Here is a 144,179-nt window from a genome sequence, read left to right on the forward strand (position 1 = left end):
CCCTCACTAGAATGTAATATCATGAAAGCATGGGATTTGTTTGTTTTGCTCATTTCTAGAACAGTACTTGACAATAAGGGTTGGATAATTTGGGTTGGATTATTAACTAAATAATAATTAGGTTACATAACAGCATTGAAAGTATTTATTTCTTATAAAGGTCTTTAGTGTTTATTTCTAATTCAGTGGGAATAATCTTCATGATTAACCTGCTTTACTTACTTTCTCCATTTCTGCAAAGTAGACTACAATATACTTGGGTTAATAGGTTTAAATATAAGAGATAACCAATATGTCTTATGCAACCTCTGGTGAGATATTTAGATTAAAGTGTTTAGCCAATTTCTAGAATAGTTGCTGTATTTGTGTGTGTGTCTTACCATTAATTTTGCTACTGTTTAAAAATGTTTCCTTAATAGCAAAGTTTAATAAGATAAAAATAGCATGAATATCCATTACAGAGAACTCTCTCTGACCTCCTCTCTCCTGAAAGCTGAGCAATGGACTAACTAGGCCTAGATATGATGAGGCTCTGGGACTGAGAGAGGAAATCTCACCACACAGATTATAGGAGATCTGAAAACATTGGGAAGGGTTAACAGATTTAGAGCAAAGTACACAATTGAAGACCAATAAACTAAATAGACATGGCACCACAGCATGTTGACTGATAATAGGGATTAGTCTTGATCTTAAGTAGCAAGGATCATTAGTACCAAGTAAACAAAAATGAAACAACATCAATGCATCAAGGAGAGGTGACAATTCAGTGCAATCACCTGGAATAGACCTTGTTTCATTGACTGACTTTTTGTGTGTGCTATATTATGTCAAGAATAGGCATTCTGTGGAAAGGACAAGTGAGTTTATATGGCTTTGAATCTTCAAAAAAGAGTTGGGAGGTCATCATGTTTATGCATGCCTCAGCAGGGTACCAGAGACAGCCAAGGTAGATGGAAACCCAGGTGCTGGTTCTCCTGAGGGCTGCAGAGACCCACAGGTTCTATGGTCATAGCAGATGGCTCTGGAGTTCAGGGCCATGTTAGTTGGTCCTACTTTAGAGTTTGTGTTCCTGAGTGTGATGGAGTTGGACTCAGATATGATCTTTCTACACATGCCTCTTCTGTTACGTTTACAGGACCTGTGGTTGGCATTTGGGTTGGTGTATACTCAGGAGACCTGAATTTCTGGACTGTCCATGTGACGGCCAGGCCTTGGGCCTCAGCAGACTTGTGGCTCCTACTTTCTGGTTTGTTGGACTTACCCTGGCCAGCTGACAGGGAGGTGAAGAGGGTCAAACACCACACCAGGGAGCCAAGAGTGCCTACAACTGTAAGCAGAGGAATTGCATCCATCATCCATATGGAATCTAAGGCCCTTCTTGATGTAGAGGGTGACTGGACATAACCATCCCAGGGTCCACAGGATGGAGGAATAGAGTATGGATTAGAGTGGACTTACTGGTGTTCTGCAGGGGTACTATTGTGATTACTAAGGTAAGAAATTGTAATAGTGATGTGGAGAAAGAAGCCTCTGTGGCTGCTGATGGTAGGGAGATGGAAGAAGAGATATGGTGTGGGGGCATTTTCAGGATTTGGAGTTGTCCTGGGTGGTGCAGCAGGGACAGATGCTGGATGTTGTGTGTCCTGCCATGGCCCACTGGATGAACTGGGGGAGAGTGTGGACTACAATGTGGACCACTGTCCACGTGATGCAGCGGAGCTCCAAAATGTGTTTGCCAGGTGCAGTGGATGTGCTGTGATGATGGAAGAGGTTATTGCTGTGGGAGGGGTGGGGTGGGGTGGGGTGGGGAGTATATGGGGACTTCATATTTTTTTAATGTAACATTTAAAAGAAAATAAAGAAAAGAAAAAAAAATAGGCATTCTGGCCTCAAGGAGATTATAATTTAATAAAGAAGGAAAGAGAAAGGAAGACATAAATTATTAACAATATGCAAAAACACTTAAAAAATAAAATTACAGACTTTTAAGAGCTGCCAGTTTCTAGAAAATCAAAGCATATATAGAATATTTTAACAAATCAAAATGAATATAAGAAACAACTATATTTCTTTAAAACACTTTGAGGATGCATTATATTTGAGTCATTTAGACTATGTTCAATATTCTCTCTCTGTTTTTAAACAAAATTAAAGAGATATCTTTGGTCTGTCTCTATACTATAAACCTTTCTGTTAGAAGTATGAAAGTATCTAATTATTAATAAAGATTCTTTCTATCAAGGTTGTTATTACATGAATATTGCTTAAGCTTGGATGCTGTATCCTGATTTTAGGGTATTCATATTTTCATATTGAAATCATGCCATTTTAAAAAAATGACTTCTTTTGATTTAGAAAAGTCATGTTTGATTTGAATGCATCATGCAGTTAAAAAAGAGAACTCTTGGAAACAGACATTTAATTTATATTTAATACACCAGGCTGTTTCTAAACAAGATGACCAAACCTTCATTTTGGAAAACCAGGTTAAATTTATTAACAGTTGGGCTATTAAGCACATCTCTTAATATTATCCACTAACATTTATTGATTCTTGAAGGAGACTTGCTACTAAAGCCCATTCCTGTACTGCCAAGTTTAGGTTTATCCAGTATTAACACTTTAGTTCGATCATTTAAATGTCTCCTAAGTTCAAGTTTTACATTTTTATTTATTCTTAGGCCTATGATAATGCAACTAAATCTTTAAGACTTTGCTTACTGGAATGATTTAGCCTTGATTTTAATAAGCTTGAGCAATTGGCAGCTTTAAATAACACAAGCAAAGCAGTATTTTTCAAGATTTTAGTACATAACCATCCATGATTATAAATGTTTTAAACAATGGGATGTGATTGTTCATGCAGGAAGAAAGTTTCCTTTTATAAACTACAATACATCTATTCTTTCCAAGTGAGAAACCTCACAATAGTTTTGAAATGGTTTATTAAAATAGCCAGTTGAGAAAAGTGTATAATGAATCATTGAAATTAAAAGATGATAAATTTTCTTATTTTCTTATTGTCTCTGAGTTTATCTATGAGTATGAATGGTATCCAAAGTTGTAAACCAAAGTATCAACATTTAAAGATGTCTATAATTACTTAAAACTAAATTTCTTCTTCCACAGAACTTCTTTATATTTCTATAGCATCATTTTTTAAGGATGGTTGTGTTACTTGAAGTTAGGTAGCCATGTCAATTGTCCCTAAAAGTATTTTCTATTATAGAATATAAGGAGTCAAAATAATAAATAACCTCTTTTTTTAGGCAATCAGTGGGTGGTTTGATCATAGATATTTCACCCTTGTAATATTTTAAATCCTCTGGATACTTTCTGCCTCCTTTTTAGCCTATAGATTTTCCACATTGAGGCCTGTCCTCAGAATTTGGACTTGTGAGCACCCATGGTAGCAAGAGCCCATTTCATATAGTAAATCTCAGGTTATTTATATATACATATACACTGTCCTGTTTCTCTGGGGAACTCTGATTAACACACAGTGTTAGGAAAATGTTGCATTTTTAGGGATCAAATTACTTAAATTTAACACGTTGAGTATCCTCCATGCATAGGACATTTGCAATTAGCTAGTTACATTTACAGATAAATCAAAATGAAATAACATATTAATGCACAGACTGAGCTACCCGGTGTAACTGCATACTTATAATAGCTTGCTGAAGACAGGAAGCATATCTGCAATAACTATATAATAGGGCTGGGGCTTGTGCTCCTCTTTACTGAGCTTATTAACAATGCAAAAATTTCACATTACTCCGTCAGTTGGCATAAATGTGATAAACCTAACCCAAAGTAATAATTTGGCCAAGCTCTTACTGTGTCCAAAGGGGGAAAAGGTCCTTCTTCTAAGAATGAAACTCTAATGGAAATTAGAACATTTAAAAAACAATAAATATCACCACCTAATTAAACACGTTTATTTTGCACGTATATTAGGTACCTAAGATGCAGTTTTTATATTTTATGGACATTATGATAAAATAAAGACAACATGATAATATTTGACCATAGTTCTAGGGTTACTGAGAGAAAGCTTTGAAGTGGTAGCCAATGGCTTTTTCCAAAAAAACACCATGTCTGAGAAAGGTACTAGTAAACAATCTCCTGAGCTGTATACATGACCGGGACTTGTTTATAACTCTCTCTCCATCCCATGCTGCTATTCTCCTCCATGGACATGGTTCTCTGCAGGTTCCTCCTGTCTCTCTGGCTTTCGCATTGAATACAGCAGTCCTGTACCTAAAATCCCTAAGCCTCCAGGTGACAAAGCTGCACAAGGACCAGGAAGGATTAGCAGAACTGCAGTCTGTCTCTTCAATTCCAAGTTGTAATTTCCTGCTGGACGTATGGATAGTTTAGGCTGTTTAGGCTGAATTTAGAAAGTCTCAAGTCAAATCAAGTTTAAAATACTACCTGTAGCCATCTTTCTCTTGGGAGCAAGTCTGGTGTCTTTCCTAGGAGAAGGGAATGGATATTCTTTCATTCTCCAATTCTTTGGACTACTTTGCCCCTTAGGCTCTGTTAATGGTCTTATACAGCAAAAGGAAGCAAACAAACAATGGAACATCACAACTATATCCCATTTATTTGTTCACTAATGAGGTTCCAGCGGACCAATAACTACTGGAGTCCAGAGTGACAATCTCTTACAGAGCATTTATAGAAAATTAACACCCATTAGACCAAGAGTAATAATCTCATTTCTAGTCATTAAAGGGCCTAAAAAATCTTTATATGTATCAAAGTAATTTGATTTTATCTATATAACTCTAAAACTTATTTTTTAATTAAAACACTTTTCTGATTAAATAAGGAAGATGTATTTATTTTGAAAATTTGAAATATGCAGAAGTCTAAAAGAGAAAATATTAAATGCTAATAATCATACCACCCAAAGAGAAAGACAGCTAACATTTTGTAAGTATTGTGTGTGTGGATGTGTGTGTGTACATGTATTTGGAGAGTATGTATTTGTACCATTTTAGAAGTTGCTTTTTCACTTAATTTATTTTGGACATTTTTAACATCTTAAATATCTTTCAAGAATTTGATTTTATATACTGTATTACATTTTAAGTGTTATCGTTTTGGCTTCTTCATATTTTGTATTTAATATTAGTAAAATTGGTTTTTTGTTCTTATATTCCCTTTTGAGTTTTGGCTAATATAAACAGATTGTAGCTTGATATTATCTTAGACATAATTATTTTAAATGAAGAAATTTCTATGCTAATTATTTTGGATATTTGAATAAAATATTATTTTTATATTGAAGTGAATACATATATATTTTTTTCATTTGATACACTGAATAATACTGATTTCTTTGTTATGCAAAGTCCTATTCAAGAATTTTAGGTTTTAATTAATCTCAATTATTTGGAATGTGTTATTCAACACTTATTTTTTCTAAGAAATTGTGTGTTTTTTCTAAGAAAAATCTATATTTTATGTGACATTGCTTATCTGAGAAAAATTTTTTTTTGCCTATGCATTAAAAACAACAATAGCAACGATGCTGGTTATATCTAGAAATCTTTTGTCACATTCTTCATTGTCTATTGGCACTCTATTGCCAGAGTCTTCAAGTCAGTTAGATGTTTTTCCCCTTTGTAGGTACTAATTTTTCTTACTAGAAACCTATACTGATTTCATTTTAAATCTTTTAAAAATGCAACACTTTTATAAAAATATGCCCACATTCTGGTCTCTTTAAATTAATTAAAATTTCCAGGTCCCTTCCTATTCTCAAAACTTGTGAACCCTTCCTTCCTCAAATTCAAATATTGAAGACAGAAAGATTTTTAGATTTATTATCTTTTATAAAATTATTATTATTTACCTCCTATTGATTAACTTCTGCCAGCTTTGCTAATTCTGGGTTGGGTTATCTTGTATTCCATTTTTCCCCCCTAACTTCTAAGATAATGTTTGAAGATTATTTATTTTTCATTTATTTTTTATTTTGGTTTTATTTAATGCCTGTTCTAATTATCTCATTTGCTTTGTGGTTTTCATTTAAGAATTTATTCTGTTTCTTTTCTATTTCCTAGTCAGAAAGCCATTAGTCTTACATTTATTTCACTTGAACTGTGTTGAGAACTTAAGACATTTTCTAAAAATTTGTTTCTTATTTTAATATTTCTTAAAATTCTGCTTCAAAGTGGCTTTTTTCTTTTAAAATATAGTATTTTTCATATGACTTATGGCTTTCTTTTACTTTATTTTTTTAAAATTTATTGGTATTAGTATTTGAGATAAGTTCTGTTTGTACCTTTCAGACTCAGACAATGAAGAAGCAAAATAAATAGATTTTTCTATAGTTTACTTTTTTGGTTCATACATCTGGCAGATTGAGGAGTGAGGTGGCTAAAGTCCAAAGTTATACAAAAGAAAGTTTCTTCTCTCTTAGATTTTCCCCCTACTGTATTTGACATGCCATTCTTCCCTTGGTATGTGAGTACTGCTACTGGTCATGAGGCAGGGTCGACCACAGAAACCAGTGCCTGTTTTGCACGTTATAGTTGTCTCTGCAAATTATAAAACAGGAACAATTGCAAGTTAGTTTAGATTCTCTGAACAGTGTAACTCTTGCCTCTGGTTCTTTTGCTGGAGTTATTGGTGAATCTGTAAATTCTTTCAGATTTAGTACCTATTGTCCTCAAATGAAGAGGTATTTATGGCACTCCACTAAGTGTACTTTCATTTTTCTCTCAAGGCTTTGTCATTTCTTCCCATAGAAGATGCATTACCATTTGTTCAAAATTTTCCAAATCTGACACTATCTACATTATAGCTAGCTGAAAGAAATTATTCTAAGTTGCTAAATTTTCCATACTCTCCCAGTTCTCAGAGCACACACACACACACACCAGTACAATCAATATTGGAATATGAATCCGGGAGTTTGTATACTGTTATTTTTGCTGAAAGATATATTTTTTTAAATTTAAAAACAAAAGATACCCTTCAAACAACTTCATCCCCTTTTGTTCCTCAACCCAGTGATCATGTATGTCATCAAATATAAAGTTTAAAGTTTATCTTTAAAAATATGATTATATCATATTCTTTCAAGAAAGATTAAGTGATTATTATTTATATGTCTTGCTGATTGATAATGAAAGTTTATGTGTGTAGGGTGTGAGAGTGGGCATTGCGAGATGGTCAGTTAGTCTCTGCCTTCCAGGAGTATAAACCCTAATTGGCGATGTACGGCTTAGGCAAATGTAAGTATATAAGGCAGAAAATATAAAATATCCCAAGTAATAAAGAAAAAGTTTTCAACGGTGCTTGAAGGAGGGAACAGCATTTATTATACTGCCTTGTTCTGAGAAGGCTGCCATGAGGCAATGGAATTTTAACATTAACTTGAAAGAAGGCTATGGTTTCACTAGATTTGAGAAGCAGTTAATCCAGGTATGGAGAAAGGAATGGAATTCAGAATGTGAGAGATGTGCTAGAGAGATTTAATATATTGCCATATGGTCTGCTAGATAAGATTGCTCATCATGATTTCCACTCGAACTTTTGCATATTTGCAGCTGAAACTTTTAGTCTGTTATTATTTTTAAGGCCAATTTGTATCTTTGGATGAATAACGATTTCTTGAGTCTTTTTCTTAGGGGTATTTCTGATGAAATCATACAATTTTAGTAGCTTGAATTGAAGGTTTTGAAGATATGGGCTTGTTTTTTTTTTTTTAATTAAAAATGTTTCTCTTCTCCGAATGTCTTAGGAAAGAGCTTGATCAAACAGGAAAGAGTATGTTGATCTTAGTGAACTTTTGTTAGCAAAGTTTCACCTAAATTTTCACTCTATACAAAATTGGATGGCAATATAATTTAAGTATCTGAATAACTTTAATTTAACAAAAATATTTTTCTTGTTGGTACTGATAGCTTGTTTCCACAGCATTGCACTAGTGTATTGAAAAAGAAAATATCTTATTACATGAAAGCCCAATGATGTGTAAATGCATTGAATAGCATCGGTTACTGACCCTACTTTCTTAATATTTAATTTTCTCCACTGGCAGCAAAGTTGAATTTTTCCAGTTTAGAATGACAAAAGGTAAAAAAAAAAAAAAAAGCATTCTAAAAGCTTATGTTAACCCTTCCATTGTTGTCTATTATTGGATAATCAGGAAATTGTGACATTTTGAAAGAATTCGGGGAGAAATTTGGAATCACTGAGTATTAATGAGTAACAAAATGCTGTCACTAATGGACTGGGAAATATATACCTTTAAACAGACAGGAACTGTCTAAAACAGTTTTTTTTTTTTTGTAATTCTAGAGGCCAAAAGAACACTGCACAGCATCCAGGAAAGAGTGGAAGGAAGAGGCTGATAAAGTACAGTAAAGAACTGCAAATTGCTCTCACTGGCAGCTACCAGCACCCATTCATCACTCTTGAGGCAGGCCACAGTGGGGTCCGGTCTCTGGTTAGTAGCTGCTGATAGAAAAGGACATAAAAATCTTCTACCACAAGAACAAGGGTGTGCACAAGCAAATCACTGATCTTGTTTTTTGATTAGCAAATTCAGATCCCCGAGTCTCAGCTCTTAGGGCAGCTATTATTTTAACCTACTCCAGACAAAAGCAGTGGCAGCCATTGTTTCAACTCCACCCTAGCCAAATTTAGCTGCAGCTATTGTTTCAACCCTCCCAAGAAGAGGGTGAGGGTAGTGGAGATTTAAATTCATAAGCCTCTGTCAGGGTTGCAGGCGAAGTTAACCAGATGGCTACATTTTTTTTTTTTTTTTTTTGGTCAGACCAGGAAAGCACAGCATTGGGGAGCCACTGGAGAGGTTTTTGGCACCCTTCCTGTCCCTAGTCCCCTTGATACTTTGGAAACAATCTGCAACCCTTTTGTGGTTCCCTAGCCCTGATTTGGTGGAGAAAGTCCTCCCCTGAGTGACCCTTCTCCCAGAATTTGCTCTCCAGGCAAAAGCAGCCTAAAACAATGAAAGGAGTATATAAATCTACAGAGTTGAAAAGTCTGGGACAAAGGCCTTTCAGCTTCAAATACCTAAGAGAGGGAGATATTTACCCTAGGAAGCAGAGGGGACAACCAAAATTCTGAAAAGAATGGAAATCCAAAACAATGAAGAAAAGCCCAGCACAAGACAGAGGGCAAGAAAGACAGGACAGGAGGGCTGAAGCTTAAGAAAATTTTTGTCTTATCACCAGGTGGTTACAAAACCAAGAAACAGACAACTCAGAGAATAAATTCCAGAATTAATATTTTAAAATATTAAATGTAGAGTGTGCAAGAAAACACACTACTCAACAACAATAACCACCACCAAACAAACCAGGAAATGATGGCATATCCAGAAGAAGGGGATTAAAATACAGAAAACACCAAAGAAAAAGATGAGAATATGGACATAGCAAACAAAGCATTTTTTTAAAAAAGAAGAGATCTTAAAAATGTATAAGGAGATGAAGTACAGAATCAGAACTAAAATATCTTAGGAAGACAAAGAATAAATAACATGTGAGTCTAAGTAAAGAGGTAGAAGTGTTATAAAGGAGCCAAACAGAACTACTGGATTTGAATACCACAATAACTGAAATGAAGAATACCCAGGAGTTCTACAAGAGTAGATTGGATCTGGCAGAAGAAAGAATCAGTGAACTTTAAGACAAGGTACTTGAAATGAGTCAGTCAGGAGGAGAAAGAAAAAAGAAATATTAAAAGTGAAAATAGCCAATGACAGCTATGGGACACTGTTAAGCACACAAATATTTGTGTTATGGGAGTCCCAGTTGGAGAAGAAAGAAAGGTACAGAAGGACTAGTTAAAGAAATAATGACAGTGTACATCCCAAACAAGCAAAATATGTGAATATGCATATTCAAGAATCTCAGAGAACACCGAACAGGATAAACAAGAAGAAAAATGCATCTCATCATACTGATAGCATTATGAAATTCAAAGAACAAGGAGGAGTCCTTAAAGTTGCAAGGACCATCATGAGAGGGACGGGTAAGATCATGGCAGAACAAGGAGCTCTAAGAGTCAGCTTGTCTTACAGTGCAGTTAGTAACTACCTGGAGCTATCAAAATACCTGTTTCAGAGTCCAGGCCACCAGAAGACCATCCTGCAACATACTTGGAAGAACAGAAGGAAGAGACTGCCCATATGCAGTGAAGATTCTTGAGTGAGCATGCCACACCTATGGAGGCCAATGCCCATCCCCTGTTGGCAACACAAGTTGCTTTGGGTGCTATTACCTGACTGGAATTGGAAGCCACATTTCATAATAATGGGAAGGAAGAGACAGTCAAGCACCAACTTCAACTACTGATTAGTAAATTTGACTGGCTAAAGTCTAATCCTAAGAAGAGCTAAAATTGAAGCTGTTCAAGTTAGAAAGAGGTTAGTACCTCCATTTTAACTCTGCTCCTAGCATGATGAGAAGCAGGGGTGATTGAAAAATCATAGTACAGTAGACTTCTTTCCACCCAGGTCAGATTGCTATAACCTAAGTTCCAGTTCTGTCTCTGGCAGGGAGGAAGCTGGGTGGACCTGCACCAGCCTCTCCAGGTAACTGTAGTTGCTTTGGGGCCATATAGACTTGATTGTTGGGCACCTTGTGTTTCCAGCCCTGGCAAAACAGGGAGGAGGAAGGATAGTGCTCCCTCATCCTCTATGGGCAACTGCAGGTGCTTTTAACTCTCAGATACTAGATTATTGGAAACATCTGTAGCTCCAGCCCTGCCCCAGTAGGGAGAAGGAGGGATAGTGTTTCTGCAGCCTCTCTCATCAACAGCAGTTTCTTTTAGCCCACAAAGGCTAGATAAGTGGACACACCTCTGATTCCACCCGTGCTCCTGATAAGGCAAAAGGAGGGATCATGTTCCCTCAACCTCTCCAGGCAATTGTAACCACTGTTTGCCTGCACAAAGTAGATTGTTTTGGACACAACGGAGGCTCCATCCCTGCCTTTAGTGGGGAAGAAGGGGGACTGGTGCATGTTCAGTCAATTACAATAAGTCTTGGCCTGCATGACTTGGATAACTGCATATGGCTGTGCCCCCATGCCTCCTCCTGGCAGGGCAGAAAGGGAGAGAAGATTCATCAGTTTCTGGAGCAACATAGGCAACTTCAGCTTCCATAGCTTACAGTACCAACTGCACCCTTAGCTCCTAATCTGCAACCATAAAGGAAGAAAAGGACAAGAAACAGCTGAAAAAGAGCTGAAAAATGTCTTATTGTCTAAACACAAGCCACTATAACATTCTAAATTAAGTTGAACCAAGTGTCAAAGAAGGGCTATGGCACAAAGCCAATCTAACAGCCCTAGACTAAAGAGATAAGCAGTGCCAAGAATACACACATCGAGTAAATAAGATGCCAAGACACCAGCAAAAATTTACAATCTATACCAATAAATAGGAAGATATGGCCCAGTCAAAAGAATAAGTTAAATGTCCAAATGGCATAAAGGAGTTGAGAGAAGTAATCACTGATTTTGAACAAATCTCCTTAATAAATTCAATTAAATGGCTAGAGTTTACGGATATTAAGAAGACACTGGGTGAGCCTGAAGAAGAATTTGAAAGCATATAAAGATAAAGAACGATCTTATGGAAATGAAAGTCACAATAAATGAAATAAAAAATACACCAAATGTAAGATAAGGAATATAGTTGGTAGTAATATTTTGATGATACTCTTGCATAGTTTGTAACAAATGTTTCACACCAATGTAAAGAGTTGGTGGAGAGGTGATGTATGAGATCCATGTGTGATGTTATGCATGTTTATTTTGTAAGTTCACAGCATTAATATACATTTATTGTTCATATGTGCTCATGTATGAATGATATACTTCAATAGAAATAAAAATAAAACAAAAATACACTGGAGGCATATAGAAGCAGATTTGAAGAAGCAGAAGAAAGAAGCAAGGAGCTTGAACACATGAACTCCAACAACAAAATATAAAATAACAGATAATGAAAAGAATGGAAAAAATTGAAAGGGTCTCGGGGAAATAAATGATGACAGGAAATATACAAATATAATAACAACAAAATATAAAATAACAGATAATGAAAAGAATGGAAAAAATTGAAAGGGTCTCGGGGAAATAAATGATGACAGGAGATATACAAATTTGTCATGGGTGTCCCAGAAGGAGAAGAGTAGGGAAAAGGGGCAGAAGGAAGATTTGAGGAAATAATGGTAGAAAATTTCCTAATCCTATTTAAGGAGCACAACATAATGTCACCCAAATAAATTTTTAGTAGACCAACTCTGAAACACATACTAATCATATGCCAAATGCCAAAAAGAAAGAAAGAACCCTGAAAGCAGCAAGAGAAAAATGGTTCATTACATACAAAGGTGCCCAATAAGATTAAGTTCAGATTTTCCATCAGAAATCATGGAAGCAAGAAAGCAGTGGTATGGTATATTTAAAACACCAAAAGAGTATTCTATGCCAGCAAAAATCTTATATCCAGCAAAACTGTCTTTCAAAAGTGAGGATGAGTTTAGAATATTCACAGATAAACAGAAACAGACAGAGTCTGTAACCAAGAGTCTGACTTTGAAGGAAATACCAAAGAAATGCTATAGCCTGAAAAGAAAGGACAGGAGAGAGAGAAGCTTGGAAGAAAGTCTAGAAATGAATATTATATTAGTAAAAGTAATTAAAAGTATAAAAAGAGGGGTGAAAATTAAAAGAAAGTATGAAAAGAGAAAAAAGATTTCACTACAATACAGTTGGAGAATTTAATATATCACCTTTAGCATTGGATAGAATATCTGGGCAGAGGATTAATAAGTAAACAGAGCTTGAACAATATGATAGATAGACTAAACCTAATAGACATATACAGAACATTGCTCCCCCAAACAGCAAAATACACATTCTTCTCAAGTGCCCATGGATCTTTCTCCAGGACAGACCATATATTGGATCACAAAGCAGATCTTAATACATTTTAAAAAATCAAAATTAAACAAAGCACTTTCCCCAATCATAATGGAATAAAGCAGAAAATCAACAATAGGCAGGAAAAGGGAAAATTCGCGAATATGTGGAGATTAAACAACTCACACTTAAATAATCAGTGGATCAAAGAAGATATTGCAAAGAGAAATCAATAAATATCTCAAGATGAATGAAAATGAGAAACACAATATATCAAAACCTATTGGATGCAGTGAAAGTAGTGTTCATAGGGAAATTTATAACCCTCAGTCCTTACATTTAAAAAAGAAGAAAGAGCTAAAATCAATGACCTAACTACATTGAACTGGGAAATGAACAGCACACTATTCCCAAAGCAAGTAGAAGGAATGAAGTAACAATGATCAGAGCAGAAATAAATGAAAGTTAGAACAAAAACAATAGTGACAATGAACAAAACAGAAGTTGTTGAGAAGATTAATAAAATTGACATACCCTTAGCTAGACTGACCAAGAAAAAATTTAGAAGTTGAAAATAAATAAAATCAGAATGGAAATGGGTACATTCCTACTGACCCTACAGAAATAAAAGAGATCATAAAAGAATATGATGGACAACTTTATGCCCAAAACTAGGCAATGTAGATGAAATGGAAAAATTCTTAGGAATATATGAATAACCTACACTGACCTGAGAAGAAATAGAAGACTTCATCAAACCAATCACAAGCAAAGGGATTGAAGCAGTCATCACACAACTTCCAGGGCCAGATTCACAGGTAAATTTTACCAATCATTCAAAGAAGTTTAATGCCAAACTTACTCAAACTCTTTAAAAAATATGAACAGGAAGGAATGTTCAAAAACTATTTCTATGAAGCCAATATCACCCTAATACCCAAAGCCACATAAAGATATTATGAAAAAATAAAATTACAGAATCATTTCACTAATGAATACATATGCAAAAATCCTTAAAAAATACTCACTAATCAATTCCAAGACACATTGAAAGAATTATTCATTGTGAGAGAGAGGTTTTTTTTTTTTTAAACCAGGCATGTAAGGGTGGTTCAACATGAGAAAATTAATCAGTGTATAAATCTAAGAAGAAAAATAATTTGATCATCTTGATTGACACAGAAAAGGCATTTGACAAAATACAGAATACATTTTATTTAGAATCCTTTTTGATAAAAATACTACAAAAAATAGGAATTAAAGGAAACTTTCTCAACATGATAAAGGGCATATATGAAAAACCCCAGCTGACATTGTACTCACTGGTGGAAGAAAGAAAGCTTTCTTTTTGAGAATGGGAACAAGAGAAGGATGCCCACTGTCACCACTGTTGTTCAATATATTGTTAAAGGTTCTAGCTAGAGCAATCAGGCAAGAAAAAGAAATAGAAGTTATCCAAATTGGAAAGATAGAAGTAAAACTTTTCCTATTCAAGACAATATGATCTTTTACCTAGAACATCCTAAAAAAACCTACAACAAAGGTATTAGAGCTAATATATGCTTTCAGCAGAGTGGCAGAATAGAAGGTTAATATACAAAAATCAGTAGTGTTTCTATATGTTAGATGAGTAAGCTGAGGAGGAAATCAGGTAAAAAACTTCCATTTACAATAGCAACTAAAAGAATCAAATATTTAGGAATAAACTTAATCAGGGATGTAACACACTTGTATTCAGAAACCTGCAATGCATTTTTAAAAGAAATAAAAGAAAATCTAAATAAATGGAAGAACATTTGTGTTCATGAGTTGGAAGACTAAATATTGCTAAGATGTCACTTCTACCATATTGGTATACAGATTTAATGCAATCATGATAAAAATTCTGAAGCCTTTTAATAAAAAATGGAAAACACAGTTATCAAATTTATTTGGAAATGAAAAGGGCCCTGGATAGCCAGAAATACCTTTAGAAGGAGAAGGAAGTTGGGGGACTCTCACTTTTTAACTTTAAATCATATTACATAGATACATTGTTTAATACAGCATGATACTGGCAAAAAGATAGACACATAGACCAATGGACCTGAAGTGATGGTTCAGAAACAGACTTGCCCATTTATGGTCAAGTGATTTTTTAAAATTATTATTTTCTTTGTCCAACTCCCTTCTCCAAGATGGTTCCCTTGTCTGTTTGCTTGCTTTCTGTTCATCTTCTTACGAGGCACTGGGAACTGAACATAGGACCTCCCATGTGGGAGGGTAGTGCCCAAATGCTTGAGCCTCTTCTGCTCCCTGCTGGTTGCATCATCTGCTGGTTGCATCATTTACTGATTGCTTTGTCTGCTGGTAGCATTATCTGCTTGTTGCATCATCTGCTCATTGCGGCATCTGCTCATTGTAGAATCTGCTCTTTGCAGCACCTGCATCATCTGCTGGTTGCAGCATTAGCTGGTTCTGGTGTCTTGCTGCTTATGGCCTCTGATGGTTGTGGTGTCTGCTTGTTGCAGCATCTGCTGGATGCAGCATCTGTTAATCTACTTTAGGAGGCACTGGGAATTGAACTCAGGACCTCCTATATGGGAGGCAGGTACCCAATTGCTTGAGCCATATCTGCTCCCCCTCAAGTAATATCTGACAAGCCTGTCAAGCTCACCTGGCTGGGGCAGAACAGTCTATTCAACAAATGGTGCTGGGAGAGCTGGATATACATTCCAAAGGAAAGAAGGAGGACCCCTATCTCACACCTTATATAAAAGTTATCTCAAAATAGATCAAAGACCTAAATATAAAAGCTAAAACCATAAAATTCCTTGATGAAAATGTAGGGAATCGTCTTCAAGACCTGGGGATAGGTGGTGTTCTCTTAAACCTTACACTGAAAGCACAAGCAATGAAGGTAAAAGTGGATAATTGGACCTCTGCAAACTTAAACACTTTTGTAATTCAAAGGACTTTGTCAAGAAGGTGAAAAGGCACCCGATTTGATGGGAAAAAATATTTGGAGACCACATATCTGATAAGGGTTTGATTTCCATGTTATATAAAGGAATCATACAACTCAAAAATAAAAGCGTAAGGCTTAAATAGATATTTCTCCAAAGACGAAATACAAATGGCAAAAAAGTACATGAAAAAAAATTTCAATATCACTCACTATTAGGGAAATGCAAATCAAAACAACAATGAGATATCATCTCACACTTCATTGAATGAACATTATTAAATAAATAAATAAAAATAGAAAACAAGTTCTGGAGACGATGTGGAGAAATAGGAACACTCCTTCACTTTTAGTGGGAATGTAGAATGGTGCAACCTCTGTGGATGACAGTTTAGTGGTTCCTCAGGAAATGAAATATAGAACTTCCATATTATCCAGCAATCCCTAAACTACGAATATATCCAGAAAAATTGAAAAGAGTGATGTAAACAGATATTTGCACACTGATATTCATAGTGGCATTATTCACATTTGCCAAAAGATGGAATCAACTCAAGTGTCCATCAACCAATGAATTGATAAATGAAATGTGGTATATACATATGATAGACTACTATGCTACTGTAAGAAGAAATGATATTGGGACACATCACAACATGGATGAATGTGGTGGATATTATGTTGAGTGAAATAAGCCAGGCACAAAAGGACAAATATTGTTTGCCTCACTAATGTGAAGTAAATATGAAGAATAAACACATAGAGTTAAAACCCAGAGTATAGGTTACTAGGAGATTGGATGAGGGGTGAGAATGTGTACTGATGCTTAATGTATGTGAGATTTTAAAATATTTTAACAGTAAAAGTATGGAAATGGATAGAGTTGATGGTGGTTTATAAATGTGATTGTGGCTGAAAGGGCTAGTGTAAGGATATGAATGTTAATTGCGATAAAGCTGGAGAATAATCTAGGAACTGAATAACATAGTGAACCTGGAGATGGGTAAGGATTGTGGTTTATAGTATAAAGACAAGCCTTTTCTTCTATTAACTACAACAAATGCATGTCACTACTACAAGATGGTAAGAATATGATGATGCATGGGAAAAACAATTAATGTAACTTAATGAACCATAGTTAACAGTAATATTGTATATTCATACGTCAATGTCAGAGAAAGTACTATATCGACACTTGGGTCAATAATAGGGTGGTTTGTGATTTTTTTCTTTTGGGCCATACAAAAATTTACTGAGGTGATGACTGCACAACTCTGTGATGAAAGTAAGAGCCACTGAATGTACACTTTGGATAGATTGCACAAAGCATGGGACAGTATAACACAGTGAACCACTTGGTAGAAGATGGACTTTATTAACAGTGCAAATATGACAGTGTTCTCTTACAAACTATAGCATATGTACAATTCTAATACATGGTGTTAATAATGGGGAGATGGAAATACATACCAAATATATGCTATGGACTATAATTGATATTTATAGTCTGATGTTCTTTCATAATCTATAAGAAATGTTCCATAACAACATAAGGTTTTGGTGGAGGGGTGTTGTATGGGAATTATGCACATTATCTATGATTGTTTTATAAGTTCACAACTTTCCTAATAAATAAATAAATAAATAAATATATTTTAAAAGAGTAAAGGTATGTATTACGTTCAAGAGAGTCCCAGTTAGACTGTATGCTGATTTGTCATCCGAAACCAAAAAACACAAGAGAGTGGTTCAAACAGCATAATGAAATAAAGTCCTGCAATAAAGGTAACCATTCGGGTAATTATAAATGTCAGTATTATTGTATTATTTGGTATTGTGGCAGTTTGAGATTATTAATGAATCCCCAAAAGACAGATTATGGTTGTAATCTAATCTGTTTTGGTTGTGATAACCTTTGATTGTTTTAGATTCAGCTGAGATGTCTTTGATAAAATTATGTTAAGATTAGGGATTTGATTCAACCACATCAGTTGGGCATGACTCTGGTTGAGTCTCCACCCCCTTGGTGGGCTGATATAAATGGACCCTCACTCAAGAAGACAGAAAAGGAAAGAATTTTGTCATGTTTGATCCTGGGGCCTCAGAGAGAGCTTGGCCATTCACCTAATAGTTTGCAGCTGAGCAGCTGGGCAGCTGAGAAAGCCTGGAAAAAAATGAGCCCTATGCCAGACTGATATACAAACCCTGAGAGACAAGTCCTGTGCCTGCCTACAGCTGAGATTGAAAGAAACTGGGCCCATGGAGTCTTAAGAAGAAGGAAGGAGACACCAGGCAGAGATAACCTTCCATCTTGCTTCAACATGTGACAACAGACGTTGTGAGAAAACAGCCTTGAGTTGGACTCTTTAGGGCATCATAACTGTAGCTTTTACCCCAAATAAATACCTTTTATAAAAGCCAAAAGATTTCTTGTACTTTGCATCAACACCCCTTTGATTGATTAATATGGGTATGTAACTCCACTTCTTACTTCCTATAGATTCTAAATACAAATGCATATAAGTGTGGGGAATGTAGAGAAACATGGAAAAAATACAGGTGGAGTGACCTATGGACTGTGGTTAGTAGTAGTAATATAATATTCTTGCATCTATTCAAAAGATGTACTCTGTTGATAATAGGCATTATGGAAAAAGTGAGCCAAATGTACACTGTGGACATGGTAACAATTAGATGATGCTATCTTAACTGTAGTAAATATTCCACCACAGTGTGGTGTTGATGGAGGAGTGTTGTTTGGTAATTCTGCACATGTGCATGACTGTTTTATAAGTTTACAACTTCTGCCATAAAAAATATATATTTAAAAAATAATAATAGGGTGGGTCGGGGGTAAAACACACCAAATGTAAGATAAGAATTATGATTAGTAGTAAGATTTTGGCAATATTCTTTCATAATTTGTAACAAACATCTCATGACAATGCAAGGTGTTGATTGACGGTTGATGTTTGGAACCCCTGTATGATGCTGCATGTTTGCTTTGTAAGTTCACAACTTCTACTATACACTTAATTGTTTATGCATGTTCATATATAAATGATATAAAGATAATAATAGGGTTGGTTGGGGGAAAATACTTTGGTTAGTGGTATTTTGACAATGCTCTTCAATCATTAGTTAAAAATGTTTAAAAACAATGCAAGTTATTGGTGGTAGGGTGAGTTATGGGAGTCCTGTATGATGTTATATGTTTTTTTGTAAGTTCACAACTATTATTATACCCTTATTGTTTATGTATATTTATGTTTGAGTGATATACTTCAATAAATTAATTTTAAAAAAAAGCAACCTATGGGATATTGTACAGGCAGTGCTGAGAAGGAAATTTATAGCTCTAAATGCCCACATTTAAAAAGAAGGAAGATTTCAAATCAGAGACCTAATCTCTAAACTAGAAAAACTAAAAAAGGAATTGGAAACTAAACCCAAAAGCCAGCAGAAGGAAGGAAGTGACAAAGATTAGACTGTAGATAAATGAAATAGAAAGCAAGCAAGCAAACAAACAAAAAAAGTAGAGAGAATCAACAAATCCAATAATTGGTTCTTTGAAAAGATCAATAAAATCAACAAACATTTAGCTATACAAAGAAAGAGAAAAGAAAGAGGAGACAAATAGCAAAAATCATAACTGAAAAGGTCATTACTACCAACCCTGCTGAAATAAAAAGGACTATTAGTAGATACTATGAAAAACTGTATGCCAATAAATTAGATAATCCAGATGAAATGGATAAATTCTTAGAAATGCACAAACTACCTACATTGGCTCAAGAAGAAATAGAAGACCTCAACAAACCAGTTACTAATAAAGAGATTGAATCAGTCATCAAAAACCTCCCAATAAAGAAAAGCCCATGACCCGATGTCTTCACAGGGGAATTCTAACAAACATTCCAAAAACACTTAACTCCAATTCTGCTCAAACTCACCCAAAAATTTGAAGAAGGAACACTCCCTAACTCATTCTCATTCTACAAAGAAAGCATCACCTTCACACCAAAGCCAGATAAAGATAACATAAGAAAACTAAAGACTAATATCTCTTATGAATATAGATGCAAAAACCTCGATAAAATACTAACCAACCTGATGAAAAAGCATATTAAAAGAATTATACACCATCATCGAGTGTGGTTTATCCCAGGTGTGGAAGGATACTTCAACGTAAGAAAATTGATTGATATAACACACCACGTTAACAGTATGAAGAAAAAAAAATATGTGATCATCTCAATTGACGCAGAAAAGGCATTTGACAAAATACTGCATCCTTTCTTGATAAAACACTTACAATACCAGGAATAGAAGGAAACCTCCTCAACATGATAGGAGGCATATATGTAAGGTCTACAGCTAGCATCCTACATAATGGTGAAAGACTGAGAGCTTTTCCTCTAAGACCAGGAACAAGTCAAGGATGCCCACTGTCACGACTGTTATTCAACACCTGGAATACAGATATCTTCTAGACCTGTTTGTCTCTCCATCCTCATCTCCACCTTACTCTGGTCATAAAAAAATGCCTCTGCTTCCTCATGTTCAATGTACTTTGTGATCTTCTTTGCTATATTTACTGTTAGCTCGGAAGCATCTTTCTTACTTAGCTTCAGTCATCTCTGAAAAACTTGCCCTAAAACTAAGAACTGTACTAGGTTCTCCTTCCACATTCATGTTCTAATCATACTATATATTTATTTCTATTCTAGGACTCATTATCACCTCTCATTACAGCTCTATGCAAATCATTTCTCCTGATTTCTCAACACTTTATAAACTACTTGAAAGAAGAGACTATATTTATTCAACATTTTGTTTCCAGTGCTTATCATAGTTTATGTTATATAGATATTTCCTGATTGTATTTGAATGCATATCTCACAGGAATATTGTCAGAATGAAAGGTGAAATATCTGAAAATACCTGGCACATCATAGGCACTCAACAGATACTAGTGTTATTTCATCTGACAGATTTTCTATCAAATAATGTGAATGAGAGATGGGCATGCTTACCAGTTTAGGAAGGTTACAAGAGGAGAATAAGCTCTGGTTCTCTCTAACCAGAGAAATCTTAACCTAAGCAAAGGTGATTTACTAAGAATGGGATTTTGGCTTGGAATAAAGACATAGAAAATGGACATTCATTTACATTCAGCCAATTATTATTCTGATCATGGGAGCGCAAATTGACGAAGTAGATATGAGGCTATGGAGAGATTTTTACTCATTCCAGGGGTCTCCAGCATTTTATGTAGAATAGAAACCACCTGTCTCACCTCTAGACTATAGGGATCTTTTAAAAACATGATGAAATTTCCTCAGAACTGAGCTAAATTCTCAGGAAGTCCTAAGGAATCCCCTTTCAAATCTGAAATTACCCTGAACTCTCCCAGATAATAATATACTCTTTCTAGAGAGTTCTCATGAGGGACCTCTGTTAATTATTCCATTACCAATGTATCCATGTGTTATTTGGAGGCAAAACTACTGACCCCTACCAACCCAGAGAATCATTGTTTTATATAAATAAAACTGGAAAAGAAAACAGCTAGTATCTTTAAGCCTTATATTTTGTTTTCACGCTGGTAATAGTTCTACAAAAGAAATAAGTATTCTATTAAGACAGAAATTAAGTCACAAGATTTTTTATACAATTTCAAAGCAGGAAATCAACTTATTTTAATTAAATATTGCTTAAATATAGGTGAATTAGGAACAAATTATAATTGAAAGGGTTTTGATCTCAAAACTTTCATTATATAATATTATAATGTAACTAATGATTCTTATTTTAGCTAAAAATAAATCTATGCAATTTATTTTTTATGAATTTATTTTTATATGAATACCAATAAAAGTGTATTCAATAAGAAAATTAAATAAGGAAAATCAATGAAAATTAATTCAATAATCTTCTCCACTTCTTATTAATTTATAATTCATTGTAATCAATATAATGGTTGATTTTCAAGTGAAATTATGAATAATACCCGTGACAATTGGTGACTTAAACCTTATTTCCAACAGATTTTGGTACTTTGTAAACAACACAAAAGATGTATTCAACTTAAGAATGCATTCTGTTGTTCCTTTGCTGAAATTAAAATTTTCACAATTGACCTGACTGATTCAGTTGCAAGGTTAGCTAGGTCCTTAACTGGCCACTTAATACATGAGCAACACACTCAATTCACTACTTTGGATTGAAAAATAGCTATTTTCTGGGCTGGAGAGAGGGATAGATAAATGTTCTTTTCATTTTTTTTTCACCCATTGGGCTCTGCAGAGGCAATTTCATCATGTCTGACCCAACCATACATTTGCCATAAGGAAGGACTATTCCTACACTCAGTCATACATGTTGCATAATTTTAAAAATTGGGGGTGGGAATCTCCGAGAAGGAAGGGATGTGGCTCAAGCTGTTGAGCTCCCGCCTCCCACATGAGAAGTTCTGGGTTCAGTTCCAGGTGCCTCCTGAAAACAAAAAACAAAACAAAGCAAAAAACAAATGGCAAGCAAGGCAAATGAAAATGCCAACTCCAACTCCAGGAAGCCAATGTGGCTTAGTGGTTGAGCACTGGCTTCCCATGCATGAGGTCCCAGGTTCAATCCTCACCTCTAGTACCTCCACAAAAAAAAAATCTCTGGGAAAAAATTTGTTACTGTAATGCAAACCCAGTATGCCCTCCTATACATTTTTACTTTTGACTTTTGTCCATTGAAATACTAATGTTTAGAGAACCACTTTTTGTTGTTGTTGTCTTCAGTATATGAGCACTGCCTTAGGATTTTGCATGCATTTTCTTTTAAAATCTCAATAACAAACCTACTAGGTTGTTTTTATTTATCTCCAATTTAAAGGGAAAGGTATTGGGGGTCAGTGTGTTTATGTAATATGCCCATGTCCACCTATCTATTAAGTAGTAGATTTATAAGCTAAACTATGTCATCACACTGATTATTCCCTGGTTTTAATGTTTATCTCTTGTACGAATTGACACAACCCATTATGTTCCAGAGGTGGTATCTCAATCATCTATGGCCTTCTGGGATCAGTTTGTTGGTTGAGAACAGCTTACTAATTAATTAGTAATTTTTTTAATGTATTTTTCTTTACTTCTAAAAAGAATTACTTCTAGGAGAAAAGAGGGAACCCACTTATTGTAGCAGGGCATGATTTCCCTTTTCCCTATTGATTTTCAACTTAAGTAATATCAGAGCAGGCCTAGTTTTTTCTCTTCACCCTTTTCTATCAATAATAATTTCTAAATTAAAGGAAAATTTAAAGCTGCTATTTGAATAGCTGACAAAAATAATTTCAACCATTGTGTGGTTTAGTTAATCTCTGCTAATGATTTAATATTATTTCCTTCTTCCCCCATTCATCTACTTACTTTTTTAAAAAATCTGCTGGGTTTTATTAGTTTCCACCCCTTTTCAGTCCCATTCACTTTATGTTTTCAAATGAAGAAAGGTCATCCAACCTCACATGATTGAACAATATACCCTTATAGTGTTATGTCATAGATATTTTGAGACAAAATTTTTACAGTTGCATGGTCTGACCTATTCTGAATAATACAAAATATGTTCTCCACCTACTTTGTAGTACCTCCCTACTTCCAATCAGACCTTTTCACAAACTTTCTTGTCCATAGATAATTTTTATTATAATGATTTTTTTAGAAGATGGTATTTGCTAGGGTATTTTTCTCAAGATGTTTAATAAGATTGATATATCAGAACATAAATTCACAACATCACTGCAAGAGTAGAAATTATTTGGCTATAGATTTATAATAATTCCATGGTGCTTTGAATGATTAAATGACAAACAATAAAAGCATATTAGTGAGACACATAGAAACACACACAAAATTGTCCAATCCATAAATCTTCTTCTATATTTCCACACATATCCATGAAACAAAAGACATACTAAGGCTTGCTAATCAGTGCAGTATAATAAAGAACAGAGATTTCTTTTTCCCAGACTTAGTTTATAAAACAGGAACTGTTATATGTCTTCACCTTCAATTCTGTGTTATTAATTTTTCAACATATAACTGGTTCTCAATTACGGTATACAGAATATGTTTTGTGACTGTATAGTGGGAATAATACTTTAGATCAGTAAATGTATGAGATGTTAAAGTTAAAGGGCAATTACACACATTGCAAAATGTCCAGGCTCTGGCACACCACTTCACTGTAATATGTCTAACCCCATGCCAAAATATCCCTAGTAATACAGAAAATAATTTGTTCATGTGTTCTCAAGTACTATTTTGCCACCAGCCATCCGTGATGATCTACCAAGTACATGGAACAAGATTGCCTGGATTTTACTCCAGCCACACTGCTAATTAGTGGGACCCTATGCTATAAAATGAGGATATTAATAGCATCAACCTTATATAGTTGTGGCAAGAAAAATGCACATTAAAATTTTTGTAAAGTACTTTGAACAATGTTTGGTACATAAAAGTACTATATCATGCTTCAACTAATAAAAATATAAAATATAATTTTTACTTGAAAATATTGGGCATATGGTACCTCTTACATTAAATTAACATATGAATGGATATCTGACAGTCTGAGATATTTAATTTATCCAAATTATGTTCTTTTAATTCACAGAGAGATTCAATTTCCTTAAAATGTCTGCTCATACATAAAGTGAAAATACAAACTCTGCCCACCCAAATATTTCCAGCCATAATTCCTCATGGTGATGGGGAACATCTCAGGTTCACTGCTCTGCTCACTACCTAACTTCCTGACATTTTCCATTGAAAATGGAGACTTACTATGACCAGTTGTCGTCAATGTTGTAGCTACCCCTGGTTTCTTGCCATCACCGCAGATTCTAGCCTGACATTAAACATCTCAAATCTTGCACCAAGCACATTTTGCCATCACTTACCAGCTACTATAGCTTGACTTTCTTTCTGTTTTTTTTGTTTGTTTGTTTGTTTTTTTAACCATGATGTACATCTTCTTTTCTCAGCTTTACTATTGGAACTCATTGTCAGTACTCTAGGATTTTGGTATCAGTCTTTGACTTCACAATTTTATCTCCTTTCTTATTCTTTTTTATTTTTTTCGATAACAGTTTTGAAAGTCTAAAAAATAAGTGGTAGCCTGGGTGCATATATTTTAATCTACCCATCAGTTCCTATCTCAGCATTGTGCTGCATTGCCAAAGGCTTCCACTGCCCTCAGTGTGACTTCTGATTTTCAGTTTGAAACCCAGAAAAATAGTCTAATTATCCTGTAGAAGCCTGGGTAGCATTCTCTCTTCCTAATTCACAGATTCTGTTATGGATGAAATAAGCAGAGCTGTTCTGGGATTCTCTTTCAAAATTATAGAGTGTATAGACTTTGAACACCTGAATAAAATGAATGACAGAAAGATTTTATACATATATATTTAATTTATATTTATCTATAGAGTGATTTGATATTTACTGAGACAACTGTACTTTAGTATAATTTAGTAGATGGGAATGTGGCACTTGAAACCAAAATAAGAACATAAGTAGGGGCGAATAAAATCTCTAATACAATGAATGTATACAAAGCTGAGGGTGGGCACAGATGCAGTTTAAAATTTTACTTGTCAGTAAGAAGAAATATTGTTTATAGGGGTCATGACATCCATAAAAACAAAATCATTGGGCAGGGGAATTAGAACAGAGATAGGAACTACCATTCTTTGGAGGAAACATACACACCTATTCATTAATGCACACTTTCTCACACATGTCAATCCTCAAATGTACAAGCCTACGCTCTTATGTATCAAGTTAATATTATTGATAAATATCTATTTAAATCTTTGTAATTCTAAATTCCTTACAACTGTCATAGGAGATTTCAAAGCCTAGAGTTCAGAAATGACAAGGCCATGGAAAGAAAACACTAGAATATAAATCTTATATTTTCTAGTATTGTTATAGGCACAGCACCCAATGGCTCTGAAACCTCAGATTCCCTAAACCCTAAAACACTTAATCGTGTGAGCCACGATTGTAGCACATTGAGCCCAAAGGTTCCTCTCTCACGCTCCTCTGTCAACCATAACCTTGGGCTTTCCTCCACAGCTCTTGGCTGTACTATAGCCACAGGACTCATACATGAGGTATCTCACAAACTCTAGAAAAGTCATCACCGCTCCAGGAAACAAACGAAATTGAGAATATAGCAAGAAATATGCTTTACTTGGTCTATAACAATTTAATCTTCAGCTCTAATAGTTTATTTGCTAATCCTACTTGACTAGATTATTGCAGAGGTCTTTAATCTGTAATGATATTTATATCCATGCCCGCAAGCAGTGCTATAGTTAATGGTCTGTGGTCATTTCCATTATACACTCCCTATTGCATGAGTAACAGGAGAACCAAGAACCTGTGACTTTCTTAGCTGAGGGCACATTTCAGTGCTCTTCTAAATTACAGTAATAGGCAGAGCACTTTTGTCAGGCAGTATTTTCAGGCAATTTAAGAAACAGCATTAAAGGAGAAACAGAAATCAAAACTCTACTACTATTTTAACAATCAAATAGGTAAAATTTGTTTTGTTTTTGTATTTTCTTAAGCAGGAAAAAATATATTTGCAAAAAATAAACACTTATGTCATCAGTGCATTATTGGGATATGTCTTTAGCATCTGGATTTAATTTAATGAAAAATAAATTTATAAGCATAGGAATTTTTAAAGTTTTATATTTTACTCTAATTTTAAAACAGCCTAATACTATATCTATAGAGACTTGAATGGTTAAGTATTACTAGCATATGTTTTATTAAAGACAGTTTTGTAATGTAAACATTGGAAAGATCTGATAATTATAATCTTTATGTGGTTGATATGGATAAATATAACCATAATATTCTCCTCACTGAATAAATTATACAGCTGAGTGCTTCATTATGATGTTGCAGTCTTGCCTTGCTTAATGGAGCAGAATATAGAACCAATAGTTCTGTTCTCTTCTATACTTGCTATGGTTTCCGCGGGATGAGAGCTATTGAGAGAGTAGCCTTGTGGATTTTCCACAGAGAGCAAGCAATAGAAAAAAATCCAACTTCAGATAATACAATGTTAAAGACTGTATTTTAAAAAAGGACAGAAAGTCATTTATTATATACTTGGGTCCACATCTTTAATTCTAAAATTTTGTAAAACATGGGACATGGATAATACAATGTAGATTATTTTCAAAGGGGTATTTATTTCATTAAACATACATTCTTGGGCAGGATAGAGGACGGGGTTTTGCAGCAGCTGTTTCACTGAAATAAATGTCCTATTCATGGCTTCCTTTCCTTCCCCACTGAGGCTTCTCCTAGTTGATGTGTTTAGGAGAACCCATAACAGGAATAGGCACAGAACTTCGCTAGCACGTGGTTGTCTCTTGAATAAAATGTAAACTTCTGGGGATGAGTCATTTTGAATGACCTATTTTGTGATTTTTTTAGAAACTCTTAAACAAGGAAGTTAAAAATAATTTTAAAAAAATACTTATACCTTCCTGTATGTAGGAAGAGAACACATTGAAAACCTAATAATAATAATCTAATTTAATAATTATTTTCTTAGCCACATTTAAAAATAATTATTAAAAAGCATAGAAAAATGAAAGAGAATTAGGGGACCATTTTTTCTTTTCTATTTTCTGTTTGTAAAAGTATGTATTGATTTATAATAAAAGTAAGTATTTACATATACTTAAAGTAGATGGTAAATATACAAAACAAATTGAATTATGAGTTTATTAAGTAGAATACTGTAAATATTGATGATATTATGGACAACTGGGTTTTCCAGCAATATGATTAATGTATAGGAGATATAACCAAATGTTTGTGATATACCTCAGGGAGTTCCATTCCTTGTCATTCCATCATCACAGTCAGAAGCCTGGTGGAATAGAGAATGGGTTGTAGTCATGATACCATATCTTAGATCTTTATGGTAATAAGACTATGTAGACTTTTCCCCACTACTTCTCCCATAGGATACGACTAAATATAATTCTTGAATTTGTTTAGAGACATCACTCATCCATCTGTTGAACACATTAATGAGAAGATGCATTCCCTCTCTCTCCACATCCACTCTTTTCTCTCCAAATCCAGATTTAGGAGATTTAAGGAAAAGAACTAATAAGATTTTCCCTGACGCAGTCCTCTCTTGGCTAGAAAAATGCAAACAACTTCTCACTGTGGGAGTGTAGTGGGAGGAGAGAAAATATTGAAAAAATGGAAGGGGATCAGTATATACCCTCCCTTCCTTGCTCAAAAATGAATATTCTTCACCAGGGATGGTTCATAGAAATATCTTTCTATACAATGTTACACAAGGATCTTCTGTGATGAGAGTATCAGATTCTAATTAAATGAGTCAATCCTTCTCATAGAGAAAGTTTTAGGAGTTGAGCTATTAATACAGTATGTGCTAATTGCTTGTATTATTCTAATAGAATTATACATTTCCAGAGATGTATAAACAGTAATAGTAGTCATTCTTTATTTTGTAAGTGAAATTTTCCACTATTAGTTTTAACTAGTATCCATTCCTTGAGCCCTCTTAAGTGTCACATACTGTGCTGAGTGATTTATATACTTTATCAACCCTGAATATTATGAAATTTCCTGTAGACTTGGAGAGGCTTCGCTGTGCTTCTAACCACTGTCCTTCACTACACTTTACTACCTTAACCCTTTTCTCCCACAATCAACCAGAAGCACCCAAAACAAAACCAACCATAGATTATGTTGGTGGGTTGTTAGGTAACCATCCTCTCCAAACATTCCCTACTTACATTGAAAATTTTGCTCTAAGGAAGAATTAACTCTTAGCAGAAATTGAGAGTGCCACCAACAAAATCTGTATTTTTTATTAAAATGTTTAAAAATAGTTACCAAGGTATACAAGAGAAAATATTTAGTAGGGTTCATTCATTTTTTCCCCCTTCTTCAGAATAGATAAATATTTCCCAAGCTATGAAGGTTGGGGAAAGAGAGAATTTGAGAGGATACAAACAATGCACTAAAAGTCTCTGAGAATAGTTACCAAGTGTCTCCTTATCCAAGGAGAACACCAAGGAAAGGAAAGAATGAGATCTGAGATAAGTTTTAGACTATAAGAGTATTGGGAAGCAGTGCCTTCCTTCTATGAGGAGTCTGGGAGATGGCTGACTCCCCATGGCTAACGCCACCATGGTAAAGAAATCCCACAGGAGAGAGGGCTCCATGGAGTAACAAGGGCAAAAAGGCCTGAGAGAGCTCAGAGAGGTTATGCTAGGAAGCAGCTAAATTTTCTGGTTCCTAGTTTTATCCTTGTGGTTTGCTTTATAGCTGTCCTATTTTGTGACTTTGTGAAGGGCTAACCAGTCCCTCAGTTTGATAGAAAATTCAGTCATAACTTTAATATCTGCCAGAATTTTTAACTCTTATTCTCCAAACTGTGAACTTTCTCTATTGGTACCCAAGATGAAAGCATAAACTTGGATAACTTATCATAAAAGAAAAAAGTGAATTTATTAGATGAAAGGCTATTACAGCAAAGACTATTTTACTTTTTCCAACGTACTTTGTATTCCCAGTATTTCCAGTTGCCTGGATTCTGGTGGTCATAAAGTAGCCCTCTACATATCTGACCTGTCTTTGTTAGATAAAAAAGGGGAACCAAAATGCTGTGTCTCTGAACAATAGGTGGCAAAGGCCTATTTTTACTTTTGTGGTTCATATTGTTATATATCATTTGATTTTAGTGTAGAAGAAAGACCAATGTGGGCTTCTCTTTCATTTTAAATTACAGTAAGGAATAGAGAGAAGAAAGTCAGTTTAGAACTGAAATGTGTCCCTGATTTAGATACAGCTAGAATAAGATAAGGGAAATGCCAGAAGCCAAATTTATCTGCCAGCTATTGAAAAGGCCAGTCTGGTAGGAACAGCCAACCTCTTTTCTGTTTGCCATGCTTAGTTTCCTTGGTTATGAAAATTGTCTTTTCCATCTGGGACAAAGGACAAATGAATTTATGTGTACCTACTCATAGGGTAGCCATCTGAAGGAAACTAGCCTTCTGTTGAGAAGTAGCTCCAGTTCCAAGTATCAACCAAGTGAACTTTTGAGATATAGTTGGGTTTTCTGAGAGGAAAGTGTGTAGGACACAGAAGTAACAGCAGCCTTAAGGCCTACTCTTTACCTTTTACCAGACTTTTCTGGATACTTGAGTGACAGGTGGAGGGAAAATATATGGGCTAGAAATAGGTCATAGTATCTATTTTACAGTCTTCTGTTTTCTATGTCCAAGGATCTTGCTCACTAAATAATCTCACAAATAAGGACAGCTAGTCAAAGAGCTGACAAAACAGTATCTATGAGAGAGAGGAGAAAAGATCTCAACACAGCATATATTGGTACTTTACCTGAACTAATGAAGAGAAATAAAGCCCTAGCTTACTTGTCTTGCATTGCGTAGTTTTCCTGCAGCCAACTTCTTAATGTTATCTTAAGCAGTTTATTCTGTTTAATTATCCAGTTCCATTACAAAGTGAGATGACTGCGCTTAAAATTGCACTTAAATATTACCTTCAGAAGTGTTATTTACTGTGTTCATGAAGAGTTTGCATTGTAGGTTTTATAATATTCATAGAAAATGATCTTCACTTGTTTGAATTTAATTTAAGCTAAAGGAATAGATGAAAGGGAGGTTGACAAAACCCACAGGATAGCATTAAGAAAATGAGGCAGAATAATGCTTCTGAAGAAGTGCAAATCTTTCAAAGTCCATTAGTGCTGTTAATAGCAAAGTAGAAGGAAAATCATCCACTGCCCGACTGGGGTAAATAGAGTGCAAGTTACCCACAATGGTTCAGAATGCCTGGCCTTTGACTAGGTGTTCTTAGACTTCACAGGGCAGAAAATCATTTTAGATGTTCATTAAATAAAATGTATATATACCATTTGCTAGATAAGAAACAAAATTAGAATCTTCCTTATGTCAGTGAGTGATAATTGACCTATGTGTGGCTAATGGCTTTACCTTGTCAAAGACTATTTGAATAAAGATCAGGTCACTGAGAAGAGATTTACTGATATTGGGTTATCCTTGTTTTGGATAATTTTGCAATCTACTATGATTTTTCAAAGAAAATTCACATTGAAATATTATGAGACTATTAACAGAAAACGAGCAGTATAAAGAACATTTTCAACAGCTCATCTTGTCTGTGTTAATACCTCTGATTCTATGTGTGATGAGACCTTTAGCCCTCTTAGATTTGTCTTGCTGGAGCAATTATTTAGAAAATGTATGTCAATGGATAAAGGCAGTAAGTTCTCCTAAAGAATAAAACAAGAAGGATGCTTCTATTTGTTTTATGTTTAAGTAAATCCAGAACATTAAATAAATTTTTACAAAGATACCTGAATTCCTTCAATTTAAGAAGGTCTGCTGATTAAAATAGAATTACAAGAGACTTTGATGTATCTTATTAATATTTGCCTGAGTCAAGTTGACCCAATGTCAAATGCAGCAGAGCAGGAGTTCAAAAGTAATAGAGAAGCCAAATCACCTTAAGTTCATCATTAAGCTGAGAAAAGAAAGCATGGAAATAAACTTCAGCATTATTACATCTCTTTACTGACACAGAAACTAAGTACATGTGCACTAATAGGACAATTAAGTGGCCTCCTCAAGCTGCTTACTAACTTCTTAAATTCCTAACTTACTAAGAGGGAGTGATTTTGTAAGTGACTTTGACATTAAAAACAAACTGGTTCAATAAGAAATTGCTCAACTGGATCTGCTTTTTGTTTGTTTCCTTTTTCTCAATAGTCTATTAGCACATTTAGGTAAGATTATTTTATTACCTGATTAAGTTTGCTGTCTGTTGCACTAAAAAGACCTATTACTCTGCCTTTGCATTTCAGGTTATATTGGAGAAAGTATTTGTGTAGCTGTCCTTGTAATCTTGTGGCGAAAGTGAACAATTGTACTTTTCCTTGCAGCACATATTTATGCATAAACAAAGTTTCTCTGTTTCCTTCTGCTATCCTGTCTGTCAGCAACACCTGGGTTAGTGGTCTGCTCCAGACTGAACAGTAAGTAAAATGTCCCCAAAACTAGCATTCCTATTTGGAAGCTCATTGACACCAAGTAAACTTTACTTTTATCAAACCCAGCTCACAAATCCTTCCTTTACACTAAAGTATAAATAGCTGATAACTAGCTAAGACTATGTTTTTCAAACTGGATTTGCCAAATGATATTATCAGGTATTCAGCTAAGTCATGTTACCATAATCAAAAAAGCTTGGGAAAAGCTTTCGGCTATTATTTTATTGAATCATAATGCACATTGCTATCTTGTAGTCACTGAATATTCTTGACATTAAAAAAAAAATGTTTATCTTTCTTTAGTCCAATGTTTCCCAAATGTGATTCACCCTGCAGCAATTTTATTTTGCAAAACATGCATTATGCTTGTGAATGAATATGGGGAATAGAGTTAGGAAAATGCTGGAATCAAATATAATCCTTCCTTGGGGTGGAAGATGGGCTGTCAAGGTTTGGCCTGTAGTGGTAAAGAATGGGGTAAGGATGAGAGAAGAGAAGGTGACAATCAGGACCATCACTTTGTTACTAGCAATCTGTTCTGCCTAGATGTGAATAAAATGACTCCTGTCAATCCATTATGACCCAGAAAGCAAACAGATGGTCATTATTGAAGGTACTCTCAAAAGACACAAAACTCTCTTTGGTAAACTCTGTGGTGGAAATGCTGGCATCTAGGATATATTATTAGTGATTTTTAAGCAAAGCACAACTGTGTAAAAAGAAAGTGAAAAGGGACTGAGTGTGGCTAAATGGAAAAGGACTTTGGATTTAACATATACAGAACTGTTTGAATCCTTGTCTTGATAATTTCTAAATCTGAGTGATATTTTTTGGTGCATGTGTAGAATTGGTAAACAAATTTAAAAAGTGGTATATGATATGTGGTAAGTAAGTGATATTATTTAGTATATATTTTACTTTTGAACACTCCTTTCTTTGGGAGAAAAGTATTATAGGACTTTGGAGAAGTGTTACAGATTTAAGAAAATTTTACTAAAATGATAAAGGAAACTGTATTCCAGAAGGAAAAAGCTAGAATGAAAAATGTATTATACACAATTTTTAAATAAAGTGAAATATGATCAGTTTATTAAATCTGAAATACCACTATAGCACATCTAGCATTTGCTATGAAATAGTATATCCTTATTACTCTTGCTGACAGAATTTTTTAAGGTGTTATGTTGGAAGTGTTGTAGTGGTTTAGAATGGGGCAATCTGTTTTCAACTGTGATTGTTACTTGATTCTTCATGTGAAAAGAAGTTTGAGATGCTTCCTTCATTGCTAAGGATACAGAATTCAAAACTTTTTGAGAAGCTAGCATTTCAATAAAGTGTTCTCAGTTTATATTGAAAGCTACAGGACCATATAAGCAGAAAAAAAAATGTGTGTGGGTTGTGTTGTGTATGTGTATGTTTGTATGTGTATATCCCCAAGGTAAAGCTAAACCTAAATCCCAAAATACCTCAAAGCAAATAAAAAGCATATGTAATTATTTTTGCTCTCTCCAAGGATAAGAAAACAAAGAAACAAAGCATATAAAACAGCAAAAATAAGCTTCAATGTACCCATGATAAAGAAATTTACCAACTATAATATTGTGGTTTAGAAGAAAATATGTCTCTTGGGAACCCAGGTGCAAGAGGTTTGACTGCGATTTCTTAGAACTCAAAGATGACTTCCATACCTCTTCCAAACCAACTACAGTGTTGTTTTTATTTTCCACAGCCTTTTCTGAGATGATGCAGCTGCAGCTGGAAGTATAACAATGGTTCAGCTTACTGACATCTTTTTCCTGATTTAGAATTAACAGGGAAATAATTGTCAAGTCTTGAAATAGAAAATATGCAATAGCTGTACATTTAAATTTAATATATAGTTATTTGATTTTAACACCTAGAGACGTTTAAAAAAGAAGTAATTCTTCAACATTTTTCTTTGGGAATAGCTAAATTTTAATTTAAAGATTATATGGTCTGACTTAAATAATGAAGGACATTTTTACTTTTTATTTATTTGTTATTCACTTGAAGACTATCGTTACAAGAATTCTGTGTGACATATATTTAAAATTACGTAACTTAACCATTACAAATGGTCAAAACAATAAAATGATGGACTTTTGAAAGAAAAGCCACATTCTTTACTAAAAGACACTAAGTTTTCATATTGTATTTGAAAGTCATATAATTAAATTTTCTTATTAGATATTCTGGTTCAAACAAAAACAGCAAAACATTTTAAATAAAAATTTCACTTTGAATAATCTGCTCACTATAAGACCTTTGAGATTTAAGAAACTGATGTACGATCAAGACTAGATAATGCAAGCAAAATGTTAAAAAGAAAAAATTAAACAAGAGTGCTTTACTTTAAACCATCTGAAAGGCAGACTTAATTTGATTTCAATGTCTTCAGACTAATACAAGTAAAAGAGATGATTTTCTTTTTTAAAAATTGGGTTATAAAAATTGAGTTTAAATATTACCCAGTAATCTTTATATTTATAGTACATGGTCAGCAAAACTTAAGTACTTACTTTCTGCTAGGCATAGTGCTTAGATGTTTTCATGGTTTCTCATTTAATTTTCACAACAGTCCTGCATATACTCTTACTTTCCCTATTTTATATATGAAGAAGATGAAGAATGAAAAGGATAATAGAACTGGTATGTGATGGAACCAGAATTCTAAACATGATTACATAAACATCTAAATTGAAATAATTTGAGTAGAAATAGGAATTAAATTTATATTACATAATTAATTTGCTTTCATATAAAGCATGGTAGATAGTTTTTTTTGGGGAAGTGTATATTTTTCTTCTTACAGCCCTTTAAAAATACCATTTATTGACTTACAGCTCATGTTGATGGATTGTAACCCTAAGCCCTCTAAATACTTTTAATAAGTTTTCTCATTTATGTCTATTTTTAAAATTATTTTATTTTCCCTAATTTCCACTAGCACTTGTGGGATGTTTATCTCTTATCTCTTGATGTTTAGACTTGTTTTAAAACTTGACCAACAAAGCTTTAAGTTAAATGTTCAAACAATTCAAAGGAAATTTCACACTGCACTACTGAATTACTTTTCCAAATTTTTGAAGGAATAAAGTTATCTCTTGTTTATGCAGAAGTCCCTTTGGCATAATAATTACAATCCAGTTCCCTCCAACTACACCAAAATAGATAGCAACAAGAAATCCTTGTTGGGTATAAAGCACTATTCCAAATTAATTTTGCTAAAGTGGTTTTATCTTGAGCATTCAATATGTCTTTGGGATCTAAATTAACCACGTGGAAGGCTGAATTATGTATCTCCAATTTAGACACGTTCTTAGTCTTAATCTGCATTCCAATGGGTGTGAATCTATTGTAAATAGCATCTCTTGTGGTTTTAGTTAAGGTGAGGTCTAACTAAATGAAGTTGGACCTTAATCCAGATTGCTGGAGTCTTGCATAAGCAGAAGAAATTCAGACATAAGAAATAAAGTCAAAAGAGGAGGTGGAATTTGAAAATCAACAGAACCAGGAAGATAAAGGAGAGGACAGAGGACAGGGCCGTGTGATGTGAGACAGAGCTACAAGCCAAGGAAACTCACTCTTTGCTAACACCCAGCACCAGGATGTTACAGACCTTGGAAAGAAAGGATAGTGTTACTAATACCTCTATTTTGGGCTTCTCCTAGCCTTAAAGCTGTGAGCCAATAAACTGTTTATTTTTAAAGGGAACCCATTGTATGGTATTTGTGATAGCAGCTAAGGTAGAATTGGGATATACCAGAATTGTGCTGTATGCTTTGATAAACAAAGCTGGCTCTAGAGATCTGCCAAAGAATCTTGGGACTAAAGAGATGCCTGGACTCATCATTTAGTTAAGTTATTGAGATGTGACTATGGTACATTCAGTTAGTTAAAATTTTTAAAAAATGTGTTAAGTGAGAATTATATTAGTCAGTGGGATAGATGCAAACTACGCAGTAACCACCTTAAGATGCTCAGTCACCTGTGGGGCAGTGGAGGTAAGGAGCACTGTGTTATAACAGAGAATTATCAATGCCATGGTAGAAATATTCATAACATGACGAAGGGCTGGAAAAGGGGTTTGGGAGGAGGTGACCATATAGCTGAATCTCTAGTAGAAAAATTAGCTCATCAGTCAAAAATGAGAGACGTATATGTGGTATTGGAAAGTAAAACAAGGCAGAAAGGCATGAAAAAAATACAATGGAGGTGTGCAATGTTTAGAGGAGTGGCAGTTGACACTAGGGAGGCAGACCCAGGCCTTGTATGACATGCTGAAAAGTGGGTTTTCACCCTGAAGACTACAGGTCATCACAGAAAGATCTATAAATGTGATTGGTGATAAAGATATGTTTTAGAAAGCTCAGTAAGGCAAGATTGTACAGGATGGATTGGAGGGAGATGAAACAGGAAATGGAAGAACATTGTTAAATCTTGGAGAAGAATGAGGACTGGAAATAAATCATCCTTCATGAGAAAGGAGAAGGAAGTTATATTTGAGACATAGCAGTATGAAGAAATGGCAGAAAATATGGAACAATTGAATATGAAGGGTGCAGAAAGGCAGGAATCTGAGTTTTAATTTGGGTGACTCAATAGAGGACTAAAGACGGAGAACAGGTTTGCATGGCACAGGCAATGATTTTTAAATGGCAAATGGGGACAGATTGCATAATGACTGAGGACCATTCAAAGGGAAATAAGAGCTAAGTAATTTGAGTTTCATTAAGAGCTAAGTAAAAAAAAAGAACTAAGTAAAAATGGTAAGAGATTTTGTGTTTGTTTTGGTTTTGATTAATCAATTTACAAAAGAAAATCAGAAAATTAAGGAGCTAATATGTATTTGCAAAGCTGAATTATTTCTCCTAGAGCTGATACTATCTGTGTAATATTTTTAAGAAAACAATAAACTGACTACTAATTAGGTATTAGGAATTTCTACATACTATTAAAGCCACCTCAGATGCTAGAAAATAGAGTATTAATATCTCTATGCTTGAAGTTGAAAAAAATGTATTTTTAAAGAAATATAAATAGTATAGAGTGAAAAATTCAGTCTATAGATAAGACAAATCATGTTACAAGACAGTAACATCATTGTCAGCACTAATAATTAGATTAAGTAATTCAAGTTTATTTAGGTGATACAGTTGCCTTATCAAACCTTCAATTGTCACTTGGATCAATGGAGATTTTTGCCATATCTAAGGCTACAATTTGAGTCACATGCACATCTGGCAAAGGCTGACTCAAGACTTAGAATTCTCTCCTAAGTACCCATGCTCCATCCTTATGTAATTCATATGCCCATCTTGTTCAGGAAAATCCAGTGCAAGTCTTCATATATCCTGCATTTCCAAATCCATATACCTATGAGATCTGCTAGCTGGAATATTAATCTCATTTCAAATCATCACCCTTTTCTTAGAGGGTCAGTAATATGAGCTTCATATACGAAGGAAAGCATATTATAATAATTATCTTAATTGATTAATAATATGAAATTTAATACTTTATTCATTAAAATGTATATAAAAACAAAACAATACATTTTTAATGCTACAGAAAATATGATCTTACAGAACAGGTTATATTTTTGAAAATCAACTTTCCACTATTTCTAATAAACTACAAATTATATGCAAAATAAGAACACTGAAAATTTAGCAAATTTCTCTATAATTAATGTTTATCAGCCTTACTCAGATTCTAACCTGATTACTTTCAGGATTTTATTTTCATTCTGCAGTCACTTAGATTATAGCTTTTTGATTTATATTTTATTTTCTTATAGAACATAATCACTAATGCTTAAATTACCAGTCATTTTGAGAGGTTTAAAATGCCTTTCTTTCATAAGTTTGGTAAAGCTTTATTCTGAGCTGGTGTTTTCACTATGTAGGTAGGTATTGTTAATGGGGGCCTGAATATTCAACACCCCAAATGTAGTTTTATGGAAGAACACATGTGCACTTTAAAACGAGAGATTTGGAAGAGCAGGATAGATACAGAGATGCTCTGGGTTTTGTAGAAAGAGATGGGCAAATGGACTATATAAGGATGGATTATGCAGTACTTAGGAGAGAACCCTCAGCATTGTCAGCCTTTTATTAGCTACGTATGTAAATGAAATTGGGGTTTAGATATTATGGCAAAAACCTCCCCTGATCCAAGTGACAATTAAAATTTGAAAAGGCAATTCCGCCACCTAAATAAACTCAAGAGTTACTTAATCTAATAAATATTAGAGCTGACAATCATGATACAATAGAAAATATCATATATTTTCATACTTTTGAAAGTATGGATTTTCAAGAAATTTAAATATATATTGTGAAAAATTCAATATACAGAACCAGGTCAGTAACATGATTGATTATTTATTCATGCTTTTTATATGGAAGCCTCCAGTAGTATACTTTAGAAATTAAAATTAATCTTCAATGTAACTGAATTACTTATACTCTAGTCTGGTGTGATTTGATTATAATAATTGACTACATTTTGATACACAACTACTTTTTAAAGCAATTGAAAGTGTTTAAATCCATTGTGGAAAACTTTTGCAATTAACTAGAAAAAATTATTCTAATGGAAAGCTTAAAATGTTCATACACATGACAAAAGAAGTAAATATTCAACTCTTGTAGCAGTAAATGAAATTTTACTAGCTCCCAGGAGGAAATTAGTTATTGTTGATAAATGTTATTATTTTTGTTGTTTTCTCTTTTGATCAAAAAAGGAAAATTTAAGAAAATGAAGAAACTATAGTTCTAAACAAAGAATGAAATCAGAAGTGGCAACAGAGAATACCCTATGAAATAGAGCAATTTTATTAGGAAATGCCATGGCAAAGGAAGGGAAAGAATGACAAAACAAGTTCATTTACTCACTTGAAAAGGTTTTCCAAGGCAGTGGTGGTAAGAGTGAGAAATGAGAGTTACAAACAAAGCATGCAAGGAAACAAATCAGACCCTCTTAGCAAGACTAAAATGATATTTCAGCTCAGCAGAGGACATGTTTTAAAACAAATTCTGCTATCAATTTTGATCCAGTGAAAGACATATCTTGGATGATTACCTGGTGGAAGATCAAGAAGTAAATACGAGGAAAGAGAATTTTTAAATAAAACTATTTATTGTATTTGAAATTTGAACACAGAGATAATGTTAGTCAATGATAAGCACCAAATTTCTCTGTAAATTACTCTCTATGTCACTTTTAGTTTTAATTATTGGACATTGCTTGTATTCATTTTATATACCATCTTCTAAAATCATTGTGAAGAGGAAAATACGAGTAATATTAAAAATATAATTACAACTCATCTTAATGATTATACATGGAATTAAACTAACTCCACCCACTCCTTATTTAGTGGCTTAATGTAAATAAGCATGGTTTGGCCGTATAGAAAGCAAAAGTAAAAGAAATCAAGGAAATGTAAATTTAAACCATAATGGATACCATGTTATGCCCCTAGATTTCCAAAGATCAGAGTGTAGATAAAACCAAATAGTGGAGAAGATGTGGATTAAGGAGACATTGAATACACTCTGACAAGAATGTAAATTACTGTAGGAGCCTTATGAAAATAGTTGCCATTTCCTAGTCACATATCTCAAGAATAACTTTATTTCCAATTATATGCCTTAAGGAAACTCTTCCACATGCAGTCCAGGAGATTTTGTATTTATATATATATAAGCAATTTTCATAATAACAAAAAATCTAGAAACAACCAAAATAAACTTTGACATGGAGTGAACAAGTAAATGGTAGTATTAAACAAAGAATGGGATATTATTACAGAAGTTAAAAGCTATTAATAAGCTATAACTACTGACCACAGAGATAAACCTCAAGATGGCATAGACTGGAAAAGATGATTGCCAGAAGACTACCTACAGTAAGATACATTTTTAAAAGAGAAGACACTAATTAAATACTATATTTTTAGGCAAGCACATAAATATGATAAGTTACATGAATCACAGAAGAGATGAATACAAAATTCAGGATAGTATATTGTATTAGTCAGCCAAGAGTGCTAATGCAAAATACCAGAAATCTGTTGGCTTTTATAAAGGGTATTTATTTGGGTGGAAGCTTACAGTTACTGGGTCATAAAACATAAGTTACTTACATCACCAATGTCTGTTGCCACATGTTGGAACAAAATTGCTGCCAATGTCTGCAAGGGTTCAGGCTTCCTCTTCCTCTTACGGCTCTGTGGTCCCAGCTTCTTCCAATATCAGCTGTAGGCTGGGATAAGCTCGTCTCTATTCCAGGGCTCATTTTTCTCTCAGCTCAGCTGCTTTGGTCTCTACACAAGGCCAACTGTAGACTATCAGGCTAACAGTTTGTCTCTCTTCCCATGGCCTCTGTGGTATCTATTGGAGTCTTCTCTCTTTCTTCACCTATCTGCTTCTCCTGTGTGTTTACTTCCTGGGGTTCTAGCATCCAAAACTAACTGTCTCCTTTGCTTTGTCATTTTCTCTTGAGTCCTTGGTGGGTGGTGCCTTGACATCCTACTGACATAGCCCAATCAAAGCCCTAGTCATAATTTAATCAAGTAAAAGTGAAAGCTCTCAACTCAATACAATCTAAGGGTATCACTAGCCCAGAGGAACACACCAATTTACAAACATAATCAGTATTTCTTTTTGGAATTCATCAATAATATCAGACTGCCACATATGTCCTCTGTGCTAGACATAAGGAAAGAACGAGGAGCAACTATAGGTAGAAAATTGCTCAGTTACATTCATTTTCTTAGGTTTGGTAATGAATTCTTGGATATTTACTGAATTACACTAAATAACCTTGCAAACATATTAAATAAATTGTTTTGAATGTCAAATATTACATTAAAAGAAAAAAGACATATTTTATATGTTTTAAATAAATTTTTTCACTCTCTAGAATAAAAGAATTTTTTTCCCCTATTTTCATGATAAGTGATTGTTAGCTTTTATTTCTGTTCTAGGAAAGTGATTTTATTTTCCATGGATGGAAGCGTGAGATATAAAGTAGATGACAAAAAAGTATTTACTCTTTTTATACACTAAATATTATCATTTTGGGAATTTAAATTTTAAATAACTACCTTTTAATTTTCTTCTATTTTTCTTTTTGTAGGCTAATAATATATCATGCCCCACTAAACGTTTTTTCATTTTTATTGATACATATTAATAAAGCATAAATCCACCCAAAGAGTACAAGCAGTGGTATTTGTTGTAATCACGTTTGTGCATTCATCACCCCAATCACTGCCAGAGTACTTTCATTATTCTAATAATAATAAACAAACAAACAAAAAAACCCAAATCTCATCACCTCTCAATATCTCTATGCCTTGCCTGCCATACATAGCTGCTATTATTTTTCCTTCTCTCTAGTATATTTGCATTTATATTTTTTAAAAAGTCTTAAATATGCAATCAGCCATTTTTGTGTTTTACATGAGGTTTCGTTATGTTATAAAACCCCATGTTAGTTTTTAGCTGTCCTTCCTGGAATATACATGACCTTAGACTCATTGTCAACTACTGTCGTAACCACACAATAGCACTGTGAGTCAAAAACATCATGATACGCTTTAACCATTTCTATTCATCTCAAAAGATTTACAAACAAACTTTTCAATAATTTTGCACAGATTAACCCTCAGCTTTCCATTCTCTACCCTCCTTCTATTTTCTGGTGACTTATAATTATTAACTCCATGAGTTTACACAATATATTTAGTTCATAATAACGCAAGCATAGACTATTTGTCCATTCGTGTCAGGGTTACTTCACTCAACATAATGTTCTCCAGGTTATCATATGCTTCACAACTTAATTTCTTCTTACCATTGTATAATATTCCATAGTGTGTACACCCTACAATTTGTTTATCCATTAATTGGTTGATGGACACTTGTGTTGTTCTGTGAATAATACTGCTATGAATATTGGTTTGCAGATGTTTGTTCATGTCTCTGCTCTCAGTTCTTCTGGGCATATACCTAGTAATGGTATTGCTGGGTCTATATTCAACTTCCTTAGGAATTCCCAAACACTCCTCCACAGTGGCTCTACCATTCTATATTTCTACATTCCTACCTACAGTGAATAAGTTTTCCTATTTCTCCACACAAAGTTTTCTGACTCTTTCGTAGTGGCCAGTCTAATAGGTGTTGCAGCACTTCCTTTAGTATCTTTTGCAATTATGGTCTTTTGGTAACACATTCTATCAGTTTTTGTTTGCTTGTGAAGACTTTGAATTTATCCTCATTTTTGAAGGACAGTTTTTCCAGGTACAGCATTGTTGGCTCACAGTTTTGTTTTTTTTTCTTTCAGAATCTTAAATACATCATACAACTTTCTTCTCTCCTCCATGGTGTCTGATGAGAGGTCAGCATTTAATGGTATCAAGTTTCCCCTGTATGCAATGCTTTGCTTTTCTCTTCTGCTTTCCGAATTCTCTTTATTTCTGATATTTGTCATTCTGAATACTAGGTGTCTTGAGGTAAGTCTATTCAGATTTATTTTGTTTGGAGTACATTGTCCTTCATGGGTATTGATATTTATGTCTTTCATAAGAGTAGGAAGTTTTCAGTCATTATATCCTCAAATATTCTTTCTGCTCCTTTTCCATTCTCCTCTCCTTCTGGGACACCAATAATGCAAATGATTGTGCATTTCACATTGTCATTCGATTCCATGAGACTGTTCCATTTTTTCCATTCTCTTCTCTTTCTGTTCTCTGTCTTTTCAAGTTCAGTTTTTCTGTCTTCAAAATCACTATTTCTGTCTTCAAGCAGTTCAAAATCTGCTTTTATGTACTTCTAATCTCATCCATTGTGTCTTTCACTCCCATAAAGTCTGTTACTTTTCTTTGCAGTCTTTCAAATTGTTCTGTATGCCCACCCAGTGTCTTCTTAATATGCTTTATTTTAGTCATACTTCCTTTAAATTCTTTTATTTGATTTATTTGATTTGAGAGTTGTATGATTATCATTGATTAATTGTCTTAAATCCTTTGGCTGGGTCATCTCTTCCTGTTTCCTAGTATGATTTTTAATTTTTTGCTGATGTCTAGGCATCTGAATGTGTTGATGAATACATTGGTGAATTTACTTTGATGGACAATTTCTCTTTCTTGTCTATTTTTTTTTCTTCACAGTTCTTTGACATTTGTTCAACTTATTCTAAGTCTTTAAAATTGCTTCACTTAAGTTATCAAATTCAGGCCAGAGATTCACTAATGGGACTCAGATTTTCTCCCAGGGTTATGATATAGAGAATACCAAGAAGAGTTTTGGTCCGTGCAATTTTCAGACCAGCCAGCAGAATATGCTTTTCAGTGCACCTTTCTATGGATGTGTTTCAGTCTTGGTTTTCCTGGCTTGCTGTGTTGGATCTCATATCATAGATTCAAAGGGGGCTCTGCTGCCCAAATACACTGAGGAAAAGCACCCTGACTCCCTCTCCCCCCTTTTTCCTTGAAACAGCTGACAGGGAGGAAAACATCTGTTCCCCACTTAGTTGGTTGTAGTGAGCTAGGTGTTTTATCATAGCTAAATATCTTCTGTGAGGGGGGAGGATAGCCCGTCCCTGCTTCTGCAGGGGCTTGGTAACTCATGTTTACAGTTTCAGCTTCTTTGTCTCTCTGTCCCTCATCCCACTGGAGTTGTGTAGCACTGTCCTGGTCTGCTGACACCCAAAGCAGATCTCTCAGACAGTTTTGGGCTCTTTCTATGTTGTTTTTGTGAGAGCATTGAGCTCTGCCTGTGTTTCCATCACTTCCCCCCTCCCCCCACTAAACTTTTGATGGAGGTAAATTATAGTAATATTGTTAGTAGAAGAGTAAATATTGCCTATTCAAAGAGAACCTGTTGAGGACTCTCCTTTTACCATTAGATATATTTTGCAAAACAGCATTCCTTTTATGCTTGCTTCAGAGTAATCCCTTTCTTGACAACGTGACAAAATCAAATAAAATGTCAGCTAGTGGAGAACAGAATTATTTATCCTCTATTGCATATCAAGAGATCTTAAAGAAGGACTATAAATTCTGAAAAGGCCTTTAAATACTAGTAACTGACCAATGGGTAGTTTTAAAAAAAAGTGTTTTGTTCTATTACTCCAAAAGAATTCGAATGGCTAAGCAGTTGCTAAATACCTGATAGATCAGGCAGTATTCATTGTCATTTGATAAGTACTTCTAAGATTTTCAGGAAATAATCTGCACTTGCCATTTGACAAATTACATGAGGATCCCTACTGGACCACAATGGCTGCTACTAGATATACTTACTAACAAGCCCCATTATCAACACATCACTGCTCAAGAATGCCTATTGTGTCATACATTTGCTTCCTCCTCTTTTGTTTAATATTTTTGTGAATGAACAACTTGGAACATTGGGAAACAATGTCTTTTTTTAGGGATTAAAACCATCTAAACAAAATGCACCCAAAACTAAATCTCATGAACCCAACCTTAAGTAGAATAAATCTCAACCCCATAGCCAAAAGTTTGCATCTCCTATTCACTGAGTTATCTTGAAGTTTCTGCTTTAAACATTTTATGATCCTTTGACACTTTTCTTTCTCATGACTTTTGTGATGTTACTCCATTATTCATTGTTTAGAAGAGATGAGGGAGTCCATCTATTTCTCATAAATGTTTCTTAAGCCAAGCACCATGTCCCACTAATTGGGCAGCTGTGGCACATAAATATAACCTTTCTCCATGAACTTCTGCCCTTTCCTCAAAGCAACTTTTCCACAGGTCAAGGGTAAGTGACTGAAGGCACCTAGATGATGATGTGGTCTTGCCCTGCATCTTTACCCCAGCACTAATGGACAATCGCTGTAAAGGCGGTGTGATGGATGACCTCTGCTTATCAGAAGGGCTGACACATTCTTATTTTCCTATGCTTAAACAAACACAAATATCTGCTAGAAAATACATAGACTTACCTTTTGACTCTTAATTTTTATGAAGTTTAAAAGGAGAAAAAATAAAAAAAGGTCATAGAAGATGCAAAGTGAAACACAGGAGTTTTCTGATGCTCTGATGTGATCACTGAGGAAGTAAAAGCCCTGAATGGTGGTTGCAGGAACCCTTTACTCTTAGGTTTGTGGGGTTCCCAAAAGAACCTATCACTCAACTTTTCCAGTCTGTGACCGTGAAACTTTTAGTGGCCATCAGAGTCAGCTCTTGGGCCACCAAGCCTACCAAAGAAGGAGCAATCTGTTAACTTATTTTGCCTGAAAGAGAAATCAGCAAACTTTTTCTTTAAAGGAAAAATGAAAAAATATTTTTGGTGTTACAGGCAAATGGTCTCCGTTGAAACCACTCAACTATGCTGTTGTTGCACAAAAGCAACCATAGACAGTAGGTAAATGAATGAGCATGGCTGTGCTCCAATAAAATGCTATTTGTGGGTGTTGTAATCTGAATTTCTTATAATTGCCACCTTCTTATAAAACAATTGTTTTTCTTTTGATCTCTTTTTCAACCATTTAAAAATATGAAAACTCTCCTTAGTTTGAAGACCATATAAAGCCAGCACTGGCTCTGTTTTATTACAATGTTTGTACATTTGTGGCAAATGACAGTTGAGACATAATGCAATGGTTTCAACTTTATGCAAGATTTCATTTTTACTTGAATCTATACTAAAGCAAAGTTAATTCACTTTTTTTTTTTGCATATTCTTATAATATAGTGGACTTCCAAATAAGTATGATTGGATATTTGAAAACTATTATATTTACTTACTATCACTCTAATAAAACACAGGAAATTTTTTAAAAGCCTTCCCTAAGGGAACAAATGAAGCCAGCAACTCTTTCAGATTCAAGGGTGGTATGTTTTGCTTTATAAATATCCTTAACTAATGCTCAGCCAGGAGTGATGCACAGGTGTGGTGACAAGCCATAGCTTCTGAGAATTTAAATAATTTTCTATCTGTATTATAAATCTGGTCACTTCTTTTAGAAGCACATACCAGGTAAATCTCAAAATTAATGTGCTAAATCTACATTCAGAAATCCAATTTTGTAGAGATACCTCTGAATAACTAAGGTAACGGGCAATTGTGTTGCATAATTGTGGTACTGCTAGATTTCAGTAAGAATTCTCCTTTTCTTCAGCTGTCTTCAGAGAAAGTCACTAGATATCAGTAGTTGTCTATCTCTCCAGAGCTCTGCCTTAATAATATTCCTGTTAAAATAGTCTTCCCTGCATATACTTCCTTGGTTTTTTTTTTACTTTTGTAGTTCCTGTATTGGACCAGTGATCAGAATACCATTCACTGCAAAGTTACTGATTCAAATGGTCCTCTAGCCATATTCTTAAGTTTAAAGTAAATCAGTGACTAACATTACATAATATTTCCTAGGATATCATGTTTAATTTTGAAGCAATATAAACATCTTCTTGACTCTGCCCTGAATATCCTTATTCTTTCTTTATGGCTTTGCTTTTTTATTTCTAATTGTCTCTTGTTATACAGTCTGACTACTCTTAGCTTGCATTCTCTTCCTTGAAACATATCTACAATCCCAGTGGTTTCTTTTTATCTACCGCTCATTTACATTATCACCTGGATGGGTGCATTATCTCAGTAAGCCAAGCTTTCCACAAAACTCAATTATTCCCACTGTGCAAAGCAAAGTGGGCCTGAAGATTCCACGTGGAATAGGAAACATATGGTTGCTACTACCATAAACACAGCTGGAACATCTGTGTATGGATGCATGCTGTGTGTGCATCACATTAGTTGCACACCCTTATATGAGGCTGAAAGGATGTGCTGTTGGAAGTAAAATTTCTAGATAATATAGCCAAGAAATAGGAGAGCAGATTTGAGATGAACTTCCCCAATGATCGCCCTAGCTCTGTTCTGCTCTCTTTATAGGCTGGAGCTAATCACAGTTACTCATTTAAAAATTTCCCAATCCCATATCTTAAAAAAAAAAAATCCCATAAATGATTTAGAGAGTTAGAGAAAAATAATATAATATCCATCTTTGGTTCACCATGTATCAATCCTTTAATAATTTGATATTGATTAAAACATGATATCATAACAAGAAATGTAGTTACATGTGTCCATTACTATAGTAAGGTGCTTGCATGAACTATATTATCTAATACTCACAAAAATCTGATATGGTTCCTATTTAATGCCTATTTTACTAATGAGTAAACTGTGGCACCACGGAGTTAAATTATAAAAATTATAAGGGATAAACCAAGGATCTGAACCCACTAGAATTTTAAAAATTATCCTCATCCTTCCACTTACTTAAGAGTGGTTACAAAGAACTCTCTCTACATATGTGCATAAATTTTTCAGCTTTTATTTCAGTAAAACAAGAGGCAACACATATGTGTATAAAGTACAACATATGGAGAACATTTACACAAATATATGAAACTTCAAAACACTGAAGTCCAGTTTATTTCCATAGCTTTAGAAATATTATTTATTATGTTAATTATATTAAGTTAATATATATATGTAGAGAGAGAGAGAAAGACAGACAGACAGAGGCAGAAAGAAAAAGAGAGAATGGACAGAGACATGGATATACACCTTCATTTTCTTCCTATCCCTGATAAACATTTCAAAATCAAATGATTGCAATAAGTAGTTGGAGATAATCAGTCTGTTGAATTTACATTTAAGATATCTATTTTTTCCACACACAAAAAAGTTGTTTTGACACACATTTTAATTTTAGAGAAAAAAAATTACTGGGATCTTAGACAGCATCTCAAGAACGTTTGAGGTGTACCAAGAATCTATGGCTCTATATTCTCTTTTAGCATGGGTAGGTAGAAGCAGAAATATGAAAAAGAAGATAAAATGGAGGTGAAAACTAGTAGATAGGATAAATAGAATAAAAACAACTCTCCTATTCTCACATCAGTAAGTAGCAACCAACTTGATTCTTACTTAATAGAACCTTCTCACATTGGGCAAAGGAAACACAATTTCTACTAAGGAAAGACTGTAGGCATATGTATGCTATTACAGAGAGGACATGGAAACAATACTGGTAGAAAATGGGGGAATGAAATCCACAAAATACCCAAACTTTTATTTTAATCAAGCCATTTGCATGGAATGTCTAGTAACTGAGGTCTGCAAAATCCTGAAGGGTTCCCAGTAAAAATAAGAAAAACAGTTATAATCCTCAAGAAAATTGAAATCTATAAGTACATTAAAGTCTTGCATGACATATGAAAATGTCTGGATTACAATTCTAAAGTTATAGTTGAAGAAAATATATAAAGTAACCCAAATCTATTGACAAATGCTGAGAGAAATTTTTAAAAGGGAATGCCGCAAAGCAACATGAATCAAGGCAAGTCTTACCATGAATCAAGGTGAGTGTTGAAGGAATAGAGCTTGAAGTAGACATGAGCCTATTTCTAAAGCAGTGGGAATTATCACAGGATTGAAGGTGGCTGGCTAAAATTGAAGGTGTATATTTGACAGAGTTAAGAGAATTAATGTGGCACTGTGGAACACCTTAAGTATGAGATAGAAAAATGAATTGCATTTCCCTGAGGAATGGCAGAGTCTCAAGGAAAATTTATGATAAAGGAATTGATACTATGTGAAAATTTGGGGAGGATATCATTCCATTTGGAAAGTGTAAGATCATGAATAAAAGAAAAGAAACAAGGAATTAAGAGCCAAGAAGACAGGCAGAAGGCTATGAAAAATTATAGGTGTGACCAGGAAGAATGACCGAGAAAATGGAAAAAAATGGTAGCCTATTAAGGAGAGGGAAAAATATATAACCTCAAGTTTAGTTTTGGGAATCATGAAAGTTATAACATTAATGATAAAAATAAAAATGAAAATTCCAACTCTGGTAGTTTGAGATTGTATATACCCAAAAAAATAATGTTCTTAAAGCTGATCCATTCCTGGAGGTCTGAACTTATTATAGATGGGAACTTTTGATTAGGTTACTTCAGTTAAGGCTTGGTCCAGGGTGGGTTTTAAAACTCTAACTGGAGTTATAATGGGATGAATGAGAGAGACAGGAGAAAGCCACAGGAGCTAAGAGAAAGCTAGAAGCTGGAAGCCACAAAATGTAAAACCGAAGGGAGAAGCCAGCTGATGTTGCCATGTGCCTTGCCTAATGACTGAGAGAAGTCCAGGATTGCCAGTAACCAGTCTTCAGGGAGAAAGCATTGCCTGATGATGCCTTTATTTGGACATTTTTACTGCCTTAGAACTGTCAGTTTACCTGTTAATAAATCTCCATGTGGGAAAATGTGGGAGGGGAAGGAAGTGGGGTATATGGGGATCCCTTATATTTTTTACATGACATTTATGTAATTTTTAAAAATAAAAAAAATAATTATAAGAAAAGAAAATATTTAGTTTGGATAAAAAATAAATAAATGCATTTCTTGTATATTGCATTTCTACAGCATAGCAAACTAAAACAGATTTTAGTACCAGGAAAATGGGGTATTGCTATTGCAAGTACCAAAAATGTGGAAAAGGCTTATTGATTAGGTTTTATGGGAAGAATTGCAAAATGCCTGAAAGAAAAGACCTAGATTGCTTTGAAGAGACTATTGGTAGAAATATGGAGACCATAGACAGAAATGATGAAAGTGTCATTGCAAACTGGAAGAAAGGCAACCCTTGTTTGAAAGTGGCAGAGAACTTGGCAAATTGTATTCTGATGTCAGATGGAAGGCAGAAATTGAAAATGATGAGCTTGGATACTTAACTGAGGAGATTTCCAAAATAAATGTAGAAAGTGTGGTCTGGCTTCTCCTTGCAGCTTATAGTAAAATGTGAGAGGAAAGAGATAAGCTGAAAACTGAATTCCTGGGCACAAGAATACAAGAAATTGATGATTTGGAAAATTCTGTGCTTCCAGAAAGTTAAGTCCTCAGAGAATAGTGTCCATGTGATGATTTAACTGAACATGGAAACAGTCAGCCATTTTGAGGCAAGTCAGGATTGGAAATGAAGTTATCTAGAAAGGATTTTTGGAAAGTCCTATTGTCTGATTGTTAGAATCCCTATGTGCTATATGTGATACTGGCAAGTTTTTGTGAGATCTGTATGAACAGAATCACTGCCAGCCTGGATTAAAAGGGTCAGAAAGGGACAGATTGAAAGAAAAGTATCTTCAAAGGCTCAACCATGGAAGCTAAGGTCTGGATTGAAGACTTTTTCTCAAGCCAAGAGAGCAAGCCCACCCATGTGGATGAAAAGGGTGAGTATTTTCTGGCACTTGAAGAGGCAGATCCTTCTGCCCCATGGTTCAAGAAGAGTGCTGCAGCTCCAGTCTTCAGAGAGGTTGGAGCACATTCCCCAGTGATTTAGGGGAGTCTGGCTATCATCCCAGTGTTCTTGGAGGGTGGAGCATAGAGTTTGGCTGCCAACTGGATGCTTGATGAGGGTAGAGTTAAGAGCATGTCCACTGTGCAAGCACTTGCAAAGGGAGGGCCTACCACTCCTTCAGGCCCCGATGATTAAGCATCCTTCTATAGATGACTCTCAGACCTTGAAATCTAATAGAGTATACTCTGCAGGGTTTTGGAATTGTTTGGGATCCATGATCCCTTTTTTCCTTCTAATTTTTCTGTATGGAAATGGGAATATTTATCCTATAACTCCCCCTCCTTTGTATATTGGAAGTGGGTAACTTGTTCTCAATTTCACGGGTTCACAGTCTGAGGACATTGTGCCCCAGGACAGACTAAAATTATAAATGATTTTGATGAGACTATACTTAATATTGGTACTGAAATGATTTAGAGCTTTTGAAATATTGTGATGGAATGAATGTAATTGCATATGGAAAGAACATGTCCAGAGGGTGGAGTGTGATAATTTGAGACTCTAGGTAACCCAGAAAATCATGTACTTAATGTTGGTTCATTACTTTGTGTATGAACCCTATTGGGTATGGGTAGTTTTGGTTAGGTTATTTCAGTATAGGACCTTTTGATTAGGTTACTTCAATTAAGGCTTAGTCCAGTGTCAGTCTTAATCTTCTTACTGGAGTCTTTTATAAATGGGATGATTATGGAGAGTGACAGGAGAAAGCCACAGGGCCTAAGAGAAAACACATGAAAGCCAGAAGCCAAAAGCAATGAAACCCAAAATAGAAGGGAGAAATAAGAAGATACCACCATGTGCTTTGCCATGTGACAGAGGAGTCCAGGATTCTCAGCAGCCAGGCTTCAGGGAAAAAGCATTACCTGATGGTGCCTTGATTTGGACATTTTAATGGTCTCAGAACTATAAGCTTGTAAGTTAATACATCCCCACTGTAACAACCAACCCATTTCTGGTATATTGCATTTTGGCAGCCTACCAAACCAAAATACCACCCCAAGGGAAGATAAATTTTCTTTCAGATTTTTAAGTTTTTCCATGATATCAAAGAAATAAATGTAGCTGTCATCTATTGACAGTTGAATTTAAAGTTCTTTAGATATCATATTAGCACAAAGGAGACTGAAGAAGTGAGTATAGTAAAAGGGCAGAAGTTTGAGGTCTGAGTAGTGAAAGGATAGAGACTGAAAGATCAGAAGAAGAAGGAGATACCCTATAGTATATGTTGGTTAATGACAGGGAGAAAAATGTTTTCAATTTTTCAATGTTGATTGACCAACAGTAACTAAAGTTGGAAGAAGAAGGAAACTGAATAAAGACTTCAGTGGATTCATGGAGAAGGAAGAGTTTTTGAAGAACTCTTGTACATTCATAATTTGGATATCAAATATCTCTCTAAATATTATATAAATAAATTTATTTTATAGATTCTTCTCTTCAAAATCCCCTATATTTATGCTAATATGTTTTCTCCAAACATAAATATAGGCTAAAAATGCAAGCTTTAATGGCAGATAATCCTGGTTCTTCTTTCTTTTCATTATGTACTTATGGGAAAATTAATTAAATTCTATGTCTCCCAGTCCCATCATCTAACATCAAATATAGGAAAAGGATAATATTATTACTTAATCTTTAGTGTTCTAACAAGGATTAAATGAGCTAACCCATGTAAAATAGACCACAAGCTCTGTTGTACATACCAATTGCAAGATAATACTTCTATGTGCATGTGTGTGTATTTAAATTATATGTACTGGTTGTATATAATTAATAAAATATAAATGTACATGTATTATACAACATTTTAATTATAATTTATATAGTTTATATTATATAGTTCATATATTTTTATGTGCATGAAGCTAATGCAGAGAACATTATAATACTGCTTAGGATTTTTCTTCTCCCATAAATGCAATATTCTTACCTATAAGTTTATACTCACCTCAAAAGTTTCAAAATTGTCAGTTTGTTAAAACTTTAGTATTTTTTTGTTTTTTGTTCTGTTTTGTTTTGTTTTGTGGGTTTTTTTCTAGCAGGTATCAGGGATTGATCCCCAGATCCCATGCATGCAAAACACATGCTCAACCCTGAGGAGCTACACATGCTTCACTAAACTTTAGCACTGACATATTTGTTTGGGGAGAAGGGTTCAATAATTTGTCCAGTCATGGAAACCAGTGTCCTAGGGATGGCTGTCTATGCTCAGCTGCTTCCTGAAGTGAGAGAATTCCCAGATCAATAAGTGGTACAAGCATTACAACTAAGTAATAGTTTAATAAACAGTCAATACAGCAAAGTTCACAAGAGCAATCCCTACATAGTCTTAGAATGCTAGGTTAATAAGTTACATTTATATGTTGAACTGAACACCCTTATTTTGATTAATGAGGTATCATAACTTATGCATAACCACTAATATTTCAATGTTCTCAACTGAAATGGCTACAGTGATATTCTTTGCAGCTATTAACATTATCAATTTTTAAACATAATTCCTTGATGAGTTACAATTAAAACCAATAGTCAGCATACTTAGCTTTGATTTAATTTAGAAAAACAATCAATTTAGTCCAACCTTAAATACTACCTGGTTTCTTTGCTGTAGCTCTGTTGTTGCCTGGTGCCATGTTTTTGTTTTTTCTTTGCTTGTGTAGTAATTAAAGTAGTCTGTAAATGTATCTGAGAGTCATTCAGGAGAGGTAGGTCTGGAAAGAACTGTTACTTTCCACCAAGCTTTAAGATATTTGAAAATAGGGATCATGTCCTTCATCTCTTTATTCTTGGCACAAATAATCAGTAAACTTTTACTGAATGAAGGAAATAATATGTACGCATTTCACAAAAAGGAACCAATCACAAAGAACACAAGTCACACAAGGCCACAAATCAAACTAGTTTAAAGCAAAGAACGAGGTAGCTGCACATTCTTGGCAAGATACAAGGTCATGTGAGAACCTGGGCCACTTTTCTGGAAAATTTTCAATAGGCATAGTTTTTTCTTGGTTTGCTTGGTTTTCAGTCTTCCCTCTTGGATTTTCGGATCTAGTTTTTCTCTTCAAAATCTCTGTCGTGCAGGTTGAGAAATAACCCCATAGCGCATATTTTCTCCCACTTCCTCTGTAGCAAATTTTATTATTCTTACCTCATCAGCCTTAACTAGTTATTATAATTAAAGCAATCAAATATCTTGTTCTATTGTTCTCATACATACTAAATATTAAGATACAACTGCTTTACCAGAACATGAGGAACTGATCTCTTTAAGGGCAGGCAATTTGTCTCCCACAATGTAATTGTTCCAGATCTAGTGCTGCAGGTGTTTATGGTAGGGATTCAATAAATATTTTTAACCAATTAAATTATTTTAGAAGAAAATAAGTAGCATCTCTACTATTTATGGAGGCTTAGAAATTTTTGACTATTATTATTTCAATCCAACTGGCATTATCTGTTCTAGTTTTATTGAAGCTGCTAACAATGGGAAAGGATTGAATTCCTATTTTATGTTCTGTGTCCAGAAATAGTTTGAGTTAGGATGAGAGGTACCTCATTGGTGATCTGATTTAAATTCAAATATATGACTTAAAAATGAAAACTCCTATGTTGCATTGCCCTTAGCTAATATTGTTATGCTAATCCTAAATATGCATTATACATTCAGAAGTTTAAATGATCGACAGTAGCTGTGTGTTTTCCTCCTGAAATAATTTTTTGCCACGTATTAAGAGGTGAGTTGTTTCCCACCTGTAGTTTTAACTGCAGCTAATGCACCCAGTAGCAGTGTAAAGAATGTAGATATTTTTAAAAGATTCAAGGAAGCATTTACTTAAACACAATTCTCAGAGTTCTATACAGGGCATCACAATGACCTAATTTCTATATGCCAACACAGTCTGGTGTGTGCAAAACACACTTATTAGACAAAGACAAAGCTAAGCACAAGGGATTCAGTGACATGAGAGAATATCCTTCCACATTAAACAAAAAACAAAAAACTTTTCATACATAGTCATGAATAAATAGAGAAATCTACTCTAATTATATATTTGGTCACATTTTTAGTTTTGTTTTTATTTTTTGGCTACATTTTTGGGTGACCAATATCAGTGACTATGACAGTTTGAATTTGTGAATCCCAGAAAAAGATTTACATTCTTAAATTAATCTGTTCCTTAATTGGAATTGATGGGGTCCTTTGATTGCACCAAAGTCCCTTAAGTTTCCTTGATTAGATTACTTGAGAAGATTGCTTTAGGGCTTTTGACTGACTATGTCAGTGAGACGTGAGTCAGCTGGTTCTCTGCTCTCTTGCTGGGTCTGATACAAATGGAGATGCAGACAGAGAGACACACATTAAAAGGGAGCTCTGCGATTTTTTATCTGGCATGTGAGAGAGGACTTGAGGATCACTAGCAGCCAAAGCTTAAGCACGAAGTCCCCAAGAGTCTGGGCCTATGAAGCAGCTCAAGGATGAACAGACAAGCTCCAGGAGGTGGTCTCTGGGAGACAGTGAGCATGGAGGGGAAGGCAGAGACCTCAGTGCAGATTGCTCGCCATCTTGCTTCACTACCTGGCAGCACGCCAGCATCACCAGCAGCTGACTTTGGCGAGAAAGTATCTCTGATTGTGCCTTGATTTGGACATTCACAGCCTCAGAACTATAAACTTTTACCATAAATAAAATTATTGTTATAAAAACCAATCCATTTCTGGTACTTTGTATCAGCAGCCCTGTGGCAAACTATGACAGTGACAGAAAGTGGTATAGATCTCTGATTTTTATAGAATTCTGTCCTGAACTGATAGCCCTTCCATCAAGGCTCTTGCCTTTTATTGTCTATACCAATTCCCCCAAGTATATCTTAGCAGAAGTTTTGGAAATCTCAACCTGTTCTCAAAGGCTTACCTACACAGACATACTGCAGGTCCACTCCAGCTATCTGGCTGGCAATATGGTAATTGAATAATGTAATCCGATACTCAAAATTATATGTATTATAATTGCCAAAGCTATTGTCATGAGGTGATGTATAATAATATGCCTATGTACAGATTTGATTTTAAGAGGAAAATTTTACTGTAAGAATATACTTTTCATATTGTAATACAAATGAGAGACATTATAATAGTAATACAGTGTAATGACTCTTACATGTTTGTCAGGTACTTTATATATTTTTAATTGGATATCATTTGTGTCACTATTATCATCTTGTTAGCAGTATCATATCATTAGTCAGTGTAAGGGCAAAATGCATGCCTTTTCTGAGACCCCAAGTGATTTCACATGTCTTTCTCATCTATTATCACGTTTGATGATTTGATGAATTTATTATACAAAAAATGAGATGATTCTCTCTGAAATAAATTTACTATAAAATCAGATGATCACTATTTTTTCACTAAAAACCCAATATCTTTAAAAATTATTTCAAGACAAAGTAACATAACTGAACCAGAAAAAGTCTTTTCAGAGCTTTTAAAATAAGAAGCAGTTTTGATTAGTTATCAAAAAGATGAAATACATACATGTGATTCTTCGGTACAAATATTTAAAACAATAATAAAAATGAAGTGTCACTTCATATCTCTGAATGTTTCTGATGCAGGAGAAAAGGAATAACTAATTTAAAACAAATAATTTGATATAGTTATTTGAATAACCAAACTGAAAGGAAGAAGAACCATTGCAACTTTGTACTTGCTCTTACTGGTGTGGAACAGAAAATCGCTGTTTAAACCACAGGTTCTGTAAATGGAGTGTTTCACATAGCCAGGAACAGAATGCCTTTGGTGCTAGAGATAGAGAACAGGAGTCACTGAAAATAGGCTCCCCACAAAGAGTTACACATAAGCATGAGCGTGTGTATATGTGTGAAATATACCTCTAATTGACATTTTACAAGAAACTATTTCCACAAGACACTTGTCTTTGTTGAAAAAACAATTTTACTTAAGGACAATAAGATATGTAAAAATTCTTTGTAGCAGCTTATAATTCATAATTGCATTATTATATTTTATAATCTGGAAACATCATCAGAAACAGTATTGGTGTAATATAAATTAATCAGAATAAAGCTTCAAAACAAAAATAAATAAAGTCAGTGCAATTTCTTTTGATAAAGGTGACTTTCATCAGGAAAATCTGTGTGCTGTAGAATGTGGCCACCTTAACCACTGAATCAAGTGGAATGTGGAGAGGTGCAGGAAATACTATTGATTTTAAGCATTATTTGAACCGACAAACAGATTTAAAATGACCTTCCACTGTGATAACAATATCTATAATTTGAAATGAGTTTGTAGAGGAAGAAATGTTGCAAGGTCTGGAGTAAGATAAATGGCAATTTATGGAGGTCAGCTGGCCAATTTCAGATCAAAATAGTTGATAATACTGCAAAGCAGTAAACATATCAACACAATTTCAGGAAAATCAGAATTTGAAGATACGTTAATTTTTGAGGAATTGTTTTACCAGTCACACTGGAATTGCTTTATCTGTGTAGCTAATCTTATGTTTGATCATTTGTTGCTTTCAGTTATGTTCATAGTAATAGAATATCTTGATTCCTTAAAAAAATAATAGGAAAATGTACCAGAGTGCAGTTTTGCTTAAAGCACAAAATATAATGAACCACATTCTTAGGTCAGTCTTAGTTTTAAAATACTAGTAGAAGTATTACTAGTGAGTATGTTTTTAAAATTTTTGTGAGTTATTTCTTTCAGATAAATACCCAGTGGATATTTTTTAATTAAGTTGTGATGTTCTTTAAGGTTCATAATATTTTCTCTGTTTTATAAATAAACTTGGTATCTGTGATTTCAGAGATTGGTCCAGATTCATGCTTAAACTTATAAGTACAAGAAGCTTAAAATAATTCAAGACTTTCCATATTTCTCTGCTATTCTAAATTAGAAAACCTTGGAGTTAACTAGCATGTATAGCTTCAGAAGTTATGCATTTTATTCTATTGTACTATGATAATTTAAAAATGCTGAACAGAAATAGTCAAGATAAACCTATCTGAAAGCAAAATTCATGTCAAATGAACCCAAAGCTCTTCTAAAAATACACAGAGAAGGGATATTCTTCTAAGTCAGCAGATTGTCTGTCTAGAAAAAAAAAATTGAAAACAAATCTTCCCAGACCCATTGTTTGTTTCATTCTTGCAGACTTGTCTCTCTTAAAGTGCCTCCCTTTCGGTCTCATTTTGAAAACCTGTTTTCCAGGTTCACCGAATTATTTTGTTGTGTCCTGACTCAGCATTCAACTCAAACACTTTCTCTTCTTGTTCTTGTTAATCTGTTTTATAGGCAGCACATAATCTAATTAAAAAAGAATTGAAATTATTTTAAATATTTCCTTCTGATTGGATACTTTGAGAATTATTTAGAATTTCCTTGGTTGAATATTGCAAGGCTTACAAGTTGTATGATATTTTTAGTTGTTGGAATTTCTTTAGGAAGATTTTCTTAGTGGAAAATGACGTAGACATTTGCAAACATGTTGTTTTTAGAAATCACTGTAAATATTGAGTCCATTCATGATATCTTCCATTTTATCCATTCCTCTGCTCAAAGTAGAAGATTAATAGAGCTAAAATCATCTGTGACTATGTCTTGATGTTTTCTATTTTATATGTTTCAGGGTCTGGGCAGAGGGATGGCAGGCAACAGTATATTTTAAATAAATTTTGCAAGGAACTCTTGTATGTCTTTTAGCCTGATTTGCTGATCATTTACATTTGCCCCATTTTTATCTATTTATATGTACCTATATTTTATATTGTCTGAAGAATTTTTGAATAAGATGGAAATATCATCATCCCCTTCTCCAATGCTTTCTTATAAATACTTCAGTGTATTAGCTAAGAATAAGAATAAAGTCATTAGTTTTCATAACCCTGGTAAGGAAAGTTAATATTCATTTAATGTTATTGTTTAAACCACAGCATATATTATAGTTTTGTCAAATGTCCAATAAATGCCACATATACATATTTTTCCTGATTTCAGATTTAATACAGGGCAATTCTTTGTATTTATTTGTCATTTTCCTCTAGTCTCCTTTTATTCTGGAACATTATTTCAGCCTTCCTTTGTCTTTCTTGATCTTGGCGTTTTTTAAATATTACAGGTCATATATATCCTAAAAGATCCCATAATTTGGGTCATTCTAATGCCTAATTCAGGTTATACATTTTTGTCAGAACCACAGAAATGAAGTTGTACATATCACATATCTTGAGGCTAAATTTCTCAAGCTAATCAATTGGAATCATATCAAAGGAGATGTAATGAAGCAAAGCCTACTCTACACAGAGGATTAACTATCAGGAATATAAATCAACTGTTTAAGTATTTTATTTACTTATTAATTCCATATCACATGCCAGGCTCTGTAATAGATGCTAGGGCTATATTGAAATATATACTAATTGACAAGCATCAGGGATCAGCCAAATAAAATGTTTGGACAAATCCAGCCATGGTTTGTGCTAAAACAGCAGAGTGGAATAGCAGTTAAGGAGACAGCATGACCAATAAAGCCTAAAATACTTATTTTCTGGTCCTTCATAGAAATAGTCACCACTGATCTAAAGTCACAGAATTTTAGCTATAGAAAAGTTCACATAAATAATTATTGATATATAGTTGAAAAATGGGGGAAAAAAAGCATGTCCACTTTTTGTCATGTGTTATTGTTGTTGTTGTTTTTCCCGGACTGAATAGATTTTGGCCTTGCAACTTGCATATTTTATATTATATATTAGGGGGAAATATATACTGCTTTAAAAACTATTCATATTTTAGACCTCACTTGTAAATAGTAAATGATGCCACTTAGCCAGACATCTCTAGTGTTTCTGGGCCTAACTCTTACAAGTTTCTGTTGTTCTCTTGCCCACTCCCTGCTTTAGATTGTACTTCAAAGGAATAAGCTAAGGTTTCAGCATTTCTGTGTCAGCAAAGACTTTCTTTTCCTTCAAGCAATTTATTAAAGGGAGAATCAGATTGACTTTAGTGAAATATATTCCATCTTTCCTGAAGACAGAATTTTGTCCCATAAAAGAACCCCTCTGCTTATGTCTTGAGCAGAATCACATTTTCAAACTGGTGTCTGGACACGCAAATAAATCCCATTACCCAGTAATAGGATTTCTCTGCACACCTCCTGTGCACTCCTTTGGTAACCAAGGAGTCCTTCACAGTGGGCTGTTTCTTTTTCTTTAGCTTTACTCTGACATCTGTCTAAATAATTTCACTCTATGATGCATTTGTTTCATTTAAACACATCAAGAGGGTGACAGACTAGTAGTTGATGCAATTCTTGAACATCAGTATTCTCCCTTATTTTACTGAAGAAGACATCCTAAATTTAGCGTTTGTCTGGGAAAGAACCACAGTTCAACCATTTGTGATGTAGTTTGTGGGTGAAACTAACAGCTATGTTTTTAGATGACATCTAAAAAAGTAATAACTACTTTCAAGACTGTCAGTCAGATTGCCTCAAAAATATGGTTAAAAAACAAAGACCATGTTATAAATTTTAAGCTAGAATAGTATAATAATTTATACCAAAAATAGTTCATTTCGATCAAAATGGGATCAGTAAGACTCATATTGAGTGAAGCTGGATCAAAACCCCAAGTGCCCTTTAATGGAAAACTGTCTGTGCTCTGTACCATGGAACCTAATTACTAGCAAGAATTATCCTCCAGCTCTTTTCCTGAATGGTTGTCTTCTCTGATGTCACTCTAATCTTGAATGATGTTGATTATAACAACAATAGATAGAAATTGCCATTCTTTACCATGTTTCCTATTAATTTTTATCTGTAATTCTAATTATTGCAGGCTAGTCATTATTGTCCTATTGTTACACATGGAAGACTGAGTCATGAAATGTCTTTGACTCTCCAAACGCCATAGAACATGTGAGAGTTGAGATTAAACCAAGATCTATCAAAGTCCACTTACTTTTATTCCAAGAGTTCTACAAATATTATTGGTAGTTATTTGGGTTTTTTTATTAAATGTAGGATACATTGTCAAAACATTAATTGTAAGTTGAATAGTTTTTGTTTTAATTGAGGTTTTTCTTATACCAGAATCATATTTTTATTAATTGTAAAACAATATAGAAATCCCAAAGAACCTGTGCAGTGAAAGAGAACCTATATTATTTATACACTGCTTTGAAATCTGCTCATTACTTTACTTCTTGACATAGCCTGATATGTGCCAATCTGACAAACAAGAAGATTTCTGGATATTGAATTTTTTCTTGTCAAATGATGTTAAAGAACTAACCTAAAATATACCGCAAATTTCTATCCTCTAAGTGTCATGTTTCCCATTTCAATTTGCAGGAACTTTATGTTTCTGAAAGTTAGCTGAAGTATTAATAAATTTAATTGCTTTAATGAAACAATTAATTTTCCTTAAAACAACTTTAATTGACTTTATAGACAAAAGCAAATATAATAGCTACATTATTGTATAAGTCTACACAAAACTTAAATGTAATAATTGCATACAAACATCAGGTTATTCAGAGAAATTTACCTATTACCATATTAAATGCCCACTAGGTTTTAGAGTGATAACTAATCATATCAGTGGATACTTCCTTCCAACCTTTACATTACGTCAGAACAAGTCTGGAAAATCGCAGCCACCATCCCAACACTGCCGTTTCTGGTATTTGAGAACACTGGGGAGTAGAGGGAAGAAAATAGCAGAAGAGAATCAGAGAAGTAGAGGAGTGAAGTATTTATAGTAAAATCCCTTTCCTTTGTCCCCTTAAAATTGGGAGTGCTGTAGGCTCTCAAACACATTTACAACCCTTCACAAAAATCATTACATTGATGGAGACTGCTAGAATGTGATATAACAGCATGAAATCAGTAACATGCAGGGATCCTGCCTCACTGACACAACAATTTGCCCAATTGGGCCATTATCTCCCCTATCTCTTTTCACACCTCCATCCTGGAGGAACCACATCCAGAAGGAGGAGATAGAGAAATGTGAAAGCAGACCACTACCCTCCTCCCATTCCACCTTTCCCAAGCCACATATTTGCTAACATCAGAAGGAAGGAAAACTTTGCATCAGAAATAACATTACAAAGTAAAATTGCTCAGGATTCCAAAAGAATCATTCAAGCCAATCAGAAGTTACAGAATTCAATAGAGATGATTTTAAGTGAATGTGAAATAAGATAATATATGGCCCAATTATAGGACAGTGATTGTGTGTTATCTCCCTGTACTAGAATATAAATTTCAGTTTTGTTCACTGATGAATCTCAAAAGCTTAGGTCAGTGCTTGCATATCTTCTCAGTAAACATTTGCTGAAGGAGAAAAGAGAAACAGTATACCATCTTCTTAGCATGTACTGGCAATAATTTATAGTAATAGCAAAATGCTACTTATTGTCATAGAACTTAAGCATGAGAAGTATAATAATTATATCCAAACACCTTTTATCCCCTACCTCTCCATTCGATCTTGCGTTTCTTTATTTAAAAATTTATTTTATTTATTTATTCCCACCCTCCTTGCCATTTGAACTCACTGTCTTGCTCTCTATGTCCATTTGCTGTGCATTCTTCTGTGTCTGCTTGTCTTGTCTTCTCATCTCTTTAAGAGGCATTGGAAACTGATTCTGGGACCTTCCTACATGAGAGAGAGGCACTCAATCACTTGAGCTACCTTAGCTCCCTGGTTTATTGTGTCTCTCATTTTCTTTCCTCTGTGTTTCTTTTTTGTTGCATCATCCTGTTTTGTCAGCTCTCTGCAAAGACCAGCTCACCATGTGGGCCATCTCTCCACTCGGGCCAGCTCATCTTTACCAGGAGGCCCTGGGAGCTGAACCCAGGAACTCCCATTTGGTAGATGGGAATCCAACTGCTTGAGCCACATCCACTTCCCAATCTTGTGTTTCTTATAGCTAAGTAAGCACAGGCATAGTTACTCTAAACACTACTTTGTAAATTCTAAGGAAACAATAGCACTTTATTGTTAGTTTTAAAGTATATAACCATGGAAGTGTAAAACACAAAAGTAATTTTAAAAATAAAAAGTCAATTGTACTCTACCTACTTTTAGGTTTATTTATTTAAAATATCTTCCAAGAAGTAGCCTTTATCAGGAGTCAGCTTATGTTGTATTAATTATGGGTAAGGCTGTAGCTGTAGAGGAAGCAGTTTGGGGGCTATAGTTTAGCAATATTGATTGGAAAATTGCTTGGACAATTTGGTTTATCAAGAGAGGTGGGAAGGGTCAGCTGGGTTCTCAGGTCTTGTAAATGACAAAGTGGAATAATTATTTTAATCTTTCAGGGTCTTTCAAGGTCTTTCTCTATAGGCCAACATGGGCCTTAAGACCAATATGCTTAAGTCAACTGTCAGAATCTAGAATTTAACCACCATCCAAGGTTTCTAAGTCTGAAACACAAGCCAGTTTTGTGATCTTAAGAGATGCTTGAGTCACCAGAACAATAGAGGTTCTCATGTGACTAGGTTTTCTGTGGTGATTCTGAGGTGATTTCAATCATCTATATAAATTATTGGCTATATAGAAGCTTTGGAGATTATGGTCAGGATACAACATAAGACTATGAAGTCAAGGAAAACAAGAAGCAGACTCATAAATAGACCTTTGACCACACTTTTAATTTTCCAAGTCCTAACCAGGAAAATGAATTGCAGTTTCCATCTGAATTCCCTGAAATATGCTTTAGAAAGTGGCAAAGTGGTCATATCTCTAAGCTTTCTTATCTGTGTTTATACCATTACAGAGATATTTTTATACCAAAGATTTGCTCAGGGAAACTAAAGATTTAGAATTAAAGGAAAAATCTTTAGGTTAGCATTCTTATAGAATTGTAAACTAATAGAGAGAAAAAAATGAAAATAAGGAGGCAAAAGATACAAACAAAAAGATGGCAGTTGGTGAATCCTGACATTTGAGGTTCTTTGTCCAGGAATTTGGGGCAGAAGTCATTAACATTTGGAAGTCTGCCCTAGATCCAAGTCCTTGAGAAACATCTTTCTTTTGTTATGCCATTTGCTCCTGAGTATTTCAAGAGATTCTCAGTTATAGATTTCTAAGTTGTGAAGACCTCCATGTCATATAGGAAGGTGATAAATGTTTGAGTTGGGAGATATGGATCCAGGGATACAATTTTGTAATTAAATTGCCACATTTGGAATTAGGAGTATCTGATATGGTCCTTTTCAAAAAATGAAAAAAAAAATCAACAGCAGTTTTAGGTTGGTGTTATTTCCGATAAAATCAGCTCTCCATAACTGATGTTGAGCAGAGATACCTATGGTTTATACTTGAGAGAAGCCACTTGCACCTGTTTGTTATAAAAATGGACATAATAATTTAAATGTTTAAAGGATTTGAGCATTTCTGACTGTAGTAATTTAGTTATGGGATGAGTAATAACTAGTGTCTGAGGCTGTCCTATGATTAGCTCATATTAATATCATCTGATAACCTTTTGTCATGTTCTGAAAGTTGTTAAAGCTAAGGCTTATTACTTAGTTCATAGTAGTCATAATTATTCAAATAATTATATATTATAAATGGTGAGGACATTGACATTTGTCTAAAACCTTTTGGCTTATTACATAAGGCATACCACAATCACTGCTGATTATCACTGATTAATTGTATTAGTCAGTGAAAAGGGATGCTGATGCAAAATGCCAGAACTCTGTTGACTTTCATAAAGGGTATTTATTTGGGGTAGAAACTTACAGTCACAAGACCCAAAAGAATCCAACTCAAAGTACCAGAAGAGGTCCAAAGCCTGTTGCCACATGTTGATGCAAGATGGCTGCCAATATCTGGAAGGGTTCAGCCTTCCTCTTTGCTCTTGAGGCTCTGTGAGCCCAGCTTCTCCTGAACTCAGCTGTAGTCTAACATAAGGCTTCTCACTTTCCCAGGAGCTCATTTCTTTCTGGGCTCAGGTGCTCTGGTCTCTCCGCAAGGTCAGCTGTAGACTATCAGGCTCATCTCTCTTTCAGGGGTCCTGTCTATGGAGCATTTATTTGTTCTTTCTGTGTATCTGCTTCTGTGTTCTCCTTCTCTATGTGTTTACTTCCCTGTGAGAGTCTGTTTTATCCCCACCAAAGGGGTGCTGACTCAATCCTGCACACCCTAATGTCAAAGGCAAATCTTGATTTAATAAAGTAAAAGTGAAACCTCTGAATCGAATACAACCTAATATGCTCAGAGGAAAACCCAGTTTACAAACACAGTCCTTTATCTAGTTTTGGAATTCATAAACAATATCAGAGTGCTATGGTGATCAATGTATAAAATTAGAAACATAAATAACTTCATGGGCAAATATTATTATACAGGTCTTCTTGGTTGAATATCAGTACACTTATTTTGGAACTAAGATGTATGGAATCATTAAAATTTATATTAATTTATCATATCATTATAAACTATAAAAATCAAGAAGCCAAATAAACCTTATTATTTTTATTATTATTTTTTTTTAATAAGGAAAAGGGACCAATCAGTTTGGTGTCTGCTGGCTAGTACAGTAAGCCAACAGATATTTATTATTCTGAATTTGTTACCTGAGTTTGAGAAAGACAAAATCAAGAATACCTGACAGAGGAGAAAGACATAAAGATAAGCCATATTTTATAAAAGATAAGAAAACCATAGCAAAAAAGGGCAATGATTTTAGCAATTTAATGACCCTCTTCCTCAAATAAAGTTTAAGAAATGATTCAATCCAGAATGATAGAAGCATGGTGAGTTAACAAAACATGTTGATAAATAGGAAGCTTTTTTTAAAAATCTGGGCAGTGAATAATTTGGTCATTTCATAGAAAAAATTCTGTTGTTTACCAAACAAAGTAATATTTTCCAGGAAAAGACTTTCAAACCTTCTTCCTTATGAATAAATCCTTTAACAATGAACTAAAATTATTAGACTAGTTAGCATAATTCATTATTTTTATTTCTTCTTATTATTCATCGATTTTGTGATCTTAAAACTTTATATAACTAGGTTTAAACATAGAAATATTTAATTATTTAGATAAATGATAAAAATCAGATATTCCTTCAGCTTTAAAATACAATTAATATTATAAAAATATTAAATAAAACAATGTTCTAATTCCCCATCTCAAAAAACATGTTTTCCTTAAAAAACTGACAAATAATATTCATTATCTTAATTATATTCTTGTACCTTATATCTGTAATTACTATATTTAGTAAAATCTCAAATATTCATAGTAATTATCATTTTTAATTAAAACAGCTAACTTTGTTCCTCCAGACCAAGACAAAACTACAAGATAGGAAATTCAAACTGTCTTAAGTATTTTTCTTCAGAACAGTTATTTTTTATGACCTTTACAAATATATAAATGCATATATAATAACACAAAAAGCATTTGGAGATCCTGTTGAACTTTAGCTATCCTGCAGTGTATAAGAATAAAGATAAATGAAAACTAAGCACTATGATCAATATTTTGTGCCTTTTTCTTACTTTGAGCTTATTTAGGTATCCAAATATTATATGTTAAGTAAAACAATTTGTTAGCCTGATATATTAAATTTAATTAAGGATATGAAAATTATAATCTGTACCTATCCTTTAAACCTTTATAATTCATGGCATTATAAAAAATGAGGTCAAACACTTTTAAAAGACATCTGTTATTATGATTTCATTTGGTTAAACATATTTTTATACTTTAAATCTTAAACAATTCCAAAAAAGATAGTTTATTTGACTCATCAATTAAATATAAATATTCAAATATTTCAGATAATTTGAACTTTAGCATTAATCTTATATAAAGGAGAATTATGTATTGACATTAATTTTATACAAAAATATGCAAAAACATATAGTAGCTCTAAACAAATATTTAGCTTATTCCAAAGATTCTTATAAAGAATATTTCAAGGACAATTTTATGACAAAATTCATATATCTATGTGATAAAAAACTAAAATATGAAGAGTTTAAATGATGTTTAAAGGCTATTGCTTTTGTCTTTGAACTAGAGTTAAAGGTTTGACATTTTGAACCCATATTTTTAAGGAAAAGTAATGCAGTTTAAATTTTTTTCTTCAGTTTTTTTGTTTTTTTAATTCCTACTGTCTCTCTGGACTAAATAGTCCTAAATTGCATATATAATAAGAAAGGTTTTGCTGGTACATTAGTGTGCACAATATTTTAAGAGAATGGAAAACAGTGGGAAACCAAGTAAAAGTCAAATAGGTAAAGAAGTAAGTGGAGTCAGCTTCAGACAAATCAGATATTTTCATTGACAAAAGTTAATTATCTTCCTTCTTCAATGTGGAAATGAAGATTAAATGCAGGAGACCCATGTTTATACACACATACTTGCAACAAAGATTATTCACTTTTCATTTAAATAATGTACACTCTCTAATATGTGATCTCTCTCTTTTAAAGACAGACAAGACAATCTCCTCAAGAGAGTTTTTTCTCTTTATTCTTCTAAAACACCTACAACATGAACAAACCTGTTTATGTCAAGGCCCAGAGTGGCCAATGTAATTCAAAATTTCCCCAGTGAAAATACTCCAAGTATTCAAATATTTGCCATTAGCATCATGCTGTTTATAAGCATAAAATCTATGGGAAACTACCTGATGCTGAGCTTGTTGACTCTAATTTGTCCATTGATCCCTACCTATGAGAAACAAATGGTACAAAGAACTTCTGAAAATTTTAACTGCTGATCAAAAATCACCCAGAAAGTGAAGGAAAGAAGAAAGTGGATCATTTTTAACCAAGGACTATAATCATAGCTGCTCAAGCCATACCATAAAAAAAAGATTCAAGAGTGCAGGACAGTAGTAGAACTCATCTGACTGCCCAAGCTTTGGATCCCCAAAAATGGAAATGGCAAACCCTCACTGATACATTCTTCCTTTATCAAAGCATATCTGACTGGGCAGCAGAGAGTGTGGTGCTGATAGCCATGGAACAAAAAATGAGGAAGAGTATAAACTAGCCAGCTCAAATATTTATTAACTTAAGTATTGATTAAAATGTTACCATGTCAGATTTACGTTAAGATGAATATTCTCCAGAAGAGCAAGAAGCAAAAAGCTTTATAGGAAGCTTTTTGGTTAGGAAGGGCAATTGTGGCAGTTTGAAGTTACACATTCCAGAAAAACATGTTCTTAATCTTAATCCATTCCTGAGGGTGTAAACACATTGTAAAAAGGACCTTTTGATGCAGTTACTTCAGTTAAGGTTTGGCCCAATGAATTAGCATGGGTCTTAATCCTATGACTGGAGTCCTTTATAAGCAGAATGAAATTCACATACAGAGAGAGGAAACCACAGGAAGAAGCCAGAAGTCAACAGAACAGAGAAGTCAGGGGAGACTGCCATTTATATTGCCAGATGATAGAAAACCAAAGACTAAAGATGACCAGCAGCTAGCTTCAGAACACCATCATTTTCTGGGAAGAAGCATTTCATCGATGGTGCCTTAATTTTGGACTTGCCCTAACTTCAAACTGTGAGCCAATAAATTCACTTTCTTTAAGCCAATCCATTGCATGATATTTGTTTTAGCAGCCAGGAAACAAAAACAGCAATCAATGTTCAGTTTTTTTCTCAGACTTGTCACTGTTCAAATTCTCAGAATGTAGGAAATGTAGGTCTTGTTAACTGTGGGGCAAAATATAAGATGGCATGACTGGGGTCATAGATTAGAAATTGTTGGTTAAAATTTTTGGTTTGTAATGATAGGTGGGAAGGGTCACAGAGGAAGATTTTTAGTTTTTCATGTGTTGTTCCACATTCAATCTATAAATCCAACCACCTTTAAAAGGGAAATATATTGCTTCTGTGTTCTTAGAAAAATTAGTACAGGCTAGAGTCTTCTTCCTTGACACATACTTGGTATGTGATCTTAGGCAAGTCACTTAATTTCTTAATGTTTCCATCCTTTGTTTTAAAGTTATAGAAGTATTGGATTCATCAATTGAGAGTGACCAGAAATGGAATCTGAGGACAATAGATTCTTATAGAAATTATCACAGTTCAGGTCCTGACCTCATTTATGTAAATTCATGGAGATTATATTCTATTGCTATAGTTTTTTTTTTATACATATCAATAAAGACTTCTACATCACTCCTTCTTTTAGAACCAATAATAACTTTTTAGACAATTTTTAAATTCTTTTAATTATATTTCAGATAGACCCTTCCTTATCTTCAATTGGCTTGGAAGATGGCCTCCATTTGTAGATAGTGAATTTTAACTATTTTACATTGGTAACATGAATATTTTTTGGTTTATTGTTAATATCATTTCATAAAGTTATTCTAATAAAAGGAAATGGAAAACTAATTTAATCATATTGATGTGTTAACTACCTCAGGGATTTTTATTTTGGATATGAAAATTAAGAAAATGTGTCCATGTATGTTTTACATTGGTGAAATTCTATCCAATGTAAATGTTTTCTTATTTTGGGGGTGGGTGGGGGAAGGTCACACACACCCTAAACCTGATTTTTCTGCAATAGCCTACAGCAAGGTAGTTGTTATCACCTTCTAGAGACCCTTATGCTCTAATAAATAGAATATCTTTTTTTTTTTTTGCATACAGGCAGATAAAAGTAGATTTTTTTACTCATTCAATGAAAAAAGGCTCTTCTACAATGTCAATTCATCCCCTACTAATGTTTGTATGATGTGACCAAACACCCTTGATTACAAGTGATTGCGACAGGGATATACGCCTGCTCTCAACTGAGGAACCAGGTGCTCTCTCAGAAAACCTTGGGATTGGGACTCAGATACCATGACAATGCTGGAAATATATGAGGTAATTTCCTTGGAGATACAAAGAAAGTGGTTCTTCAGAGTAAAGAATGAATTAGAGGTACAGAGTAGAGTCAAGTGGGATTAATACAAAGTACTCTCTGGTTCTGCTGGATTTCCAGTTCCTGCTTCTTATCCACCAGTAATACGTTTCCTCTTGGCTTTCATTTATCTCAGCATCATTCTGTCAGTTTTCATTATTGGTTTAGCTATCCCAAGTTGGTGTCTGTTTGTTGAAATCAAATGAACATTAAATGAATCTGAACTGAAATAGTGAAATGTTATTATGAGATACCATGTTCACTAAGATTTTCTCAACTTTTCAAAGATCATCTCTTAAATGCTGGATTTCATAGAAATTGTCCTTACCTCCCTTTCACTATTCTCCCTTCCATACATTCAAAACCAAATAAAACATATACTTCAATTCTCCAAGTATGAAATTTCTTTACTGGAATGTTTGATTTTGAATTTTTGCCAGGTTATATGAATAACATATTACCTAAACATAGTAGCATTATCCAGTTTCTGACATAGACAGACACCTCTCAGTTCATGCACAGAAAACTCATTATAATTGTTACATTTATTAATGAAAATTTTTCAATAGACACAGTTGAAAATGTCCACTGAGGCTTTTTTCAGATCATAATCCAGTCATGAAACTCTTAGCACATTCTAACGATGCCTATATTCAGCTAAGATATTTAATTCATGAGCATTATAAGTAATATTTTACTGTCTGAATAAACTCATATTATCTTTCCCCCTCTACTGTTTTGTCCAGGCTTGGAAAATATGTCAGATCAAAGAGAAGTGACTGTAGCTTCCTTTCCTAGCAGAGGGGAAGAAAGCCCAGGCTAGGTTTATTTAATCACCAAAAGTTACCTTGACTCACAGGGGATAATTCTATGACTTTATTTGTAACTGAAAGCTTTCTTCATAGTTATCAATGAAAATTTTCAGGACAATGGGTATCTACAATGAACATTTTGTAACTAAGTGCTAATTTTATGTTGTCTTCTACATATGTGAACTAGTTGAAGTTCCTTTAAGAAATTTCTGTAGGTTGTGAGCTACATCCTATTCTCCAGCTCATTCATCTTAATCCTCTACTAAAGAAAAATAATGTTGCATGTGAGAGTATGTTAAAGTGACTGATAAGGATATTGAAGGAAGAATAAATTGCTAGCCATAATGAAAATATATATGTATGTTAAATGAAAATCCATTAAGTCTCTGGTAAGCTCTGCTTTACCTAGGGAAAGAAGAAAAGGGAGCAGAGGAGTCAATGACCTCAGATTTCCCTACTCTGAATAGTTAGCTGCAATGGGCAGACAAGGAAGCAAGCAACATGGGTTTGGCATGTATCCTGCCATCATGTTTTCAGGGTGCACCTGTAAATTCCAGTATATATCATCAACATAAATTACCTTTCCTAGGTTTCAAAACCATAACAACTTGGATACTGCTTAGTTCTTTGTATCTCTATCTTCTAGCCAATGACAAATCATTGGGAGGGGCCATGTTCCCATACCTCTTGTATACCCATTTTGTTTCCATGTTCTTTGTCCAGCTGTGCCTTCTGTTTAGTTTTTTCCTATAAATTTCACCAGGTTGAATATTTTCAGTTGTAAATCAGTCTAAATGATATTTTTCATATAAATAAGGTACATAATTTAATGCTTACATAGCTCCCTCAAACTGTAAGCTCCATAAGATAGTGAGTGATCTCTGTCCTGTTCACTGTTATATCCTAAGAACCGATAGGGTAGGTCAGAATGTAGGCAATACATATATATTTACTGAATGACTGCATTGCATCATTATGTAAGCACAAACAATGTTGAAAGCTAGAAAATGAGTCTCATTAAATGGACACTAATATAACTTATTTAAGGTAGTTAAACCTTAAATCAACTATTCTCAAAAATAAATTGAAGATATAAGTTTACTGCTATTGGGAATGGCGTTAACAAAAGAAAGAATATTTTAATCTTTAAGGAAGCATAACACCTTTATGTTTTTCAAAATGAAACAGTGGTTTTAAAATAAAATTGAAAATGTCCACTTCACTTCTTGATGGTCAAAATCTGTGTATTCCCACATGTTTATTAAGAATGTTTATTATGTACTTATGTAATGCTAATGGAAAACAATGTAAATCAATGGGCTGTATCATAAAGATAAAGGGTCATATCTGTGATATTCCCTTTAATATCCAAAGAGCTGTCATTCTTTTATTTGTCTCTTATAGAAATACTTTTTTGACATAAAGATTACAGCTCCTCAAATCACAGAACTAAATTTGACTTATACTTCTACCATTATTTAACCTTTTTTAGCCTACATTTACTCAATTGTAAAATGGCAATAATAATAGTACCTAACTCATAGGTTTTTGTAGAAATGGAATGAAATTAGATTCTAGAATGTAAATAATAAAAACTTATGTTCATTGAGTGCTTATTGTATTTTAACTGTTTTAGACCACTTTAACGAATTTAGGCCATATGACAACCTTTAAGCTATATACTACCATCACCACAATTAAGAGATAAGAGAATTGAGGCACAAAGAAGTTAACTGACATTCCAATGAATTCTTATACAGAACAACATTAACTATTTTTCATTCTTGTTAGTACTATACTATGGTCCTTTTAGCTAGGCATGTGACATGAAGAATAAGTAAAACTGCCCCCAAATTATCCCATTTGTATTAGTCAGTCAAAGGGGTGCTGAAGCAAAATACCAGAAGCCTGTTGGCTTTTATAAAGGGTATTTATTTGGAGTAGGAGCTTACATATACCAGACCATAAAGCATAAATTACTTCCCTCACCAAAGTCTATTTTTACGTGCTGGAGCCAGATGGCTGCTGATGTCTGCAAGGGTTCAGGCTTCATGTGTTCCCCTTTTCATGGGTCTTGCTTCTCTTCAGGCTCAGGGTTCCTCTCTTCCCAGGGCTTGCTTCTTTCTGGGCTCAGGTTTCCTCTCTTCCCAGAGCTTGCTTCTTTTTCCTCTGTGTACTTACTTCCTGGGGCTCCAGCTTAAACTTCAGCATCAAACTCCAACTTTAGAAACTCTCAACTCTGCCCTTTATCATATCTTTTATCTGTGAGTTCCCACCCACGAAGGGGCAGGGGCTCCATGCCCTACTGGCACAAGAGGATTACTTAATTACATAAACTTCAAATCCAATATAATCTAATATGCCCAGAGGAAAAGACCAGTTTACAAACATAATACAATATCTATTTTTGGGATTCATAACTATATCAAACTGCTACACCATTTATCTAATTATCACATATTTTTACATGCTAATTATTCCTTATTTAAATCTTGCAACTCTTTTGTAATAGTTTTTCTCTGTGCCTCTGAATTCGAAATTCTCATGTAGAACCCTAGCCATCTTAAAAAATAGCTTAAGCATTTTTACTTTGAGATCAGATAGTCCTGAGTTAAATTCTGACTACAGAATGCACTAGATATGTGCTTTCACTCGATTGATTTACATATTTAAGCTGCAGTTTTCTTTTCATAAAATAGGGGAAATTATGGCATCTTATAATACACTATGAGCAGTAAATTAAATAATGCATATACATGACTTGGTGCATTGATTGGTGTCTAGTAAATGGGTCCATAAGTGTTAGCTTATTAATGACCCTGCTAGTCTAGATCACCCTCCACAATGTTGTCCAGATATTATGCTTATAGTCCCCTCCCTGTATAAAATACCTGGAAGAAAATTGTGGTGATCATTGTGGTTGTTTAACAAATATTTCTAATTCTCTTGCCTTCCATGTACATTGTTAGATTGCATTGCCTTGATCTTTTGAAGTTAGTTGTGACCACTGCTTTAGCCAATTCCAAGTGACCAGAAGTGTCTGTATTTTTCTGAATAGAGGCTGCAAGAGCAAATGAATGGTTCTGCATCTCGCTTTTGAGACTTGGAATTAGGATATGTGTAGTGTAGTCTCCAGCAGACCTTCTAATGAATACATAATATAAGGAAGAAAGAATCCTTTACTGTTAAAACAGCACTAAGATTTGGGGTTTCTCATAACAGCAGCATGATCTAGACTATTCTGACTGACAAAAGGAATGCATGAATTTTTAGCAATCCCTTCTAAGATTTCACTAGGGAAAAGATAATCTATACATTCTAGCATTCAAAATATTGTTTAACACTTTATCTGCTTTGGCTTTGGATCTTCCTTTTGCTTGACCAAAGGGAAGTTTTCTGTGAGGAAGGAAGAAAGACTTTGTTAAAGACCATTCTATCAGTTTTAGTAGCATCCAAATTAGAAGAATAGGAAATTTTGTTAACAGAGGAGTAATGAATCACTCAAGTTGAAGAGAAGAAAAACACTCTTCAGGACATAGAAATTGTGTTTCTCATTCCAATCCATGTGCCCATTATTATCAAAGTGTGTAACCATGGATGATAGGGTCAATGAACCTGTCAAGCATGGCTTATCCTATGTAACACACCAAAATTAAAAAAGGAAATGTCAATATTGGCACTCAGAACAAATTATAGTGTAGTTGATATAGGGTATTATTGTGCCCATGTTTCTATATGATAAGGATCATGGAAGTTCTTCTAATTACACTGGGTAATGAGGACTGTATTGTATCCATCGTGGTAAACCCTGAAGTGATCCAGACACAACTACAGGGCATTCTGCATCAAGAATGGTCATCCTAAACCTTGGCATTCCCCAAATCCAGCCCAGAGATGATTAATCGGGCACTTCACTCTTTGGTTCCTAATCCAGTAGACTGTGGCCTTAGTGGAGGTCATGCTGTACAAATTGTGGCACACTTTGTGTTAAAAGCTGTTTATGACTGCTGGCTTAAGAGCCAATATTTATTTAGCTGTGAGGAAAGACAGGTTGTGAGACATAAAGATGAAAACATGAATACACATGAACACCCTCTCTGGTTCATAGAAATTTACTACCTAGTCTGCTAGACAAGCACAAATAATTTCTTTCTATCACTTTTGGCATAAATGAAATAGTAGCTTTGCACAATGTTCTCAAATTTCTCATTTACAATATTTAATTTAAGGTTAAACAATTGCCTTATGAGTAGGTTAGAGACAAAGAACAGCAATTTCCAAATTTGCTTCGGTCAAGTCCCAAAAAATGTAAGAAAGAACAGTATTGGGTTGGGATGATTAGGAAAAGGATTATGGCTGATGATTAAATACATGAAGGAAGTGCTTTTTATGGGACATGTGTATTACAGAGAATAATGATTGGCAAAAACTTCATTAGAGACCTTATAAAAATAGGATGAAAGTTTTTAATTTACCATAGTATTTAATTTACTAATTACCATGAAATTCTCTCTCCATTTCCTCCCCACCCAAATTGGTACCATTATTCTAATAAGTGATTTTGATTCATTGTTTTTACAAAACTTAAAAATTGTACTCATAGAATTTATGTTAATTAAAATTAGGCACATAATAATTGTCTTAATGCCTTTGGGTATGTTGACATTTCCGAGCTACTTTAGAAATGATGAGACGATAATAAACTAGCAATAATATTTGGTAAAGATTATGCATTTTTATTCCCTTTATTCATTTAATTTCATGGAAAATATTCTCATATTATTTTTAAAAATTGATGGTTAAGAAACTTGAACATTTAAATCACAAAATGAATCTACATTAATCTGGGGGAAAGAAGCCCTAAGAATACAAACCAGAAAAGTGCAAATCGGATTTAAGAATACAGATTTAAATAGCTATCAAATGCAGTGCACGCTCCATAAACTGCAGACGGCTTCCTGAATAAAATATGAGGACATGTAGCTCTGTGACTATCTATCTCAGTTAGTTAAAAAAAAATTCTGAAGAAAATTTCTAAATAGGCCATATACTATCTGCAAAGAAATAAACAAAGTAGCCAGCAGTGACAGTGTCTGCTTTTGATGTGGTGGAACTGTGTGCAAATACAAGGCCTAACAAATGTCAGCTCCTCATTTGCAAATGAAGATGTAAAAGGAAATGTCGGTGACAGTACATGCAACAGTTCATATTTGAAGTCTGGCAGAGTGAACTGACAGCCACAGAGGAACTGCAGTGGCCTAATCCCTTCATTTTGCCTTCTAGCAATGATAGTTGGGAAAGGGGGGAGGTGTTAATAAATATGTGATGAGGAAAAGCTGTGGAAGAATGACATATCTTCTCCTCTGCAAGAACTCATCTTCAGAGATAATTAACTAGGTGACAACATACCAATGTGCCATTAACAACAGCATTCAAATCATTTCTGGACTTAAGTATAATTTTAAGCCGCTTATCAGATTTTCATTTCTGAGTCTATTCAGCTGTCAGGCTTACATCCTGGCTCTTTATTGAAGCTCACATGGGAATCCAAAACCTTCTAATTTTCTATACAGATTCATTTCAGAATCAATTAGAGTTGGTGGCAGCCTTGTCCCTGTGTGCAAAGGGGATTAGCTGGGCACTTGCTCAGTTGAATTTACCTCTGAATGTACATTCAACCTTCCACTGAGAATGAGCTCTTTCTCACCCCTTCTAGAGGTCTCTTCAGCAACTGAATCACTGTAGACTACAGATGGCAGATAATCACTCAAACAGCCCCAAATTTTGTCAGGAAAGGAAAAATGGTCATCCAATTCTCTTACCAGAGGTAAGAGACAGCTGGGCATTTGAAGCATGCTCTGCTTTTAAACTAGTGAAATTAACAGTCCTGTCCACTCTGAACTTCTCTGGCCTTCTCCTAGCAGTGCTATCCTTGAGTCCTTGTGCCTATCTTTTCCTCATCAGCTATTGCTATATCTTCTTGATCTTTCTTCCTTCTCATCCCCTTTCCTTTCTCACATAATTCTGCTAACCTTTGTTCGTTCTGCACTCTATCCAGGTCTACAATCATCTTTTATGCTAGTAATTAAGCATTTTAACATGATTCCTTTATAAAACACTGTTATATAGCATATATAGAGACCAGATATAAAAGTTTTCTACACTGATTATTTTTCGTTAAAACATTTTAGGAACAGTCTGACATTTTTCCAATTAAGTCATAAAAAGAAAAAAAGAAAGTATATTTCATCCACTTGAATATGGGCATTTATTTTTAGACATTCTTGTCAATTTAAATTATTTAGTCATATTTATTCATTTTCAAAATTAAAGTACCACATGCACTCACTTTAAAAACAATTATAGGGAAACGGACTTGGCCCAGTGGTTAGGGCATCTGTCTACCACATGGGAGGTCCGCAGTTCAAACCCCAGGCCTCCTTGACCCATGTGGAGCTGACCATGCGCGGTGCTGATGCACGCAAGGAGTGCCCTGTCACGCAGGGGTGTCCCCCCCATAGGGGAGCCCCATGCGCAAGGAGTGCACCCGTAAAGAGAGCCGCCCAGCGTGAAAGAAAGTGCAGCCTGCCCAGGAATGGCGCCGCCCACACTTCCTGTGCCGCTGACGACAACGACAACGGAAGCGGACAAAGAAACAAGACACAGCAAATAGACACAGAGAACAGACACCGGCGGGCGGGGGGCCGGGGGGGGGATTAAATAAATATATAAATCTTTAAAAAAAAAAACAAAAAAATACAATTATAGCTACAAGTCTTACAATGAAAAACAAAGGTCAACTGCATCTACCCTCTAGTGCCTGTGAGCTATGTCTGTCAATTATTTTAGAAGTTTCTTCTGGTATTTTCCTTCATACTTCAAAATCTTGTGCTTACATTTTCATTTCTTAAATTTTCAATTTTAAATATATGTATTGACTTCTTCCTAGAAAATATAATGTTTGAACTCATTCATTCTGGCTTCCACCTTTGCACAGTCTCTTGATTGGCACTCCAAGAACACCATATACATAGAATGGAATGTATATGATGTCTCCCAAGTTGTTCCAAGTAGTTGGGGACTTCTACTTTCCTCTAGCCCCACCAATACCATCCTTCCCTATTTCTGTTGTTCCAAGGTATTACTGATTTACTCAAGTCTAAGCTACCTTTGGTTGTAAGATGCAGCATTGTTTTATGTACTACTAAACTAAAAGATTAAGTGTTGCTAATTAAATGATGACATAAGGCTCTCTTATCATTAAAAACTTTTTATTATACCATTTGAAAGAGATTTTCTTAAATATTAACTTTTATTATATCTCATTCTTTTGCCTGCAAAACAAAAAATATAATACAAATCAATTGGTTAATGTTTTCCTAAAATTTCTTCTTACTGATAATTTGACTATTATGAATTACATTTCTGCTCAGCATTGCTTCTATGCTCTTCAAAATAATATTGTTTGCCTCTGTACCATCAAAAGTGATAGAAATGTAACACAATGTAAAATACCTCTTCTTCTTGTATCAAATTTTTTCAAGCCTCTCAAACCCATTCTGCAATATTGGATACTGACATTTTCTTGATCTTAACAGAAGATGTCAATGGAAAACTTCAGATTACAACTGGTGCGCTTATTTATTTTGAAATGCGAATTAAATAGTTTATTGGCTGAAAAATCCAAGTTTTATAGATGTTCAAGCATGCCATCAAATTAACATTTTTCTTCATTTGTAGGCCAAGACAACTATGTCACAAAATAATACTCTTGGTGCCCTTTCTGAGCCACTCCCAAAGGCATGTTAGAGTCAGTTTACACCTCCTTCATGGGTCCTTGACCCTGTTTTGTTTGGGAAAGATTGACTTGGAAAAGTCTACTTCACCATGCCACTCGTCCCAGAATATGCCTTCTGGGCAAAAGCAGGTTGAAACAAGAAAAGACAGAAAGAAAGTATAGAGGTAGACAGTCTGGAGCAATGCATTGTTGGCTTCAAATACCCAGGAGAGGGAAGCCTGTCTCCTGGGAAAGAGAGGGAAGAAGTAAACTATAAACAAGGGACTCCTAAACAAATAACAAGCCAAAGACCAGGAGAAGCACTAGGTCCAGAAAGACAGGTAAAACCCTTTACACTACATCTACTTTGGGTAGACCTTCCTGATAGGAGGCATAAAGCTCAAGAAAATCTCTGCCCTATCACCAGCTGGTTACAATATCAAGAAATAGACATCTCAGGGAATAAATCCAGAGTTAACATTTCAAATGTGCCAGGTGAAACAAAAGAGTATAGATAAACAAAGAAAGAGGAAATGATAACCCATCCAAAAGAACAGGATAAAAATTTAGAAAAACCAATGAAAAAGACCAGGATATAGACATACCAAGCAAAGCCTTAAAAAAAAAAAAAAAAGTCTAACAAATATTAAGGAAATGAAAGGAAATACAGAGAAAGAGCTAAAGGATATCAGGAAAACAATGAATGAGCAATATAAAAATCTTGGTAACATATAGAAATTTTTAAAAGGAACCAAGCAGAACTACTGGAGTTGAAGACCACAATAACTGAAATGAAAAAAAAAAACAAACAAACAAACAAACAACACAAAATGCCCAGGAGGATTTTAGGAACAGAGGAACAGATGGGAATTGGTAGAAGAAGGAATAGTGAACTCAAAGACAAGACTCTTAAAATATGACAGACTGAGAAGCAGAAGGAAAAAAAAATATAAAAGGAAAAAATAGTCTAAGGCACTTCTGAGATACCATAAAGCACACCAATATATGCTTTATGGGAGTCCCAGAAGGAGAAGAAAGAGAGAAATGGGCAGAAGGACTATTCAAAGAAATAATGACAGAAAACTTCCCAAACTTAAAAAAAGATGGGAGCAGGTACATCCAAGAATCCCAGAGAACACCAAACAGATAAAAACCCAGCCTGCCATATATTGATCATGCTATTGAATGCAGAGGACAGGAGCAAAATTCTGAAATCTGCAAGAAAAAAAATTGATGTTTATTTACAAAGGAGTCCCAATTAGATTGAGTGCCAATTTCTCACCAGAAACCATGGAAGCAAGTTGAAAGCGGGTTGAAATACTTAAAGAAAACAACTGCTAATTAAGAATTTTATATGCTATGAGACTTTGTTTCAATAATGAGGGAGAGATTAAGGTATTCCCACATAAACTAAAGCTGAGAAAGTTCATCACCTCTAGATCTGTCCTACAAGCAATGCTAAAGGAAATTCTTTAGACTGAAAGGAAAATATACTAGACAGTGGTTCAAACTGTCATAAAGAAATAAAGACCTAAATGTGGTGAAGGTAACTATTTTGGTAAGTATAAATGGCAGTATTGTAGAGTATTATTTGGTATGTAACTCCACTTCTTAATTCCTACTGGTGATAAAATATAAATTCACAGAAAGCAATGAAAATCTATGATTTAGAACATACAATGTGCAAAGATATAAGTGGTAACAAGATACAAAAAAAATTAGGGAGACAGAAGGATATAGGAAAAGTATATGTTTAACTGTTGAGAATAAGTTGGTATCAAAGCAAATATGATTGTTATATATTTAGGATGTTATATTTTAACCCAATATTACCACAAGGAAAATAGATGAAAAAATATATCCAGATATAAAACAAAAGGCACTCGATATAGTACAACATGGAAAAAATCAGAAAAACATAAAAGTAGATATTAATATATTAATATATCATTTAATGTACAAAAATTTATAAGGCATACAAAGGCTGAATACCAACATGGTATAAGATAGTCCTGCATGATCAGTAGGTAATTTTAAATGTAAATTGATTTTAAACTCTATATTTAAAAGGCAAAGATTAGCAGAATAGATAAAAAAGCATGACCCAAAAATATGCTGTCTTCAACAGACTCAGCTTAAATTCAAAGACACAAATAGGTTGAAAGTAAAAGAATAGAAAAATATACAATGAAGGTAGTAAACAAAGAAAGAGCTGGAGGAAATATACAAATATGAGATAAAATAGACTTTAAGTCAAAAACAGTTACAAGGTGCACAAAAAAGTCATTATATACTGATAAAGGTGACTATTTAACAAGGGGATGCAATTATAAATATACACTCACCTAACAGCAAAACTCCAAAACATATGAAGAAAATACTTGGAGATTTGAAGGGAGAAATGGATAGTTGTACATTAAGAGTGGGAAACCTTAACACACCACTTTCGATAATGGATAGAACTCTTGTCAGAAGATCAGTAAGTAAATACAATATTTGAATGATATTCTAAACTGACTAGACTTAAGAGACATATATATAACACTTTACCCAACAAGAACAGAAAACACATTCTTCTTGAGTATACATGGATCATTCTCCAGGAGAGACCCATATATTAGGTTACAAAAAATTCTCAAGGCATTAAAACGTATTGACACCATACAATGCATCTTCTCTGACCAGAATGCAATGAAGTTCAAATCAATAACAGTGGGGAAAATGGAAAACTCGCAAATATTTGTGAAATTGAACATCAATGGGTTAAAGAGGAAATCACAAGATAAATTAGGAAATTTCTTGAGGTAATGAAAAAAACATATAACATGTGAAAACCTATTTGATACAACAAAATAAATGCTGAGAGGCAAATTTTTGGCTCATATTCATACATTAAAAAAGAAGAAATACTTCTGTTCAAAGATCTAAACACAAAACTGTAAGAACCAGAAAAGGAGGAACAAATTAAGGTAAAGTGAGCAGAAAGAAGGAACTAGCAAAGATTGGAGTGGAGATAAATGAAACAGAGAATAATAATAACAACAACAAAAACAAAAACAGCAGAGAGAATCAATAAAACCAAAAACTGGTTTTTTGAAAGGATAAGTAAAATCACCAAATGTTTAGTCAGAATGTCAAGGAAAAAAAGAGGATACAAATAAAGAAAATCCGAAAAGACAAGGGGTACATTAATTATTACCAATCTCACTGAAATAAAAAAAGAAGACTATAAGAGTATACTATGAACAACTTGAACAACTGTATGTCAGTAAATTACATAAGTTAGATCAAATGGACATATTCTTAGAAACACACAAACTACCTACACAGACTCAAGAAGAACTAGATTGCAAAAAGTCAACTAGCAAAGATATTGAATCAATAATCAAAAACCTCCAAGTAAGAAAAGCTCAGGACCAGATGGATTCACAGGGAATTCTAGCAAACATTCCAAGAATAATTAGCTCCAATTATGCTCAAAACTTTCCCAAATTTGAAGAGCAGAGACAACAGCTTTATTTATTCTATAAGGCCCCAAATCACACAAATACAAAACCCAGATAAAGATAGAATGAGAAAATTACAGACCAATATATTCTATGAATATAGATTCAAAAATTCTCAACAAAATAATAGCAAAATAAATCCAACAGCATATTGAAAGAATTATAGACCAAGTGGGATTTATCTTTGTTATGCAAGTTTGGTTAAACAGGAGAAAATCAATTAACGTTATACCCACATTAACTTAAATGAAAAAAAAAAAGATCACTTCAACTGATGAAGAAAAGGCATTTGACAAAATCCAGCACCGTTTCTTGAGAAAAATACTTAGAAAACTAGGAAGAGAAGGAAACTTCCTCAACCTCATAAAGGGCAAATATGAAAAGCCCACAATTAGCATCCTGATTAATAGTAATAGATTGAAAGCTTTCCCTCTAAGATCAGGAACAAGACAAGGCATCCCACAGTCATACTATTATTCAACACTGTTCTTGCCAGAGCAATTATACAAGAAAAATAAACAAAAGCATCCAAATAAGAGAGGAAAAAGTAAAACTTTCCCTTTTTTGCAGAAAACAGGATCCAATATACAGAAAATCCTGAAAAATTCACCACAAAACTCAGAACTAATAAATGAATTCAGCAATATGGTAGGGTAAAAGATCAATACCCATAAATTAGTAGTGTTTATATACATGAACAATGAACAATCCAAAGAAAAAAAATCACAAAAAAGTCCATTCACAATTGCAAGTTAAAGAATCAAATACATCAAATAAATCTACCCCCAAATTTAAAGGACATGTACACAGAAAACTACAAAATATTACTAAAAGAAATAAAAAACCTAAATCAATGGAGGGAAATTCAATGTTCATGGTTTGGAAGATTAAATGTCATTAAGATGTCAATCCTACCCAAAGAAATTTATATATTCAAAACAATTCCAACAACCTTCTTTGGATAATGGAAAAGCTAATCATTAAATTTATTTGGAAAGGTAAAAATTCTGAAAGCCCATGAAAAGATGTTCAACGTCATTAGCCTTCAGTGAGATGCAAATCAAAACAACAAATGAGATGTCATTTCATACCCATTAGAATGGCCACTATTTTTAAAAAAATGGAAAATAACAAGTGTTGGAGAGGATGTGGAGTAATAGCCACACTGAAGGCAATGATAAATGGTGCAGCCACTGTGGAAGACAGGCAGGTCATCAGAAGTCTAAGTATGCAACTACCTTATGATCCAGAAATCCCACTTCTTAGTATATAACTAAAAAATTGAAAGCAGAGACTCAAACAGATATTTGCACACTGGATGTTCATAGGATGATTATTAGCAATTGCTAGAAGTTTGACAAAACCCAAGTGTCCACAACTGATGAAAGGATAAATAAAATGTGATATAGACATACAGTGGAATATTACACAGTCATAACATGGAATGAAGTTCTGATATATGTGACAACATGGATGAATCTTGAAGACATGTTGAGTAAGATAAGCTGACAGAAAAGGACAAATATTGTATGATCTCACTGATTTGAAATAATTAGAATAAGCAAACTCATAGTGTCAGAATCTAGAATGTAAGTTACCTGGAAACAGGGAGGGAATAGGGAATGGGAAATTAAGGCTTAATACATACAAGGTTCCTATTATGGGTATTAGAAATGTTTTGGTATTGGATGGTGGTGATGGTAGCACAACATTGTGAATATAATTAATGGCACTTATATATATATAGCTGAATGTGGTTAAAAGGTGAATGTTAGGTTGTATATATGGTAATAGAATATTTTTTTTTAATCAATGGAATGAAACTACACAATGAACCTTAAATTAAACCATGTACTATAGTTAATAATACAGTTATAAAAATATGCTCTCAATTATAACAGATGTTCCACACCAAAGCAGGGTATTAACAATAGGGTGAAATAAGGGAATTCTGTATTTTATGCATAATTTTTCTGTAGTTCACAATTTCTCTAATAAAGAAAAGCAATAATAAAAGAAACTGTCAAAATATTTTCCAAAATGGTAATACTCTTCTACCTTTCCATTAGCAGAATATGAGAGTCCTAGTTCATTCACTTCTGTACCAACCACTTGTTGCTTAGTGTCTTAATTGACTAATGATGTTGACACCACTTCATATATATTTTTTATATAATCTGGATATAATTTCTTTAACAAATATATAATTTACAAATATTTTCTACCACTGTATGACTTGTATTCTCATTCTATTATCAGTGATTTTCAAAAAGCAAAAGCTTTTAATTTTAAGGAAGTAATTTTTTTTGTTCTTTGATAGATCATACTTTGGTGTCATGTTTAAGAAATTTTGACAAAGTCAAGATCACAAAAGTTTTCTCCTATATTTTTAATAGAGGTTTTATAATTTTTAATTTGTATTTAGATTATATCCATTTTAATTAATTTTGGATAAGGTATAAGAATATATAAAATTTAGTTTTATGCATATTCATTCTCAACCATATTTCTTTTGCAGCTTTATTAAAAATTGGTTGTCCTTCTACGCATTGATTTATTCATGGATTCTCTATTCTGTCCCCTTGATTTATATTTCCACCTTTTCTCCATTACCACACTGTTTTCATTACTGCAGGTTTATAATAATCTTTAAAATAAGTACTGCTATTTTCCAACTTTTTCTTTAAAGTTGTTTTGTTTATTCTGGGTGCTTTTCACTTTCCTATGAATTTAGAATCAGTTTGTCAATTTCCACAAAATGGCTGATTGGATTATATTTAGGACTGTGTTGAATATATAGATCATTTGGGAGATTTGACATCATAATGATATGTGTTCTTTCAACACATGTATGTGTTCTATGTCTCCAATTATTTAGATTTTCTTTATTTTTTTCCATAGTATTTTATAGTTTTCAGTGTGCAGGTCTTTAACAACATTTATCATATTAATCCTTACTTTGTATTTTGATACTATTATAAATGATATTAAGTTGCTATTTTCAATTCCCCTTTGTTTATTGATATTATGTAAGAATACAATTTATGTTTGTATATTGATCTTGTTATTTGTAATGTTGTTAAACTTACCTATTTCTAGCAGCTTGGTAAAATTTCATCGTATTTTCTAAATAGACAGTTGTGTTGTCTGCAAAAAAATGAGTTTTACTTCTTTACTTCCAGTGTGTATTCTTTTTATTTCTTTTCCCTGACTGATTTCAAATTTAGAGCATCCAGTACAAACATGAATAGAAGTGGTAAGAATGGACATCCTAGAACTTTTCCTGATCTTAGGGAAAAGTATTCAATATTTTAACAAACATGATATTGTTAGTAGTTTTTCATACATGTTCTTTATCTTTAGAAGAAAATACCTTCTAATCTGCATTTACTGAGCCCACCAAGAATGGATGGTGAGTTGTGTTGAATTTTTTTTTCTGCATCTATTGACATGATTATGTTTTCCTTTCAGATTTTTAACAAGGTGAATTATCAACTTTCTATTCCTTGAATAAACTACATTTGGTCATGGTGTATTATATTTCATTGTATTTATATATGTGTGCGTATTATTGCATATAATTTTTAAAAAAATACTTAGAATTTTGGCATCTATGTGCATGAGTGATATTATCCTATAGTTTGTTTCTCTAGTAATGTCTTCATATGGCTTTGGTATCAGAATAGTGCCTTCATAGGGTGAGTTAAAAGTGTTCTCTCTTCTTCCATTTTTTATCAGAATTTATATATAATGGATCCTAAAAATGCCCTATGTTCCATCTATGCATCCTTCCACCTCCCCTTGGAACCTATGATAACCACTAAGATTCAGTTTTTCAAGAATAAGATTCATAATTACATACGTTAAAATTGAGGGCTTGACATAATAGTCTGTTTTCTTTTATTAGGCATTACCTATGTACTCAAGAGATTCTTGGTCCTCTGTTTGAGAATGTAGCAGGAAGGATTACTACCAAGTACCAGCTAGTAATGCATTTGGGAAAAGACCTTGATAAAAAAGGGAAAATAGTAAATACAAATGAATTTTTATAGCTAAGAAATTTCAAAGTAAGTTGTTAGGTCATTCCAGAGGTTACATTTATGCACATCTCAGGAGGATCTCACTGACTGCCACAGTTAACCATGCCTCAAGCAGGAATGCTTCTGAGGGCTCTAGAGATATATGGACACTATAAGCAGGGCAGACAACTCCAGGAAATTTATACTCCATCATTAGGCCTCAACTTGGAATATATATTAACCTATCTCCCCAAAGTAACAGAGTTGTACTCATTTATAATTTTCCTATATGTGGTTCTTCTGCCCATTTTATTTGCACCTATAATTAGCATTATATCCATTAAATATATGTTCCCAAGGCTTAAATCTTCAGTCTGTTCATATGCCAATTGAGCTTTGAATCTCAGGAGAGTACAGCCAACACCTATTCTCCAATTCATCAGACTTACCGAGGACAACTAACAAAAGGATGATAGACAATGCCCATCCCAAAAAACAGAAAGTGTCTACAACTGCAAGCAAGAGAGTACCATCCACCTGCCCCATGGGATCTAAGTCCCCTCCCAATAAGAAGCAGTGTGGGCACTACCATCCCCAAATCTTCAAGATTAAGGAATGAACAAATATAAGGGGGAATGCAACTATGGAACAAAGTAGACATTATTATTATAGTAATAGAAGAACGTGCAACATTGATATAAAGACAGTGGTCACCAGAGTTTCTGAGGGAAGGGAGAGAGAAGAATAGATAACATGGGGCATTTGGGGACTTTTGGATTGTTCTGAATGATATTGCAATGATGGATACAAGCCATTTTACATTTTCTCAAAGCCTTTAAAATTGTGCAATGCAAAGGATAAGCCATAATGTAAACTATAGACAATGGTTAGTAGCAATGCTTCAATATTTATTTATCATCTGCAACAAATGTACCACACTAATGAAAGATGTTTTAATAGGTGAAAATGTGAGAGGAGGATGGGGGTTTGATGGGAATCTCCTATGATTTTTTTTTTTTGCTTCTAGGTACCTTGATTTTTTTCTTGTTTTGTGATTGTTTTAAAATATATTTTTTATTGAAGAAGTTGTGAACTTACATAATAGTCATGCACAACTGTAGAATTCCCATACAACAATACTTCACCAACACACCATAGGGTTGTGGAACATTTGTTACAGATTTTGAGATACTATCATCAGATTATTACCACTAACTATGGTCCATAGGGTACATTTGGTGTATTTTTCCACACCCCCTATTATTAACACAGTACAGCTGTTAACAATAGTCTGTATATTAGATTAATGGCATTTCCCCCTGCTTTTCCACATCCCTACCACCCTGCAATAGTGGCTTACATCATTCTAGTTCGCAGAAGGACATTCATGCATTTGTAGTATTAACCACAATTGTCATCCATCTCTGGGTTCACGGTGTTATTCAGTCCCTAGATTATTCTCTAGCTTTCTTTCAACTGACATTTACATCCCTAGATATGCTTTTTAGGCATAATCACATTTATAAACCATCCGTTACTCACTAAAATGCATTACCATCAAGTCCATTCATTTCCACTCTTTACAGTCAAGTTAGTTAAAACTACACACAATAAGCATCAGTACTCCTTCACAGCACTCCTCTTTTCTCCTAATAACCTATCCTCTCGGTTTTAACTTCATGCATTTATTCTTCATATTTAATTTATTAGTGAGACCATGCAATATTTGTCCTTTTGTGACTGAATTATTTCACTTAGCATAATGTTTTCAAGATTTATCACGTGTGTCCCAATTTCACTTCTTACTGCAGCAGAGTATTCCATCGTTACGTATATACTGCATTTTGTTTATCCATTCTTTGGTTGATGGATACTTGGGTTTTTCTATATTTTGGCAATTGTGCATAAATGATATCAATACCAGAGTGAAATGTTTGTTCACATCACTCTTTCCATTTCACCACATCCTCTCCAGCACTTATTGCTTTCTTTTCATTTTTAAAAAAATAGTGGCTATTCTATACAGTGTGAGATGATATCTCATTGTTTTGATTTGCATTTCCCTAATAGGTAGTGATATTAAACATTTTTTCATGTGCTTTTTGGCCATTTGTATTTCATCTTTGGAGAAATGTCTATTTAAGTCTTTTGCTCTTTTATTTTTGAGTGGTTTATTTTCCTTATATAGAATAGAAATTAATCCTTTATCAGATATGTGGTCTCCAAATATTTTCTTCCATTGAGTGGGCTGCCTTTTCACCTTCTTGACAAAGTTCTTTGAATCAGAAAAGAGATTCAGTTTGAGAAGGTCCCATTTATCCATATTTTCTTTCATTGTTCATGCTTTATATGTAAGATTTGAGAAATTACCACCTACCACCAGGTTCTTGAAAATGTTTTCCTACATTTTCATCTAGGAGCTTTTAACAGTTTGGCATTGTTTATGAATTCCAAAAACAGTTATTGGATTATGTTTGTAAACTTCTCTGTCAGAGGTATCATTTTAATTGATTAAATTATGATTAGCACTTTGGGACATGTCAGTAGTGGCAGGGACTTATAGGGAAAGGATATGGCAAAGGACAGAGTTGGGAGTTTTTGAGCTGGAGCCCAGAAAGTGAACACACTGGAGAAGAATACAGATGAATAGAGGTGGCTCCTTAGTCATAGCAGAAGCCCTGGGAGACAGACAGAGCCAATTGCCTGATAGTCTACAGCTGGCCTAATAGAGAAAGCACAGTAGCTAAGTCCAGAGAGAAAAAGAGGCTTGGGAAGAGAGGAACCCAAGAAGCCTGAACTCTTGACCTACATCAGCAGCCCTCTTGCCCCAAGACATGGCAATAGACTTTAGTGAGGGAAGTAACTTATTCTTTTTGGTCTGGTAACTATGATCTTCTACCCTAGATAAATACCCTTCATCAAAGCCAAGAGATTTCTGGTATTTTGCATCAGCTGAATAAAAAAGAGGTTAATGGTTCTTGTTTTTACATTTAGGTCTTTGATCCTTTTTGAGTTAATTTTTGTATGAGGTGTGAGATAGAGGTCCTCTTTCTTTCTTTTGGATATGGATATTCAGTTCTCCAAGCATCATTTGTTTAATAGACTATTCTACCAAGGTGGGTTTGACATGCTTGTCAATAATCACTCAACCATACATTTGAGGGTCTGTTTCTGAACCATCAGTTTTGTTCCATTGGCCTGTGTGTCTATCTTTATGCCAGTATCATGCAATTTTTACCTTTGTAGCAAGGTTATATGATTTTAAGTCCAGAAGTGAGAGTCCTTCAACATGACTTTTACTTTATGTTTCCAACTATTCAGGACCTCTTATCATTCCAAATAATTTTATAATTGTGTTTTCCACTTAAAAAAATGCTGGTGGAATTTTTATCAGGATTGCAATGAATTTGCATATCAATTTGGGTAGAAATGACCTCTTAATGATATTTATTCTTTTAATCCATGAGCAGGGAATGTTCTTCCAATTATTTAGGTCTTTTTAAAAATTTCTTTAAGCAATGCATTTTAGTTTTCTGAATATTATTGCCTATATCTTTGGTTGCATTTATTCCTAAATATTTGATTCTTTTAGTCACTATTGTAAATGGCATTTTTTTCCTGACTTCCTCCCTAGACTGCACATTAATAGTGTATAGAAACAACACTGATTTTTGCATATTGAACATGTACCCTGACACTCTACTGAAATTGTTATTAACTCATGCAGCTCTGATGTAGATTTTTCAGGACTTTCTAGGTATAGTATCATGTCATCTACAAATAGTGAAAGTTTTAATTCTTCCTTTCCAATTTGGATGCCTTATATTTCTTTTTCTTGCCTGATTGCTTTATCTAAAACCTCTAGCACTATATTGAACAACAGTGGTAACACTGTGCATCTTTATTTTGTCCCTGAGCTCAACGGGAAAATTTTTTTTTCTTTCACTATAGAGTACATTGTTAGTGTGGGTTTTTCATATATGATCTCTATCATGTTGAGAAAGTTTCCTTCAATTCCTGACTTTTGTAGTATTTTTTCAAGAAATGATGCTTTATTTTGTCCAATGCCTTTCTGTATCAATCAGTAGGATCATGTGATTTTTTTTCTTTGATTAATTAATGTGGTGTACTACACTGATTGATTTTCTTGTGTTTAACCATACTTGAATGCCTGGTATAAAACCCATTTGATCATGATGAATAATTCTTTTAATTTGTTTTTGGTTTCTATGAGAATGTATTTTGTTCAGGATTTTTGCATCCATATTCATTAGGAAATGGAGCTATAATTTTTCATTTTTAAAATATCTTTATGTAGCTTTGGTATTACAGTGATATTGGCTTCATAGAATGAGTTTGGTAGCATTCCCTCTTGTTCAATTTTTGGAAGAGTTTGATTAAGATTGGTATTAAATTACTGAATGCTTTGTGGAACTTACCTGTGAAGCCATCTGGTCCTGGGGCTTTTCATTTTGAGAAGTTGTTTGATGACTGTTCCAATCTCTTTACTTGTGATTGGTTTGTTGAGGTCTTCTATTTTTTTCTAGGGCCAATGTAGGTTGTTCCTATGTTCCTAGAATTTTTCCATTTCATCTATATTGTCTAGTTTATTGGTATACAATTGTTCATAGTATCCTCTTATGATATCTTTTATTTCTATGGGGCCAATAATAATGTCCCCATATTGATTTTTTATTTTATTGATTTGCATCTTTTCTCTTTTGTTCTTTTTCAATCTAGCTAAGGATTTGTCAATTTTGTTGATCTTCACAAAGAACCAACTTTTATTTTTGTTAATTCTCTCAATTGATTTTTTTGTTATGGATTTCATTTATTTCTGCTCTGATCTTTTCTATTTCTTTCCTTTGGCTTGGTTTGGGATTAGTTTTCTGTTCTTTTTCTATTTCCCTCAGGTGTTCAGTTAGAACTTTGACCTCCATTCTTTTTTAGTGTAATCATTGAGGGTTATAAATTTCTCTCTCAGCACTGCCTTTGCTGTATTCCATAGGTTCTGATATGTTGTGTTTTCATTTTCATTAGTCTTGAGATGTTTATTGATTTCTCTTGCAATTTCTTCTTTGACCCACTGATCACTTAAATGTGTGTTGTTTAATCTCCATATATTTGTGAATTTTCCCTTTGTCTACCTCTTGTTGATTTCCAAGTTTATTCCATTATGATCAGAGAAAGTGCTTTGTATAATCTCAGTCTCATTGAATTTACTGAGATCTGCTTTGTAACTCAACATATGGTCTATCCTGGAGAAAGATCCAAGACCACTTGAAAAGAATGTGTATCCTGCTGTTTGGGAGTTCTCTATGTGTCTATCAACTTTAGTCCCTTTATCAAATTATTTAAAGCTCTCACTTTCTTTATTGATCCTCTGCCCAGATGTTCTGTCTAATGCTGAGTGTGGTGTATTGAAATCTCCAAATCATTTTGTAGAGATATCTATTTCTCCCTTCAGTATTTCCAGTGATTGCTTCATGATCTTGGGTCATACTGGTTAGGTACATATATATTTATGATTGTTATTTCTTCCCAATGATTTGCCCCTTTTATTAATATGCAATTTCCCTCTTTGATTCTAATAAAAATTTTGCTTTTAAAATCTATTTCTTCTGATAGAAGTATAGCTACTCCAGCTATTTTTTGGTTACTGCATGCATGGAATATCTTTTTCCGGCTTTCACTTTCAATCTATTATTATCCTTCAGTCTAAGGTGAATCTCTTGCAGACAGGGTATAGATGACTCATATTTCCTTATCCATTCAATCTGTGTCTTTTGATTGGAGAGGTTAATCCATTAACATTCAATGTTATTAATGTAAAGGCATTTCTTATTTCACCCATTTTGACCTTTGGGTTTTATCCATCACATTTTATTTTCATTACTCTTTTTACACTTTTACTGATATAAACTTTCATTTATAGATTCTCTCCCAAGCCTCTCTCACCTATCTTTTCATTTCAGGCTATAGCTCTCTCTTTATTATTTCCTGCAAAGTGGATCTCTTGGTTACAAACTCTCTCAGTTTCTATTTTCTGTGAATACTCTAAGCTTGCCCTCATATTTGAAAGACAATCATGTCAGATATAAGACTCTTGACTGGCAATTTTTTTTTCATGCAGTAACATGAATATGTCATCCCAGTGCTTTCTTGCCTCCATGGTTTCTGATGAGAATTTGGCACTTAATATTATTGAGTATCCCTTATATTCTATGCATCACTATTTTCTTGCTGCTCTCAGAATTCTCTCATTGTCTTTGGCATTTGACATTCTGTTTAGTATCCATCTCAGAATCGGTCTGTTGAGATGAGAGTATGTTGTGCTTCTTGGACATGGATATATAGGTCCTTCTGCCCCTTTTCACTTCTCCTTCTGGGACACCTATGTCATGTATGTTTTCACATCCCTTGCTATCATTTAGATCCCTGAGGTTCTTTTTAATTTTTTCCATTCTTTTCTTCATCTGTTTTTTTGTATGTTTGATTTTGGAGTCCATGTCTTCAAGCTCACTGATCCTTTCTTCTGCCTCCCCAAATCTCCTGATATATGACTCCAGTGCATTTTTAATTTCATTTATTGTGATTTTCATTCCCACAAAATATGCTATTTGTCTACGTATGCTTTCAAATTCTTCTTTGTGCTCACCCAATGCCTTCTTAATATCCTTAATCTCTTTAACCATTTCATTGAATTTATTTATGAGATTTGCTTGAATGTCTTTAATTAATTTTCTCAACTCCTTTATGTCATCTGGAGGCATATCTCATTCCTTTAATTGGGCCATATCTTCATATCTTCCTGTTTCTTGGTATGGATTGTAATTTTATGTTGTTGTCTTTGCATCTAGCTTACTAGATGTACATATTCTGGGCACAGTTTCTCTCTTTAGTTTAGCACTTTCTTGCCCTTTCTTCCTTGCTGGTTGGGTGGTAAGAGCTGAGGATGTAGTTGTTACTACAAGCTGTGTAGGCTGAAGCTGCCTGCATTGTCCCAGGAACTGATGAAGCTTTTCCCACCTTTCTCCTCTGCCAGGGAAAGGACAGAGCAACAGTCACATTTAATATACTAAGTCCTCAAGGTAAAGAACATCTATAGTGGCCTGAAGAGATTAATGAAGCTTCACATCCCTTTCTCCCCTACTTAGGACAAGGATGGAGCTGCAGATGCAGACAACAATCTATGCTATGTGGGTCCAAAATGACTGCAGTTGCCCAGGTAGATTGATATAGCACTGGTGCCCTCCCCTCCCAGGGAGGGGATGGACCCTCTGGAGTGCCCAACAATCTAATTTCTGTTGGCTGAACGCTCCATGCTGGTTAGGGGCAATAGTCCCTGCCTGGCAGGGTGTGAAACTCTGTCTATTCTATTGAGGTTGCAGGAAGGTGGGTTGGGCACTATGGATAGAAATTGATGAACTTCCCCCCCACACACACACACACATTACCAATACCTTGTTCTGAAAAGTGTTGATTCTGCAAGAAATAAACTTAGAATTTTGAATTCATCTGGTCCCACTAAAAGGATAAAAAATGATGGTGGTAAGCAGGTCCATAAAGAGCACCAGCCATGGCATACTGGACCATAAAAGTGAGAAAGTGCAGGTGCCTCCAGAGGCTGCATCTTCTTGAAGTTTATGGACTTCATCTTGTAGGTTTCAAATGCTATCTAGTACTATTATAGAGAAATTTGCATAGAAAGAGTATTCCTTTAGGAACAGGGAGGTTGCTTTCTATGCTGCTGTTCACATGTTAAGAGCTCTGCAATTTTGCAGCACCACAGCAGCATGGGAATCTATTTGCTGTCTATGGGTTTCTAAGGTATGGCTAGTTTTTTCTACATTTTTGGTTAACTCTAGGGACAGATTATGGTAGACCTGCTGGATTTGTTATAAACTGCCAACCCCAGTTCCCATGGCAATGGTTATGCTTAGAACAGCTAGTAAAGGGATGGCCCTATTAGTTATTGTATAGTGAGTAAACAAAGGAAAAAGCACAGTGAAGTTTTCAGGATCTTGGTAGACAGGGTTTGATATATGATAGTAGCATAAGCTGGTCCAAACAGGAGGCAAGGAGAGGTAAGGCTTTTCTCTGCAAAGAAAGAAAACGTAGCAGCAAATGTGAAATTAGTTACTGGTGAACTGAAGACTTCTTCAGAGCTTACAGTTACCAGCTCACTGATTAACCTGCTAGCAGACAGTACTGACATATACCCATTAGGCCTTGGACTTTGAAATAGGATACTTCTCTGGGTGTCCCAGACAAGGTTGACTTCTCCTCCCAGGCCATAGGGGTCTAGTTTATGACACACCCACAGCATCTTTGGTGTTGTGTTTTGGTCGGCATAAGTTGTGTTTAGAAGTATAGAATAAAAAGAACTAGCAGGATGTCAAGAGTACTGGGTAGTGTTTGAGTCCCTTACTATTCCTCCCCTAGGCTGCTGAGCCTTGAGTGGATCTTGGGTCTTGGTAAGAATTATGTTGTTGATGGGGTACTGTATTAGGTAGACGTCTGGCCCCCAAACTTGGGGACAAGCGATCAGCATACTTAACTATTACAAGAGGTAAAATTAAATTGACCCAGGAAAGGAGGGGAGGAGGAGTATTGGGAGGCAATGGAGTAGATACAGGTGGGGAAGAGGTGTAACTGAATTGTATAGAGGTCCAATAAAAGGAGTGAGATAGTGATCCTACTAGTTCAGAGTGTTGTGAAAAGCTGACTGATGAGTTGTCTGTGTTCTGTCCTTGCATTGGACTGTGAGATTAGCAGTTGCCCAGTGCTTTGCAGCAGGTGACCAGGCCATGGATGTTTCCAGTTAGGACACACAAAGTTAACACAAGGATTTATTTGCTAAGTGAGCAGCTTTTTGGACAAAATTTTTTAAGAGGTGTTTAGCTTGCACCTCTGCCCCACCCCATCAATAGGATGATGTGGCAGACTACATGAAGCTTCATTTGGGATAGAGTTAGAGGTAATAGCACACAATTTATGTACTAGCTTTGATATAGACACTACTTAATTTTGTTTCTTGAAGAGAAATTTCATGTTGTCCAATGGCTGGCACTTGAATGTCTCATCAGGCTTCTGATGAGTTGGCAGTCACTTACGATAAGTACACCCAGCTGGCAATTCCTTTGACCTTAAAAACTGTGGGAGTAATCAGAACCACAGTGTAAGGTCGCTTCCATTTTGGCTTTAATTGGGAGTTATGCTTGTTCTGCCAGATTTTTATTGGAATTTGGTCTTCTAGTTTAAATTTAGGTAGAGGTAACTCATGGTTGGGGCTAGGGGAGGATTTTGTTCCTGAGCTAGTAGATGATTTATTGAGTTTTTCTAGGTTTATAAAATATTTGGTGTATTCCTTGGTCTCCTGATCTAGTACCAGGTCCTGGGTGAGAAAAAGTCACCCATAGACTATCTCAAAGGCACTGAGCTGAAGCAGGTCTTTTGGAGCTATACTTAATATATTTATAATATTCCCTTATTATAATTTAATATCTTTATAATTACTTGTTATATTTCTGATATTTGTTATTTATGGTTTTCTTTTCTTTTTTTCCTGATCAGCCTGGCTTTATCAATTGCTTTAATGTTCTTAAACAGCCAGCTTTGATTTCAAGCTTTTCTGTTACATTGACATTCATTTTATCTTTATTATTTTCTTGATATTGTTTACTTTTGGTTTAATTTACATTTCTTTTTCTTGTTTCTTAAGGTAGAAGATGAACTCCTTCATCTGAGACTTTTTTATTTTTAATACTGATGTTCAGTGCTATGTTTTCTCTTAATTACTGCTGTAGTGACATACCACAAATTCTGAATGTTGTATTATTTTCCTTCAGTTAAAAATGTTTCCTAATTTTTTCAGTTTTGATTTCTTTTTTGACTTTTGGATTATTTAGAAGTATGTTATTTCTTTTGAAATATTTGGGGATTTATATGTATCTTGATGTAATTGATGTGTAATTTAATGTTATCGTGCTTAGAGAAAATAGTCTACATGACTTAAATCCTTTCACATTCATTGAGATTCACATTTTGACCTACAATATATATGGTGTATCTTAGTAAATATTTCATGTATACTAAAAATAATTTATCTTCCACTACTGCTGGGTGAAGTGTTGCATAATAGTTAAATAGGTCGTTTTTTTTTCTTCTTCATTTATTTTGAAAGTCTATTATTTGAAGCATAAACATTTAGTGTTGTAATATGTCCTTGGTGATACATAATGATAATGATATCTCCATTATCATTATGAAACTGGCTTTCTTATACTTGATAATATTCTTTGCTCTTAAATATACTTTATCTGTATTGTCCCTCCTACTTGATTTTCACTAGTTTTAGCATGACATAACCTTTTCCATACTTTAAAATTTCCTATTTAAGTGTTTAAACTTTGCATATTTAACAACAATATTTATATGGTTAGGCTTTGAGTATATCATATTGCTATTTGTTTCCTATTTGTCCCAATGTTTTTTATCCCCTCTTTTTTTTTTTACACTTTTTAAAAATTGAGCAGTTTTGTATGATTACATTTTAACTCTGCTTTTGGTTTATTACTTATAACTCTTTTTTATTTTTTTGCCTGTTTTAAGATTGCTATAGAGTATGTAGTATGCATCATTAACTTCTCAGTCTATCTTCAAGTAGTCCTACACATTTTTTGTGTTGCATAAGAAACTTAAGTTTATTTCATCCTCACCTGTATATTGCTCTCATACATTTTGCTCATACATGTATTATAAAACATACACATAAATAATTTCTGTTTTCACAGCTAATTATTTTAATGGCTTTAAGTATTAAGCAAATGTTATAAATCTTTTTTACATAATTAGTGTTATTATTCATTTGTGTAAATCTGTATTTCCATCAAGCATCATTTTCTTTCTGCTTCAAAAATTACCTGTAACATTTTTTATAGTTCTGGTCTGTTGGTGATGAATTCTTTCAGCTTTTGGAGGTCTGAAAAATGTTTCTTTCACCTTCACTTTTGAATGATATTTTCAAAGGAGTCCTGGTTGACAGTTTGTTTGTTTTTTCCCAGTGCTTTAAAGATGTTGATCCACTGTCATTTTGCTTGTATCCGATACATTTTTCTACATATATAAAGTGTCTTTTTTCTCTGGCTGCTTTTAATATATATCCTTTATCACTGATTTTAAGCAATTTGATTATGCTTTTGGGGGGAATTCCTCATGTTTCTTTAGGCTTTGTTTTTTTATGTTTCTTGCTGCTGTGAGTTTTTAACTTTGATAACATTTGCAAAATTCCAGTCATTACTTTTTAGTGTTTTTCTGATGACTCCTTACTTGGTGGACTCTAATTACATATATTTTAGGCTACTTGAAGTTATTCCACAACCCACTGTTGCTCTTGTCATTTTTCAGAAATTCCTTTCACTCTGGTTCTATTTTTGATATTGCTATGTCTTCTAGTTCACTAATGTTTTTTCTATGATGCCTATTTGCTGTTTTTACCATTCAGTGTATATTTATTTTTATACATGGTACTATTCATCTCTAAAAGTTCAATTTGGGTCTTTTTAAAATAACTTCCAGGTGTATTTCCAGGTGTTATCTTTTTAAACACATATAATAGAGTTTGACATTTGTTTTAATATCTTTGTCTGTTCAATCTAACAGCTCTGTCAATTCTGGTTCAGGTTCAATTGATTGATAATTTTCCTAATTATGGATTTCCATGTCTCTTTGTGTTCCTGGTAATATTTTTTTTGGATTCTTAGAAGTGTACATTGTACTCTATTAGATGTTGGATATTTTTATATTCTTATAAATATTCTTGAAATATTTCTGTGAAGTTAAGTTACTTCAAAAAGTTAACCCTTTCAAGTCTTGCTTTTATGATTTGTTAGATGGATTCAGATCAGACTCGGTCTTGGGCCAAATTTTTCCCATTTTGAGGTAAGATTTTCCTGTCCACTCTACCCAAGGACCTGTGATTTTAGAGACTTTTTTTACAGTCTGGCTGATGCAAACAGGCAAAATTTATAGCACTGTGTGTGCGTGCCAGATCCTGTTTCCATTAATCCTTTCTGGTGTTTTATTACTCAGCCTTTGGAAGTTTCTTTCCTTGTACACATTTACTAATCAATACTGGCTACATAATTAAGGGTGACACTGTGTATCTCCAGGTTAATCTCCCTGTGTGTTCCCTTCTGTCTAGTATACTGTTTCATTATATAAAAAAGTGTTAAGTAAAATTAAGTATATGAAATATTATTTCCCTCTTTTTAAAAATGAGAAACTACAAGCCTGGCATGATTACCTAATTGCTTCAGGCTAAGATGTTTAATTTCAGTTCTATTTCTATGATTGAGTTCTACCTATTGTAACCTTTGGTCACTAACAATTCAATGTGAAAAATGATTTCGCTGCATAAAATATGATCTCAGTTATTGAATTTATAGTTGATAGGCATTAATGATAGTCCCTAAAATTAATATTTACCCAAAATTTATATCAGAAGAGTAGAGAATAAAATCAGCACAAGGATATAATTGCCTATCTAGTTTTAAATGATACCCTCATACCAATATGAATAAAGTTGATATGAATTTTGCAGAATACCAAATGTATGTAATTTCCAAAATTTTTATAAAAATAAAAGGAGAAATTCAGTAAACAAATTTGTTGAACTAGATATTGGAAAATTGAGAAAAATATCAATTCCAGCTTTGATCCAGAAACTTGAACGTTTCCAATAAGTATTCTTTGTTTAACTTATTTTACATAGTAATTATAGATTTTAATTTATGCTTCCTACTAAGTTCTGTTGAAGTCTTTTTTTACCTGGAGAATAAGCCTTTCTTATATAAATGGTCTAAGCATATGTCAAAATGGTTACTTTTTCCATTTTGCTGTCAAAGCCGGAAGGGAATCATTCTTGTTCTTAATCATGAGAACCTTGTGAGATTCCTGGGGATAAAACCTATGAAAAAAAATGCCCTCGCCCCCCCCCCCCCGCCCCCCACTTTAAGCTTGCAGTACCCAGGAGTTTTTCATTTTCAAACTAATCCTCATCCAGCTTTCAGTAATTTGTTCAAATTACCATTTATTGTTTTGTTTTCTACATGTTTATTGCTCCAGCGGTTTCTGCTTTAGGTAAGCAGACTCTTTGAATTTACCTGTCTCAGATTTTGGATTTTCCCTGTAATCTCAGTTCTCTGATGGTTGTTGGGGAAGTCAGGGCCACATCTAGTGGTCATCTCCCAACCCTAACTGATATTCCACTCCTTTTTCCATTGTGTGCTGTTTGTTTCAGTATTTTCCATTCTGCCAACAGGGGAGATGTTAGATCTAATTTGAAAAGTCCTGATCTTAACTTAAACCTTGAGACCAGTAATTATATCAGGGTGGGAACCTCCAGTGGCAGGGCCTCCTCACCCTGGGATTGAATAAATAGTCTGCCCTCTGGCAGCACAGATCTTTCCTCTACTGGGAAGCAGGATGTGCAGTGCTACCAGCTACTAATCCTGCCCTGACACTTGGCTTCCCCAAGAGACTGACCATGATGGACATTTTCCCCCAGCTCTTTTGGAGTCTTTGTGCTGAATGAGTAGTAACACCTTCATTTACTAAAAGTTTTTGTTGTGCCTGAGCCTATTTTCCCTTCATATTCCACATAGCAACTGCTCCAAAATGGGTGCAATAATTGTCATTCATTTTCAGTTTGTTCAGCTTGATTTTTCTTGTTGTAAAGATGAAAGTGACAACTTTCCAAGCTCTTCCTGTGTCAGAACTGAACTGGAATCTGGGTACATGAAAAAATTGGTAGCTATTTTACCTTATTAAAACATGTAGTGGTCTAAATTATACTATCAATATGAGCAAGAATTTTAGAACTCAACTGTCTAACCCATATTTACTTATTGAAAGAATCACATCTACTTTATCCTTAGAGTTTGATCATGATTCATATAAATTATATTCAGTGATGGACATTTCAATGATACAAGACATCTGATAAAATTGTTAAACATTTAGCTGGTTGCCAGTACAATCAGCTTTAAAAATATTCATGCTCAGTCAAAATCTGTCTGACTGATTGGTTCTAACGGTCTCAACAATGTTACAGTAAAGCCTGATCTGCTTACAAATAAAAACTTCATAGTCATCTATGTTTCCTTCAATACCATTTGTCATTACGTCCAAAATACATCCTGCATCTATCTACTTCTTTGTATTTCCACTTCCACTTTCCTCATCCAATTCACATTTACCATTACCTGGTCTAGTACAATAGTTTCCTAATGGATTTCCTTGGTAGCACTTTTTACCACTGTTCAAAAAAGTATTACTTTTTATTTAAAATAACAGAAAACTTAATCTGCTTTAAATAATAAGGATATTTTTTTCATCAAAAACTGAAAGTCTAGGGTAAGCTTCAAGTTTCACTTAATCCTCAGATTTGAGATAATCCTCACATCATCTGTTTCTAACCTCTGTGAGTCAGCTTCAGTCTGAGAGTGAGATGATACACCAATGTGATGACATGCAAGAGAATGGAAAGAGTCACTTCTAAAAGAAATCCCAGATGTTCCCCCGAGGTTCCTTTGCCGGAACCCCAATTCTGAGCCAGTTCTTAGGAGAAATCAGTCCTTAGACAAATAAGAAATACTTGAGCAATTGTGAAGCAAGTTACCTGAGATAGTTGGGGCTGCAGGAGGAGAGATGGATACCTGAACAATATTGGGATTTTAATAGAAAGGAAGAGGAAAACAATAGAACAAGTAGACAAACAAAAGAGTTGCCTATGGAAATTATATGTACTGATTTCCCAAGGATAGTTCTAGTTTTCTGCTGGGTTAGGCTAAATATTAAATTGTATGGTCACCTAAAGTACCACACCCCCTACAATTCATTTCCACACAGAATAATCCTTAGGAATCATTAATCAGATTACTTTTCTCCCTAATTCCCATCCAACTGCTTCTATCTCCCATTGAATTTAGAATAAACACTATACTCATTACCTTTGCTTGCAAAGTCCCTACCTACTTCTCTGATGGAATCTCCTTCTATGATATAACAGACATACAAACTTTTTGTTTCTCAAACAAATCAAGTTCACTCCCAGCCTAAGGCCTTTACTTTTAATATCTCTTCTGCTTGGAATGCCATGTCTTTTGGTGTTTACACGACATGTTTCTTGTGATTCGCAGCTCAATGTAGGTGTTTGATTCTCTGATCACTCAATCTAAATGAGCCATCCTTCCTTTGTATTCTGTCAAATAAATGTTTTATTTTCTTATATTTTATCACTGCCTGGAATTTTGTTCATTTATATGTTTATTCTTTACTCTTTTTCTATTTTAATATAAAATCCATCAGCTAAGGGAACTTGTTCTTGATACAACTATGTCTCCAATGCCTAGAATAGTGACTGTCAGGTGGTTATCATTAAAAAAATTTGTTGAATGAATAATTGCATTTAGAGCAGCTGTGTCCTTGTTAATATTTGTTTGTAGGCCAAACATGCCCAGTTATTCTTTCAACCACTCTTTTCATGAAAGATTTTGAGATTCCACAGTCACCCTTTCACATATTTCTGGGTGTTTCCCAAACTTAAATATATCACACTTAAAATCTGAAGCTCAGAATTCAGTGCAGGTACTATGTATGGTACCTGACCCATAGGAAATGATATGACAATTACACTTGTGGAGACACATACAATATGAACATTTAGCCTACAATTGCTAGGGTTTGATGGCCGTCAACACACATCATTATTTTGACTTCTGTATACTATAAATGCAGTACTCTCCTGTTTTCTTTTTATAGATAATATTTTAAATCATGGCCAATTTATTTGAATTTAGCTCTTTTAATATTAACCAAACTTGTAAATTGCTCATATTCCTAGATATAGTTGTTTTGATCCCAGAGAATATTTTTATGAATCAAAATTAAAATCACTTGGGATTCTCAATCCTACTTCAAATTTCCAAACTTCTTTTCATACAATAAACATTATTTTTAAAGAAGTTTTAGGTTATAGAAAAGCTATATAAAAAATATAGGGGATTCTTGTATACCCCAACCCCTCCTCCTTACACATTTTTCTCTATTAATAGCATTAATATTAGTGTGGTAAATTTGTTACAACTGAAGAACAAATATTGAGGCATTACTACTAACCAATGTCTCTAGTTAACATTATGGTTTACACTTTGTACTGTACAATTTTATAAGTTTTGACAAAATATATAATGGCCTGTATCTGTCATTGTAATATCTTTCAGAACAATTCCAATGTCCCCAAAAAGCCCCATGCTATACATTTTCTTCCCTTTCCCTCCCCTCAGAACCTCTGCTAACCACTGACTTTATATCATTGTTACAAGTTCTTCCATTAATACAATAAGAATAAGTCTACTGGGATCCATATTTAATATTTCCCCCTTTAGTTTAAGGTCTTTTTCCAAATGAATTGCTGGTTGGTGCTTGGTATTAATCTCTCAGTGCCAGGGAGGCTTATCCCAGAAGTCATGCTCCATGCTGGGGTGGGGTAAAGTAGAGAGTTTATTTGCTGAATTACTTTAGAGGAAGACCACATTTGAATAACAAGGAGGTTTCCAGGAGGTAATTCTTAGGCAATAGATATTATTAAGCTATTATTAAGATATTATTAAGCTAATTTTATTAGAGTAAGTTTCATAAGTACAAGTATTAATACTGAGGGCTTGAGTGGACAAGATAGTAGATAGTGACAGGCTGCACTTTTCTCTGGAAGGTGCAGGAAGGTAGGCAGGCTTGCTGGGCATAAAGGAAGCCAGGCTGTTTTTAGGGGTGATAGGAGAGTTTGGCTTGAGAGGGGTTGGTCCCAGCTGGGCACTTGGGAAAGGGGAGTCACCCAGCCGACCCCGGAGAAGAAGGGAGCATACCAGTCAGCCCAAGAGGAAAGGAAAACTTCCCAGCCAGTCCTGGTGGAGTGGGAGCCATGCAACCAGGTTTGGGGAATAGGGGAACTGCTGAGGAGTTATTCTACAAGTGGACCTGTGCCTAGTATGCTTAGAGAAGGAGAGAGTAGGGAGAACTATGGGAACTATTATTTTCTCTCTCTTTTTTTCTATTTCCTTCCGTCCCCCCTCCCCCCTTTTATTTCTTAATTTGTGTACTGGAAGAGAGACGGGCTGTGAGATGATTGATTAGCAGGTACAAGCAGCTGCAGAGTAGTAGACTAGTAAGTCATTGGTGGTACGAGAGGGAGGTCTGTTTTTGTTTTTCCCCCTCTCTCTCTCTTTCCTCTCTTCACCTGGATACTTGTAGAGAGGGAGATTGTGGGGTGATTGTTTGAGCAAAACAGGCAGCCTGAGAGAAGGAGCCTAGCCAGTCCTAGTGGTCTGAGAGGGAGACCCAGATTTTGGTTTCCTTTTGCTTTTTCTTTCTCCTCTTTCTTATTTTTTCCCTTCTTTCCCTGTTTTTCTTCCTTTCTGTCTTCTCTTTCCATTGCTCTTGTCTTTCTTCTTTCCATTTTTTTCTTTTTATTTTCCTCCCATTTTATCATTTATTCATTATTATTTTACCCTCTTTTTGCTTTTCTCTTTCTTTACTCTTTATTTTTTTTATTTTTTTATTTCATTTTCCTTCTTCTTTTCATCCTTCCTTTCTGTACTTTCCTGTATTTTGTATTTCTTTTCTTCTTACTTACCTTGTGTTTTATTTATTATTTTATTTTTCCCTATGTCATTCTTTCACTTTTTAAAATTTTTATTCCTATTTGCTATTTACTATTTTTTCCTCTTATTTATATTTGTCTCTTTTTTTGTTCTTTTTCTTCCTTTTTTATTTTTTCTTTCTTTTTCTTTTTTCTCTTCTTTCCTTTTTTTGTTCATCTAATATATTTTCTATTGAAACTGGGCAACTACAAGAATATAGAATAAGTTGAATCAAGTGATAAAAATGACTCCTAATACAAAGCCAAACAAAGAAAATCCTAGACTAGGAAGAGAAACTAACCAACTGTATAAGCCCATCAAGGTAAACAGATGCTTAGACATCAGCAAAAAATTACAAGCCATACTAAGAAACAGGATATCTCAGCCCAGTCTAATGAACAAATAAAAGCAGGAGGACATGTACAAAATGTGGGACAGCTAATTATGGAAGTCCCAACAAATATCCTTAATCACCTCAAAGAAATGAAAGAAGAGATAAAGGGTATTAAGAAGACACTGGGGTAACATACAGAAGAAATTATAAACATATATGAAAAGATAACAGATCTTGCAGTGATGAAAGGCACAATGCAGATTACAAATATACTAGAAACAACTAATAGCAATTTGAAAAGGCAGAGGAAATAATGATGTTGAAAAAAAGACCTTCTGAAATTGCACAGATAGTAGAATAGATAGACCAAAAACAGAAGGGAAAAAAAAAAAAGTCAGCAGGAACTCAGGAAATTGAATGGCCACACAAAACACAAACATACATTATGGGCATCCCGGAGGGAGAAGGCAAGGGAAATGGGACAGTGGGAGTGTTTAAGGAAATAATGGCCCAACAATTCCCAACTCTTATGAGGGACATGGATATACATGTCCAGGAAGCCCAGCATACTCCAAGAAAAATGAATCCTAGTATACCTACTCCGAGACACATACTTATCATATTGTCAAAAGCTCAAGAAAAAGACAGAATCCTGAAAGCAGCAAGAATTAAGAGGCCCATCTTTATAAGGGAAATTCAATAAGATTAAGTGCTGATTTATCACCTGAAGCATGGATGCAATAAGGAAGTGGTATAACATAATTAAGGTGCTAAAAGAAAAAAAAAAAAACAGAATTCTGTATCCAGAAAAATTGTAGGGAGTAGGGAGAGTTTAAAATATTCATAAACAAAATTTGTGAGAGCTTGTTAATAAAAATCTGGCCATTCAAGAAATACTAAAGGGAGTTTTGCAGTGTGAAAGGACAAAAACAAGAGAGGATTGGAGAATAATGTAGAAAGGAATTATTGATATGAGTAACTAAAACAATATAAATAAAATATGATATATATATATGCCTAAAGAAAAAATGGCTAAAATAAATTCTGCCTTTACAATAATAACATTGCATGTTAGTGGATTAAACTCTCATATCAAAAGACACAGATTGGCAGAAAGGATAAGGAAACATGACCTATCTATATCCTGTCTGCAAGAAACTCACCTTACACTCAGGGACACAGATTGTAAGTGAAAGATTGCAAAATGATTTTACATGCAAACAGTAACCAAAAAAGAACAGGAGTAGTTATGCTATTCTTGGACAAAAGAGATTTTATATGCAAAACTGTTGTAAGAGACAAAGAAGAACACTATATATTAATAAAATAGGTGCTCTACCAAAAAGAAAGAACAACCATAAATACTTATGCACCTAACCAGGGTGCCCCAAAATACTTGAGGCAAATTCTGGCAAACCTAAGGGGAGAAACAGATTACTTTACAAATGTGGGTTACTTCAATACACCATTATCACCATTAGACAGAACATCTCATAAGAGGCTCAATAAAGAAAGAGAAACCTCAAATAATGTATTAGGGGAACTAAACCCAATGAATTTATATATAATATTAACCCCCAAACAGAAAGATATATATTATCCAGGATAAACCACATTCTAGGTCATAGAACAAGTCTCAATGAATTTAGAAAGACTGAAATTATGCAAAGTATGTTCTATGACCACAACAGAACAAAGCTGGAAATCAATGAAGAACAGAGAACTGGAATAGCCACTGAGGCAGTTTGAGATTATTTTTATGAATCACAGAAAGAGAAAGATTATGTTTGTAAACTAATCTGTTCCTCTGGGTATGATAGCATTTGATTGCATTAAATCCAGCTAAGACTCCTTTGATTAGATCACTTGATAAAATTGTATTAGGGGGAAGTGGATTTGGCTCAACTGATAAAGCATCTGCCTACCACAAGGGAGGTCCAGGGTTCAAACCCAGGGCCTCCTGACCCATGTGGTGAGCTGGCCCACATGCAGTACTGATGCATGCAAGGGGTGCCATGCCATGCAGGGGTGTCCCCCACATAGGAGAACCCCATGCACAAGGAGTGCACCCTATAAGGAGAGCCGCCCAGTGAGAAAAAAAAAAAAAGTGCAGCCTGCCCAGGAGTGGTGCTGCACACACAGAGAGCTGACACAGCAAGATGATGCAACAAAAAGAGACACAGATTCCTGATGCCAATAATAAGAATCCAAGCAGACACAGAAGAAAACACAGTGAATGGACCCAGAGAGCAGACAACTGGGGGAAGGGAGAGAAATTTTTAAAAAATCATTTTAGAGCTTTTGATTGGACTATGTTAATGAAGTATAAGTCAGGTTGAGTCTCAGCCCCCTTGCTGGGTCTTATATAAATGGACTCACAGAGACAGATAAATGAAAATGGGAGGTGACATATTTAATTCTGCAATGTGAGAGAGAGAATTACTTAAGCAAAAAGCCCCCAAGAGGCTGGGTCCACTGAGCAGCTCAAAAAGAGACCAGCTCTTCTAAATGCCTTATATATAACAGCTGAACTTGGGAAAAGAGTGGAACAGCTAAGACTGATATAGGAGGCCTGGAAAGAAACCCTATGCCTGGTTGTGCGTAGCTGAGCTACAAGACATGGTAGATTGTGGAGGGGAAGGCTGAGACCTCTCAGATATTGGTGCCCATCTACTCACCATATGGCAACAATTCCAGGATCAATAGTAGCTGACTTTGGTGAGAAAGCACCTTTTATGATGTCTTGAATTGAGTCATGATCAAGTGGGTTTTATCTCAGGTATGCCAGGATGGTTCAACATAAGAACATCAATTAACATAATACACCACATTAACAGATTGAAGGGAAAAAAATCTCATGATCATCTCTAGCAATGTGGAAAAGGCATTTAACAAATTACTGAATCCTTTTCTGATAAAAATTACTTCAAAAGATTGAATTTGAAGGATTTTTCCTCAACATGATAAAGAGTATGTATAAAAAACCAACAGCTGTCATCATACTCAATAGTGAAAGGTGAAATACTTTCCCTCTAAGATCTGGAAGTAGACAAGGATATCCACTGTCACCACTCATATTTAACATTGTAGACAAGTACTTTATAGAGCACTTAGGCAAGAAAAAGAAATAAAAGTCATTCAAATTGGAAAGGAAGAGGTAAAAACTTTCACTATTTGCAGATGACATGATCCTTTACATAGAAAGTCCTGAAAAATCTACAACAAAGCTTTGAGAGCTGATTAATGGGTTCAATAATGTGGCATGATATAAGACCAACATGCAAAAATCACTAGTTTTTCTGTACACTAATAATGAGCCATCTGAAGATGTAATTTAAAAAATTCCTTTTGCAATAATAGCTAAAAGATTAAAATATCTAGGAATTAAATTAACTAAGGATGTGAAGGACTTCTACACAGAAAACTACACAACATTGCCAAAGGAACTCAAAGAAGACCTAAATAAATGGAAGATTATTCCGTGTTCATGAATTGGAAGACTAAATATCATCAGGATGTCTATCCTAATATAAATTGATTTACATAGTCAATGCAATCCCAATAAAAGTTCCAACAGCATTTTTTACTGAACTGGAAAAGCCAATTTTCATATTTATTTGGAAGGGTAAGGGATCCCAAATAGCCAAAAGCATATTGAAAAAGAAAAATGAAATTGGAGGAATCATGTTAACTGACTTTAAAGCACACTACAAAGCTACAGTGGTCAAACTGCATAGTATTAGGACAAGGGTAGATATACTGACCAATAAAACTGAACTGAGAGTTCAGATATAGACCTTCACATATTTGACCAACTGATATTTGACAAGGCCATCAAGCCCAGCCCATTCAACTGGGACATAATAGTCTCTTCAAAAATGGTGCTTGGGGAACTTGATAGCCATATCCAAAAGAATGAAAGAGGATCACCTTCTTATGCCCTATACAAAAATTAACTCAAGATGGAGCAAAGATCTAAATATAACAGCCAAAAATATAAGGCTCTTAGAAGATAATAAAGGAAAGCATCTACGAGATATTGTAGTACAAAATACCTTCATAAACTTTATACCCAAAGCACAAGCAATGAAAGAAAAATAGATAAATGGGACATCATCACAATTTAAAATTTTTGTGCTTCCAAGGAGTTTGTTAAGAAAGTGAAAAGGCAGCTTACTCAATGGGAGAAAATATTTGTGAACCACCTATCTGATAAGGGTTTAATATCTAATATATATAAAGAAATCTTTAATCTCAAAAATAAAAAGACAAATAACCCATTTTATAAATGGGCAAGAGATTTGAATAGACAATGTTCCAAAGAGGAAATTCAAATGGCCAAATATCACATAAAAAGATGCTCAACATCAATAGCTGTTAGGGAAATTCAAATCAAAAGTACAATGAGATATCATCCTTCACTTTATAGACTGGCTGCTATTAAAAAACACACACACTAAACTTCAAGTGTTGGAGAGGATGTGGAGAAATAGGAACACTTATCCACAGCTGGCAGGAATGCAGAATGGTGCAGCTACTGTGGAGGATGATTTATTATTTCCTCAGGAAGCTAAGTATAGAATTTCCATTTGATCCAGCAATCCCACTACTAGGATTATACCCAGAAGAATTGAAAGCAGGATGCAAACAGTTAGATATATGCACACCAGTGTTCATTGTGGCATTATTCACACTTGCCAAAAGTTGAAGCAACCCAAGTGTTCATCAGTGGTAGAATAGATAAACAAAACTTGGACAACCATTCTATACCACGTTTTATTTATCTATTCTACTATTGATAAACACTTGGGTTGCTTCAACTTTTGGCAATTGTGAATAATGCCAGAATGAACATTGGTGGACACAACCATTCTAAGGTCCACAGGATGAAGGAATAGAGTATAAATTAGAGTGGACTTACTGATAATTCTATTCATGAACTATTGTGATTAGTAATCATAGAAAATGTGGCATTGGTGTGGTGGCTGCTGGGGGTAGGGAGTGGGAGGAAGAGATGTGATGTGGGGGCATTTTTGGGTGTTGGAGTTGTCCTGGGTGGTGCTGCAGGGACAGTTACTGGATATTGTATGTCCTCCCATGGCCCACTGGGTGGACTGTGGGACAGTGTGGGCTATGGTGTGGACCATTGACCATGAGGTGCAGCCGTGCTCAGAGATGTATTCACCAAGTGCAATGAATGTCTCATGATGATGGAGGAGGTTGTTATGGGGGAAGGAATGGGGTGAGGGGTGTGGGGGTATATGGGGACCTCATTTTTTTTTAATGTAACATTAAAAAGATAAAGGCAAAAAAAATAATAAAATTCTTAGTAAGCAAAAAACAAACAAACAAACAAACAAAAAAACCGTGGTATATGTATGGATTGGAATATTACTAAGCTGTAAGAAGGGAAGAAGTTTTGAAACATGGAACAACATGAATGAACCTCAAAGACCTTATGTTGAGTGAAGTAAGCCAGTCACTAAAGGACAAATATTGCATGATCTCACTGATATGAACTAAAGATATTGAGCACACTCAGTCTGGAAGATACGGTACCAGGAGATAGAAAAGGAATAGTAAATGGTGAGCCTATGCTCATTCAGGGCAGAATCTACAATAGGGTGGATGGGGAAGGTTTGTAGGTGGATGTGGGTGTTGGTGTGCAGTGATGCGAATGGGTTAGACAGTGCTGGACTGTGAGCACACTAGGGTTGGGCTATCCTTATGGTAGGGAGAGGGCTGGAGGAAGGAACAGTTGAACTCTGGGGAGACAGAAGACTGTGGTTGAGAATAGAATTGTGGGAGTGTTCTTTTGTCAACTATGACAGGGGAGAGTCACTGGTGCAGAGTGTCAGTGGTGCAGGAATTTGTGGAGAATGTGTGGGGAAAGAATGGAGCATAACTCTATTGAATATGAATGTGTTAATGTGGTCATAGGGTGTTAACTTAGTGGGTGAAACCCCACCCAATAACCAACAAAATATTAAACTTCCTTCCTGGGCATCCTGTTACCTTCTCTAAACTAGTGGCAAGAATCTCTTTAGTACATAGGCAGAGCCTAATAAAAGAAAACAGACCAAAACACTAAGCCCTCAAAATTAATTTCTCCCTTCCACTTTGCCAGTGTGTGTCTCATGTTTATTGGAGCACTGAGGTTAAGTGCATAAATATTTAGTATAATTATGTCTTCTTTTTAAATTGCCCCTTTCTAAATGCATAAAGATATTCTTCATCCCTTATAAAAGTTTTGCATTTAAAATCTATTTTGACTGATATTAGTATTGCTACTCCAGGTGTCTTATGTTTATTATTTGTATGTAATATCTTTTTCCAACCTTTCATTTTTAGCCTGATTGTGTCTTTATGTTTGAGGTGGGTCTCTTCTAGATAACTATAGGCAGCTCATTTTTTAAAAATCCATTCTATCACTCTATGGCTTTCTTTTTAAAGGAACTTTAAATTACATACATTTTACATAAAAATATCAGGGATTCCTGTATGTCCAAACTACCCCCCATACTTCCCTACATTATTACCACCCCCCTTCATTAATGTGTATGTCCTTTGATTAGAGAGTTCAAGCCATTAACATTCAATGACATTACTGTAAAGGTATTACTTACTTCATTCATTTTGACTTTGGTTTTCTGTGGTCATATTGTACCCTTTATCTTTTACCCTTTAATTTAACTTTTCTCATCATCTCCATTTCTACATTCTTCTCCAAGTCTCTTGCCATTATTTTTTCCTTTCAGGCTGCAGCACTCCCTTTAGTATTTCTTATAATTTTGATCTTTTAGTAACATATTCTCTCAGTTCTTGTTTGTCTGTGAAGACTTTTAACTCCCTTTCATTTTTAAGGAGCATCTGTGTCAGTAACAGAATTCTTGGTGGGCAGTTTTTCCCTTTCAGTACCTTAAATACATCCTACAATTTTCTTTTCTCCTCCATGGTTTCTCATGAGAGGTTGGCACTTAATCATATTGAGGTTCCCTTGTATGTGATGATTTTCTTTTCTTTTGCTGCTTTCAGAATCTTCTTTTTATCTCTGATAATTGTCATTCTGAATATTAAGTATCTCAGGGTATGTCCATTCAGATTTAGTCTGTTTGGGGTGTGTTGTCCTTTTTTGATATTGATATTTATGTCTTTCATAAGGGTAGGGAAGTTTTCAGTCATTATTTCTTTGAATATTCTTTCTGCCCATTTTCCATTTTCTTCTTCTGGGACACTGAAAATGCATATGTTCTTGTATTTTGCATTGTCATTCAATTCCTTGAGACCCTGTTCCATTTTTTCCCTTCTTTCCTCTTTCTGTGTCTTTTCCAATTCAGATGTTCTGTCTTCAGTATCACTAATTCTATCTTCAAGTAATTCAAATCTTCTCTTATGTGCCTCTAATGAATTTTTCATTTCATTAATTTTATGATTCATTCTCATAAGTCTGTTATTTTCTTTACAGACTTTCACATTGTTCTTTGTGCTCATCCAGTGTTTTTTTTAATATCCTTTATAGCTTTAGTCATATTTTGTTTCAATTCTGTAAATTGATTTAGGAAATTTGTGTGATTATCACTGATTAATTGTTAAATCTGTATCTCTTCAGGATATATGGATTGTTCCTTTAGTTAGACCATCTCTTCCTGTTTCCTAGAATGGCTTGTAATTTTTTGCTGATGTCTAGGCATCTAAGTATGTTGGCAAATTTATGCTGATGGCTAATCTCTCTTGCCTATTGTTATCTTTTCACAGCTCTTCTTTGATATTTGGCTCAATTTATACTATCTTCAAAATTGCCCAGCTTACATTATCAAAATCATGCCAGTGACAAACTAATGAGGTACAGAATTTCTCCCTACTTAAGTCAGAGAACATAGAGAACTATGTGCACTTTTTGATCATGCAATTTCCAGACTGGCTAGCAAACGGTGCTTATTTTATTTTTTTTTTAAGATTTATTTATTTATTTAATTCCCCCCCTCCCCCGGTTGTCTGTTCTCTGTGTCTGTTTGCTGCGTCTTGTTTCTTTGCCCTCTTCTGTTGTCATCAGCAGCACGAGAAGTGTGGGCGGCGCCATTCCTGGGCAGGCTGCACTTTCCTTCGCACTGGGCGGCTCTCCCTTACGGGGCGAACTCCTTGCACGTGGGCTCCCCTACGCGGGGGACACCCCTGCATGGCATGGCACTCCTCGCGCGCATCAGCACTGAGCATGGGCCAGCTCCGCACAGGTCAAGGAGGCCCGGGGTTTGAACCACGGACCTCCCATATGGTAGACGGATGCCCTAACCACTGGGCAAAGTCCGTTTCCCCCAGATGGTGCTTATTGGCACACTTTTTCACAGAGGTGTATCTCAGTGTTTCTTTGTTTTGTTCTCCAGAGCCGAGATTCAATGTGGATTCCAGTGGGTGGCTGAATTCACTGAATAAAAGCCCCCAACTCCCCTTCCTTTTTCCTTTGTAACAGGTGAAAGGGAGGAAGAAGTGTGCTCCCCTCTCAGTTAGCTGCAATGAGCCAAGGGTTTTACCCTTGCTTGATATGTTGGGGGTGGGGAAGGGGAGTCCTTTTTGGCTACCCAGAGGTTTAGTAACTCACAGTTGGTTTTTCGTGTTATTGGTCTCTCTGTCCCCTCACCCTTCTGGGAGTGTAACACACTGTCCTGGTCTGCTGACCCTCATAGCAGGATCCTCGGGCAGTTTTTAGCTCTTTCTCCATTGTTTTTGTGAGAGTGCTGACCTTGTCTGACTAATCTGATGCCATCTTCACACAATCCTTACATCATTATTTTACCAATTTCTCCCTGCTCTCCTTTGTGCTATTTATATTTCACATTTTTATTTTATATGTGCTTTAAACACACAAAATACTAATACTATTTTATTTATAAACAAAAAGCTATATTTTAGAGCAACTAAAAAAAGGAAAATAAAATTTTATTTGATCTGAATCTAGTGTCCTTCAATTTTTCTGTAAATCTTAGTTTCTGTCTGGTATCATATTCATTTTGTCTGAAGAACCATCTTTATAATTTTTGATAATGCACATATTTTGGCAATTAATTTTCCACTTATTTGTCCAATAAATATTTGTTTCTTTTCATTTATGAAGAATATGTTCACTGAGTTTAGAATTCTTGGCTAACAGGCATTTTATTTCAGTACTTTAAAAATGTCCCTGTTTTCTTCTGATCTTGGATAGTTTCTGAGAAGTACACTCTAATTATTGCGGTCGGTATGTCCTGTCCGGTGGACGACGGGGCAGGAGAGGCCTAGGCTCCTGCGGGGGCTCGCAGGCGTGGAGGGCGCGCGGCGGAGAAGCCACCACGGAGACGAGGTGAGCACGCGGGTCTAATTTATTAAGGGAAGTACATGTGTTTATATAGGGTTATGGGGGAGTGAGCAGGGGACTGATTGGCTGTGGCCAAAGGCGGATTGGATTGGCAGTGGCGAGCAGTTGGTGGGGGGGAAGAGGCAGATTCTAGGTTGGTGAAGGGGCGGCACCGGCGGGAAAGGGGAACGGGGCTGGGAGTGATTGGTAGGGACTGGTTCCTTGCCTTTTATGGTGCGGCTTGTGCTGCGGCTTGACAGTGCGGGAGGGGGGATGTGAGCGTAGGCAGCTCCTGCTGGCTATCAGCAAGCCGGTGTCGGTTGCCTGGGCGGGGCCGAGGGCAGTGCGCCCGTTCCATGGCTGAAGGCAGTTCACCCGTTCCAGCCGCCCTACACCCGAGTGGTGGGCTGCGCATATCCCCCACTGGGGCGGCTATGCTTGCCAGCCAGACTTCAGCCTGCCTCACCTCAAATTATCTTCTTTGTTTTTTATATACTGTGTATCTTTGTCTCTGGGTTCCTTTAAGATTTCTCTTTGTCATCACTTTTTAGTAGTTTCAGCATGATATGTTCAGGAGCTTCTTTTGTGTATGTATCATGTTTAGTGGTCCCTGAGCTTTTTGAATTTGTCGTTTGGTGGCTGTTCATTAATTTTGAAAAAATGCTTGAAAATTATTTCCTCAAATATGAATACTACAACATTCCCTCTCTTTTCTCCTGGGATTTCAATTACACATTCATTATAGGATTTTGGATTGCCCTAAAGCCTTCAAAATCTTGTTTCTGAATATTTTTTAGACTTTTATTTTCTTTGTACTTAAATTTCAGTAATTTTTAATGACCTGTCTTAATTTTTGCTATTTCTACAGCCCTGCTGATTTTACATATAAAACAAAAAATCCTCCTCTCTCACTTTCTCCGTCTGTGTGTGTGTGTTTGTGTGTGTACGTATGTCCCTCTATCTTTCCCTCTCTCCATCCAAATTTGATTCTTACAATTTCCATCTTTGCTGAAATTGCTTATATTACAGTGTATGTTGGCCATCTTTTCCACTAAAGCCTTTAACATGTTAATCATAGTTATTTTAAATTCCCTAACAGTTACAATATCCCAGGTATATATGAACTTGTTTCTACTGATTATTTTATCTTGACATATCTCTTTCCCTTGATTTTTAATATGCAATATATTTGTTTGGTTAAAAGCTGTATAGCTTGTATAGGATAATAGAGACTGATGTAAATTATATCAATATTTGGAAATGGGCATATCTTTCCGCTAGACATTTCATGTGGAGTTTGGAGACTAATTTATTCAGAAGACAAACCAGTTGGTTTGGTAACTAAAGTTATCCTGAGTGGACCAGAGGCTTCAAATTCTTCTAGTGATAACTTTGGTTTGGAGTGGGATTTATTTGCCAGAAGTTTTCTCTCAATATCTGTTCCCCATTCAGGTTTAAAACTTTTCTTTTCACTGTACCTCAGAGAAAGTCCCTCCAGGATTCTGCAACTCTACCAGCATTATTTCACTGCTACTTATGTAGGAAACCCTCACAAGTTCCCTTGGTTCTTTTGCCTGGCAAGAGAATGGCATTCCACACCAAGGTTGATCAGTCAAGGAAAGGAGCTTTATTAGCCAGTGGAAGCTAGGAACGTAAGTCTCAACTCTGCCTCCAGAATTGGCTTGTGTCAAGGGAGGAATTTGTGGCGGGGAAGAGAGATTGACAGGTGAAGATGTTTGCAGATGAATTTGTAACTATGCATGCTCTGGCTTTACATGATATAACACACTTGGTCAAAATTACATGTTCAAAAAATGACACCCAGAAGTGGAGAATTATAATGAGCTGTTATAATGAGCTAAAATCTAGCTAAATCCAATTTACTGCTAAATAGAGACTCTGCAAGAATGGGAAAGTCTTGTTTGTGGTTACCTAGATTCTGTGCCCAATTACTGACTACAGCTACAGGCCCTTCTTTACCTTGATTGGCTATTTCCTAAGTGGGACAATGTGAAGTGGAGAAAAGGAAACAGGTGAGAATAGGGTCTTTCACCTCTTCCTATGCAAGAAGTCTCTCCAAAAGACTTTGCAAAGCCTTTTCTACTGGGGCTCCTCCAATTATCCCCATCCCCACCACGGCCTTTCAGGATCATTTTGCCAATCTTGGGAAATATAACAATGACCACACTGGCTTTTGCCTGCTAAGAGGAGTCATTATTTGGGGCACTGGTGAAATTTATCCATCTTAGGGTTACTGTTGATTGGTGTTCAACCCAGAAATTTGCAGAAGTTGGTAGGCTACAAAGAGCCCAGTGACTGGCTAAGTTTGGGTGTCAGGCTTCCATCACAGAGAAGGAGAGCATCCACTCTGAAACACATGTTTCTTCATTCTAGTATGATGGCTCTATGGTGTATTAGTCAACTAAAGGGGCACTGATGCAAAATACCTGAAGTCTGTTGGCTTTTAGAAAGTGTATGTATTTGGGATAGAAGCTTACAGTTACCAGGCCAAAAAGCATAAGTTACTTCCCTCACCAAGGTCTATTGATTGTCATGTGTTACGACAAGACAGCTGCTGATGTCTGCCAGGGTTCAAGCTTCCTGGGTTCTTCTCTTCCCAAGGCTTTTTTCTCTTACCTCTGTGTACTCACTTCCTGGGGATACAACTTAAGACTTCAGCATCAGACTCCACCATCAAAAACCTCTAATTCTGGCCTTTGCCATGTCTTTTATCTGAGTCCCTACCCAGATAAAAGTGCCTGCATCCCAACACCCTACTGACATGACCCAGTCAAAGCCCTAATCATAACTTAATCATGCCCAGGTACAGACCAGTTTACAAACATAACCCAATATCTATTTTTGGAATTCTTAACTACATCAAACTGCTACATGTGGCATAATTCCCTTTAACTTAGGAGAAGAGTGAGTAACGAGTAACATTAGGTGGTGTCCAGTCTACTTGGGGTTAAGCTGACAGTCCAGGTTGATGACTTTCCAGACACAAAGCCACACCCACTGTCCTGGTATAATATCATGCAGGAATTTAAGATGGCTAGAAGCAAAATGTTGGATCTCATTTAAGGTCACACCCAGAGATTTCACATACTGGATTGTGAATAACTCAGGACTAGCATACATGTTACCTGTGTACTCATTTTAAGAAATGGCCTTCCATAAATCATTTTGTAAAGGCTTAAGTTAAATCCTCTTTGGGGAGCAGTTCTCATTCTCAGCAGGGTTAATGGGCAAGGCTTTATCCCACTTAAGATGAGTTCCTAAACAGATTTTAGTCATGGCCTCATTCAAGGTATGATTCATTCACTCAGTTTTTCCAGTACGGTGAGGCCTCCAGGGACAGTGTAAGTATCAATCTATAGCTAACAGTCCAGAAACATCCTTGGTTGCTTTTGAGATGAAAACTCCTCAATTGTTGCTTTGTATGGAGATAGGGAGTCAAAATCTGGAAAGAATTTCTTTAAGCAAAACCTTTACTACCTCTTGAACTTTTTCTGTTCAGCAGTAGAAGGCTTGTATCCATCCAGTGAAGATGTCCACAAACACTAGTAAATATCTGAAACTTTCTGGGCTCTGGACATTACAGTGCAGTCATTTGCCAATCCTCTCCTCCCAGGCCCCAGTATTCTACTCCCTTGTTCAAAGTTAAAGGATTAGTCTAAGGATCAACTCTGGAACAAGTGGCAACTTGGGCATTCACAAATAGTTCTTTGTTAGGACCAAGTAAAAATTTGGACACCCACTGGAAGATAGTCTCTCAACCATAATGTATCTGCTCATGAAAGTGTAAGACAATAGTTTCTACTAAATTCTTGGGAAGGAGGATTTCGCCATTTTCTGAATCATCACTCACTAGCCCATTCCTTGGCCTTGATAAGGCTTTTTCTGTATTGTTAGGCTTTCTGAATGGCTGGAGGTTGGACTCTATCAAAGGGTGATTATTAGCAAATCTATAGTTATTAACTACTTTGGAGGCCATTAAGCTGTTGTTTTTGCTGCTTGATCAGCCAACTGATTGCCTTTAGCTTCACTAGTGTGACTGTTTTGATGTCATTTATAGTGGATCACTGCCAATTTCTTGGGAAATGTAACTGCTTATAACAATTTAAGAATTAAGTCAACATGTTTTATATCCTTACTGGCAGGAGTAAGCAGTCCTCATTCATTTCATATAGTTCCATGAACATGCAATATGGCAAAGGCATACCTTGAGGGTGTAGGTGGTAATTTTCTTTCCCACACAGTTTTTAGACTTGGATCAGGACTATTAATCCACCTTTTGTGCAATGTTCTAGCAGGCAGGCCTGCAGCTTCCAGTGTTTCATGAAAAGTGACATAATGTACCTGGCACACTCTTTCCCATGGTCCATGAAACATCTGCCATCTGCAAAACGTTCTAGGCCTATGTCATGTTGCATGTTGCATGTTGCATGTTGCATGCTCATGAGTCTTGGTCAGATAGAATAAACATCATCATTTAATCGAACATAATTATGTCTGGGAGATAGTCTTTCTCTTTTGTAGTTGGGTACAAGCATGAGGGTGGCTAGGTTTAATGTGTCAGTTGCTTTTAGTTTAACATTAGGACTGTCTCATAGTGCAGCTTGGTATTAGCTCAATCTTCCCATTGTAAGCCAGTGTCCCCCACGTTTCTTCTAGCAATGTTAGAACATAGTGGGGGATGTAAATCACTGTAGGCTGTCACAAAGTAAACTTTTCAGTTTCTTGATCAAAGGTGGCTGCCACAGCCCTTAAACAAACTGGCCACCCTTTGGCCACTGGATTCAACTGCTTATATAAACAGGCCAATGGCTTGGTATTGCCTCCAAAGGTTGGGTCAGGACTCTTAGCACAATTCCTTAGCTCATACACAAACAAATGCAAAATTTTTAATAGCGTCAGGCAGTCTCGAGGCTGGAGACAAGAGGAAGTGTCATTTAAACTCCTGCAAGGCAAGTGTACACTCTGGTGTCCAGACCAGAGGCTCCTTCTCACACCCTTAAAAGGCTTCACACAGTGGCTTGGCTAGAAGTCCAAAGGGTAGTATCCACATAGTATAGTAACCGGCCATGACAAGAAACCCTCTGAGTTCCTTTTTGCTCTTAGGCTCTGACACTCAGCAGAAGGCTTCCTTTAGGCTGGGTAAAGAGCTCGATGCTCTTCTGATAGTTCAAAGCCATGATATTTAAAATGAGTTTATGTGATCTGGACTTTCTTTTCTGACACTTTATATCCTTTCTCAGCTAGTTTCTTTAGCATTATTACAGTATTTTCATCTGAGGTGTCTTGAGTCTTACTGGTGATCAGGTTATTATCTATATACTGAAGGAACAGTTCTTCCCTGAACTGTAATCCTTGTGGGTTCTAGTCAGACCTTGCCTGAAGAAGGTGAGGGAATTCTTAATCCCTTACAGCAACATGGTCAAACAATATTGTTGTTTTACTTGAGTATCAGGATCCTTCCATTCAAAAGTAAAGAACTTCTGGAATTCCTTCTCTAATGGGATACAATAGAAAGCATCCTTTAAGACTAGAGCTGTGGACCTTGTGTATGTCTCAGTAATATTCACCGAGAGCATGTAGGGATTGGGCATCACAGGGTGGATGTTCTCCACTGCATTGTTGGTAAAGTTCAAATATTGTACAAATCTCTGTTCCTGGGTGACAGGTTTAAGGACCCATAGAATGCGAGTGTTAAAGACTGATTTGCAAAGTCTGAATAATCTCCACTAGAGAAATTTCTTAATCAGGGGTAAGATGCTGGTTTTAGCCTCTTATCTGAGAAAGTACTGTTTTGAATGTGGTAGAGGGCTGTTCAATTGCAATCGTACCTTGACTTTTTGTGCTTCAACTGCCCATTCTGGAGTACCACCATTGTCTATACCTTGACTTGTAGTTGCTGTTTTATTTCTTCAGCCACTCCAAAGGTTTTGGAGTTCTCATTCAGACTTAGCAAGACAGCATGGAGGATGCAGTCATGGACAACTAGGACTTGTATGTTTACTAATTAGGTGAGATTGACAGTGAAGTTTGTAATTTAGTAAGTCTCATCAAGGAGGGGGTTGGGCACACTGGCACCTCCAGGAATTTATGAGTTAATCGAGTTACTCTTACTTGGCTTTGAGTGGTTGTCAGAATGGTTTAAGAAGACTTAGTACTGAAATGCCAATGATAGGGGCTGCTTCATTAGTTTCTTTCTCAGTTTTTGTTTTAAGACTAAGTGGCTCCAGTATCCACTAAGAAGTCAATTAATTTCTTCCCTGCACTCATTGAAAGGAGACCTAAGGTTCCATATTGGTGATAGGGATGGTTTCCTTACTGTTGGAAGGTGTCCCCATTACCATCATTCCAAGTCACTGTCTTATTTCCCTGCTAATTGTGGGAGCTGGGTCACCAGACGGGATGGTGTAGCCCTGCCTGTCTCAGTAAGACTCAGGCATTCCCATTTCCAGTGGCCCTCCTCCTGACAGTAAGCACATTATTGGGGACCCACTGGTCTTCTCAGGGTCCTGGACATCTTACGGTTTGTTGAGTGTCTCTGTTGTTCTTTTCTTGCCTCAGGATCTGTGAGTTTCCAATGGTTCTGCTGATAATTATCACTATCAGGTGGGCTTTTTAGGCCACATGCTTTTTCTGCTGCAACTCACGGATGGATTCTCTACTATGGAAGACCTTAAGATCTATCTCTACAAATTCTGACATAGGCTTGCCTAATCTTCCCTCCAAATTTTGAAGATTTTGCCTTGTATTTGGGGCACTCAGGCTAATGAAGGACATGTTGATGATGCACCCCTATCTACTTGTTCATTTGAATTCCAATTTGGGTCAGCACTGAAAATTGCCTGATATCCCAGGATATGCACAAGAATGTTTGGATTATTTTGCTTAATGATCATGGGCCTTTCCTTATATCAGTTGCCTCTTTCTGAAGCTAAAATTATATTAAGTAGAGATCGTATGTCTATCTAGTTAGGATTATAAATTGCGAATATGAAATTAAACAGGCTCTCCATTTTCTTAGGATCTTCCTAATGGGAAATTTACATTGTTGAATTCTGGATATTTTTGTACTACATTAAAGTATCTTTGTTTTGACAGGCATTTGAAGGTCAATTAATCATTTTGAAGTTTGCTGTTAAGCTTTTCAGGGTAGGTCTAGAGCAACCTTTAATTTAGAACTAGTTTAGTCCCACTCTTTTTTAATTTTTAAATTATCTTTCTTTAGATATACATAAATCACACAAAATATTACAATAAAAATATAAGAGGTTCCCATATACCCCACTCCCCACAACCCCTCACTCCTTCCACATTGACAATTTCTTTCATTAGTGTGGTATATTCATTGCATTTGATGAGTACAGTTTGGAGCACTGCTACACAGCATGGATTATAGTTTATGTTGTAGTTTGCACTTTCTCCTAGTCCATTCAGTGGGTTTGGCAGGATATATAAGGTTTTGCTTCTGTCCCTGCATTATCATTCAGGACAACACCAAGTCCCAAAAATGCCCCAATATCACATCTCTTTTTCCACTCCCTGTATCCAGCAACTCCCACAACCACTGTCTTCACATAAATGATACAGTTCCTTTCATTGTTAGAGTCACATAATTCTATAGTAGAATACCACTAAGTCCACTCTGATCCATATTTTATTCCTCCATCCTGAGGACCCTGGGATGGCGATGTCCACTCCACCTCTAAATCAAGAGGGGGCTTAGATCCCACATGGCTGATGGATGGAACTCTCCTGCTTGCAGCTGTAGACTCTCTCAGTTCCCTTGTATGGTGGTTGACCATCCTCACATCCCTGTTAGCTGACCTGGGTAAGTCCAACTAATCAGAGAGTAGGTGTTGCAACTCTGCTGAGGCTCAGTAGCCCCATTCTTTTATTTATTTATTAAACTTTTTTTAAATTGAAATATATCACTTATACATAAACATACATAAACAATAAAGGTATAATAGTTGTGAACTTACAGAACATATAACATCGAACAAACATATATAACATCTCACCCTACCACCAATAACTTGCATTGTTGTTAAACCTTTTTAACTAATGATTAAAAAAAATTGTCAAAATATTACTACTAAACAAAATATTTCCCCTAAGCAATCCAATTATTATTATCTTTATATCATTTATATATGAACATATATTAACAATTAAGTGTATAGTGAAAGTTGTGAACTTACAAAGCAAACATGCCTAGCATCATACAGGGGTCCCATATATCAACCCTTCACCAACACCTTGTATTGTAGCTCCACTCTTAAGGCACAACCTTTCTGGGTTCTTCAACAAGATGTTCAACTACATATTCAACAAGCTCTTGCTATTCTAGTTTGTGAAAATTTATACAACTCCCAACTCTGTGTGGATTCTAAGAATAAACTTTTACCCTACAAATGTGCAGATTTTTATTTGGCTGAATATGCAATAGGACCCACATGCAGCTTTGTGGACATCTTTTTCTCCAGAGTAGATTTCTACTCTGTGATGTTCTGCCTATCTGATTTGGCCTCTCCAAGCATCAGTTTCTGTTGTTTCTAACTCAGTAGAATCACTGGGCTCTTTTGGATTCTTCCCCTCTTCTTCACATTCTGGAAAATAGTACCAAGCATAAAACCAGGAAATTGTATGGTTTATTTCATTTGTGTTCCTTTCTCCAGGATCTCAGAATTTCCTTTCCTGTTTTTAATTGCATGGCGAAAATTGTTTATATAGTTGTCCAGGTTTGTAGTTGCTACTTAATTTCAGGAACCAGGTATTTCTCTTCCACTACCAAATCTGATACTCCTCCTCATTCTCAAATTTCTCTTATTACCTCCAAATACTTCTCATGTTCATACTTTTGGAATAATTGGCAATTCTTCCAAACAGCCAAATTTCTCTTGATTCTTATTTATATTATCATTCTTATCTCCTTTTTCTTTCTCCTTCCTATTGCTATTATTTTTTCAAGCCCTTACTGCTGTTTGCAAATTTAAGGACCCCAGTTATTTTTTTTTTGTCTCTTCTCCTCCATTTTTCCTTTTCGAATTCTATTGCCCATATTACCACAAGCATTGTGTTTTGATATATAGACTTAATAATAACACTCCTCTATTTATAAATATTTGTGTCTTTCTATTCCTACAAAAGCATTTCTCTAAGGAAGTTCCATAAAAGACTAACTCCAAATGCTTTGTTTTAAAAAAAAAAAATAAACAAAGCAGAGGTCTTCATACAAATGTTTTGGGAAATTCTGAATATAGTTTTTCCATCTTATATAGTCAAATATATATATTAATACATTACGATTCTAAATTTCAATTCAAAAATTTTCAAAATGTTATGATATAGTAGCATATTTTCCATTTATCATTAAATACTAATGTAACGATGTCCCCATAATTTAATTTTTGACTCTTGGTTTGGAACATAAAGATGAACCTCTAAAACCTGTTATTCAGTGTTTTTAATATGTTGTCATAATTTAAATTTCCTAACTTCTTTTCCTCAATATTTCTTTTTACACACCTGTATTGTATTTATACTAAACTATACTTGACACATTCAATAATGTCTGTTTTCCTTCCTTGAGTCTGTGTCCCAAATTATAACCTCTATTCATTTTTAAAAGATGTGCTCAAATTCTACCTCACTTTTAATGATCCCAAGCCGGTGTAATCTCTCCTTCCTCTATTTTAAAACTAGTAATATAAAACTCTTCTGAACAAAACTATTGCATATTGGTCAAAAACAGCTTCTCTGAGCTACTCCAGGATTTTCTACCTTCTCTCTTTGTTTTACGTATTTAATATCTCCCATTCATTTGAGTCATTTCCAATATTGATATACAACAGGTAGGTCTCTTAGAACACAAAACCAAGTGTAAAAGACATATCATATTTTTCTGTTTTCAATCAACTAACATATTTACAGGGATTGCAGAAAATTTGGTGTGTAAATTTGGAGGCTCACTCCAGGTCAGGCACATATCTTGAATCTTTGGTTCCAACAAATGAACCAGGGAAATTCTTTTAATCATTGGTCATTAAACAATCAAGTTTAGTTCTGAGCTATCTGTTTTGCCCATCTCCCTGTCCCAGGGGTTTAATTGTGTCTATGTCACCTTTGGAACTTCAGAATTTATATGAATCTGAGAGACCTATGCTTACCTTCCCATCCTCCCATGGCCATTCACAACTGAGCTCTTTCTAACTCTCTGAGTGCTATCATAGTAAGGGTGAGGGGCCCATGCTCTCAGGTGGTCCAGACCTTGAAACACCCCAAGACTAGAGAAAAATTCTTCTCATCACCTCAATATTGTAAAGGCACTCCTATCTTCCCCTACGTTTTGGATTACTACCATTATCTCTTTAGTGAGCTCAGTCTTTACAAAAACAAATTCAAAAAGTGTATTTCGGGACTTGGAGTTGTCCTAAAGGATATTGCAGGGACAGAAGCTGGACATTATATATCCTGCCATAACCCACTGAATGTACTGGGGGAGAGTGTAAACTACAATGTAAACTATCATTCATGTGGTGCAGCAGTGCTCCAAAATGTATTTACCAAATGCAATGAATGTGCCACAATGATGAAAGAGGTTGTTGATGTGGGAGGAGTGGGGTGAGGGGGGGTTGGGAGGGTATATGGGAACCTCATAGTTTTTGAATGTAACATTTAAAAATAAATAAAGAGATTGTAGGAAGAAAAAAAGTGTATTTCAAACAAACTTCTATCTTTTCATCAAATCCTCCTGAGAGACAGAAAGTCCACAGGGCTTTCAATCTTTATAAAATGAAAGCATAAAAATAGAAGCACAGGTTAGTATCTCCTAGACTAAATATCACTTTTTTGACTTAACATATTCATAGAGAAATACTCCGCATTTTCTATTCTACTTTGTATATAAAATACTACATACAGATGAAGTTTCTACCCATTATATTCTGCTAGATGACACCTTTTATTCCTCTGTAATTGCTTTTCTGGAGTTCACTATTTGTTTCCACCTTCACAAATCCTATATTCACTTTTGAATGTGCATCATAGTTGACACACCATCTCAACATCTTTCTTGAAATTCTTGGAGAAAGCTCTTATCATGGCATCTGTGACATAATACCACTCTCTTTTTTAGGTCTATTTTTTTTTTATCTCTCTTAGTCTCTTTTCCTATCTTATAATTTTCTTCTAGATCTCTCAATATTAGAGTTCCTATATACATATCTATATGCCAAAGATTTCAAAATAATCTCCAGTTTGGACTTCTTCTTTAAGCTATAGACTTGAATACCCACTAAAGTACTTGATGATTCCATTTGGATGTCCAATAGGTATCTCAGATTTAACATTTATGAAAATAAATACCTGTTCTGATCTCTACTTGTAAAAAAGAAAAAAAATAGCTTCTTTTATAGTTTTTCCTCTCTTAGGAAAAAAAATATTCAATCAGTTTGGAGATATCTTGACCTCCTTGATTACTCTTATTCCCTGATATAATAAGCAGATCTTTCACAAGTTCTAATTGGTTATGCCTCCTCTAAAGTTTGTTTCTAATTTATCCTCTTCTTTTACCTCTTTTTTCCTAACCAGCTTCAAGTTATCATCCTCTTTGTTTAGGGGATTACTGAAATGGCCTACTTAACAATTTTCTTGATAGCTTCCACCCCATTACCTATACCATTTCCAGAGATATATTTATAAATATAAGCAGGATTACATCCCTCTTTATTTATTATAATTGCAATTAATGTTTTGTTTGATTGGTCATTTGCTTTTTATAGTCTGCATCCTTCACAAGATATTTTTTATGGTGCTGCAATTTTATTTTTATTTATTCTAGAGCAGGGCTCTTAACCAGGGGCACACAGACCCCCAAGAGATTCATGGAAATATTTCAGGAGATCTGTGAGCTTGAATTGAAAAAAATCAACTTATTATCTTTATTTTGTCTAACTTCTAACTGAAATCTATCATTTCCTTCACTTATGAATGTATGCAATAAATGAATTACAGTATTCATTTCAGTGACTGGCAAAGGGGTTCATGGAACAAAATTTAAGAACCCCTGTTCTAGAGATATTATTTTACAGGTAAACACGTTCATATGTAAAAGCTATTTATTACAGCATTTTACTAGAAAAATCTGAGGATAGCCCTGTGAGGGTCAATTTACCATATATATCCAGTGCTTAGCAATATGCTTCCCTGGTTAAACAGCAGGTGCTAAATAAATAGTTGTTGAATAAATCAATAGATGAATAAATAAAGCACAGAATCTAATAAGAAGTAATAGTAAGCTATACAAACAGAAAAGTTGAACAAAGTTTGGGTTGTCTGGGGAACAACAAAATGAGATATAATCTAGGCTGTCATAGGAAGAGAAAAAGAAAAGATTCTGGAAAGCATCCAAGTCATTATGGCTGAACTCAGTCTTAAAAAGACACAGAAATCAATTGCACAAAATACTGGGAGCTGGAGATGGTACAGGAAGAGATGAAGTAGTTGATGATACAGAGTGTACGGCATGAATAAAGGCTCATTGAGCAAGAGTGATCACATGTCCAGGGTAACATTCTTCATTGGCTTACCAAGCCAAAATATGAAACAAATGGTGTTAACTTTGAAAACTGGTGAATGTCTGATAAACCATGTATTTTGTGTTATGGAACTTTTACACTGAAGACTATTAATTCTTAATTTTTTTGGACACCATGATTTGTGTGAGAATGATAAAATTTATGCATGTTTTTCCCACTTAACAATATCTCTAAAGTCAATCTCTGGGTCCTTTATCATGGATCCAAGATTAAAAAATGCATGCTACTCACTATCAGATATCAGTAATGATTGATTTCACGTGGGAATGTCAAAACCAGGATTGTCGTTATTATATTATTCAAGCAGTTGCATGCAGCTTGCATTCAAGGGGCAAGCCAGTCCATAATAACAGATAGAAAGTTGTTCTTATAGTCCAAGAAATATATTTTAAGGGTGAAAACTAGGGTTATGGTCCCAGGGAATGAAAAAAATAGTCTTCACATCTGAAAAAGTAGTAGAATGTAAAATCTTTAATACTTGTCTGTTAAATTAGAAAAGAAGGCAAAAAAATCAAAATATGACTCTTAGTGTTCTAAATTATAGAGGTGGATTGGACATGAAATCAATTGAGATTGAAAGTTGTTGCCAGGAAAGATAATAATTTTAGACTTGAATTTCATGTGGCCAAAGTTATATCCAATTCAATATTTTTATAAGATAGATGATTCTGAGAGTAATTGGACTAGTCTAGTCCCAAGGGAAAGACTATAAGCCATCATGATATATGCACTTAATCATTCAGAAAAAAAATGTTTAAATTAAGAAGAGTACTTGATGAGTGGAAATGCCTTGGCAGATTTTTCTCATGAATAAAACAGAAAATAAAATTCGGAGAAGCATAAAGAAAACCAAGAGAGTAATGAAGACTAGGAAGTTGACTCTTTCAAGGACAGTCCAAAGAGATAAGGACTGTAAAATATCCATTGGATCTAATAATTGGGAGGTATCACTAATGACTTTAGAGAGAGAAATCAATAGAATTTGGGATCATTTAGAGGTGGTGACACAAGGAGAAATAGAAAATATTTTTTGAGAATTTGAACAGGACAGGCTATGGCAGGGCCTCAACTAGAAAAGGACTGGTCTCAAGTACAGATTTAATTTGACTTTGCATGATAAAAGAGATATTTGGGCATGATTATATGGTGAGGAGTATCTTCAGCAAGGCAATGATACATTCACCATCTACATCCTGGATTTTTAAAATCACAGATCTCATGACATTAATTTTAGCTTCAATAATCTATCCTTTTCCAGATCAATTATTTCCTGTAGAAGATTAACTTCATTTTTTTTGTTTTTGAAATTACATTGGAAATAATGACTATTTCCCAAAGCATAAGTAGACTGGTTAACAAATTTTCACAAACTGAACACGTTCAACAAGAAAAAAGAAAATGATATATTCCTGGATCATAAAGTAGAACATTACCAGAAGTCCCCTTACCTCTCCTCCGGGTATTATTATTATTATTTTTTTATTGACTTTGTAATAATATTACATTAAAAATATATATATATGAGGTCCCATTCAACCCCACCACCCCAGGGATAATCACTATACTTATTCCCAAAATCAAAGATTAGTTTTGCCTGTTTTTAAAAATAATATACATGGAATAATACTATATATTTTTTCCTTTTATCTGGATTTTTTAATTCAATATTTGGAGATAAATTCATCTCTGTTGTAAGTAGTTGTCCTGTGTTTATGCCCTTTCATTAGAGAATTCCATTGTATTAATAAACCACAGATTTTTAAAATTAATATCAACTTATTCTATTGTTGATGGCTATTTGGGTTATTTTCATTTTGTGGTCATTACAAATATTACTGCTATGAACATTTTTGTGGAAATCTTTTGGTAAAAATATATACTCATTTCTGTTTGGTATATTCCTAGAAATTGAATTTCTGGGTTATTGATTATGTATATGTTTAAGTTTAGTAGATACTATAAATACTTTCCCAAAGTAATTATACCAATTTAGATTTATACCAGCAGTGTATGAATGTTCCAGCTTACACAAATTTGATATAATCTATATTTTTAATTTTAGCTATTCTGGCATTTATATAATTATATTGCCTTGTGGATTGAATTTTTCTGCTGACTGGTGAAGCAGAGCACATTTTAATATGTATATTGACAATTTGGATATCTTCTTTAGTGAAATGTTTGTTCAAGTGTTTTTTTCATTTTTCTATTATTTTATTTGCCTTTTTCTATTTATATGCAAGAATTTTAAAATGTATTCTACATGTGGGTCTTTTCTCTGAAACATATAGTCCATATAGATGCTTCAATTCATTGCCTTGTCTTTTTATATGCTCTTTGGTAGATATAAATACTAACTTTTAGTGTAGTCCAATGTATTCAGCTTTTCTTAATGTTTGGTTATTCCTCCATTTATTTAAGAAATTATTTATATTCTTAAGGTCATGAATATATTCGTTTTTGTTCCTATTAGCTTTGTTGTTTTATTTTGCATTTAGCTATATGATCCATCTGCAGTTGATTTTTGTGTGTGGTGAAAGATAAGTATGCAAATTAATACTTGAGATATAGATAAGCAAGGTATTAGTCAGAGTTCTCCAGAGAAACAGAATTGAAAGGATATGTAAATATTATGAGATTTATCCTAGGAATTGGCTCACATGACTATGAAGATTGGCAAATCCAAATACTGTAGGGCTGTTCACAAGTTGGGAACTCTGATAAAAGTTTCCATGAATTCCCCAGGAGAGACTGGCAGGCTGTAGTAGAGAAAGAAATTCTTCTTCCTGACTGTTAAAATCATCAGTTTGCCCTTTAAGGGTTTCAACTTATTGGATGAAACTTCTTTCATTGAAGGCAATCTCCTTTGTTGTTTGTAAATATAATCAATCATGGTGCTATCATCAACTTACTACTGATTTAAATCTCGTGAAATAGCCTAACAGTAACAATCAGACCAGTGCTTGCTTGACCAAAAACCTGGACATTATAACCTAGTCAAGGTGACACATGAACTTAGTCATCACAAGCACATTCTTATTGAAACTGAAAATTTTGGTTTTTTGAACAAGGAAATAAAAGAATGCTTGTCATGTTGCTTAATTTGTTTGCTCACAATTTATAATCTGCAAAGGTATATTAAGCTTTGATCAATCTGTCAAGTCATGTTGGCTTACACCAACCTAATATCTTCTAACTGCTCTTCTTTATGCTAGGCAATTTACTTGAGATTACAGAGACCAGATAATGCATACCTATAGCATGTAATTTTATAAAATCATTTGCTTACCTCTTTGCTTGCCCAACTAGTCTCTAAGTTTCTTAGAAAGATATAGTTTATAATACTTACCTTTGCAAGTCAACACCTATCATATTTCTTCATATAGTTATTGATGGATGGATAGTTGTTAGATATATGCAACCTACATAAGGAAAATCCAATGACTATAAAAAGTTTCCCAGGCCTTTTCCACTTCAACTCCCTAAATTATACATTTATTTTTTAAAATAATTTTCCTTTACAGCACAATGAAGCATAATGGAAATGGAAGTAGAAGTTATCTGACATTTCTTGAGCACTTGGCAATATTCAAAGAAGCTGCAGAACATTAGACAATTTCCATTGGTAAAATAGTCTGCTTATTTCCAGAGACCCTCGCTTAATGGTATTGAATATATTAGCTAACAATACATGATGCTTTGTAACTATTGGTCTGTGAATTGTTTGCATCAGGGTATATTACCATGTTAATATTGCTTAGTATTGATATTTTCATTTAATGACTGATATCGGTTTTGTAGCGAGAGGAAGTTCGTGGTTATATCTGGTCACTTAGCTAGACTGTACCTACACATCCAGCTTACTACTGGAGACCCCTCATAAGTGGGTTTTATGTTTCCTGGTACCAAATGCTTCCCACCAACATCGATGGTATTTCTAGACTGTAAGAAACACATATCCACATGTGATCAGCTGTGATAGGAAAAAGAATACTGCACCTGAAATCTCAGAACTCTTCTCAATGCATATCCTTCCTCTGCTACTGACATACTATATTTTTAGCTTTTCATAAAGCTGATCTATGAGAGTAAACTGTCCAGTCCTGTCAATCCTTTCTGCAACCAAATACTAAAATGATCAATGTATTATAGTGGTGGTTTGGAACTATGTACCCCCAATAAAACATGTTCTTAAACTTAATCCATACCTGTGGGTGTGAACTCTTTTTAGTAGGACCTTATGATGAGATTACTTCAGTTAAAGTTAATCCTATTACTGGGATTCTTTTTAACAAGAAAATGAAGGGAACAGATATGGCTCAAGTGCATGAGCCTTCCTACATGAGAGGCCATGGATTCAGTTCCTAGTGCCTCTTGCCTTTTTTTTTTTTTCAATTAGAAAGTGAAGAGACAAGCTGCTCAGTGGGAGAAAATATTTGGAAGCCACATGTCAATAATAAAAAGACCAACAATCCAAATTTTTAAAAATGGGAAAAAGGCTTGGATAAATATTTCTCCAGAGAAGATACACTAATAGCTAAAAAAGTAAATCAAAATTACAAGTGTTAGAGAGAATGTGGAGCAATAGGAACACTTGTTCATTGCTGGTGGGTTTGTAGAATTGTGTGCAGCTTCTGTGGAAGACAATTTGGCAGTTCCTCAGGGAGCTAAGTACAGAATTACCATATGACCCAGCAATCATTTTACCAGGTATATAGCCAGAAGAACTGAAAGCAGAGACCTGAACAGATAACTTGCACACTGATGTTCATAGTGACATTATTTAAAAATTGCCAAAAGATGGAAGAAATCCAGCATCTGTCAACTGATGAATGAATAAACAAAATGTTGTGTATACATACAATAGAATATTATTCAGCTTTAAAAAGTGCATGCAACAACATGAATGAAGTTTGAGGACATTATGCTGAGTAAAATAAGCCAGGCACAAAAAGAGAAATAATTGTGTGATCTCACTGATATGAAGTATTTATAGTAAGCAAACTCATAGAGATAGAATTTAGAAAATAAGTTATACCAGGGGATAGATTAGAGTAGAATACGGGGAGTCAATGCTTAATTATATGGGAGTTCTATTTAGTTGCTTGTAAAGGATTGAAAATGGATGGTTCCACGCACATTATTGTGAGTGTAATTAACAGTGCTAAACTGTGTATATGAATGTGGTTGAAAAGGACATTTTGAATCATATGTGTTAATAGACTGAAAGTTAGAAGATAAAACATGGGACTATAACACAGTGAGTCCTGATATGGATGATATACTGGGGTTAATAGTACAAGTATAAGAATGTTCTTTCATGAATTATGATAAAAATACATTAATACAAGGTGTTAATGACAGGGTGCTATCTGAGAAAAAATATACCTAATGTAAACTATGGACTATGGTTAATATTACTATTTCAATATTCTTTCATCAGTTGTAACAAAGGTACCACACTAATGCAAAGTGTCAATCATAGGGGTTATGGGGATGTTGTAGTTTTTACTTGACTTTTCTGTAAACCTACAAATTCTCTAATTTAAAAAGTATGTATATATTTAAAAATCTAATTGTGGTGGTTTTGGAAGCTACCTGTACAATTCTAGGACTGAATTTGTCATGGACTTGATAGGTACCCAGAGATATATCACTTACTGTCCTCACCTTTGTCTCTTCATATGTACTGTACTCTCAGGAATAATAGCAGAGGGACTTGACTTTATGATTGAGAGTGCTAAATAACATATTTTAAAAGTAAAGCTCATTCATGTTTCCAGTTTTTCAGGTTGTAGTGACTGTCAGAGATCACTTTGTTTTTGCCAGCTAGAGAAGTCTGCCTGCCAAACAGCACATTAAGAAAATAATATACTGACTTTAAAAGTTTGAATTAAAATTCAATTAGAAATTTGGGGGATAGAAGCATAAACTGCTGGATTAGTCTTCTAAATGCAGATTAAAAATTGCAATCCAAGTCCATGCTCCACACATCCAAACAAAGAGTTTGGATATAAACTCCTGGGGAATCCCTGCTGCTTAAAACCTACAAGTAGCTATTGTCACCTGGCCTCTGTGATCTAAAACTTATTTTTCCAACATAACCATTTCTCTTGGCTATAACAATTTATAAAATGTTAGAGATATTGCTGCACAAGCCGGCAAATGATATATTGTACTATAGTCTAGAAAAATCTGACACTACACATTAAGTATTACTGACTTAACAATATAAAATTAGTTTTCATTCCCAACAAGAAGTGATTACTTCTTTAGCTCTGACACTCCTAATTTCTTTTCACAATGAAATTTTTCTAATACTATTAATATTTTCCCAATACCTTTCCCAAAGATTATATTTTCGAAATATAATATCTTCCAAAAAATTTTAGAATGGTCAAATGAAGCATAAGGTACAATTTCAAATACTTTTATTTAGAAAATTTAATGATTTACAAAATTTGAAGGTGTGTTTATAGATGCATGTTAGGATTTAAATGAACAGAGTGTTCAACCAACCATAAAATAATGCTCAGAGCATTATAACATGGTCCTGGACAAAGGGAGATGGTTTCTCCTGTTAATTCCCTGGGCTGTTTATTAACAGGGTGTAACTAGTATGAAATACTTTAGCTATCTTATTCTCTGATAAGTGGATTATGGAGGCTGTGCTAATAAAACCCTCTAGAAGAGAGAAAGGTGCCTAACATTTTGACCATCTTCTTAAGTGCTCTAAACTCTGAAGAGGGTCATCACACAGAATTAACCACTTGTGCAGTAATGAGAGGGATAAAACACCACAACCAATATTATCCATTCTTTAACATCCACATTACATCTCTCTTTCTATAAAGCTTTCCGGTCCTTAAAATTGTTTCTCTCCCATGTACTGATTATCTGTATTGTTAGTTTAGAAATTAATCTAAGGGTATTTATTTTGAATTTATTTTAAATTTTTAAATTTTAGTTATGAGAGTAAAGCTTTATTTATGTCTTGAATTTCTATCTACCTTTTGACTACATCTGACTAGATTAAAAGCTCTTTAATTTATTAATTAATTCACTAAATGCTCAAAATTCTTATTGAGGGATCCAAATAGTAATTGAATACTCTATCAAGGTGGTACAATCTAGTGGGTAAACCATTTACATAATGGATTATTATAGTAAAATATGCAAAAGTACATTCTAGTGCTGCTTGAAGCATGTAGGAAAAGTGAAAATTTCAACTCTGTAGTCATGCTTTCTTACATTTCTTAATATCTTCTACAGAGTTAGTTTCCTGAAGTTGAGATGTCATTCTTCTCTCTGCCTTCTTTACTTGGTGATCACATTATCTACTTTTGATTTTAATAATTACCTCCAAAAATAACAAAATCTGTTGCCACAAAAATTGTGTGGAAAACTTTTCTTGGGTCTTTCGTAAGAATCTCAAACCAGAAAATAGTTAATGTGAGTATGATCTCTTTCTCCAAAATCTTAACTTTACTGGACTATCCTTGGTCCATACCCAAACATCCAGGATAAAGTTCAGGATCATTTTTGACCCTCCACATTTACTTTCCTCTATTACCATTCAGTCATCAACATCCAAGTATGGGAAGTAGTTGTGAATAAATATTTCATTGTTAATCAAAATATGTTAATATTCCATAAAAATTAATTATATACTCTCTATTCCATTGCTTATGTGGATGTTTCACTGTTTTGGGACAAGGCCAAAGACAGTATTTATTATTCACAGTTAAACAGAAACAGATTTTGTTACCTGGAGACTAGTTTTGCAGGAAATGCTAATGGGTGTGCTACAGTCTGAAAAGAAAAGACAGGAGAGGACTTAGAATAGAGTCTAGAAATAAAGATTATATCAGCAAAAATAACTAAAAGTCTCAAAAGAGTAGTGAAAATAAAATATGACAGCTAAAATCCAAAGGTCAAAATGGGTAAAATAAGAACTGCCTTTACAGTAATAACATTGAATGTTAACGGATTAAACACTGCAATCAAAAAACACAGACTGGCAGAATGGATAAGAAAATATAAGCCATCTATATCCTATCAGCAAGAGATTCACCCTAGAACCAAGGATTCCAATAGATTGAAAGTGAAAGGCTGGAAAAAAATGAAAAAACAATTATCAAATTTATTTGGAAAGGTAAGGGGTCCCCAATAGGCAGAAACATCCTAAAAAGGAATAATGAAGTTAGAGTACTCTCATTTCCTGACTTTAAATAAATCATATTATCTAACCTACAATGCTTAAAACATCATGGTACTGGCATAAAGACAAACACATAGACCAATGGAAACAAATCGATACTTCAGAAACAGACCCTCACATCTATGGTCAAGTGAGTTTTGACAAGTCTGCTACAGGCACCCACGTCAAACAATCCAATAAATAAATAGTGCTGAGATAACTAGATATCCATAGCCAAACGAAATACATGGATTTTAAAAACCTATTTATATAAGTAAGAATCATAAAGATTCTAGAAGAAAATGTAGGGAAACATCTTTAAGACCTGGTGGTAAGTGGTGGATACTTAAATGAGATAAGAGCAGGAATTGGAAGGACTACTAATGTTTAAAATATATTAAAGGTTTAATTAACTTTATTGTAAAAGTGTGGAAATATATAGAATTGATCATAAAACATTATAGTGAGTAAAAGCTGGTTTACAAATGGGAATGTGTCTGAAAAGTGTAGTGATGTAATTGTCAATTGAAAGAGAGCTAGAGAATAATCTAGGGACTGAATAACACAGTAAACCCAGAGGGAGACTAGAGTTGTGGTTGATGGTATAGATGCAAGAGTGTCCATTGTAAGCTACAGCAGATGTACATTACTATTGCAGAGTGGTGGGAATGTGGAGTAGCATGGAAAAACTACAAGTGGAATGACCTATGGTCTGTGGTTAACAGCAATATTGTAATATTCATCAATCTGTGTCAAAGATGTACTGTGTTGACAATGGGGGAGTATTGAAAAAGTGTACCAGATGTATGCTATGGACCATGGTTAGTGGTAATAGTCTGATGGTATTATCTCATAATCTGTAACAAATGTTACATCATGGTGTGATGTGTCAAAGTAGAGGACTGTTGTATGATAATTTGCACATGTACATGACTGTTTTGTAATTTCACATTTCTATAATAATAATAACATGTTTTAAAAATATTAGGGTGGGTTGGGGGAAAATACACAAAATGTAAGATATGGACTATAGTTAGTAGTAAGATTTTAATAATATTCTTTCATAATTTGTAACAAATGTCTCACAACCATATAAGGTTTTGGTGGTGGGTTGATGTATGGGACCACTGTAGATGTTATGCATGTTTGATTTGTAAGTTCACAAGTTTTACTATATACTTATTGTTTACATATATGTTCATGTATAAATGATATAAAAATCATAATAGGGTGAATTGGGGGAAAATATATCAAATGTAAGATACTTTACTTCATAACAATATTTTGAGGATGCTTTTAAATCATTAGTTAAAAATGTTCACAACAATACAACATATTGGTAGTAGGGTGAGGTATGAGAGCCTTGTATGATGTTATATATTGTTCTTTTTTAAATTCACAAGTAATACTTATTGTTTATTTATGTTTTTGTATGAGTGATATACTTCAATAAGTTTAAAAAAACACTTTAGGTTAAAAAATCTCTCTATTAAAAAATCTATCTAAAAAAATCTAATTATAAGTCTGAATGCCAAATACAGACATATTACCATCTGTGTACTTGTACTAGTACACTATTTTCCCTTTTATTTCTCCAACTCTTAATTATGAATGAAGTATCTCTCTACTGCTATGAGAAGCACTTATGATCTAATTCAATAATTCTCTTCATAAAGAGTTGTTTTTACTTTTCCTCATGTACATGTTACAAAAATAAAAATAACAAAAATGGCATATTTTATCTGTTAGATGTTATACTCTATTTTTGGCAGTTAACAGATTGTAAAGTTTAAATAGTCTTTTTTTCTATAAAAACATGCAGAACAATTATAATTCTATACTTTTCCTCCATTTCCTTATATTCTTGCACTCTTTGTAACAATTCAATACATTTTTTGAAAAGGCAGTGAACCATTTTCCACCCTTTCACTGGAGGAGCAATATCTTTGTTCTCTTTCAAGATCCATTTCTTAAAGAAGCACATTCTAGCAAATGTTTCCAAGATTTAAACATTAGTATTGCAGCACACAATTTGACTGTTGCCTGTGGGGAAGATTTCATGCTTCAACACAGTCTAACATTCAAATTAAAAATAAAACTTCTGAAGCTTGAAAAACTTGGTTATGACCACCATCTTGAATTAGATATTCTGACTGGGTGACCATTTCCTCTTTTCAAGCTTCATTTTCCATTAAAATATAATCTAAGCAATTGCAATGTGGACTGAATCTCATGCTTCTCAGAAATCCAGTTTATTTGTTCCAAGCTCATAGTTTCCGTTTACTTCAAAGACTGAGCCATACAAAGATTTCTCTATGTGGTTAGTATAATGAAGTCTTGAACACAAGGGACTTTATGAAATAGATAATTAAAGTGAATTTTCAACACGCTTGTACAAATAACTGTAGGTATAGTTACAATCACCAGGCCGGTATAGTTATAATTGCCAAGTCCTCTATTGCAATTTCTTATGTTCTATACCATGGTGATGTTAGTAAATGTAATTATTAATGTCCTTATTTAAGTAAGACCTTGAGAGCAAGTATCTTGTGAGTTGATTCATCCAACAGAGCAATTGCACTGTTGCTGGGGTTTATATTTCTTGATTTTTTAAATATTAAGTTCTTGCTATATAATTAAAATTAATATAGAGAAAATAAAATGGTTTTTATATGAAGCCATTTACTACAAAAATATAAAGTTTTAAATATGAATGCCATTTCTTCTGCTTTCTCTTTTTTAGTATAACTTCCATATTTTTCAAGGTCCATGGAGATAGGAAGAAATTCTGAGATATTCATTCTTCTACAAACTACCCAATATTCAGTGTGATTTGAATGGACCCTCTCAGAATTGCTTATTTTTTTATCTTACCAAGTTGTTTTGAGATAAATTAGCAGTTACTCTGGACTCTTCAGCTTTTTCAATACACTTATGCCTTTGATGATTCAGGATTTTTCTTTGAATCTACCAAAATATCCCAACTATTTTCAGAGAAAGATGTGGATAATTAAAGATCTCCCATATAAAACACCATCAATGGAATAATCATGTTTTCTAGAATCATCTAGAGGAGGTCTAATATATAATTATTTTATTATCAATTATATTATCAAGGTCTCCTATTTAAAATAAAACATTTTATGGATTTTTTTACTTAGGAAATCCATTTTGTTCTCTAAGATATTATTACCTGCCAGAGTATATTGCATATTCCTGTGAACTCTTTTTTGTCATCTGTGAAATTGTATTTTAAAAACCAGAGCAGAATAAAAACTGAACATTATGTGTAGTATATGTGGACATTACGTATATAGAAAAAGCAAGGGAAAGAATCTCATAAAATGTGTGTGATGCACGTAGAGTGAGATTAGATCATTTTTGTTAGGATTGTGGCCTTTATTTCAGATGATTACTGAGTTTGTAACTAGTTATACTGAAAATTTCTGTTTAAGATTTTATGGCTGTATTTGTGTAATTATATTCATATGTGTGGTATATAATGCACACTAATTACAAATACAATGTAAGTGGGATAAAACAAAACAGATTTTGTTAATTATATGTCAAAATTAAAGTATATTTAAATAAAGTGATTTAATTTCTTAATAAACCCACAAACCTTTGTCTTATATACTGTTTAATTTTTTACTTTTTGCATTTTATTTCATTAATGCATTGGATGATGATTCTTTTTTTAATCTGTCTTTCCTTAGGAAAGGTACATTTATTGTTGGAACAAATTCATTAAATCACATGTCTTCCAGAGAAAAGAAGTGAAAATTTCTTATATATTGTTAAATAGGATGTATATAGGAATATTATTAAATAATGGGAATATTTCAAGGATAATTTCTTCATATGTGTGATATCAAGTGTTCTTGAAAGATTGGCCAAAAGTCAATTGACTTAAAGTGTTTTGTCATAAAACTATTAGAACTTGTGAAACATGCAGTATAGCAGCCTTGAAAGAATATTCTTCAAGTTTATCTAATAAAGCTACCTTAATAGAAATTTATTTTCCATACCCACTGATTCATGCACTGCTTTGTTTAATTATTTTGTTGAAAGATAATCTCAAATCTGAGTTAGTCAAAGTAGTCATCCCTGGAATAAAAAGTTAAATCAGTACCAATATTTTGATCATTGGTTTATGTCTGTTCTTTAAACAAGGCATTTACAGTATTATTGATTGCTTAAAATATCTTCATATATCTTGGCATCTATCACTGTTCCTATCACATAACAAATTATAAAGTTTACTTTATTGAATACATGAGAAAATAGCATCTCTGCACAAGACTACAATTTTAGGGATAGTACGACAGACTGATTTTAAAGAACAAGTATATGACCTCCCCTAAGGTCATACTATTGTAAAGCGTTAAAGTCAGGACCAGTAGAAATGACTTAAGTAAAAAGTTCTTTCCTCTATAATTTATAATATCACATTCTTTATAATTTATAATATAACGTATTATGGGACAATTCTATTAATTTTAGGGTAAATGCATTTCCCAGTGTGATTACAAAAGTTCTAATTTATACCTATCATCATCGCTGATTATTAATCACACAAATTTCACTCCAAAAATTGTCTTAATTTGGACAATAAATTATATGATCACCCAAATTAATAACATAATATTGAATTCATACTGATATTTATATAAACAGATGCATTCTTAGACTAAACCTGAGCACAAATGTACAAAAATATCAAACCGTAAGAAGAACTTAATATTATAGAAAGAGCAGGAATTTTGGCCTCATCTAGAACCTGCATCAAATCTTAGATTGGCCACATATTATCCATAGTATCTAGGTTTTGATAACTTCTATGGGGACTCGGTATTTTATCAATAAAATGAGGCTTGTAATATCTGCTTTGATATGCTCCTGTGAGGATTAAATTAGAAAACATACTAAATATATTGATATCCAATAAATATGGTTTCAATTCTTTCAACAACTTTATTTTTGAGGAAAAAACATTAGCATCATATATTTTGGACTATTTTTAGTACTGAATAACTGTTCACTAGTTTTAATGAAATTACCTACTGGTTTGGTAGAATCCATTTTGAGCTGAAATTAACAATTGTTCCACTTATCACAGTGAGGAATCCATTTTGCTAAAAATAATAGAAAGGGACATGTTGTATGCCAAAAATGTATATTGGTTCACTTGAAACAAATGGGTTTAAAATGTCTGCAGTGCAGTGGCTTGCTAATTGCATTCTCTCATTTCCTCATAGAGCTTGTTTGCCCTTATTTTTAACCAAAGCCTTAGAGTTTCTTCAAGAATGTGCTGTCATTTTTGACACAACCACCTACTGAGTCTTTTGCAATTTTTTAAAAAAGAAAAACAAAATGAAAATGGTTTACATAGAAATTTATTTAAAGTAGTGCTGGAAGATTAAGATCTTGAATATTTTTACTTCAAAAATATCATTTATAATCATAGTATAGAAAAACAAATTAAATTCTAGTAAAATTGAAACATTTTTTTCTCAAAATACTTTGATAACTAACACTCTTTTGAAATCAATATCAATGAAAACTCATAATTTAGATTTAGGTATGTAGCTATGAATTCAGTGCAAATCATAGCTATGAATTCCATGAAAACTATTTTCCATACTTTTGATAACTATTACTTGAAGCCAGCTATTTTCAGAGTAGGGGTATTGGATGAAAGCAAGCCTTTGGATCAGTTTCTCCATGCATATCCTGTTTTTTATGTAAATCTTAATTGTTACTCTTATTTAAGTGTAGGTGCTATAGATTTCCCACCAATAATTTCACACCCCAACTCCCATATACATAGATGTGCAAGACTTCGTGTAAAGAAGACAGGAGTTTATTGAGTGCATGAGTCTGGGGTTCAGTGAAGATTTCAAGGTAAAAGATATAATTTAGGAAACCATAAATCTGAAAATGGAAGTAAAGCCACAACTTTATAAGATTTCTCTTTAACAGTGGCTATGCATAGAGAAAGAAAATATATTTAGAACTTTAGAACTTAATAGGGGAGTTCAACATTTAGAGGTCTGGAAGGGGAGGAGGAGCCAATAAACTATAATGGAAACTAAATCCATGCTTAGTGGCAATACTCCAATATGTGTTCATCAATTGTAGCAAATGTACCACACTAATGAAGGATGCTGTTAATGTGGTAAATTGTGGGAAGGGTAGGGAGTGCAACATATAGGAATCCCCTATTTTTTTTATGTAACATTTATGTAATTTAAAGTGTTTAATTTTTTTTTTTAATATTAAACATAAAGAAAAAAAAGAAATGGACTGGATTATTTCCATTCCAACATAAAAAGAGCTTGGAAATTATCACCTCCACCCTTAAAGTAAGAAAAAGCTGGAGAAATTGAAGATCAATGACTTTTCTAGGTCCCATCTGAAACTGAAGTTACAGGGCCAATTGCCAAGAAATTTAGAAAGATAGGTTTATCCAGAGAGAGAGCCAAGATCTGCTTATCTGGAGCAGAAACATGTTGGGTAGATCAAAAGAAATATAACTGGAGGAAACACTGCAGTGATAATTTTGATGAATACCTGGACACTGAGTGTGAAACAGCATGAGCTGAAAAAAGTCCTTTGGACAACAGATTTAGGTGTTCCCCTACAGTTTTGTGAGCTTTATCTCCAGGACTTTGAATAGGCCCTCATGGTTAAAATCTAAGAAAAATCCTTCCTGGATCTGGCAGGTAGAGAGGAAGATTAACCATTTTAAATGTACCCAGATCCTTCTCCATTAAAAAAAAATAAGTCTTAATTTTTCAAGTGTAAAGGCTTTGACACAGTCTTATTCCAGTTGAGAGATGGGCATTCCTCCCACTCCAGTCTTTGCTAATCTTTCTGTCTCACATATGGAAGTGGGAACAAATTCAACAGGTGTTATGATTTCAATGAAATTATTTGGAAATATTCCAGCCATAGAAGGGAGTAAAGCAAGAGGGAAAAAAAAGCTATACCATAGACTATAGACATTGGCCAATAAGAAGGAAAGAAAGAAACACAATCATAAAAAATAAAGCATACATTGGAGCCAGAATCAGATATAAAATACAAATTGGAATTCTCAGACAGGGGCTTTAAAATGACCATGATTAATATATTAAGGGCTCTAATAGAAAAAGCAGGCAACATGAAAAAAAATTTGGTAACATAAACAAAAAGATAGAAACTATCAGAGAGAATCAAATGAAATGCAAGAAATTTAAAAAAAGCAAAACGCTGTAACAGAAGAGAATATTTTGGATAACTCACCTGTAGATTTGACACAGCCAAAGAGAGCATCAGTGATCTTGAAAACAGGTCAATATAAACTTCTAAAAATGAACTCCAAACAACAGAATAAAACAACCAGAATCCGTGGGCAATTTGAAAGTGTAACAAGGGCAAAATTGGAATCTCAGAAGGAGAAGAGAGAATAAATGGAGTTGAAGAAATATTTGAGGTACTAATAGGTTAAAACTTTCCAAAATTTGTAACAGGAACAAGTCACAGCAACAGGAAGCTCAGAGGAAACCAAGCAGAATAAATTAAAAAAAAAAAAAAAAAGAAAGAAAGAAAGAAAGAAAAGAAAAGAAAAAGAAAAAGGCAAATGTCACAAAATCCTACCTAGGTATCCCAATTGGGGGAGGGGCATTCCTCCCACTCCTGCCTGCTCTAACCTCACTTAAGTGTGAAAGTGGGTGGAGGGGTGAGGTAGGGGTGAAAATCATTATGGCAGTCACAGCCCAGAGACACAAACCCATGCAAAGACTGATATTTAATCATAATATTAGAAAATTTCCTCTCTCCCATAATTTAACACAACATCAAAGGGCTGCAGAATAATAACTGGATTACAGCTGAAAATTCTACAGAATGCAGATTCTATCTGAAGATGAACTCTCAGGGAAGGAAAAAAAAAAAGAATGCTAGAGGAATTTGAAGACTCTGACACTCAACAACGCAGCAAATATTAAACATTGTCCAACCCCTAGCCAGATTAACATATCACTTCATGCTAGAGAACTATTTAACTCAGTTCCTACTACGTGATACATTATGTCCCCCTTTCAACAAAAAATTTACATGCATGCTAAAAGGAAAGATAACACATGCTCAGAAGACAGAGAACAAACATTGGAATCAGTCCCCAAAACGACACAGATTTTGGTATGATCAGACAGGGAATTTATTGACTAATATATTAAGAGATCTAAAGGAAAAAGTAAAATATATAGGTAATATATTCAGAGGAATGACAATTCTAAGAAAGTACCCAAAGGAAATACTAAAAATTTAAAAAATTAAAGAAAAATGAAGATTGATTTTGACTGGCAAATTAGTATTCTAGGCACAGCTAAGAAAATAAACAGTAAGTTTGAAGATGGGTCAAGAGAAACTTCCCAAACTGAAGTACAAAGGAACAAGAAAAAGATAAAAAGTACAGAACAGAACATCCAAGTATAGTGGGAAAATTTTTAAAAGTTGTGTTATACATATAATTTGAAAGGGAAGAAAACGATAACAAAGAAGAACTATTTGAGGTAATAATGGCTGAGAATTTTCTAAAATCAATGACAGACATCAAACCACAGATCCAGAAAGCTCAGAGAACACAAAACAAGATAAATATTAAATATACAGTCTTGTCTTAGTCATTCTATTGAAAACCAGAGACAAAGAATCACCTTGAAAAAAGTCATGGATGGGATAAGGAACCTTAGTAATAAAGGTTAATAATAATTATTATTATAATGGATTTCTTGTCAGAAACCATATAAGGAAAAAAAAGAGGAGTTTGAAATATTTAATGTGCTCTAAGAAAAAAAAATTCTAGAATTCTATGTCTAGCATTATTCCTCCAATGTGAAGAAGAAATACTTTCTCAGATAACCACAAACTAAGGGAGCTGATTGTCAGCAAACCTGCCCTGCAAAAAAATATTATAAGAAATTCTTCAAGCAGAGGTAAAATTGTATCAGACCTATAAAATGAATCTATATTAAGTGAACATTAGAGAAAAAATAAACTTGTTAAATTATATCTACAAAACACCTACAGCTAACATTATATCTTATGGTAAGAGACTACATGCTTACCCTGTAAGAACAAGTAAAAGAAAAGGATGGTCTTTCTTACTAGTCTTAGTCAACATCAAAGCAGACATCTTTCTTAGCTAGAACAGTAAAAAAAGAAAAAGAATGAAAATAAAAGTCTCTGTACACCGGAAAGAAAGAAATAAAGTCACATCAAAAATGACATTATTGTCATATAGGCAATAGCAAAGAATCTACCAAAAAATTTAAAGCCCTCCAGGCACTAATAAGTGAGTATAGCATAGTCATTAAACATAAGGTCAAGATATAACAGTCAATTGCTTTCTTATGTACTAGCAATGTACAATTGGAACTTTAAAGAAAAATTAAATAATACCATTTAAAATAGCACAAAATGCATAAAATATTTGAGAATCTATCTAACTAAATATAAAGAAGATATGAATGGAGAAAACTTTAAATTTTATATAAGAGATAAGACAATATCTAAATTAATGGGGAGACTTTGGTTTAAGATACAAAACCGAAAGTGTGATTCATGAAAGGAAAAATCGATATGTTGGACTTTATTGAAATCAAAATCTTTTATTCTGAGAAAATCAGCATTTAAAGAATGAAAATGCAAGCCATAGAAGAGAGAAAATATTTGCAAAACACAGTTGATAAATTAATTGCATTTAAAATATAAAAATGGTACTTAAAATATCATGTTAAAAACAACCAACCAATTAAAAATAGGGAAAAATCTAAACAAACACTTCACAAAATAAGATAGAAAGATATAAGCCTATGAAAGGATGATCAACATTATTGCCATTTAGCAAATGCAAATTAAAAACAAAAATTAGGTATCACTACAACACCTATTAAAATGGCTAACATCCAAAAACCTGACAATGCCAATTACTTGTAAGGGTGTGTAACAACAGGAGCTCTCATTCATTGCTGACTGGATTTCAGAATGGTACAGCTACATTAGAAGATCATTTAATAATTTCTAATTAAGGTACACATTCTTTACATAAAATGTGGCAACAGTACTTGTAGATAATTACCTAACAGATTTGAAAATTAGATCCACAACAAAATCTGCACATAAATGTTTATATACATAATAACCCCAAATTTGCAATAACCAAGATGTGTTCCAGTAGGTGAATGGGTAAACAACATTTTTCACATCCATACAAAGGAGTACTATTCAGCAATAAAAATAAAAAAAAAAGAACTAGAAATCAGTCAAGTCATGGCCTAATCTTAAACATGTATTGCTATGTGAAATAAGCCAGTCTGAATGTACTAGTTATTGTATGGTTTTACTCATAGGATATTTAGAAAATCCATAATTATAGAAAAGAAAAAGATCAATGTTTCAGGGGATGGGGGAGGGGAAGGTTTGACTAGGTGAAACCTGGGGGATTATTTAGGGTGG

This window comes from Dasypus novemcinctus, chromosome 11, assembly GCF_030445035.2.
Source record: "Dasypus novemcinctus isolate mDasNov1 chromosome 11, mDasNov1.1.hap2, whole genome shotgun sequence".
Taxonomy (NCBI): Eukaryota; Metazoa; Chordata; class Mammalia; order Cingulata; family Dasypodidae; genus Dasypus; species Dasypus novemcinctus.